This window comes from Octopus sinensis, unplaced genomic scaffold (assembly GCF_006345805.1).
Source record: "Octopus sinensis unplaced genomic scaffold, ASM634580v1 Contig10970, whole genome shotgun sequence".
Taxonomy (NCBI): Eukaryota; Metazoa; Mollusca; class Cephalopoda; order Octopoda; family Octopodidae; genus Octopus; species Octopus sinensis.
Window position 1 is genome coordinate 390,196 of NW_021832232.1, and position 144,179 is coordinate 534,374.

At 33.1% G+C, this 144,179-nt stretch overlaps 9 protein-coding genes, 3 long non-coding RNA genes and 2 pseudogenes across 12 annotated transcripts; 6 read left to right on the top strand and 8 right to left on the bottom strand.

The window, feature by feature from the left end:
- Positions 1-18,834: 18,834 nt before the first annotated feature.
- LOC118761260 lies at positions 18,835-19,626 on the bottom strand. The gene is made up of 3 exons (XR_004997244.1): positions 19,406-19,626; positions 19,100-19,375; positions 18,835-19,004 (listed from the first exon to the last, which is right to left on the bottom strand). It is a non-coding gene; the product is annotated as an uncharacterized LOC118761260 (long non-coding RNA).
- Positions 19,627-20,571: 945 nt separating this feature from the next.
- On the top strand, positions 20,572-21,161 carry LOC115228803 (transmembrane protein 222-like). Its single transcript, XM_029799290.1, is given in 3 exon segments — positions 20,572-20,640; positions 20,643-20,897; positions 21,096-21,161. Coding segments are annotated over 3 exon segments (390 nt in total).
- Positions 21,162-30,428: 9,267 nt separating this feature from the next.
- On the top strand, positions 30,429-31,088 carry LOC115228804 (GTPase HRas-like). Its single transcript, XM_029799291.1, has 4 exons — positions 30,429-30,485; positions 30,517-30,592; positions 30,642-30,973; positions 31,005-31,088. Exons 1-4 carry the CDS (start codon positions 30,429-30,431, stop codon positions 31,086-31,088), a joined length of 549 nt encoding a protein of 182 aa, XP_029655151.1.
- Positions 31,089-32,018: 930 nt separating this feature from the next.
- LOC115228805 lies at positions 32,019-34,848 on the bottom strand (annotated as a pseudogene).
- A 1,259-nt stretch (positions 34,849-36,107) lies between these two features.
- Positions 36,108-39,497, bottom strand: LOC115228822 (annotated as a pseudogene).
- A 1,778-nt stretch (positions 39,498-41,275) lies between these two features.
- LOC115228806 (leukocyte receptor cluster member 1 homolog) lies at positions 41,276-43,052 on the bottom strand. Its single transcript, XM_029799292.1, has 5 exons — positions 43,006-43,052; positions 42,872-42,971; positions 42,585-42,840; positions 42,332-42,554; positions 41,276-41,393 (listed from the first exon to the last, which is right to left on the bottom strand). The coding sequence occupies exons 1-5, from the start codon at positions 43,026-43,028 to the stop codon at positions 41,276-41,278; spliced, it is 720 nt and encodes a 239-aa protein (XP_029655152.1). The 5' UTR covers positions 43,029-43,052.
- Positions 43,053-56,341: 13,289 nt separating this feature from the next.
- LOC115228807 (vacuolar protein sorting-associated protein 4B-like) lies at positions 56,342-57,594 on the top strand. Its single transcript, XM_036499023.1, is given in 3 exon segments — positions 56,342-56,675; positions 56,862-57,395; positions 57,398-57,594. Coding segments are annotated over 3 exon segments (1,065 nt in total).
- A 1,798-nt stretch (positions 57,595-59,392) lies between these two features.
- Positions 59,393-60,821, top strand: LOC115228808 (zinc finger protein 148-like). Its single transcript, XM_029799293.1, has 2 exons — positions 59,393-59,594; positions 60,412-60,821. The coding sequence occupies exons 1-2, from the start codon at positions 59,393-59,395 to the stop codon at positions 60,819-60,821; spliced, it is 612 nt and encodes a 203-aa protein (XP_029655153.1).
- A 3,973-nt stretch (positions 60,822-64,794) lies between these two features.
- LOC115228810 (heat shock protein 83-like) lies at positions 64,795-67,000 on the bottom strand. Its single transcript, XM_029799294.1, is given in 3 exon segments — positions 64,795-66,603; positions 66,637-66,765; positions 66,767-67,000. Coding segments are annotated over 3 exon segments (2,166 nt in total). The 5' UTR covers positions 66,995-67,000.
- Positions 67,001-68,223: 1,223 nt separating this feature from the next.
- LOC115228811 lies at positions 68,224-70,067 on the bottom strand. The gene is made up of 2 exons (XM_029799295.1): positions 69,581-70,067; positions 68,224-68,690 (listed from the first exon to the last, which is right to left on the bottom strand). Exons 1-2 carry the CDS (start codon positions 70,065-70,067, stop codon positions 68,224-68,226), a joined length of 954 nt encoding a protein of 317 aa, XP_029655155.1.
- A 3,374-nt stretch (positions 70,068-73,441) lies between these two features.
- LOC115228812 lies at positions 73,442-73,867 on the bottom strand. Its single transcript, XM_029799296.1, has one exon. The coding sequence runs from the start codon at positions 73,865-73,867 to the stop codon at positions 73,442-73,444; it is 426 nt and encodes a 141-aa protein (XP_029655156.1).
- Positions 73,868-85,657: 11,790 nt separating this feature from the next.
- On the top strand, positions 85,658-87,418 carry LOC115228778 (mucin-3A-like). The gene is made up of 12 exons (XM_036499024.1): positions 85,658-85,768; positions 85,800-85,916; positions 85,948-86,064; positions 86,097-86,210; positions 86,242-86,358; positions 86,389-86,505; positions 86,538-86,651; positions 86,683-86,799; positions 86,831-86,947; positions 86,980-87,093; positions 87,125-87,241; positions 87,273-87,418. Exons 1-12 carry the CDS (start codon positions 85,753-85,755, stop codon positions 87,416-87,418), a joined length of 1,323 nt encoding a protein of 440 aa, XP_036354917.1. The 5' UTR covers positions 85,658-85,752.
- Positions 87,419-88,327: 909 nt separating this feature from the next.
- LOC115228818 lies at positions 88,328-88,709 on the top strand. The gene is made up of 3 exons (XR_003883266.1): positions 88,328-88,415; positions 88,447-88,563; positions 88,595-88,709. It is a non-coding gene; the product is annotated as an uncharacterized LOC115228818 (long non-coding RNA).
- A 24,653-nt stretch (positions 88,710-113,362) lies between these two features.
- Positions 113,363-114,043, bottom strand: LOC115228779. Its single transcript, XR_003883261.2, has 3 exons — positions 113,958-114,043; positions 113,828-113,927; positions 113,363-113,797 (listed from the first exon to the last, which is right to left on the bottom strand). It is a non-coding gene; the product is annotated as an uncharacterized LOC115228779 (long non-coding RNA).
- Positions 114,044-144,179: the final 30,136 nt, after the last annotated feature.

A 144,179-nucleotide genomic window follows, 5' to 3' on the forward strand; every position in this document is an offset into this window, starting at 1 on the left:
CGTTTCTGTAATCACACCATAACTAATGAAATGGTACGCGAAATGGCACTCCAAATTGCTCAACGATTTTATATTGAAAATTTCAAAGCATCTCACCCATGGATTTCACGCTTTAAGGAAGAGTATAAAATAAAAACACTCACGATTTCTGGAGAAGAACAATTAGTGGATCCCGTTTTGCTTATAAATTCATATGAACGCTTTGCAGCCATGTTAAAAAAATATGGATCGAAAAATTTTTACAACTGCGATGAAACTGCACTTTTTTCAAATGTACTCTAAAAAAAACATTAGTTTTTGACTCCGAATCAAGGGCTTCAGGAAAATTTTCTAAAGAACGAATAACACTGTTATTATGCACAAATATGGAAGGAGATAAAGAGCATCCGTTGGTAATCGAAAAATTCAAAAATCCTCATGGTTTTAAAAATATTAATATGAATAATCTTGGGATTCAATATGCAAATAGCAATAAATCTTGGATGACCAGTTTAATTTTTAAAAATTGGGTTGAACGGTTAAATTCCAAAATGAGTGTGGAAAATAGAAAAATTTTGCTTCTTTTATATAATGCGCCAGTTCACTATTTTGATGGCGAATTCAGTAATATCGAATTGTATTTTCTTCCTCCAAGACAACATCTAAGATTCAACCATTGATCAAGGGATTGTGCATTCATTTAAATCGTTGTATAAAAAAGGAATGACTAGAAATTTGAGTATGGGAACAAATATAGGAACATTGTCATATACAGATGAACTTACCAAATTCAAATTAGTGAATGCTCTACCTTTAATTATTGAGGCTTGGAACGAAGTCACAGTGGACACTATCAAAAATTGCTTTAACAAGGCATTAAATAATTGGCCGAAGATAGATGAAAAAATACTTGAAGAATCCACTGACGAAAAAGGTATTAAATTTAAATCACCTTACAATTAAAGATAATAAAAGTGAAATTATGATTGAGTTTCCTGTCTGTGCACCTGTCGTCTGCGAAGAAAACGCGTATCTTGATACAATACAATGTGAGGAAGAAAATGAGCATGAAGAAATAGATAGCACAAATGACAATCCCATTGGTTATGCAGCTGCACTTAAATATTTGGAAAATATTGAAAAATATTTTTTGCAAGAATCTGGTGAACATATTCACCTAATTACAAATTTGAGAAACATTTTTAATTAAACAATTTTGTTCGTTAAATTCATTTAACGAATGCTCAATTTTCATTTTCGTTAAATGAATAGTCTACTGTATTTAATTTTAAATGATTTTTTCATTTAATTCAATCGAAGACATAAATTTGCCTAAAAATTCATAAATATAGCTAAAATCACTCGGATAAATTAAAATCACTCAAAATAGAAAAAATTTCAGCAAGATAAAATAATTTTTTTAATTCGATAGATTCCATCAATTCAAATAAATCAAAATGATTATTATCTTTCAAAAACATTGAAATAGCATTAGACAACTTAACAACTCTTTTCAAAGCCATCTGACTTCTGAATGATAAACAAAATTGAATGTTGGATCCAAGTTCTTCTGACAGCTTCTGAAAAATTATATGATTAACTCTTTTGAACGGATAATATTAATTCTTTTTATTATTTGATCGAGGACAATCTTAATCTCTGATGGTTTTTGATGCAAGAGAATATTTGTGTATTGCACAATAGAAAGATCGGATATTTGGATTCTTTTAATATACATATGCAATAAATTCTGACCGATATTCAAGCATTGAAGAAGGTCCGTCAGTGCAAATTGATACAACTTCATTCCAGTCAATAAAATTAAGTTCCATAAATTTGTCAACAACAGCAAAAATATCCTTACCTTGTGTTCTTTCATCAAGTTCGATACAAAAAAGAAAATCCTCTTTTCCCTCGACAAACGTACAAAAGAAACCAACTTACAAATCGAAGTTATATCGGTCGATTCATCGAACTGGATGCTTATCGGGAAAGAACTGCAGTTAATACGATGAACAATCTGAGACAAGATATCACCAGACATATCTTGAATTCTTCGAGAAATTGTATCATTTGACAAAGAGACCTCTTTGAATCTGGATACAGAATTGGAGCCAAGCAAAATTTCGGCCATTGAAAAAATATAAGGTTTTATTAAAAGTTCGCAGGAAGAATGAGGTGCCTTATTTTTTGCAATTATATAAGCTACCTTTAATTTAAAAAAAGAATAAACATTGTATAATACGCGAACAGTAGGTTTGGTTTGAAAAAATGTCATTTTTGGCCTGGAATGATAACTTTTTCGCTTAGCGGAGAACTCAAGCTAAGTTTTGAACATGGATGAACAGACTCCAGATTCCTTTTTAACTTTGCCGGTTTAAGTGAATTATTGATAAGAATACTATAACAAATCATAATTGAACCTTATCATAATTGTTATCAGAAGATCGATATTTTGTGAATCTATATAGAACATAAGATTCACAGCAGAATCGTTTCTTATCCGACGTTAAACGCATGATTAAAGTGGACAAAAAATTTATTTTTATATTTAGAGCATCTTTATGAAAAAGAAACAGAGACTACATTAAAAAAATATATTGAAAATATAAAATTCTGGAACTCGTCGAGAAACGCTGTCATAGATCCAAAAGATTAATTTGGAAATGTATTTTATTCAAAAGGATATCGAAAATTGTGATAATTCGTTCGTTCAATATTAATACAATAAAGTTCAATTTTGCTTGAAATTTTGCTAACATGAGATATGAGAACAATTGTGCGGTAATTCGAGCAGACTTTGCTGTCGCCCTTTTTAGGCAACAGAATAAATAATAATAAAACAACGTCTATCTCCAATCTCAGAAAGGATTCTTTCAAATTACCAAGCCGGTTTTAGACGTGGTCGTGGTACGAGAGATCACATCTCCAGCCTTCGATGGATTTTGGAAAAATCCCGTGAATCCCAGAAGCCTCTTTTCATGTGTTTCATTGACTATCGCAAGGCTTTTGATTGCGTATCTCACGTGAAACTTTGGTCCGTCCTGGAAGAATTTGGAATTCCTCATCATCTCATATCGATAATAAAATCTCTTTATACTGACCAAGTGGGTTTTGTGCGGACCCTATATGGAGACACAGACTGTTTCGGTATTGGGCGGGGCGTCCGACAAGGCTGTATTCTATCCCCGCTACTGTTTAATATTTACACGGAGAAAGTCATGGAGGAATTAAATTGCGAAAATGACATCGAAATCAAGATTGGTTGCCTCAACATAAATAATCTCCGTTATGCAGACGATACTACTTTGCTGTCTGAAACAGAGGATGGCTTGAGGCAATTAATTACGAGAGTCAAAGACAACAGTGCCTCTTTTGGCTTATTCCTAAATGTGAAAAAAACCAAAATAATGACAACTTCACTGTCTAGAAAAATTAGTGTCATCGTCGACGACGAAGAAATAGAATGTGTTGAAAGTTATATGTTTCTTGGAAGTCTGATAACCAGAGATGGTGGTTGTGTCTCAGAAATTAATAGACAGATGGCTATGTGCAAGAGTACGATGATAAAACTGAATCGGATCTGGAGTAGCAAGGATCTTTCTCTCAAGACAAAGATAAGACTAGTCAACGAGAGTGTGTTTCCCGTTTTTCTCTATGGTTGTTAATCTTGGACACTGTCCAAAGCTCATAGCAAAAGAGTGGACTCACTGGAATTATGGTGCTGGCGCAAACTTTTGAACATAAATTGGTACGAGAAAGTGTCAAATGTCGTTGTTCTCGAAAAGATTAAACCTACACTGTCGCTTGTGGCGAAAGTTTGAAAGCAACAATTATCATATTTGGGGCACGTGCTTCGGGGGAATGGTATAGGAAAAAGAATCATGCTGTCTTCGTTCGCTGGAAAAAGGAAGCAGGGTAGACCGAAACTAAACTGGACATCTGAAGTAGTGAAACTTACCGAAAATCTTTTGTCGGAAATAGCAGTGCTGGTGGGGGATAGAGCTTCGTGGAGGAACTTGTCTTACAAAATCGCCAATGGCCGGAATCAGCTGAATATGGCTTAACTTAACTTTGCTTGAAATGACACAATGCCCTTCTTGCAATGAATAATCCAACATTCATCTTTTTTTGAAAAACTTAATAATTAGACGACTCTCAAATTTTTGTTTCTCGAGTTCCCCATAACTTCACTTTGATCGTCCCCGCCATGATCCTCAATCTTTTCCTGGGGCGTGCAGTCTTCGGGTCTCTTACAGGACTTGCTGATCTTCATAGAGAAATTATATTTCAGCCAGTCCTCATTTACGGAATTTGCAGAGTCCAGGATCTCACTGAAGCCATGTTTGTACTCAACAAACATGCTCTTCAGAGTAGCCTTCAACGTTACAGTCTGGATGTAAGAACGAACACGTTCTTTAATCCCAAGGAGCTCCATGTACTTGCGGTAGAACGTTGAGACGCTTCCATCTCACATAATAACGATTGGCACAATCTTCACCTTAGCCTTGTGAATCAGTTCTAATCCACTAGCTAAAATGTCGTATTTGTGCAATTTTTTTATTTCCACACTCTTTAGGTTATCTATTAAAGTCACACCTACTTCAATAAGCCTTTTTTTGTCGTAGAGGAAAATGTCGGGTTTGTTATATTGTATTTTCAACTCTGTTGGAATTGTTGTATCAACTTGTATTTCTTGCAATGAATAATATCTATATTTCTTCCTTGAAATTGAATATCAAGTACGCTCTAATTCTTTCTTGATCGCGTCGGTTTTCGGTCCATGAAGTTTAGTTTCGGATTACTTTTTTTATGGAAATTGTTACATTAAAGCTAAAAAAACCAAATAAATATATGGGCTTTTGCACTAATAAGTTGTTCAGTGAAACTTTTATTGTCCAATAATAAAACTATTGAGTCCCAAAGAGAAACAAACTCCTTTCACTTTTGTGTGTCACAGACACCAATCCCCTTCCTAATTAGTATCTTGAGAAATATAATCTTTCTTCATTTTCTGGTTTCAGATGTACCAGATGATTTACCATATACATTCTGATCAATAATTTCAAACTCAATGATTCCATATCGACAATTCCTATGTAATAATTGTATAACGATAGGTCATGTTCATTGATGGCTTTAAACAAGTTGACTGAATTCAATTTGGTTCAATTTCCTGCATTCAAAAAAAGTTTTTATTGATTTAATTGAGAAATATTGTCCTCGAACAAATGTGTCAATAACAGCTGTGTACATATTCATATGAAATCAAAGGTTACAACAGGTGTGTAAAAGAATATAAAAACTCTGAAAAAAAGTTTAGAAAATGTTTTTACTAGTGATTTTATTAACGGCATGGACAGAGGAAGGTAGTTACTCACCAATAAATCCAGGGGGTCAAATGTGCCTCAATTCAAAGTGCTACACCTTGTTCAAACATAAAATGGGTTTTTTCGACGCTGAAAAATATTGTCGATCTATTGGAGGAGACTTGGCAGTTGTCCCGGATTCTAAAACCAACAAATTTCTCGTTGGTTTGTAGTTCTGAGACTATGATGCAAAGATAATTTCTATAGACCATACTACAACTACATTTATATAGGAATAAATGACATAAAAAAAGAAGGCCAGTTCATTAACAGTTACGGACATCAACAAGTGTGCTGAATTATTTATTTGTCAGAAATATTTTAGCTGGCATAAAGGACAACCAAGTAATAATAACGGAAATGAGAACTGCGTTCACATGTACCACACCAATGGGGAATGGAACGACAATACTTGTTCAACAAAAATGGCATTTTTATGCGAATTCCCTGGTTATACTTTGTTTTTAATTTCAGAACACAACATCTGTCTCGATAAAAAATGCTATTCCCTCGAGAAAGAATATCCTGAAAAATATTCAGATGCCCGTCATTATTGTCGTAACATTGGTGGGGATTTGGCCGTCATTGATACACCAGAAATAAATAAATTTATACTTGGTTTCTACTCGCATACTCACTTTTAGACAAATTTCTTACACCAAAGAAAGTTCCACGTGCCTATTTTAATCTCAACAAGTTTCATTATACTGGAAAAGATTTTCAAGATTTGTACGACAGCAGACAAATGATTTTTGCAGATCCTGCTTTAAAATTTCGTAAACTTCAAACCTGATTTTTAAGAAAACAATTTTAACAAATGTGCAACTATTTTGGGGAATAATGGAATAATGGAAATACATGACTGCGACGAGAATTTACCCTTTCTTTGTGAATGGCCAGGTTATTATGCCTACATTCATATTTAGTTCCAACTCTCCAGTGCACAGCACATTAAACCTGAGACAATAACTAACCATTCTAACACTAACAAACAATAATTTAAATTGTTTAACTTTGTCAATACATTTCTGTTTTTATAACACTAAGTTTTGTTCAAAACGGTTAAAGTTTGATTAAAAAGAATAGATTATTAATTTGACATTCACTCCGGTGTCCTATATTCTGTCCATCTACTGGATTCAATACTCAATCGTTCCCCGCTTCTGAGAATATCTCGAAACATCGAGAGAATTATGTTCAAAAAACGATAGATAGCATCTTATTAATACAAAAACAGGGATTCTATTCAATAATGATTGTTTCTTAAGCATTTAGTCATTGAATATTAAGCTATGGAGTCAAAAAGCACTCAATATAATTTTCCTTTTATTTTGAAACAAATTCTGGTATTTTAAATCCTATAATTTATTACCAGAAAAATGTTTGTCTAATATTTGACCTCAATCGATCGACATAATCGTACTCGGGGAATCATTGCTTATAAAAATCATCCTTTTCTAACAACAGGCGCTGATGCATGGGCATCCAACAAACCATCAACTCATCCTTGGCTTTGTGTTTAAAACTACTAAATTCAAGCAGCCACAACTGTAAAGATCTTATTTAAAGCTCATTTCAGTAAGTTTTTGAGCAATGCTATCAATGGGGTTTAGACATGCTAAATACTATTATTTAATTTGTGAAAAAATTAATTTTTTAATAAATTTTACTGTCATTGGTGCCACCAAAAATCAAATTTAGTTGGAGCTAATATCGGAAATAGTGCCTGATACTTCTTGCAAGAAATCCGTTATTAGTCCCGATAAGTTCAGAAATTTTAATATTCAACGAACGTATAGTATGATATGAGTCATTGGACTTGTTTTTCTTCAGGGCATCCCGTTCTTTGATAAGTGGTAGGATTTGTGATGATAATCTTGGATTAAACTTCTTGTATGAAGCGATAAGTATAAATAATTTATCGGCTTGCAAAATGATAGTAGACAGGATCTTGGCCGTCCTTTCCACCGTGCAATTTTTCATAGAGAGATCGAGCAAGCAGTCGTCCACATACAACCCGAAACCATGCCAGTTAGCCTTTGAGTAATTTTTGAACTTTGTAGGACGGCACGTTGAACAGAAAGGCCTTCTAAGTCTCAGTACAATGAGGTTATGGTCGCTCGAGAAACCATAACGAAGATTCCACGAGATATATCCAGCCAAGGATGGAGTGCAGAGAGACAGGTCCGGGGATGTCGGGCTGTCTCTTCTGCGGGTTGGTGTCCTTGTATGAGCGTATGGGTCGTTTAGGATAGTCAACTTATTGAGTACGGAAAGGATGTACTCGCCGCGAATGTCGGCCGGTCGAGACCGGAGCCAGAGCGGATGCTTGGCATTTAGGTCGCCACATAGGGAGCGTAACTCGAAGACCTTACTTCGGACTCCATTGACATTCAGTTGTAGAATAACCAGAGAATCGGGCCCCGGATTCGGTTCCACGTCGCCAGCCAGATGTATGAAAGAGAGGGGAAATTGGAAGGCCACTCCTCCCAAAGTCGTGGGGGGGGAGGAGAAGGTCGAACGGTTCTTTTTCATGCAGAATATGCACTGGGTGCCACCACAACGACAGGTGAACCGCATGCTCCCACTGTTAAGTCTAATCATTCTAATTAAATCTTTTAGTATCTCACTAAGTAATCCCAATATTGAGGAAACACCCTAAAATTTACTTTATTGATAAGGAAATTATTGAAAGCTTCAAAAGTGTTTTTTTTGAAGAACAATAAAGTTTAAATAGCATTCAAGGCATAGTTTATATTTGATATTTAACAGTCTAAGACAGCGGTTCTCAACCGTGATCCTCAGAAAATTTTCAGTGGTCCCCGGGAATTTTAAAAAATAAAAATATATTAAAACTAGAAAAGTTAATTAAACCAGCGGCTCTGGAAATTGCTCTGATGATAATCAAACACCTGGAAAATTTTAAGACAAAATTTTATGATTATTTTCCTGTTGAAGATCCAATTACAAAACATTGTATGATACGCGAATAGTAGGTTTGGTTTGAAAAAAGGTCATTTTTAAAAAAGGATAACTTTTTCGCTTAGCGGAGAACTCCTCAAGCTAAGTTTTGAAAATGGATGAACAGACTCTAGATTCCTTTTTAACTTTGCCGGTTTAAGTGAATTATTGTTAAGAATACTATAACAAATCATCATTGAACCTTATCATAATTGTTATCAGAAGATCGATATTTTGTGAATCTATATTGAACAATCGTTTCTTATCAGACGTTAAACGCGTGATTAAAGTGGACAGAAAATTTATTTTTATATTTGGAGCATCTTTATGAAAAAGAAACAGAGACTACATTAAAAAATATATTGCAAATATAAAATTTTGGGAACTCGTCGAGAAACGCTGCCATAGATCCAAAAGATTAATCTGGAAAGATATTTTATTCAAAAGGATCTCGAAAATTGTGATAAATCGTTACGTTTAATATTAATACAATAAAGTTCAATTTTGTTTAAAATGACATAATACCCTCCTTGCAATGAATAATATCTATATTTCTTCTTTGGAATTGAATATCAAGTTTGTTTAACTTTTTAAATATATCAACCAAATAAAATATATCGGCTTTTGCACTAATAAATTGTTCAGTGAAACTTTTATTGTCCAATAATAAAACTATTGAGTCCCAAAGAGAAACAAACTCCGTTCACTCTTGTGTGTCACAGACACCAATCCACTTCCTAATTAGTATCTTGAGAAATATAATCTTTCTTCATTTTCTGGTTTTAGATGTACCCGATGATTTACCAGAATTCATATACATTCTGATCAATAATCTCAAACCCAATGATTCCATTTCGACAACCCCTATGTAATAATTGTATAACAATAGGTCATGTTCATTGATGGCTTTAAACAAGTTGACTGAATTCAATTTGGTTCAATTTCCTGCATTCAAAAAAAAGTTTTCATTGATTTAATTGAGAAATATTGTCCTTGAACAAATGTGCCAATTAACAGCTGTGTACATAATCATATAAAATCAAAGGTTACAACAGGTGTGTAAAAGAATATAAAAACCCTGAAAAAAAAGTGTAGAAAATGTTTTTACTGGCGATTTTATTAATGGCATGGACAGAGGAAGGTAGTTACTCACCAATAAATCCAGGGGGTCAAATGTGCCTCAATTCAAAGTGCTACACCTTGTTCAAACATAAAATGGGTTTTTTCGACGCTGAAAAGTATTGTCGATCTATTGGAGGAGACTTGGCAGTTGTCCCGGATTCTAAAACCAACAAATTTCTCGTTGGTTTGTAGTTCTGAGACTATGATGCAAAGATAATTTCTATAGACCATACTACAACTACATTTATATAGGAATAAATGACATAAAAAGAGAAGGCCAGTTCATTAACAGTTACGGACATCAACAAGTGTGCTGAATTATTTATTTGTCAGAAATATTTTAGCTGGCATAAAGGACAACCAAGTAATAATAACGGAAATGAGAACTGCGTTCACATGTACCACACCAATGGGGAATGGAACGACAATACTTGTTCAACAAAAATGGCATTTTTATGCGAATTCCCTGGTTATACTTTGTTTTTAATTTCAGAACACAACATCTGTCTCGATAAAAAATGCTATTCCCTCGAGAAAGAATATCCTGAAAAATATTCAGATGCCCGTCATTATTGTCGTAACATTGGTGGGGATTTGGCCGTCATTGATACACCAGAAATAAATAAATTTATACTTGGTTTCTACTCGCATACTCACTTTTAGACAAATTTCTTACACCAAAAAAAGTTCCACGTGCATATTTTAATCTCAACAAGTTTCATTATACTGGAAAAGATTTTCAAGATTTGTACGACAGCAGACAAATGATTTTTGCAGATCCTGCTTTAAAATTTCGTAAACTTCAAACCTGATTTTTTAGAAAACAATTTTAACAAATGTGCAACTATTTTGGGGAATAATGGAATAATGGAAATACATGACTGCGACGAAAATTTACCCTTTCTTTGTGAATGGCCAGGTTATTATGCCTACATTCATATTTAGTTCCAACTCTCCAGTGCACAGCACATTAAACCTGAGACAATAACTAACCATTCTAACACTAACAAACAATAATTTAAATTGTTTAACTTTGTCAATACATTTCTGTTTTTATAACACTAAGTTTTGTTCAAAACGGTTAAAGTTTGATTAAAAAGAATAGATTATTAATTTGACATTCACTCCGGTGTCCTATATTCTGTCCATCTACTGGATTCAATACTCAATCGTTCCCCGCTTCTGAGAATATCTCGAAACATCGAGAGAATAATGTTCAAAAAACGATAGATAGCATCTTATTAATACAAAAACAGGGATTCTATTCAATAATGATTGTTTCTTAAGCATTTAGTCATTGATTATTAAGCTATGGAGTCAAAAAGCACTCAATATAATTTTCCTTTTATTTTGAAACAAATTCTGGTATTTTAAATCCTATAATTTATTACCAGAAAAATGTTTGTCTAATATTTGACCTCAATCGATCGACATAATCGTACTCGGGGAATCATTGCTTATAAAAATCATCCTTTTCTAACAACAGTCGCTGATGCATGGGCATCCAACAAACCACCAACTCATCCTTGGCTTTTGTTTAAAAATACTAAATTCAAGCAGCCACAACTGTAAAGATCTTATTTAAAGGTCATTTCAGTAAGTTTTTGAGCAATGCTATCAATGGGGTTTAGACATGCTAAATATTATTATTTAATTTGTGAAAAAATTAATTTTTAATAAATTTTACTGTCATTGGTGCCACCAAAAATCAAATTTAGTTGGAGCCTAATATCGGAAATAGTGCCTGATACTTCTTGCAAAAGTTTCTTTTTTCGATCAATTTCATCTCGTTTAAGATTAATTTCCTTCAAATTTACAAACAAAAATTTACGGAATCGACTTTTCGGTTGCAGGTTGACATTTTTTCTGCAATTATTTTCGAATTAATAAAATATTTTTCCAACTCGTTACAGTCTTCCAGGATTAGTGTGACTAATTTTTCCAGAACTTTAAATAAATATGAAAAATAATAACCACTCACTACTTGGTCGTGATTGTCACAGTAATCACATCTTGTAATTAAAGAAAATAATTTCTAAGGGTATAATCACAACTAAAAACTATATAAGAATCCTGCAGCCTGTCGAACACAACATCCATGTTGTTTTTCAAAATATTTTATATGAATATATTATTTTAATATAATTAACAAATTTTTTTTTTTTTTTTCCATTAAAAATTTTTTTTTTTTTTTTTTAATTATTGAAATAAGTTAGTCAATGATTAAAAGGCACTTGCGGTTGCACGCATGATGGAGTGTGCATTGCCGCGAACGACAGCTATTCCAATTTGTTGGAATAACCATGAGGTTATTAGGATTTTGGTTGCTTAAAATTTAGGACTTTTTTTTGCAGGCTATGCTAGCATTTGGAACCCAGAAAAAAGAAATATCTCGCCTCGAGAAGAATTATTTAATCTATTTTCAAAGGTATTCAAAATTAGAAAAAAACAAAAAACTTTTTTGTATTGTTAATAACTTATAGGATTCAAAAGCTCATTTGATAAAAATAATTTGAAGGTTTTCATGAGATTATATAAAGTCTTGATTTCTTAACTTCGAAATTTTTAGAAAATTATTAATTTTTAATATTTTATTAAACTTTTTATGTATTTGTTAAAAATTTGAAAATTAATAATATATTGGAGGCAATAACTTTTCTTTTGTTGTGCTGTGTGGGTTGACATTACTTCATAAGATGACAAAACGTAAAATATACACAATTTTATCATCCGAAAGCAACAATGATGAATATTCTGGTAAAATTTTAAAATTAATTATTTAGAATTAATCCAAAGCAGAGCTAAGATAGAGAGACTAAATCGAAGATGCTCCAAACAGAAAAGAATAATATCCAGTCTTATTAAAGACAAAGAGGAACTACTCAAACAAATATGTGAATTTGAGACCAGAAATGAGGTTATTAGGATTTTGGTTGCTTAAAATTTAGGACTTTTTTTTGCAGGCTATGCTAGCATTTGGAACCCAGAAAAAAGAAATATCTCGCCTCGAGAAGAATTATTTAATCTATTTTCAAAGGTATTCAAAACCTCAGTCAACTTTAGCCAAAAATTTAATCTAAATCTCCACAAAATACACCAAGATACAAATGATTCAGATTCCGACAACCAAAGTGATTCTTTTAGTTATAAATTGTAGTTATAAATGAAAAGAAGGAGAAAGATCTGTTTCAAACGAGTCAAAAGAAGTGGAAACAGACGACAAAGAAGCTGAAATTATGAATTTACCACTTTCGAAAGAAATTGACGACAAAAAATCGCCAGTTCAACAACAAACTAAAAAGAAAACAGAAAAGGTAAACATCCACACATATTTATATCTAGAAAGTACCGAAAACATCTACTCGGATTCCAAAGGTATTATTATTAGATATTTATATTATTTTTTCCTATTCATTTTTATGTTTATAGAAAAAAACGACACTCAAAACATCAGTATTTGAGGTTATATTATTTTTAGCCTAAGAAACCTTCCCCTGCTAGTGATTCTTACAATGTCAGTATTCCTCACATTTCAAATGTTGTCTAAATTATTGGTTATTTTAGGAAAAACTTGGCAAGTCTTTAAAACAGTCTGAATCTAGTACATTGGTTTTTTCACCAGTAAAAACACGGAATCAGAGGAGAAAGATTTTGGCCAGTGATCTTTCTTCCGTTTCTGAACGTTCAATTTCACCAAAACCCAAACAACGGACGCTCAAAAATTCCTGTTCAATGAAAGTTACAGCAAATAACAATAAAACGACAAAAAGTGTGAAAACGACCTCAAAAAAGAGTAAGAAGTCGACGATAAAAATACCATCGCCGACTCAAAGTGTCGACGAGACAAGTGTTGGTTCAAAAACAGCGAAATCACCCGAAATTACACCAGAAAGTGCAGCCGATACGATTAGTAAGGACATGGATGAAAATGCAGTTAATTTAGCATCTCCCTTGCTATTTAAAGACCAGTCCACTATTAAATTGAACTCGCAGGATACACAGGTCATTTGGAGTGATCATTCTAGAATGCTGTCCCCTCAGCGGATATTGCCACTACTCCTGAATCAAAAAACGTTACATCGTTGGAAAGATCTTCCGGCCATGGTGTCACTTCAGCGGATATTACCACTTCTGAATCAAAAAACGTTACATCGTTGGAAAGATCTTCTGACCATGGTGTCCCCTCAGTGGTTATTATCACTCCTGAATCAAAAAATGTTACATCTTCGGAAAGAATTTCCGACCAAAGTGACTTGAGTGAATGTAAATCACACAATTCAACTGTAAAAATCACTTCTACATATAATGTAAATTTGCCGGAAAAGAAATCATTCGTGGAACAAGTGGCAGATTCGATTGTGGATTCAGAACAGTTTATTTCATCAGGGAAAACTAACTATGGCACGACGGAATCCCCACCTTCTGTTATAGAAAAGCCTTTTTTGATGAAATCAGGATTATCATTCTCTAAGGACATGCTTGAGTCTACTCGTGTGGATATGTGGCCTCAAAAGAAAAAGAGTTCTTTGAGCAAAGCAGATTCAAGTGTAAATACATCTCAGTCTAAAAGATCAAAATCTGATTTGAATAAAAGTTCGTCTCGTTCCACGAAAACGGGAGATTTCACTTTTAAAAGCCGCCCTGTTTTAAAAGAAAGTTCAAACTTGACTATCCCTATCAAAAAATATCCGACTGAAGTCCCTTATAAGGCTAAACATGTGAAGGAGGAAGTCCCGATTGAAATAAAAGTTCCAAAATCTTCAACAGAACCATCGAGTTTATCTCAGATCCCTTCCAAGTTTTCGTCAACAAAAAGAGAATCAAATTCATCTGAATTATTTGGGAAGTTGGAGAGTTCTTCTATTGAGGATGATTTGATATCTTTTCGTAAAAAAGTTTCGAAAAATGACTCTGTTCTCAGGGTTGCCCCGACAAGTTCGGATTATTCTTCGTATTTTTTTGACTGAAATTTTTATAGAATTCTGAGTTCCAAAGTGAGAGGTTCGTCAAACATAGCTGAGACTAAAAATTTTCCTACAATTGAGAGAGCTCCGTTTGCAGCACCAGTTTTAAAGGTTTCTTGTGGTTTTATTAGTTTAGGCAAGTAATCCCTGTCGTACTCGAGTTGTGAAACGGGATAATAATGCTCGAACTCGTATAGTAAAGAAACGAGAAATGAAGGATTCGATAACGTTCGCGAAAAGAAAAGATTAATCTAATGTTTCCTTTGTTTTATGAGTTGATTCTGGTTATTATTTTTAATATCTTTTCCTGTATTTATGTGAAAAATCAGCAAAAGATTCAACTTATGTTAAATATGTGAGAGAAAGGAATCCAACATTATCAATTATTTATTTCTGAAAATTAAATCTTTTAGTATCTCACTAAGTAATCCCAAGATTGAGGAAACGCCCTAAAATTTACTTTTTTGATAAGGAAATTATTGAAAGCTTCAAAGGTGTTTTATTTATTTATTAACTCCAAGGTCACCAAGAAAGATAGGTCAGAACTAATTAGGTGATCCCGGCCTCCAACAACAGCCGGACTTTCCTTGCATGATCTTCTGATGACCCAACCGTAACCCGGAAACGCCTTCTCTTCCTTCTGCAGAGGAACTCAATGGAGTGCATTTCTTTATAACCGACCGAAATTCCTCTGCATGGGCCACCTTTTCCTTAAATGGGTTTCCCAGTTCCTTGCAGAAACGTAGGAAACCCTGTCCACTTGAATGGTCAGTGTGGAGCATAATCTTCCTTCTGAGTGAGTTCGAACGTTTCGTTCGAACCAAGCAATTGAAAAGCTCCAGGATGGTCTCCAATGAATAGCTTCCGGTCAATACTTGAATCTTCTATCAGTATTGAAGAGGGTGAATTGGGATTTAGATGCAGACACACACAACATATTTGCAGATAGCCAATCACATACACGGTTGAGGTGTGACTGGACCATTGCAACATCCACAGAAGGAGATTTATCTCTTGCAGCGATAATCAGGTCGTCCGCATAAGAAAATAATGTCTGGGTCATTAGTGATAGGTAGGTCATGTAGAAATACGTTAAAAGAAGGAAAGATAAAGGGGAGCCTTGTGGGACACCATTTGGTAGTAGTCTTGATCTTGAAGTAGTATTGTCAATACGGACCCTTCCGCGTCGGCCAGTTAAGAAATTTTCCAACCACAGTTTGATGTTCGGATGTAAGTTCAAATCAAATATCTTCCGCGTTAGGAGTTTCCTCGGGACAGAATCAAAGGCCTTTTGTATATCGATGGATACTAAGGCCGTCCGTAGGTGTGTTCCCATGTTGAAACCGTCAGTAATAAACTGGGAGACAGAACACAAATGGGTCATTGTAGAACGGCCTGGTCTGAAACCGTGCTGAAATTCTGGCAGTTGTAGAACAGGAGAGATTCGCGTTAATACAAGCTTTTCCAATACTTTCGATAAGATACAAGTTATTGAGATTGGGCGGGGAAACGCCCTAAAATTTACTTTTTTGATAAGGAAATTATTGAAAGCTTCAAAGGTGTTTTCTTTGAAGAACAATAAAGTTTAAATAGCATTTGAGGCATAGTTTATATTTGATATTTAACAGTCTAAGACAGCGGTTCTCAACCGTAATCCTCAGAAAATTTTCAGTGGTCTCGGGGAATTTTGAAAAAAATAAAAATATATTAAAACTAGAAAAGTTAATTAAACCAGCGGCTCTGAAAATTGCTCTAATCATAATCAAACACCTGGAAAATTTCAAGACAAAATTTTATGATTATATTTTCCTGTTGAAGATCCAATTCCAATCTGGATTTTAACCTTTCTCGATTTCATTTAAAGAATATCAGGAACTCAATTTTCACCAGAGCTTGATTGAACTTCCATGTAATCTCACCGAAATACTACTAAATTGTCTTTTATTTTGACAATTTTCATGTTATTTTTATATAATAAATAGTCGAACATGTCTAAACCTGCCCCTGACGAAGCCACAAATTGTGAGCTCGTAGCAAAAAATCCATTTCATTTAAGGTGGTCCCCACGAAATTTTATAGTGCAAAAGTGGTCCCCAGTCTAAAAAAAAGTTGAGAACTGCTGGTCTAAAACGATCCTAGTAAGTTACGCAAACAAAAAATTATTTGAAAATGTAATAAGATTTAATCAAGATTTCCTCCGATTCTCTAAATACGCTTTTCTCCACGCACAAATGGCTTCCCTTAAATCGTCAACTAAGGAAAAATAGCAATAAAATGTAAACCAGGTACAAGATCACTCTCTTGAAGAGGCAGTCGGGAAAAAGGATCTTGATTTGTATCCAAAATAATCCTTTCAATCACAGATTTCTCCAAAACATGTCCACTCGGCAGTCTCACAGGATAATCCATTATACTAGAAGTAATAGGGTCAAACATAACAAATGTAAATCAAACCAAGATACTCGTCGGGTACATCTTCCTCGGGAATATCCTCAATAATCATAGTTTCTGACAATTTCTTCATCTCAGAATACATGGAATGCATATCATCCAACAATAATGAGTACATATTATTATCAAAAGACTCGACCATGCTTACTGCCATTCCAAAAATGGAAAGTCCTCTCGAGTCCTATTTAAAACACCACTAAAACCAAAACACAGACCGACATGGCCAGCATAAACTGTTTGCAATGAGTCAACGACACCATCGAACGGCAGATAACAAGAATAAAATTATTCGGATCCCATTTAAAGGTCCCAGGATTAGAAATTTCGAGATCAGATTTATGCGGGCCAACCAGGGCATTCAAAAACGAAAGAAAAGAATTGGCCAAACGATCAAACAACTCTCCTGGTATTAAGAAAAAGAAATATGAAAATGTTTTCCTCAGCAACTTGAAATAACCATGACTCAAATAGGTGACTGACCTCAAAGCAAACCCGATTTGTTCAAGCTCAGGTGTATCCTTCGAGTAAGTAAACACCACCTAACAGATATTTGCCGATTAATGTGGATCTCCCTAATTCGTTTAATCTTGGAAAAGCACTCCTCGACCATATAATTCACGTCGTTAAGCAATGCATGCACATATTTGAGAAATATACGGTCAGAACTATGCACTCAATCACAGACACTACTTTGCACGAACCAACTCCACAGTGGCATCTCTGTAGCCATATTCGTCCCAAACACTCATCAGAAACGTCCCAATATGAAAACGGTTATTGAACTTTTCATAAAACACCGAATCGTTATCCTGCTGCTGCTCAACGTCTGAAATTCACCCTGACTGACAAAAACCGTAGAAAAACTCCAAAAACGAAGGGATCAAATAACCAGGGACGGGATTGTCGGTCTCGAACAGTTCAGACATGATATTTTTATACTCAGTCGTGACCGAAAAGAATTCGGTGATTCGATACGACAAATAAGGGTTATGTGTGAGGACATTTCTGTTACAAAACAAGTAGGCAATCCAATAATAAAGTGGCAATAACTTCTCGCATAACAACCCACGATGTCTTTAATATAAATATTAAAATAAAACACCTCAAAAAAAAAATTGCAGCCGCAACCACGTCGTTGACATACCATTCGGGCAGTGCTGCAAATTCAGGAAAGCAAACGACATTTTCTTTGCTTAAAAGGGAAAACACAATAAATTTACGTGAAATTTTGAAATTTCGACATTTTTTTGAAAAAATAGACGAATCTCTCAAGGAAGCCGGTCAACAATTCGTACAATCTGATGTTGAAAAGTGAAACACATATCGACAAGTTTTTCATTTTCAGTTTCTAAAATAAAAAGTTGAATTTACATGAATTTGGCGCTCGATTGGACTGCCTCGCTGAGAATGCTGAGGATGTGCCGAATAGTTCATAATTTTCGTCCCGTTTTCATCAAATTTGGACTGAAGTGACACAAATCCAAGTCGGAACGCATAAGGAGCCATAAAAAACGCACGTGTTATAAAAGAAGGCTCATTCACAAACTTTTCTGTTGATTCTACGGAATAACCAGACTCAACACACCCGCCAAAAAAGCATCAGCAGTCCGTTGGTCCATGTTGATCGAAACATCGCCGAATGCGTCTCGGAGGAGATCGTACTTCGAAAACGGAAAGGAAAAGTCAACCTAAAGTCCTGATTCAGTCCAAACCTTCAAAATGGGGACTTTGGCAGAAATTGATAAACACACGTGCATAATATTCAACATAAAATCGGACGAAGAGATCTTTGAGGAATCCGACTTTTAAAATAAAAAACAAGAAAAACCTGAATTTTTGAGAGAGATTTGTTATAAATGAGACTGCTCTCCAAAAACCGCAGGGTTTCTTCTCTACTTGTTCGATTACGTAATAAAGTTTCAATTATTTCGAATAAAAAGTCCTAAAACATGAAATATGCAAACTAAACTCGAATAGGGTTTATTTTCGAGTCGCAGTTCTCTGCTAGCAAGAGAGGGGTCATTTGCAAGTCGTGGTCTCTGATGTCGTCGTACTCAACAGCAGGGACTGCAAAAAATGGCCCCAAGTAACTCATCGCTTCAAATTTATTGCCATCTGAAAATTCAGTAGTTCCAAAAAATCCAGGTAATTTCACAATCTATTAATATAATTTATTATGCAATAATTTAATTATTATTTAATAAATATTATAATATTTATTTGAATTTCAAGTCATGTGGTAGTTTAACAAACCTCTTCACAAAACGGCTGAATCCCGGAAGAAGCTTTAAATAAAATCATTCTCTTTAAAGAAATAAAATGTGGATAAGTATCAATGATAGTACTGCACTGTGTCACCCCTGTTCTAACTGTATATAACATATTTCTAAGTATATCACCACCAGGCACGTTATCTAGAAATAAATCCAAATAAAACCTATTACATACTCCACTAATTCTACAAATATATAGTCGATTGTGTTTTGATCATATGTAAAAAAGTAAAACAGCTCATGTCCACTAAACGGGCTAAGAAATATATGTTTTGTCACACCTAACTTTACATTCGATGATAAAACGGCGGTAAGATGGCCCAGGATTATATTTTTGAATTCAGATCCAATTGTTTTGAGTTCTGGGTGATTTATTTGTTTGCAGCGTTTAAAAGAGTCGAAAAGAAATTGATATTTAGAGGTTTCATATTCAAGATACCCGCCACTGATATAAGCATCTTGGTAGGTGTTGTATAGCTGGAATAGTATCAGTCCTTCGAGGTAACTAATTCGAGATATTTCTACATTTTTTAAATAGAATTTAACTATTTTCGACTGATAAATTAAATGGGAAGAATGTTTGTAGCCATTCAAGTTCGGCAGCCTGAAACATCACCTAATGATATTCGTGTTTAATATTTATTTAATTATTAATATATAAAATTTTTAATTTAATTAATATCGAAAAAATATATTTTTTTTATATTTTGTAGTTCTTTTATTCAATTCTTCATTTACATACATCCAATGAAAAAATCTTCAGTATGTAAAACTCTTCCGGAAACAAATGATGTGCCGTGAGCGACGGTAGGAGGCTGACAAATGGGAACTGGGCAAACCAGATATTCATCACCTCTCTTTGGATTCGGAAAGCTGTATTGAAGATTTGGAGGCTAATATTGATCAGCACGGACAGTTCCTTCAGAGCCCTGAGGGACCCCGCGAAGGACTGTTGCGACTTTATTTTAAAACTATTGGTTGGAAAAGAATTTTTAAGAATCTGGGGCCAATTTGAACAACATTATTCCAAGTCCGCTTGACCACCTAATTAAGAAAGATGGAAAAGGCTTCTTAGCCATTCAACAAAACCAACTGTCAAAAGACCATCATATGTCAATTAGCAACTAGAAGCACATCACCCCGATTCAATTCCTCTCGAAAACTGTTCCCCCCGTTCCCCACTTGCGTTGGGTCCAGAGTCCAAAATCTGAATAAGCTGAGAAAGATCTTAAGGATTGTTGGAATCATTTAATTAATTACCCTAATTAACTGTTTGTGATTCTTGGGTTAAATAAAAATTCTTTGTAACTTGTTTATATAGGCACGAGATGTGTGTAATCTGTCTAAGATCCTGAGGTCAGAAAATGTATTTTTCTGCTTTAACGGTTTAAATATAAATATATTTTCTTTTAATTTAACAAAAAAATTAAATATTATAAGTTTTAAATTTATATGTCTAATGCGGATTATAATAATGAGAATTACCCCTACTGCATTGTCTGGACTCCAATCCCTATATTAAGGTAGTTTTAATGGATTAGTGCAGTTGGCTATTCCCTATAATCGGGCACGTGGGAATTTGTAATTCTGTGGGAATAATCAACGACTTTAGTGCCTCGTTTACCATTTCTGTCAATGATATGGCATTTGGAAAGCCGACAAAGTATTTGTTCATTTTTTATTTAAGATTTGTTAAACTTAATCCAGATTTGACGAATGGAGATTTTAGTTGGGATGAAGCCGTAGAAAACGCGTCTGTTTATTACAAATCTCGATCAGTTTTTTTTAATTTGACGTTACTTTGTATAGCACAACCTAATTTTGATAATTGTCACAGTCATGTGGCATATGCACTTAATAAAATGAAGTACAACAACAAGTCAAATTACACAATGTTTCACGTCGAATGTCTGTTATTGAGGTATTCAAGATATGTAAGGTTGACATTTTTATTTTTATGTAGTTTTGTTGGTTTTTTAAAAAGTTGGGGTGGATTTTTTTTCTTGTGGGGCATTATTATTTGTATTATTTTAATCGCCTGATTTTTGATAATTCTAATAGTTTCTTTAATTGATTCAATGAATAACATTTTTCAATAATTCGATAATCTAAATCAGCTGTCTCATTCTTTTCCGCTTTTAGTTTTTATTGCATGATGGTGTAGAGCCTGAGGTTTCCAATGGGGAGGCGCGCCTCCCTAGGGAGGCGTTGACTCTGTCAAGGGAGGCGCGAAAAGTATTTCAGAAACATTTTTTGAGAAAATTATATCTATGTAAAAAACGTGACTATATTCCGATAATAAGAGTTATTAATTTAAAAATTATATTTTTTTTCAAAAATTTATTTAATTTATTAGACAATTAAATAATTTTAACACACATGAATAAATCTTGAGTGGTTGCAAAAGAAAATTCACGAATAATAAAGATTTTGACGATGGTTCAAAAAATCAAAATGATTGGAATATAATCAATACCACTCCAAAGACAAGAAAATACTTTCCATCTTACTTATTGTTAGGATTCACACGTATCTTTGTTGTTCTATGGAAAACCCCTCTGTTTGCTTTGCCTCAAAACACTTGCAGCAGCAGATAGTATGAGGCCATGCAAATTAAGAAGACATTTTGAAACGATGCATTCTGAACATGTCCATAAGTCTGAAGAATTTTTTAAAAGAAAATTAGAAGAGTTTGATAACCAAACGAAATCGTTAAAAAAACTTGTTTCTTCTGTCTCTTCAAATGCTTTACTAGCATCGTACAAAGTTTCTTACAGGATTGCAAATGCAAGAAACCGCACAATATCGGAGAAACTCTAGTTTTGCCAGCAGCTATCGATATGGTTGAAGCAATGTTTGGCGAATCGGTACTTTTGTCGAAGTGGTCGCAGTTTTTTAGAAGATAATTAAAATTAATTAATTTTTTTAGTGAAAAATAGATTATTTAATTTATACCTCTATCAATAATTTAAATGGTTATTAAAATTATTTAAAAATTTATTTAACCAATTAGTCATTTTAGTACGCGGCATCCAAATTCCAGGACTGTAGAAGGAATTTATGTCTTTTACAATCTGTGCAAAAGATTCCTTATAGTTCTGTATTTGTTTTCGCCCATAAATTCTGAAAAAATAACTAACTAAAAAAACCTGCGAAATAAGATCCCAGATGATGTCTTACAGCTCCTCTTTGAGCTTTATTCTTGCATTTTGCACTTCCCCACATTCGTTTCTACTGTCTGGGTGTGCACTCCCGTCGTTGGATCCACAAAGAATTTTCTGAATATATATATTTCCTTACTTTGGTTAACGGTTCGTGTGTGTAGCCGTTTTCAACCAATTGATCAGTTGATACCCTAAATGTTAATCAAATAATGCTAACCTTTCCAGCAGTCACTATAAATAATGCTTCCCACCTCGACATATCGAATTACTAGACTGAGCAGTGTTTCTCTGCTCCTATCCGCGACTGGTTGCAGAAAACACTGTTTGGTGGCTCGACAAATACCACCGAAGACCCACTGTTTTGGTAAAACTCTTCCAGAGTTGTTTTTCCGTTTGGAAAACATACTCTCGTCTACCCCCACAATCATCATACCAGGACCACCTGAAATAACATTAATAATACCAATTTTTGCCGTCAGATCTTTAACAAGTGCGTCCACACAGACTTCACGTAAAAACATAGCCCAATCGACATATGTATGTTCACCCCAATTGTATTCGTGATGAAGCCATTTGAAGGTATGCCTATCGTAACTCCATAAGTATATGTAGGCGATGACATCCTCAAATGGCAATCTACAATTCTCTAACCAGGTATCTAGAATTATTTGAGAGAAATTATACCTTTTTTAATAGAACATTGGACTCTACAACCAACTCTGAGCATTTCCAATTGAGCTTCGGTCCCAAGACTAATTCCATCTGATGTCCCTTCGGACATATACGTGATTTTGAAAGGATATCCACATTTTGCAGAAAATGCACTGCATCCTCCTTACTTATTGGGAGCTGTCGGAATTTGATGTTGCATAAGTCCACAACAGAATTTTCCATGTGACCTATAGTGCCAGTTTATATCAATATTAGGTACATGCTCGCCATAATATTAAAAAAATTAGAAATAAATTAGTAAAAATTTAATAATATTTTAATTATTGATAGAGCGACTTAAATAAAATATAATATATTCCACCTCAAAAATTATTAGATTTTTTAAAAGGCCTACAAAAACTGCGACCACTTCGACAAAGTACCCGGCGACCTATGCAAAACAATTACAGCAAATACCGCTTGCTGATAACACAGTCGCTAGAAGAATTGATGACATATCTGAAGATCTTTGTGATCAGTTGGTTTCTCGACTACGTAACTGTAAATTTGCTATACAATTGATGAGGGAGCTGACATAAATAAAAATGCACATTTAATTGCATATGTCCAGATATGCTGAAGAAAGTACAATAATAGAAGATCTATTATTCTGCAAACCATTTCTGGAAGGAGCACGGCCAATGAAATTTTTAATATAATTGATACTTTTTTTGAAGAAATAACATAGAATGGATCATTGTGTTGGACTTTGTACAGACGGAGCACAGTCAATGTCAGGAAATAAATCTGGTCTTCAAGCTCTTGTAAAAAACAGAGCACCAGAAATTATCTGGACGCAAGTTTTGTTGCCATTTGCTACTTCATATTTATGCGAAACTGGAATTTTCTGCACTAGCTGCAATTAAATCTAAATATCGAACTCGTTTAGTAGTGACTAATGAGCTAAGAGTAGCACTCTCTGCGATGACACCAAGATTTGAAAAACTTTGCGCCAATTGGAAAAAAATTATCTCATTAACTTTTTGTTTTAAAAATTGTTTTTGATAAATAATAATTGTATTATATTATGGAATATAAAGGGAGGCGCAAGATTGTACTTTTTCTCAAAGGGAGGCGCGTAAAAAAAAGCTTGGAAACCTCTGGTGTAGAGCCTGAAAAGTAATTAGAAAGGATCCTTTATAAATTTTTTTTAGTTTTTTGATGGTGGCATTGGAGTGCAAAAGGTCTTCTATTCTACATATTTGTTGAAACATTTCTTTATTAACGATATTTTAAGAAGATTAGGAAAGTTTTAACTTTCATTTTTTCAGAAATAGCTCTGATGTGTTAAATAATTAAGGACATAAATATAGTTTAAACACCTTTTAGCTTATTTATTGAGACTTATGCATGGTATTAGGCTTACATATGAGATTACAGAGGTTATTAAGTTTCAAGAGATGAATAATTAGTGTCGGTTTAAATTAAATGCTCTTCTACATGAAATTAAGATTCCCGTGACATCGGTTGGGTTAATCAATGAGAAAGCAAATTTAATAGAGAAAAAAACGATTAGCATAAAATCAAGAATGATGTTATTTTTATCAATAAAAAATTATATTTTCATTTTAGCGACCGAGATGATGCAAAAGAAAGCTTAAAAATGATAATAAATGTTTTTCTATTTTTTTCTTTAAGAACAGTTGAGATTGTGTTAAAAATAAGAGTTTGTTGACTGAAATGAGCGAATGGTTGTTTTTTCCGTATTGTTATTACTAAATAACTCTTTATAACCAACCGCATGACACCATTGTAGTAAATATTACATAGAATCCTATATTGTGAGTAAAGTTCGTAAATTTCAGATTGAGTTTAATTAGAACTTATATTTTTTATTCTCAAATTAGAATTATGTGAACAACAAAAAAATTAAAATGTCTTTTAAAGGTTAATTAAAAATCAGATAGAAGCATTTTCTGTATTATTTCTTGAGTAAGAAATTGACTTTGTTTGAAGAGTTCTAATCTTTGAAAGAGAATTAGATTTAGACCATTTCACAATTCTTAAAGAGAAAAAAGTGATGGAAATAAACGTTATTGTAAAATATCCAAGCAGACAGATATTTTTCCATTTAAAAATATTTACATCATGAAAGTTGAAATGATGTTGTATAAGCAAGTTCAGAATCTGATATGGGATCGATAAAAAAAATGTAAGACATAAAACAAGTATGATCAGACTATGTATTTTTCTTTTATTTTTTTCGTCGTTTGTTAATGCATAATGAAGCACCAAGGTGGCAGGTTTCACTTCAATTTGTTTTTTTCTGAGCAACCAGATACAGATTAATTCGACAATCATGGATAGATATGGAATGTATATAAATATTGTGTTTAGAATTTGGGGATAAATATTTTTAAAGAAGTTCGTCTTTCCAATACAATTTGGTTTAATCTACAAATTGATCGAATTTTACTAAACTACCATTAATGTGTTTTTATAGAGTATCTTCGTTTCCACTATATGAAAGGAAAAGAATTTTGGCAATATGAGGAAGAATCCCAGTGAATAAATCATTACAATTATTAATTTGGCTGTGAATTTATTAATTGCTGAATATATGTTCATTCTGATTGCAGCAATGTATTGAGCTGTACCAACTACAATTAGCCACAACATTAATGCAAAAATGTATTCTGATATGAAATAACAGTATTTTTGCAATAAAATTGTATTTTTAGAGTCGTTAAAGCCTTTTAATCGTGATAAACATAAGAATACAAATAATTTTAGCGATGATATAAACTCCACCATTAATTGCATGGAGAAATCCCAATCCCAGATAGTGCATCCAAAATTCTTTCTTATGAAATTTAAGAGTTCTCCCAAAAGTTATGAGTGATGTTAGTCCAAAAACCATGTTCATCAAAATAAGATTTATTTGTACATAATTCCAAGCTGCTTCCATGAATTCTCTATAAGCGTCTAAAATAAGCAAATATATGCCTCATAATTAATATTCCTGTATATTAAATAGTTCCAGATTGATAATTAGAAATGATTTGTAAAATTACATTATAATTATGCATCAAAAATTTTATCTACACAAAATGACTTATCCTATCATTCACTAATAAAAGTGTTTTATTAAACAAATCTTTATTCACAACTAAAAAGCTTAAGCTAACTTTTCGTGTATTTTGAAGTAAAAAATCATTTTTTACAAAAAATATATCTTCAATACGAGTAAATCAGTTAATCTTATTGTATTTAATCAAATTAATAAATCAATTTCCCAGACCTACAAAATAAAGATCAAGGCAAGCCTGAAAAGCCTTTACACTTACGGAGGGCTGAACTAGAAAGAATTTTTCAGCTCCTACGAACATTGAAACCCTCTTGCACTAAAATGGACGAAGATATATTGCAATTGCGGAGATCAGGGCTACACGTTCAAGGTGCAATTAGACGGACTCATGTAGGAAAAATCGGGCAAAGATGAGGATATTTTTGAAACTTGTTTAGATCATTGACTTTATTTGTTCCGTTTCTCGTGTTTCATTTGGGGAATAAGGAGAAATAAACTTAATCTCGTTATTTTATCACTTCCACTGTTGCAAAATAGTTCCACATTTGTTGTATTTATCATTGACGAAATCATCTTTGAAATTTACAGATTTCTAAAATAGAATTTACAAAAGTCACCTGTCTGCGGTCGTACGAATCGTGAAAGTCCTTGCATTCATAATGAAACTTGTTGAGTTCAAAATATGCATGTGGAACTTTTTTGGTGTAAGAAATTTGTCTAAACGTGAGTATGCAAATATAAACCAAGTATAAATTCATTTATTATTGGTGAATCGATGACCGCCAAAATCCCACCAATGTTACGACAGTAATGACGGACATCTGAATATTTCTCAGGATATTTTTTCAAGAGAGTAGCATTTTTATCGAGACAGATGTTGTGTTCTGAAATTAAAAACAAAGTATAACCAGGGAATTCGCATAAAAATGCCATTTTCGTTAAACAAGTATTGTCGTTCCATTCCCCATTGGTGTGGTACATGTGAACGCAATTCTCATTTCCGTTATTATTACTTGGTTGTCCTTTGTCCTAGTTAAAAAATTTCTGACAAATAAATAATGCATCACACTTGTTGGTATCCGTAACTGTTTATGAACTGGCCTTCTCTTTTATGTCATTTATTCATATATAAATGTAGTTGTATACCATTGACTTGAAAGTGTTTATTTTAGTAGAAATGAATCACAAGTTGATGAATAAAAGATTATATTTTCAATGTTGGGGAGTTGAATTTGAAATCACTACAGTCAAGCCCCTTTAAACCGATTCCTTTCGAAACCGACAGAACTGTCCGGTATAGAGTGGAGGCCGGTAAATTGAACAAGTCATTAAATTTGCTTATAACAAAAAAATAAAACAGTAAAATTATAGAAATCTGTCAATAAGGATTGGCTCTTATTTAGCTTCAATTCAGCAATTTGTTTATTGTTCAGATAGATCAGTCTGATGACAGAATCAGTGTAAGTAAAGTGGCAGATTTGGTCTAGCATTTTATCTGTGCGTTTTCATTTCTCTATATGTTTTGGCTCTGTTTGCTTATCAAAATCTGAGTCTCTATCATTATCTTCAGAAGCTGAGACTGTTTGGTATTGCGTATTAACCTTTTTCAGGATTGTCGTTTATATCATATATTTTGACTGGAATGTCACACTTATTAGTAGAGCAGAGGGAGATTTTGTTTGATTTCACGTTTAGCAAACATGTGCTAATCCACCAGGTAGCATCTAAGAGAAAATCAGTAGTAGTTTTCTTTAAAGAACTGAATTATTCCACGATCCAGATGTTGTATGATACTCGTAGTATTAGCTGGAATAAATTTGAGTTCCACGTTGAACTATTTTACGTTTGGTAAATGTGATGCTGCATTATCTAAAAACATAAACATTTTTCGTTTTTGCCGCATCATCTGCATGTTCACATCTTGTAACCATTTTGAAAACAATTTCGATGTCATCAAACCTTTGACGTTGGAGCAGTAAATAACGGGATTAACATAATCCTCATTCAAATTAATATTCTTAAAACATCAGGTTTTTGAGACTTGTCAATTACAATTGACTTTAACTTTTCTCTCGTCAAACTGAATGCAAGCATCATAGTAAAACTTTCTTTTGATTTCTTAATCCAATGTAATGACTACCCTTTACTGAGTGTTTTATCAGGGAGGGCACAAAATAATAGTCCGGTTTCGTCGCAGTTAAAGATATCCTTTTGTTGATATCCCTCAATTAGAAAATATACATGTTCCATCCAGTCAGAAACAACATTATTTTAAACATTTGCTTTTTCACCACTGATACAGTACAACTGAATTGAGTAACGGGACTTCCATTTGCATAACCACCCAGTAGAAGCTTGACAATCATTTTCGCCCAGTGCTTTAGCAAACTCTGTAGCTTTTGCGATAATAATTAATCCGGATAAACAAAAGTTTTTGGAGCGTGCTATTTAGAACCACTTCCAAGTGATTTCAAATTTATAATTGTTTTCAAAACGTTTTTTTGCTCAATTTTTGTTGCTATTGAATAATTTCAAATAAATATAAGCCTTTTTAAGTATGTCTGATACAGTGTCCATCCAACTCCATACTTCTTGTTAAGAAATTTTTGTGTCGGCTTTAGTGTTTAGATCGATTCATTTATTATTTGAATTTTCTTTAAAAACAATCCGCATCGTAATCATTTTCTTTGCAAAGCTATCATTTTTTAGGTTAGGTTGGGTTATCCATTTAAGTCGTGTCCGACCCTTAGGAATCCCATAAACCGATTTTCTTCACCCCTCCCAATAATTCGCAATTTTGAGAATCTTTGATGAAGCCAATCACGTGACGTCTTCTACTGTTGATAGCCATCGGCCGACTGGGACTTCGCTTTTTGATTTCCAATCTATAGTCACCATTCCAATTAATTAGGCATCCATAAAAGGCAACATTATTGTAACTTTCTATTTTCTTATTTCCAACTTTTGTTCCATTATTCCATTATTAGGAGTCGTGATTATTTTAATCTTACTGACATTTAGCAGTAAACCAAAGAGTGCGTTCTCTTCTCCGAATTTCAGTCAAGTTTGGACCACAAAGTACGAAAAATCGGTTTTAAGGAATTCGACAGTAAACTAAAATTTTAGCAAAAATCGATGAAATTTTCTTAATAGAATTTATTAACAACATTTTCGAATTAATAATACTTTTCCCCACTGAATAACAAATATCACTAATTAAAAAAATCAACGAAAAATTAAGCAATAGTCGTTTATAAGTATTAGCACCGGCGATCTCATCGGTCACGAAAAAGCATGTTTAGCATAAAAGGTCAAATACCAGGACAATTATCTCCATTTTGTTTTATTGCAAGCGGTCACACAAAATGTCGAGATTCTCTCCATCTTTAAGGCGCTTCTCAATGCTTTTTTGATCATCGTCGAGGAAAATCGGCAATATTGTCTTTGGTGGGCCTTTGAGGCATGGTGTGTTCAAGGAAAAGTGATTGTCCATGGGAAAGTTCTTGGAGGCATCCAAATTCATTTTGAGGATATTACCAAATTTAATTTTTTGTTTGATTAAATATTAATTTTAGTTATTTATAAATTCAAATTAAAACACGTTTTATTAAGTTTCTTTTACTCTCTTGTGGTTATTTATTATAAATTAGATTCCTATGAATAAAGAAATAGTATACATCAGCCATCTTCCTAATGGATTTTTTGAACCACAAATTAAAAAGTTCTTCGAGCAATTTGGAAATATCCGTAGAATGCGCTTATCTCGAAGTAAAAAGGTAAATTTTTTATTCTTTTTTCAGACAGGAAATTCACGAGGCTATGCTTTTGTCGAGTTCACATACGACAAAATTGCTGCAATTGCTGCAAAGTCGATGAATAACTATTTCCTTGCAGATCGGATTTTAAAATGTATAATTTTATAAGTTTTAATTATAGCTCGAACTGTTGAGCTTAATGGCAAATACGAAAACGTGTTCAAGGGCTGTAATAGACGTTTTCTCAAACCAACCTCGATCCGAAGATAATTATGTCTAAAGCTGACAAAAAATCTCCCGAAAATATTAAAAAATCGAAAAATCGGCTTTTAAGGAAAAACAAGAAACGGAACGATCGTATTGCTCAGTCTGGGATTGATTATAGTTTTAATGATGAGCCTAGACTTGTTTAATGGTTTTTTTTAAATAAAAGTGCTGTTTTTTGTACATTTTTGTATTTTAAGAGGTTATTGATTGTGCACTTAGATCGTTGTTGAGGCGTTGTTTTGTGTTGTACTAGTGACGGCAGTTGGATTAATAATTCATTTAAGTAGGCTTGACAACGATTATTTTTATTATTGTTAAATCGCCTGTGGTGTTTTAAAGAATCAGGTTGATTGAATTTCTCTTGGGATTGATAGATAAGAATTAATGGAAGAACATAATATTGTGGTGATGGGAAGTGGGGGAGTTGGAAAAAGTGCTTTGGTTGTTTATTAATTCTAATCTTTCACTACAGACTATGCAGTTTACTCAGGATATTTTTGTCATCAAATATGATCCTACCATAGAAGATTCATACTGTCGTAATAAAGGTAAAAAAGTCTATTTTTAATATTTTTATGTCAAACCATAAAATTTTAGTGATCGATAACAAAGAATGTGCATTGGAAATTCTTGATACGGCTGGGACAGAACAATTTTATAGTGTCTATGAAATGTACATGAGAAAAGGGGATGGGTTCCTTCTTGTCTACTCAGTTTCTGAACCTCAAACATTTGATTGGGCTCAAAACTTATATAAACAGATCCAGGAATATCACGCTCCAAATAAAGTCCCTGCTGTGATTGTTGGAAATAAGTGCGACATGGAATCTTCAAGAAAAGTCTCTACGGCTAATTTATTAACTCTTGGAAAAACTCTTGGAATTCCTGTTTTTGAAACTTCTGCAAAAACTGCAGTGAACGTCGAACGTGTAATTTATTGGAATTATTAATTATTATTAGGCTTTTTGTGAGATAGTTCGTCTCATTAGGTCAAAAAAACGTTCACTAAAATATACATCGAAAAGAAAATGCACAATTATTTGATTTTTTTAATAAATTTGTGAAAAATATTAATTTTAATAGTTTTCCTTAATCTTCTATTTTTTCAATCCCTAGTTTCTTGATAAGTAATTATTTAGCAGATAAGCAGCTATTATATTTGTGAAATAATCCAAAAAATGCGGTTTTACAAATATTTCACGATGTGTACACGTTACACCTTAAAGTATTAAAAAATAATAAATGGACTGCAAAATTTTCTAAAAGTGTGTTAATCGCAGAACTGAATGTTAATTTATGTCTTTTATTAAATATACTTAAAATGACGTAGAGATTATGTATAAGAGGTTTTAGCAATGGTTAAGGATAATCCTTTTAAAATCCATTCAGTTTTTAAGATAAAGAAAATATAAATTAGACCACTTTCTAGTAAATAATTTCATTATCCTCTCCTGTCTGATAAAAATGGATTTCAATTCAGTATACTAAAAAAACCAATATCAATCACATACAATAACAACGAAAATATTAATGATTTTTTTTTCATTGTGAATATTTTGAATAGAAATATTCCCAAATGAACCTAAAATAAATTACTTGACAAGAATAGTTGAAAATATATTCTCGAAAAGATATGCAAAAAATTGTGAGGTTTTCTTTGCTTTTAAAAAAATCTTAATACAAATTTCACAAAACTAGTTTTAATGTTTTTCAAATTAACTAACAATTCAATCACAAAAAAATAGTGAAAAACTTAATTGAAAAATATTTTTTTATTATATTTTCGAATTCAAGTATTCACCACATAATTACTTAGTTAAAAAATAAACGTCATCTTTTCTGCTCTCATCTGATTGAAAGTATTTAAGTGGATTTCTAGATCCAAGAAAATTTTGAAAATCGGAAAAATTATAGAATGATCATTAATGTAGTGAAAATTTCCAGATATTTTGTGGATACCTTCATTATTTTTGATCAAATTTCAAGACCACTATTGAATAAATCTGAAAATAAAATTTGCAGATATTTATATAATTCTTGATACAAACTGACATTGCAAAAATCATTCAATTATATAATGGAATAGATTTGCATTGTAAAATCAATTTTCAGTTAAAAAGAATTATCTATTGTTTGAAAGTATTGAATTCCAAATTATCGAATAAAAATGAGTGTGCTCACCGATTATTCAATAAAACAAATTAAGGTACTTTTGTAGTAGTCTACAGCCATTTTTTAGCGAGTTTCAAAAAAATACTATTTTTTCCAGTGATAATATATGTGTTTTATAATTAATTACTATAAAAAATGAATTATTTAAAAAATGAATTATTTACTAATTTTTTTTAAATATTTAACTCATTTATCCTCCACTTTGGTCTGAGGTGGCCAGCATATTGATATAGCTTCGACAATTTTCTCAAATTCCTGTTTCTTGTGTTCTTGCCTCCAGATAAATTCTGAGAAGTAGCTATTCATATGCCTGCGGACAGTCCCTCTCTGTCTCTTATTGCGCCATTTCGCGCTCCCCCACATTCTATTAACTAATTATTAATTTCAAACCGTTCAATGTGTTGTGTGTGTGCTCCCGTAGTAGAGTCGACAAAGTAGTATCTGTGATTCACAGTTAAATGATGATATCCTGCACTTTCAAGAAATTCCGAAGAATATCCTTTCCAACAGTCCGATATTAAAATAGTTCCTTCTTCAACATTGTTCAATATCGCATTGAGAGAGTCTCCATTGTACGGTCTGGGATCATCTCAAGGAAACAGCTTTTTGTCTCTCGACATATCCCTCCAAATACCCATTGCTTGGGCAATACTCGGCCTTTGTTAAATTGCGTTTTGAGAAATGACTCTCATCTATCTCGACTACCATTCCTTCACCTCCTAATACTATTTAAATATACACTAACCTATTTTCCTTCTTCGACGAGATGTGAGTGATTGTATGCAAATATCACGAAGGTACATCGACCAATCCACAGTCGTATGGCCAGCCCACCCCAAATTGTCTGAACACACTTTGACCGATGATATGTTATTGGCCCACAAGAAAATAAATCTTATGATATCCTCCAAAGGTACTCTGGCTCCCTCTAGCCAAGTTCCTGTACATTTTTACAACGTATTTTATACCGGCTTTCAATCCAGAACTAGTTCTGCACTCTCTTTTGTGACAATACCATACCGGTGGATTGCACATTCTGAGGGACATCGAGTGGCCGCGGCTGCATAACTTGACGATAGGCACTATTCCATTAGTTTGCAGGAATTTTGTGGCTTCGGTAGTGTCTTTTGGTAAATTGAACAGGTTGAGTTCACGTCTCATTTAAATTTATAACACGTTGGATTATTATTTTATTTTATAGTAATTAATTATAAAACACATATATTATCACTGTAAAAAATAGTATTATTTTGAAACTCGCTAGAAAGTGGCTGTAGACTACTACAAAAGTACCCAAATTAATTCTGTTTTCACTCCACAACTGTGTCATTCAAAAATGACTCAAGTCCTCTTATTATTGTTCCGGAAATTTATGGTCTTGAATTATAGTCTAGACATTTTGATTGATCTATTCCAATCATTGTCAATCGTTTTGGCAGAATAAAGAATAAACATGCTTTCATTATATAGACATGCCTTCCAATGTTATTAACGCTTCTGTAGACAAATAGAATAAAACTTAAAGATTGAAGTGATATCTATTTAATAAAAATAAATTGCAGCTGAATCCCCTAGATTGAATTTAAATTAAAAACAAAAAATAAATCAGATAGAAAATTTATATCAGAGAGCATAGATATTCGCCTATTCCAAGATAATAGACAGTTTGAGCAATTCCAAAAAGAGGGGCGATCACCATCGCACGACATGCACCTCCCTTAAACAGAGCTTTGACCCCTTCCTCGACTAAAATCTTCCTAAAAATATTATAAAAAATGAATTAAACTTAAAGCAATCAAAAATCCCCAAATACATTGTACAAGCGTCTCCGGTAGCTCCTTTTATAGTTTGAAGTCTAGTTTTGACAACTTGAATAAATAATTATGATAACCATCAAAGGGCGTGACCATCACTGATGAAGCAAGACCCGAAAGCAAACCAGATGCGAATGAATGGTAAAACGGAGCGGTTTTCGAATCATCTGTGATACCCAATTTATTTAAATTGGCAAATAATGGAAAATATAGACAAGAGAATGACACGTCTCTCAATGCTGTGGCACCCAATCCCCGATATAGTCCTAATAAACCTCGTTGTTTCAGCAATTCTCCCGCCAAGTGTATTGCTCCGCGATTTTGGATATTCCCAGTTCTACCCGCATCCTGGAGTTGAATTTTTAGAAGTTCCATCGGAGTTGTAACAATTATTTGACCACCACCTGCTAACCCACCGGCAAGAACTTCTCTCCAAAAAGGCAAATTTCTTAAAAATTATGTAAAAATAAAACTCATTTTCTGTGGAAAGTAAGTGACGGAAAAAATCATTTCCTACCAATTTGATAGCCTTTTCGGGTGTGATCAATAAAAGATTGACTGCAGACCCTATTTTTAATTACGATTCAAGTTTACCCCGATACATTCCAAAAAATCCTTCTTTTTTGAAGGTTTTGACGCCGCAGTCAAATCTTAATTATTAAAGGTTAAACAAACATATTTTTGTAAATACGATTAGATTCCTTTTGATTTTGGAGCCGAGTTTTAATTAGATCAAGTGGGAACACACAACTGACTCCAATAATTCCGGCGATTCCCCCGTTAATAGTTTTCGGTAATAATTTAAAATTTTCACCCATTTTCATTAAACGAGAAAATATATTAGCGATATAATCTAATCTATAAAAACACGATTATCACGTTGATTTATTCAAAAATATCATATAAATATTAAAAAGTAAATAAATTTTATTAAAACAAAAAATAATTTATATTCCCTTTGGCGGAAAAGTGACTTAAGCTTTGAGATCTGACCCATTTGATGACGAGCTTTTAGATTTTTAACATTAAAAAATATCGGGGGTTAGTGACTCATATTTTTATAAAATATTTAACTACGCTTTAATGACATGACATTTGCGGTTTTTTAATTTTAAGTCATAAAACAAAATTTTCAAATTTTAAGAAAATAATAATTACATCAACTAGAAGTTAACAAAGCCATCCATCAGAAGTGGAGCTCGCCAACATTATCGACGTTGCGTTGCCTCTCAAGATAGCAACAGAGATCAACTGGAGAAGCCACAGGGTCTCACGTATGTCGTGGCTTTTTAATGTGGCTAAGCGTCCAATCTTCTTTAGGAAGCGAAGCGATTTCCCACTTATTCCTCCAGTTGTCTTGACCACAATCGAATAGAACGCGAATCGGTCTCGCAGCGCTTTGTATTTTTTCTTCTTTGCTCTCAGTGATAAAAACGAACTGCAAAAAACGATGCCAATATTATATATGTTTTGAGGATTGTTAGTTCAATTTGTATGATCACTTTATTTAAATTTTCACCTTGTTTTATTTATAAAATAAAATTCTTCTATTAATTGAAATTGCCAAATTTGTTAGTTTTATAGCATAATCAAGAAATTAACAGTTTATAATTTGTGACGATTTTATCTACAAAAATAAATCACATTTTTTTGCATAAAAATTCTAAAAAACCACTAATTATTATTGATGATTAACTTAGTGATTTAAAGAATCTAATTAATTATTATCATGGGAAATTATAAATCAAACATTTTTAAAGAGCTATAATTTCCCAGATGAAAGTTTCCACAGTGTTTGTAATGAATTTTAATTAAAAATGAAGAACACAAATATATAAAGTTAAAATGAAAACGTTTTTGAGATTTAATCGAAGTATTAATTTAATGAACAGAATTCTTCATGCGCTACATAATTTATTGATTAACCAACTTCTGTAGTCAATTCAGATTAATTGATTATCTTTTTTTATTTTAAAGATAATTCCTGGATTAATTAAGAATTTTCTAAATTCTAAAAAAAAGCCTTTATGACAAACAAATCTACAATATTATTTGACAAGTGTAAAGACCAAAATAAATTATTAAATAAATCATGTTAGTTATGTTAATAAAACAAGCTTTGATGAATAATTAGTAGTATGTCTCCCGCTCAACGAAACCACCGGGAGTATGACGAATTAGAAAGCGACGAGTCTCATCATAAATCATGATATAAACAAAAAAGAAAAGCGGGGCAAGCCACCATGTAAATCTAAAATGATAAACCGCAATCACCGAAGAGGATAAAAGTGAAGTCCATTCTGCAATCCGGGAGTGTAGGACAGAATTGCAAGAAGAGCGGTCTCAAAAAATAAGGAAAAGTTCAAATGATTATTTCTACAGATTAAACAGTGTAAATACGTCATTTTTTGAGTGATAATGGAACTCCTGCGGGTTTTTGATATGATCAAGTCACTCCACTGGACTATGACAATACTCATAAAGTATCCCGTGTGACACGTAAACTCGAGAGATCTCCTCTGAGCATATGTCTACCAAATTAGTCGTTGGAAGGAAAACCCATTCTTGACCATACGAATCAAGAACTGACATGTTATTTGGGTCAATCCAAGCAGAGCTAAGCCCCAATAGCATATTTGATAAAAATCCATTTTCGCTTAAGATTACGAGGTAGGTCAAAAAACCAGCCGCTGCCTGGATGATTCCAATTTGTCCATAAGCCAACCCAATGAGCCTGAAAAATATAAAAACTAGTTTGACCTTGAATTGACCAATTTATCCGTTCTTGAATTACGAGGTTTCCTTTTCATAATATCACTTTCGGCTCTTTCATACGCAAGGGAGATGGCGGGAACCTACAATAGTCAATTCCACATTACCATATCAGTTCCAAGGTCAATGAAAAGAATAGTGACTGTTCCCAGTGGAAGTGGTACTCTGCACGTGATAAACACAAGGAAAGGGGCTATCTCGGGGATATTGCTTGTCAGCGTGTAAGCAATCGACTTTTTGAGATTGTCAAATATAATACGACCTAAGACCTTACACAAATTAAAAAACCCTCCTCAACACCAATAACAATCGAAGCAAAATTATCATCCAACAAAATCATATCCGCAGCTTCCTTGCTTACATCACTACCAGAAATGCCCATAGCAATTCCTACAGTCTTACACACAGTAATACCAATGTCGGCCTTTTTAAGTGCAGGAGAATCGTTGACTCCATCACCAGTGACAGCAACAATTGAACCCTGTCGTTGGCAACCTTCGACTATAATCAACTTCTGCTGAGGAGAAGTCCTTGCAAACACAATTTCATCATGTTTGGTGAGAACATCGTCCAATTGCTGACTGCTCATATTTTTCAAATCAGCTCCATGCAAAACACAGGCCTTCGCATCCCGCGGATTGACTTGACTCACAGAAATGTCCAGTCGTGTGGCAATATCATCGACAGTCTCCTGAGAAATGATTCCGACGCTGTTGGCAATTGCTTTGGCAGTAATTGGGTGATCCCCAGTAACCATTATGACTTTAATCCCTGCTTCTCGACATTTCGCCACCGCGTCAGGAACAGCCGCACGAGGAGGGTCGATCATCGAAACGAGCCCAACAAACTCCAATTCAGTCGTAGGGAAATTGACCTCTTCTGCGTTAAACACAAAATCTTCCGCATAGTCACTTTTTGGCAGCTTTCGTTGACAAAATCCAAGAACTCGTTCTCCCAAACTTCCCAATTCATAGTAAGCTTCGTCAAATGCGCTTTTCCATTGTTCATCAAAGTCGTAGACCTGTCCGTTGGAGAGAATAGTCGTACAACGTTCAGCTATCCGTTCTGGTGCTCCTTTCATGACAAGCAAATAGTAATCAGCTCCTGTGACCTCGTGGACTGAGACTTGGTATTTGTTCGTCGAGTTGAAAGGAATTTCGGCCAACTTTTTATGCTTTTCTCGGAATTGATTGACTTTTTGATATGTCAACTCAGAATATTTAAGAATTGCCACTTCTGATGCATCTCCGTTGCAATCCCTTCCAATATTCACAAGTCAAAAAACCTCCTTAAAACGTGGATGTGCTCCTGCCCTTCTTTAAAATAAGCTCGACTGCAAAGCATGCAGATTCTTACTAAATCATTCCATGTCTGAGACAATCCTTCACTCCCTGACAAATACAGAAACTCACATCAACCTCCCACTGCATTCTCATTCGTATCCGAGGCAGAAATTGTGTTGTCATACCACAAGTGAGCCACTGTCATTCTATTCTGCGTCAATGTCCCAGTTTTGTCTGAACAAATCGTCGAAGTCGAACCCAAAGTCTCCACAGCTTCCAAATGCTTGACCAAACAATTCTTGGATGCCATTCTTTTAGCAGTCAGTGCCAGAGAGACCTAAAAAATGACAAACAAGTCTACAGTGACGGTAGCTAACAGTCCTTCTGGGACATTGGCGACAATTATCCCAATCAGAAAAATAACCGCATCCAGCCAAAAATAATTCAAAATGAGGGAAATGACAAAAAACAGCACTCCAAGGAAGACGGCCACTCCGGTTATAATTTTTATAAAGTGAGAAAGCTCCCTACGAATGGGTGTCTTGCCAGTTTTTATGTTTGAAGTCAAGTTGGCAATACGGCCAATCACCGTCCGATCTCCAGTAAGAATGACCACACCTTTGCACGTGCCTTCCACTGCGCTCGTTGAGTAAAAAGCAAGGTTTTTAGTCTCCAATGGATTGTCGTGTGTGAATTCATTCCCACGTGCCTGTGGCTCAGATTCTCCAGTTAAGGACGAATTGTCCACTTTGAAACCACTGGATGATATTATTCGAATATCCGCAGGCAGTCGGTCCCCGAACGAGACCTCGATGATGTCCCCAACTACCAACTGGTCCGCACCCACGGAAATCCATTTCCCATCTCTGATCACCTTGGCCCCCTGTGGGACCATTTTTTTGAACGAATCCATGATTTTGGCACTTTTAGCCTCCTGACTGTAGGAGAAACCTCCACTTATTGTGACCACACCGATTAAGGCTATTCCCAAGTATAACTGTGGACTGACCAATCACGGAATACATTGTCACTAGCAGGGTTCTCGTTGGTGAAATAGTCCACGGAATATGCCAACACGCACAACGCCGCTCCAAACCACAAAAGCGATGCAAATCCGACAAACATATGTTGGAGGAATTTGATCCAATTAGGAGTGGTCTTTGGGGGAGAGAGGCAGTTTAGTCCATCTCTTTCTAAAATTTCAGCTGCTCGGGAGCTTGTTAGACCCTTGTTATATTTGAAATATTATTTTACCAGATTGGCATCGGTGCCGAAATCTACTAGCAAAGATTCGAGGGGTACTTTATGGTCTTTCTATCGATTAAGTAGGAAAGTGCAAAATTTACCAATTCGAGTTCGCTCTTTAGATTTTTTAGTTCTTTATTTTTTAATTCTTTTTTGGCCTTTCCCATTTGTCTTTCTAATTAGTTCTATTGATTAAAAAGTATTGACAACCAACTACTATGTGGCCTCTTGCTTATTTGAATGTATTAATTAATGTTTCTGGGTTAACCAAAAAAATAAAATATTCAAAATAAATTATTTAAAATAAATTAAGTTTATTATTTATTCAATGCAATGATTTTAATAACAATAACAGCAAATTATATCATCTTTATCTATTCTTCTCGACTGCCTTAATTATTTGAAAAAAATTAATTAAATATTTTGAATAAATACATTTGCCAATTAATTATTTAATAACAAATAACAAATCGATTTCATTTATATTTTTTAAAGACTGTTTCATTATTAAGTGCTTTCAATAAATCAATTATTTTTATTTATTCTTAAACAAAATAGGTCCTTAAATTACTCAACTAAGAATAACACAAAAAAGACATCGTAATTTTATTGTTGTGGATCTGCTCAATTTTCATTATTTTGGAGTTTCTGATTTTAAAATTCTTTATTGAAAATACAGAATTCATATTACAGAAAGCAATTTTTTGGAATTTATAAAATTGATTAATCGGGTAACGGAATTTATGATTTTTATTTCTGGATTCTGAAAATAATTTTGAAATGTTGAGACTAATTTTAATTTTAGGAAATATTTTACATTCATAGACGGGAAAACTTCCTCCGCAAGCTCTGGGACAAAATCTCCATGCACACTTACGATCCTCGGGAGGTGGACTGGCTTTTCCAGTGGTTCTCGATCGCCGTTCTCAGGGAGAACAGTTTGGCAATCTGTCAGACCGCTGATCCTCCCATCGGCTAAAAAAACTTTTATTAATTTTTAAACAGATTACTTTTATGACAGTTGTATTACTTTGGGTTATCAAGGCAGAAAATATGAACGAGTTTAATAAGCGTCCTGATTACTAGTAAGAGAGAAAAAAACAAATTAGAAAGGAAAAACGTATAGATTAATGGCAAATAAGTAATATAACTTGTGTTTAGGAAGAAGATGAAATGGGAACCAGAAGTAGCTATTTCTGTTATATCAAACGATTTCAGCAAAAAAATTTTGCCCAATTGAAAATTAGTTTGGAAGGATATTCGCGCAGATGAGATTGTACTTGGCAAAACTATTCCGACCATTATGCTTAAGGTCTATTTATTAAACCATTCATAGCAAAAATTTAAACATATCATCAACTGTTTTTTTTCGTAGACTTTTATTAACTGGATATTTTTAGGAGGACATTCTTCAATTAATTCACCTCCTAATACAGCATTAAGAGCAAAATTAAGATAATAATTGTAAACTATTGACTTTATTTAATATTCAATTTGTGTTTGCTATTGCTATCTAAGAAATAACCTTACACATCCAAATAAAATTGTCCAAGGCTAAAAAATTGAAATCAAATCTGTCTTATTAGGAGATTCTCCAACATATGAAATTATTTTTTGACATTTCCTACATAGTGTTGAATAAGGGTGACGGGAAACAAAAAGATGCCATGACACTGTTTTCTTTTTTGAAAGGAAGTACTTAGTTCGGCGGACTTGACGTGCATGGACTTTTTATATATTCGCCAAGTATTCATCTTTTACAAATGATTATTTTTTTATGGCGATTGCGAAAAGGCCTCACATGCTTCGAAAAAATTCTTAGATTTAAATTTTATCTGAAGCTTCAGGAATACGGAAAAACATTTTTTAATTCAAAGAAGTCGGATAATTTTCAAACTATATTAACCCAGTTATTTAAGCATATCGTGACATTATTGACTGTCATTTAATTTGGGATAGCCATTCCTTCATTGCTTTTGAGATTTTGAAAACTAACAATGGTTTTTTGTAAAATTGATCTTTTCATATCAATATTCTCTGAGATTGAATTTATCGAATTGTGGCTGAAAAATAAAAATATTTGTCAAATCAACATGTTTTTTCAAAATATTGGAAAATATAATGTCGATTCACATAAGTAAGTAGTCAAGAAAAAAGACATCATTCGGTGATCGTATTTTTTGTTGTATTTCCTTCAAAATGTTGATTTTGTTTTTGTAGAATACACTAAAAAAATTAATATCCTTCAAAATTTTATCACCGACTCTACGATCGCAAGTTCCTCGCCCCTGTTTTAAACTATCTAAACTAGTACTCGATCCAATCAAGTCATATCATCACTCAAATATTACGCTCACTAAATAAATTCATTAAACAGTGAAAATATATGCTCAGCCCTCCAAAGACAGCTCGTATTATATTCTCTTTTTCAATTAATTTCCTGCATCCCGAAACTTATTTGGAGTTTAAAAATAGCTCGACATGACAGAAGTAAAAAACAGGCTAATATTGAATGTGATTTCCTGCAGAAATATTATCAGGATGTATGTGGGTCAAACGTATGCCGTAAAATTATATCAGACGAATATTGGGCGAACTTATTTTGCTAATCTTCGTTATTAACACCTGATTACCATCAACCCAAACAAAATAAATACAAGTATATAAGATGTAGAAATCTCAATATTTATTAGAAACAACTCAAACGCATTTTAAGACAAGAAATTATTGTTTATCATCAAAATGTAGTTACTAACCACGATTAACAATTCATCAACCATTAATAAAAATTTTTTATTATAAATCATTTAACTCGGAATAAATCACCGCTTAGAATGGAGTGGATTGAATTGACTATTATAAGGTCTCTTCCGATCATCAATGACAGCAGTATCCACACTTGGCATTGGAGTACCACTTCGCTGAGCCAACAACTTTTGTACTCTCAGACTCTCCTGTCTTTCCCTTTTAAGTCTATAAAACTAAAACAAACACAACTAACCGTTCATTCCGCAAAGTATCAATTGACTTACGACTTTGTTCTTGTTTCTTTATAGAATCATCCTTTCTTACAATCGACTGGTCCTTCGAGGTCGCTCTTTTTACGTCATTCAGAGGATCATAATAAGACTTCCTTTTCCGATCACTCTCAATCCCAGAATCCTCCAAACTGTCCTCACTTTTACGCAATCTGGCAGATTCGAGGTACCAGGGGACACTTAGATCTGACATAATCAAATATTTCAGACAAATACCAGGATTGTCCCTGTTTAATACACCCAGGTAGTTGAGATAACCAATTTTCTTTTCCCAATCTTCTTGTGAGTCCTTTTTTTCTTGCTCAGTTTCGGCGTTTTTTAAATACGAGGCTTTAAGTCCCTTTTCTTCGTCCATAAAAAAGTTGACGTGTTCCGTCAGTTCAGTTTTTTTAACAATTTTTGCGTTTTCTGTCACGATTGAGGGATCTTTGGCAGCACGGGAACGAAGGAGTCTTAAACGATACTCAGAATCCTATTTTTATGATTTTAGGAATGAGCAATACAGCCAGGTCGATCTTTCGCTGCTCTTCCATTTTTTCTGCGAGAGCCTTGGCCTCATCCTCTCTCACAATGGCAACGTTGTGTTTATTTCGAACATGCCAGCTAATATAATTAATATTATTAACTAATAAATTACCTTTTCTTTGGATTAATATTCATCTACAACAACACAACAAAAACAACAACTGTTAATCGATATTAAACCTTTCTTTATTATAATAAAATAATTTAAAATTAAATAATTAAAAATATTAATAAATATTATAAGTATTATTCAAATTTGCACAATGTCTTTTTCACTCTTTTCATGCACTCTTTTTACGGTGGCCTCCAAAGTCGTAGAACCTTGTTTGTAGAACAATCCTAGATTGTATTTTTGCAAACGTGAACTGAATAAACTAAACTCGAAAATATTCCAACGACATCTTTTTACGTTTGATAAGCACCCTGTTTCACATACCTTCAAACCGCGACTTAGAAAAATACGAGTAAAAGCAATTTTTTATCATATTGTTGCCTTTTTTAGATCAAGAATGTATGCGCATCAAGGTTTGCCTGTGTATGCTCTTCGCTACAATTTTTTTGACATCAAAAGGTATCTTTAAAGTCTAATGGAAAATTTTTTGCAGCCTACTCTGAAGCTTGCTGGACTACAAACCGGGCCACCTCGAACTGGTTTGAAAGCTCAAAAACTAAAGGATTACGCTTAAGTCCGAAATCATTATCCTCATTTTCGTAAACTCAAAAATCTTACCAGAAAAATTTGACAAAAAATGAAAAAAAATGAACGGTGCTTAGCTTTTTCGCGATCCTTTGACAAAGCTTCATCGAGAGATTTTAAATTTGTGTCTTAAATCAATAAAATTTAAATTAGCTACAATATTATAAATACATTTCCCAATTTTTTGACAATGAAAATAGAATATTGTCACTGACATGTAAAATTCCAAAATTAAAATTGATAATTGAACATTACATTGTTTCTAACTAAGCCAGAGTGATCATATCAGTGAAAGAGGAAATAGAAAAATAAATTTGTTTAAAATATATAAAAATTAGTTTTACTTTTAGTATAGAATGTCGCCGGATTTTGGAAGGACCACTCAAAAAATTGCATGAATCATTTTATTTTATCTTGAAAATAGTTATAAAACAAATTAGACCATGTTTTAATACTTTCTGAAGCTATTTCTGATTTTAGCGTATTTCACAAAACAAACTTACCCTTCTACAGTGCTTTTTAAATAACTAATTTTATTTGATTAATACAAGCACCTCGTCCGCTCAAAAACCAGGTTCACTCAAAAACCGGTGAAATACAATAACTTCACTTTTTTTATATAATTCTTTAATAATTCAATCATTTTCATGTCATAGTCAAACTCCCGAATTTACTTCAGAGAATGATATTAGACTATTCAATTGGGAAGATTAATTGGTGTTTCATACAGAATTTAAACACATCAAGGAAACTAGAAAGTTTGATTTTCTTGGCAGATTCAATTGATGAAATTGACTATTTTTATTAATTTGATTATATCTTATATCTGATTGACAGACAGTTTATCATTTACATCATGTTAAACGATTTATCAAATTGATTTTAAAACACTCAAAAATTAAAAATAAATTTTTCGAAAAGACAAAAAAGTTCATTTTTACATCAAATCAGTAGTTGGCGTATAAATGCAAACATGAGTTATAAACAAATATATAATCAGGAGAGTCCTATCACTTCCACAATTTGAGACATGAAATCACCCCCCTTGACCAGTGGGACATTCTCAAATGTGTCACAATACTCCGATCTGCCTTCGTACAAGTCCTCCTGAATAAATATAGCCTCTCCACCACTACAAATAGAACATAGTTATCACCCTCCTCCCACAACAAGCATTTCTATATCGCCTGCAATATACATTTCCTGACTACACACAGTCTGCCCTTGTCTCCTAATTCCTACCCACGGATATTTGTGCAAGGATGGATAAACAGTGAACACAAATGTCTCTCCCGTCCCATAATACCGCACAGCACACGAATTCAGCTCAACAGGCGAAAAAAAACCAAATTTCTAAAAAAATTGCCCCAAAATCAACCTCTCCACTAGTTACTTGGAAAAGGACAAAGACACTCTCCCACTTGGCACATTTTGTGTAAAATGTCTTTAAACTCCACCCATGTTCACTGGTAGTGAATATTAGTGTAGGGTTCATGATTAGCATTCGGGATGGCAACCAACTCCAGATTACCTTCAACTGAAATGATATCACAACCACACCTCATGTTCACTCAGAATTTGGGAGGCCACTGGTTTCATATCGGCAATATAGTACATGTTCAGTTGCCGATTTTCACCAACCACGGATTGATCACTTTTGTCAGACATGGATGAGTCTCTGATGACTTGTAACATCAATTTTTCCACTTTTGTCTTCGATATTGACATTTTGAATGCTTTCTACGATTTTTAGAAGATTAAACAACTCGAAATAGTCTTTCGAGTGAAATGTGGTTAGGACATTCCGGAGAAAAGTATTTTCTCCACATCAAAGGAGTACTTCCAGTCTCATATCTTCGTAGTCTCAGAAAAGAAAAAAAACCTTTTTCTTATGTAATAAGCAACCGACACTCCAAAGCGGATGATGACTTTGACCCCCTCAATGGCATAGGAATCCATAATTCGAACCTACTAGACTGTCTGTACAACTATATTACAATATAAGCAAAAGGAAGAACATAAAACAAACACGAAACCCAATCGGAACCTAGAATAAACCCATTCTAGCATATAAACAGAAATATACATTCAATCGTGCACAAAAGTATTTATGTATACGGACAAGACGTTCATTCGAAGCACGGGAGAGACCAATTCCGAACAGTTGATAGTGAGAAAGCAGATTATAGACCACACATACTGTCCTCTCGGGGGACAGGAAGTGGAGCAGGACAGTCGTTAGGTAATATAGTAATGGCGAATGTGAATAGTTTGGGTAAGAATAGGCCAAAAACAGTACAATTTTCTCCACATTTTCACATCCTGATTCTTTTAGAAAATAACACGTGGAGAATTTTTTATGGCAAAACTGAGAAACTCCTCGCGTTTGGCTTGGATTTAATCAGAGTCATTACCTTCAAAATTCTCAAATTCTTTCTCTATTTTTTGGGTTTCTCCTGTCAGAGACAGCCACAGAGAGACGCGGGAATTTTCATTTACCACCAAACCGGGATCACGGATTATTTTTTTTAGTTTTGAATCTTTCTGAAAGTAGGACGTGAATGAATTATTAAAATACTAATATTTATAAATATAAATCATCACCAATTCTAGTTTATGAGAATTTTTTGGTGTTTTTTTTGGTTTGTAAAGTGAAAAATGTTCCTTTAGTTTTTCAAAGTCGACATTTTCAATTTTTGAGTTAATTTCGAGGTAACTGTCTTTTAAATTAAAGGATTGTCTCTTTTTCGTTAAATGATTCATCGACTAGATTGATATTTATATCATAAAGTACCGCCATAAATAATTTACCCAAATTACATATTTCAAGACTTACCAATAACGACACAAAAAGAAAAACAATCTACTATTCAAAATAATTGCGGCTAACCAATAGGGAATGATTTACATTAATTAATATAATAAAAATTATATTATTTTCCAACAATATTAGAAGAAATAGTTTTCATCATTTCATAACTAAATTTATCCAATCCAATAAAGAACAAAATAACTGTATGTCTCCATCCCAAATCTTGAGTAATCTCTTCAAGAAAAGCCATCAAATTCGTCTAAAAAATTAAAAAATTACTCCGACGTTTTGATCTCCAAGAAGTAATAAAGTCTCATAATCTTTTCCCATGAGATCTGAGGGTAACACTTTTTTGACCTTTTTTATTGAATAGTAACACATATACAATGTGTGATATGTTTTGTCCAGATGTGATGGTTACAGAGAGTCCATTGGTGTATTTGTGTATTATTATATTTATTTTGAGATCTTCAAAAATTATATTTTTCTATGAATTTTATTATGTCTATAAACCAACGTGGATGGCGTTGCCTTCCATCATGATATTTTTTTATTATTTAATTACAGATTTATATCATATTTCAAATAATGAATAAAATATCTCAATCATCTATTTTTATGAATTTAATTGAGTTTTTATGCGGTTGAAAATGAATATCAATGCTGACATTTTTATTATTGTAATAAGTCACGATCGCTTTTGAAATTCCTACATTACACAATAACTTTTTATTAATCAGCACGTTCGAGTAGACAGAGGAACGTAAATGCCTAAGTTTTTGCTTGTGCCAATCACACAATTTTTCAAGAGCAAGAAAGAACAAGTAACTTAGTTATTCTAATTAATTCCAAATTGAGGAATTAATGAGTTTCTATTTTCTTTTGAGTTTTCTTTTTATTGGCGTGCGGCTTTTCAAAACTAGGAAGTTCATGACGTCTCATCCGAAGTCTAACTAGTATTTGGAATCCACATTTAATGAGATGTCTGTGAGGGCATCACTTGTCAAACCTAATCGGAGCTTCCGGTACGTGCAGCCTCTGGAAATCGAATGCGGGAACAAGAAAGTTAGCAACGTATCGACTAAGTCTTGGGCCTTCGAAATGATCATGGGCTGACACTCCATGCAACCTTTTCCCTTTTTTAACTCTGTTAACCTCCATGAAGGTGCAGTTCAGCGCCTTTCGCTGACTAAATACCAGGAAAAGACTGAATTAGCAACCATCAAACGAGAAACTCTCCGAAATCCTCTTAAGAATATTGATTGCATATAACCCCGTAGAGACTTATCTACACCCAACCGTGGTATTTAGTGACCAGTCCAACTCATTTCATCATAGACGGAATCACATTGATTTTACACTCGTGCAATATGATTAATTAGGTTATTTCCTCCTTTCTCAACTTGCACTGTCTGCAAACGATCTAGGCACGTAATGCACGCAATCACGATACAATCCTCCTCCGTGTGGTCTAAAAACCTTTTCATTATATAGAAAATACTTTAAAAATCATTATTTTCCAAAAACATCTTTATTTTTAGCGATTCATTGTAGAAAGAAATTTGGTTTTGAATTTCAAAAGTTAGTCCCATTTTAACCAAAACAGTTTCATAGGCAAAAGTTTAAAACGCCGATCAACAACACTAGTTCCTTATGTTTATTTATACAAGAGATTTGTATTTTTCTTAGTCTTGATTTCGCTAATATCGCATTTGTCATCCAAAGATTTCACGTATCTATCACAGTTTTTACAAAATTGATTTATTAAAAGACAATGAACGAACTGAGCTGACCCTCAGGCTCTCGACTATTCTTACAGTTACTCCTCATCGTTTTAAAGTAAAACAAATTAATGAGATAAAATAGTTAACATTGAATTTTTTAAATTCCGCCCACATTATAGCTAACATAAAGTGACCCTAATAGATTAGGTCACTGAATTGACCAAAGGTGTTTAATAATAATGAAAGTTACTGTTTATTTATTAATATGACGCAAAATTATCTTCTCATTTCCTTTACGAAAAAAGTGCTTTTATCGACTAAAATATAGTTAGATTATTTTTTACTTGATCTTTTATTATGAAGATATTTTCTAACTAATATTCCAGAGACGAAAATAACAATTACAAACACAACAAGTGAACTGATTACTCCACTCCATTTCCGAATAAATGGTGTAAGTAAAATGATTCTGACTGATGATGTTACTCTATAATTGATATCTTTTGGAAAGCACTGAATAGTATGTACTTTCAAAACATTTTCAAAATTTAACGTATTGCCATCATTTCCTAAATAATTGAATAAAAAATACCGATAGGCACTCCATCGGAAAACCATTGAATGGAAACACTCGTTCTGCTATTTGTTTTATACATAAAACAATAAAATGTACAAATTCCCCCCAAATAAGTATAACAGTCTTTCATTCCTGATTTGAGGGATATTTCTATCATTTTAGAAATAAATGTACCCTCATCTTGAAGAGAATATCTGAACCTTCTTGCCCTGGCCTCGAACGAGCATGTCCATATGCCAGGTTCCAGTGGCCGGTTGTAGAGTCTTTGAATGATTGTTCCATTCTCTATTTTATAGTAATTAATATCCCATTCCCTGAAAATAAATATTTACTGATTACTGGGCCTTTGAGAAAAAACACTGAAAATAAACATCGGTCACTGTAATAATTGAATCTTGATAAATCGGATATTGAATTTCTGTTTCTTCAGCATTTTCAGAAATATAAATTCGAAATATTTTTTGAATATTAAAATAAGTATGGCATACTATTAAAAACGTATCTAAAATTTCAGAATATATATTATAGAAAAACATATAACCTATTAATTTTAAGAAAGACAATTTACCAGGTTCAGAATAAAAAGACACGTTGGCTTTGGGGTCAGCAGTGCAAGTTTTGAATAAATTTCTCTCGTCATCAAATTGATAAAAAACACTTCCAAATTTCCGAACTGTAAAATAATGTTCACTCACGCTGCTGTAAACTATGAAAATGGTTTTTACAAAAATATTGCCTTTGATACCGTTCAAAGTAGAAGGGCCGACTAGTCTACTGCATTTGTTTTCTGCGACGCAGTAATATTCTAGTTGGTTTGGATCCTTACTTTGCATCAAAGTAATATTCAATTCATTTTCATCACTTTCTACCTTCGTTGTCAAAAATTAGAAAACGTAATATTGAATGAATTGCAGTCTTTCAAATAATTTTGTGAGCCAATGAGAGGAACCCGAAATTTTAGAGGTGTGCAGCCTATTTTTGTATTCAGAAATGTCAAAAACTAACTGTGAGTAAAACAACAGTTCGATAAAAATAACAACACTCCAATCATTCAAAAACAATTAAAAAAATGTATTATATAATAATTTTTGGATACTATTATATATTTTATTACATCGATTATGAAAATATAAACGTTACTTGATATGAAAACAGACGTCTTATAGTTTTAAGGATTTTTAAATCATGATTTTCAAAACGTTTTTTAAACAAATCTTGCACTCATTCAGAAAAATATTCATAACAATCTTGTTTGTATTATGTTACAAATTTTAAATCGTGTTTCAAATATTTTTACAAATTTATAATTATAAAATTTATTAATTGTTTTTTAATTATTAATATATATAACTAAACTCTAAAATGTAATCGAAATTAAATAGATTTCTGTATTTATAATGTGTTTGTTAGGCGAAGAATGGCGAACCGGGATTATGTGCAATCGAAGATGGGTCAACTCAGACCTGACCCGTCAGCTTCACGGACTTTGCCGACTATGTTATAGTGACTCTACTGGTCTGGCTGACTTCATAATAAAAAATGACACCTATATTCTCCATATATGTACCGACGATTCTGACTGGAAAGAGCGACTTGAAAATTTTAAAAAGTCTATAAATAACAAATAGTGTTAGTTTATACAAAAATGGACTTGTATTGGCTCAGGATAGTGATCGTTCTATCACTGACACCTTCTCTTTTGAAATGGGCCTCAAAGTAGTCCGTGTCACTGGCCAGGCCGGCTGTGCTCAATTTTTGTCAGAATTCGTTTCTGTTATGCCCAAAAAGTCGCCAGTTAAATCAAAGAAATTCAAATCTATGGATTATAGGGTTCTTACGTTGTTAACAAAATTGATTGGGAAAAAATGTGCTTCTGCTCTTTTGCAAAAATATTATTGTTTTTTGTTATTTTTGAATTTGCAGCAATTGAATTGATTTCGAAGGTTAGCCACGATGAATTATTATCAATTGTTGGGAAGAAAAAAGCAATAATTCTTAAAGAATTTTTCGGATCTTCAATGGATTAAAATATTATAACTTTTTTTAAATATTATATAATTTTTTAATTAATTAATTCATTTTATTATTTTTTTGTTATGGATTTGTACACAGAACTATCAGAATCTACCAAAAGGAATGCAGGCGTAGAAAACATTAATGTTTTATAATTTATTAAATTTAATTAGCGAAATAATAAAACTCAATTTATCGTGGACTACCTCGATGAACACGTTTTGGATAAAAATGATAGAAAATTGAACAAAGATTGTCCTATTGCTAATGCAGTTCACTTTCTCACCAAGAGACCCCTCAAAAGAACATTTAAAAAACCCAAAAAAACCGAAGTATCTACAAGGCAAGCATGGGGACAGCTAAAAAACTCAAATAATCTTAAATATTCATTTTTTGAGCATCTTAATTCCCTATGGATTCAATATATGCGATTACAGCTCAAGTAATTGGATAATTTATTCATTTTAGGACGTTGGACAACGCCCTTCTCCGCGGTGACTTTACTGCTTGTCATTTGTCTGTCACTAAATGTGCATGTCCTTCACAAAGAGGCAAGTCTGGGTTTGTAGTTATGGAGACAGCAAAAACTTTTCGACTAATCACAAAATTGGATTCCATTATAAGTATAATACTTGTTTATATGTATTAGCAATTCCGAAAAAATACTCGGTTTTTACATTTTCATTGGACGACATGCATTATTTTATTTTTGGGTCGAATTTTATGTTTAGGCCTACGGATAGGGTTACTAAAAAATTCAAGTGGAAGTGTATTTGATTTTTAAATTATTCTTTTTTTAAATTACTGTTTTATGTTTAAAATTTGTAGTAAGCAAACAAACTGTCGGAAACAAATTAATAATGTGAGTATATTAGTTCTGTTAGTTATATTTTTTATTCTAAAAATAATATTAATAAAAGACAACCCAAGCTCTCGCATACAAATTTATTTTTCTGTGTGCAAGAAACTGCTCTCAGTGTTCCATCTTGTACATAGAAACAGTCTTTTCCTGTGTTTTTTACTTTTATAATTTCTTCCCTGTTATATGTCTAAATATTAGTAGGAGCATATTTACTATTCCTTCATCAAGTTGATTCCGTACTTGTTTTCCTCGTCCGACTTTGTAGCCCATCCATCCTTCAAATTTTTTTTCTTTGTAGAACTGCTCTTCCTCTTCGCTGTCAGGGTATCCGATATGTCCGTTGTAGAATGCACATATTTCGGTAGCTTTTTCATATGTTAGTGGTACAGTGAAATATGAATAATACACATTATTTTTGTTGATTCTTTTACACGTTGAAAGTGGTTCTAAACAATATATATTTATGTAAACTCCTTCTATAACAAGCCGCCATTGCTTCTCCAGGACAAGTTATTGATCGTAATTGATTTCCGACACGTTTGAGGCAGTTATTCTAACTATATATTGCAAAAAATATTCACATTTTTTGTCCAATATACTCCTCCTTCTGGAAAATATATAAATTAATAATACCGACTGTACAATGCGTAGTTTGACCAGTTGACATTGAATTCTTACATAAATTAAGATATTCATTATTTGGCCAATTTGATAGTAATTTGGCTTTCGTGTTTGCACATAATTGTGTTGCCTCGTCTTTGGATACTGTTGCAGAAAATGAAAAGTATTCTTTTTGAATACTCTCGTGTACAAAAACTAAAAATATACTTATAGAATTAAACAGTATATTAGTATTCCGAACATTAAAAATGTTACATATACTATTTTTTATAAATATAAAAATGCAACAGCTCATCATCAAGTGCTCTTTCTAGTATTAAATTAAACCACCTGGCCTTACTCTAAGTATTAACCAAAAACATCAAAGAAAGAAAATTGTATTGATTTTGATTATTGATTTTTTTACTATTTTTACATTTTAAGTTAATTTATTAGAAGAGGAAGAGATCAAAAGTCTTTCAGGGTTCTCCCTTTACCTTAAACATTCTTCAATCTTTTTAATTAGATTCTGTCCAATAAATCCAAAAATACGCGTTCTTTGCTATAATAATTATATTTCTCAATTTAATCTTTTTAACAATGCTGCAACACATTATGTAAATTAATTTTAGAATGAACGATCGAAATATGAATTTTAGACAGGGGATTCAGCAATAACCGATAAAGTCACTCAAAAAATGAGAAAAAACAACAAAATACAAAAACAAGGACTATAACTTTGTTTGATCAGACAAGTCGTCATGCTTAATTTGCTATCCAAAAAACAGAAAATATGGTTTATTAAGTTTAAACTAAAAATGTTAGAATTGACAAAATAAGCCAATTAATTAAAAAATAATTTACTTTTTATAAAATAACTAAATATAATATAAAATAAATTAGTTTCAGTTGGTTTTCTAGTACATGTGTTCTATGTCTGCATTGATTGCAACTGTCGATCGAATAAACAGTAGAAATAAAAAAAATAATCAAATATCAAAACGAATAAATTTCCTTTCTGGATCTAAAGTGAAAAAAACCGTTTTAAAACAAACTAAAAAAGTTGCCTGCAAAAAAATTCCGGCTCCCAGAAGAGGTCTAAAAAAACTCAAATACAGCGAAATTATAAACAACCAAGCTTTTCAATTTATCGAAGTGGACTTAAATAATCTCCAACCTCCTGAATCTTGGTTCGGCAGAGAGTCTGTTGATGATCTTTCCTATATCCAAAGACATATATCTCGCGTACAAAGCGAAAAAAAACAAAATTGGCTGAATTCGTCACTTTTTCAAAGTCCAGTAAAAAAGCTCCCTCTTCCTGCTTTTTCATTTTCTTATCCACTGAATGGAGGTATTTTATATTTTTATTTTTAGTAAATCAAATTGTACTTGAGGGAAATGATTTGCCGCCGACTTTTTTGGGGTGTTCGATGATGGAAAACAACAGCGATTTGGTAGATGCGAAGGACATGTTTTTTTTAATGTTTGGATCGAAATGAAAAATATTTTTAAATCATTTCAATTCTTAAATTTGTATTGATGTAGTACATATATATAAATCACAATATAATAAAGAATAGATTGATTTATTTTATATTTTAATGGTTTTGTGGTAAATTTATATAACCAAAACAGGTATTAGATGGAAAGTTAGAAATTAATTTTGCCACGCAGAAATGACTTACACTAGTAAAAATCATATCTAGGAATATTTTAATTAACGCTATAAATTAGGTTTGATGCAAAAATATGTAAAAAAGAATAAGACAATAAATAAAATGTTATTAAAGTCGAACATGTGCCGTTTGCTGTTTCAATCGTTTTTTCATTAGCTCTGAACGTCTCGAAAGTTACTGATTCAACGTGATTATTTTTTTGTCTTAGCGCTGTTAGCGTTACTACTCTGATCAAATGTGATCGAGATAACATTTACCAACAAAAGAAACAAAGAATATCTCATTCTTAGGAAATTCGTGATTCCGTCGGCCTTTGCCGTTATCTCTGATTGACCGACTCGATTTTTTGCGGAAACCCGACGCCTTGAGAGCTTTTCGAACAGATTATAATGGCTAAACGAGAATGGTATGACTAATTTAATTTTCCCAGACCGCCTTTACGCCCACTGCTTTGTAAAGGCAGCCCACCACTTAGTTTTTGGAAAATTAGATTATTCTACGGAGTGAAACGTTCGGTTGGCAAAATTGCACGATTGGTTTAAACAATTCGTCGAATGCGTTGTCCAAATGGCTCACTTGCCTTCTGGCTCACTGGCGTGCGGTTCCTCTATGTTAGGGTTGGGGTTAGTACTGAAGTACTCTCTTATTACACCGTTTCGGTCAGAACTTGAAATTCGACAACTGATTCGTCAAGTTGGACTGAAAACTTGCGTTCTCTGAGAATAAAATTAAGAGTTCAATTTTCATAGAAATTAATCAATTCTTCTTCGTATAGTGTCGTTGCTTAATGGAATAGTCTTCATAATATTGAAGAATCTTTTTGTAAGATATCGTTATATAAATTAAAACAAGGCGGATGACATTTTCTGCAATCGAATGGCATTACCTATAATTAAAAAATTATGCAACCAGTTTTTGCGATTATCTCTGAACTTTATATGAATAAGATAATCCAGAGACATTTTGAGATATATTTTATTAAAGATTGACGGTAAGGTGTTTTTATTTTCAAAATTCTTTTTAATCTAGAAAAAAGTCTGGCTTTTTTCAATTGAATTATGATGTTTTGCTTTAAATGTTCAATCAAACGAGACGGTTTCATTGCCTCATTCAAGAAAATTGTACCACATTGAAGACAAAGTGGTTTATTAGGATCTTGAGGATCTTTAATAAATCCAAGAGAAATATATTCATCTTTATAATTCTGACTTTTTTTTGAACCGACCCATAAAGATAACTAGAAATCACGCTTAGAAATTTAATTAAATATAATAAAAAATATCATATTTTAATAAATATTATTAGACTCGATTATATATCTTTATTTTTCAAAGATTATCGACTTCTACATAAGATTTTAATTTTTAAATATTAGCAATCAGCCATCGCCCCCCTGGCAAAAAAAAATCGCCCCTAGGGGGCGAATCGCCACCGTTGAGAACCACTGCTCTAAGTACTCTCTTATTACACCGTTTCGGACAGAACTTGAAATTCGACACTCGCTTTATCGTGGTTCCTCTTTGTTAGGGTTGGGGTTAGGGTTGGGGTTAGGAAAATTAGATTAGATTATTTTACTTGATTTAAAGAATAAAAGATAATTACTGTACTTGAGTATTTGAAGTTGGTTATTTTATTAGTATGAAAATATATATTACGTTCATATCTATTTGAGAAAGCAACACAAAATAATTCCCAAATATTAAGTAATTTGTGGTTTGGACTTGGAGATATATTTACTAAATATCGTCTTTTACTACTATATGCTAATCCTCGATTGTCCCTATTTTATTCACATGGATTAAAAATTTTCGTTTTTGAAGTACAGTGGGGCAAATAACTCATGGAACGCCTATCTTTTTTTTAACTTGACATGTTTTATAATGATTAATATTTTTGATAGCTTTTATAACTTTTATAATGAAATCATGTATTCTTTTTAACCTATTTTCTATTAATTATTTTCATGAATTTCAAATAAATATCATTGAAACTGCACTTTATTTGAAAAATATCAAATTTTATTTGGAAAAAAGTGATGGGACTATTAAAGAAATATGAATTTTTTCTGCTATAAGATATTTATCTTTTGATAGCTTCTTTCTGTATGTTATTTTATCAGTATGGCTCTATTTAATAGAGTCTATTGGATCTCTAATCTATTTCTCCGAATGATATCAAAAACAGATTCCTTTAGCCAATTTCTCCGAATGATAACTACCCTTAGATCCTATGTACTCCAGGTCGCTCTTTTGTCCAGGCAACACACCACTTGGTCATTGGAATTATTTTATTTAAATAAAAGAATATATTTTATTTGAATATAGTTTGTGGTGTGATGGGAATCCACTATATGGTGATGAGTGTTCTAAGACGATAGAATGGAGGAAAATATATGGAAATCGCAGTGTCGAGCATGTTGTCATGTGACTACAAAAAGGCTCTAGAATACTGTCTTCTCGGAATCGACGAATTTGAGAAAGCTCTCGAATGTTAAGAGAACATTTGATTAAATTAGGCGAAGTCAAGTCCAAGTCCCACAAGGACAAACTAACAGCCAAAATAGCAGAATATATTTCCATGGGGGAAGACGCCAAGAGAAGACTTAATTCCCAACGCCCAACAAAGCCTGATGTGCCCACCAAAGATGATTCCCCACCTAAAAAGAAAGAGAAACCCCATTTTGAGAAGCCTGTTGCCTCTGATTGGGTAGCAATGGACAGTCCGAACGTTCATTGGTCTGATATAGCAGGATTGGAGGCAGCCAAAGACTCTCTGAAGGAAGCAGTGGTGTTGCCAATATGTTTTCCACACATGTTCACAGGTGAGGACAAGGAGAGTGATGAATAGGCAAGAGGAAGCCATGGAAGGGGATTCTGCTGTATGGGGTATAGTATTTGTATGATGGGAGCCTCCGGGGACAGGAAAGTCGTATTTGGCTAAGGCGGTGGCCACGGAATCGCGGAATTGTGCCTTCTTTTCTATATCGGCGTCAAGTCTGCTGTCTAAGTGGGTGGGGGAGTCGGAAAAGTAGAATCGTGTCCATTATATAGAAATGTGAGGAATTTATTCGAAACAGCCCGTTCTGGAAGGTCGGCGGTCATTTTTATAGACGAAATTGACTCTCTTTGCTCAGCCCGCGGGGATGGCGAGTCTGAGTCAGTCCGTCGGATTAAAACCGAATTGTTGGTGCAGATGGACGGGGTGGGGAAGGAGTCGGTCCTCGTCTTGGGAGCCACCAACCTCCCCTGGCAATTAGATCCGGCTATTCGTCGTCGATTAGAGCGGAGGATTTACATTCCCTTGCCTTGCCTCTCTGCCCGTCTGAGGATGCTTAGACTTAATTTGGATAAGAATAGGCATTCTCTCTCAGATCAGGACTTTGCTTGTTTGGCCAATCAGACTGACGGGTTTTCGGGGGCTGATATTTCTGTGCTTGTCCGCTCGGCTCTCATGCGGCCTGTCCAACTCGTCCAGACTTGTCCCCATTTTGTCCGGGTACATTCCACCCACATTCTCAGCTTGAGGACCACTCTGGATACTATTGGACTCCCTCTCCTTCTTCTGCTCCAGGGGCGAGACAGATCACGTGGGTGGAGTTGAAGGATCAGAGAGTTGTTGAGCCTCCTGTCTCTATGGCTGACTTTGAGGAGGCTCTCCGTACTACCAAGCCTACAGTCGACACTCAATATTTGGCCAAGTATGATCAGTTCACTGCCCAGTTTGGACAATATGGAATATAATTGTTAATTCTAATTAATTAAATTTTGAATAAAATAAAGTGTACCCGCGTGATGTTTGAGGTCGTGCTTGAAAAGTCTTCATTGTTTAAGAAACTGTTGGACACACTGAAGGACCTGATAGAGGAGGCCTCGTTCGACTGTTCTCAGGACGGAATGACCCTACAAGCGATGGACAGTTCTCACGTGGGACTGGCATCTCTGTTGTTGAGCCCTGCGGCCTTCTCCTCATATCGATGTGACCGCAACATATCCCTGGGAGTAAAGATATCACAGTAAGAAATGAGTGGACTATCATAGACTGTGGAAAGTGTTTCGATGCATCAGCAGTGATGACAAACTGACATTAAAATGTGAGGACGAGCCCAACTGTCTCCTCATCGAGTGCGAAGATGGTAGAGGAGGGTGACATTGTAGAGTCCGAGTCCTGTTCCAGTTACGAAGTGGCACTCATCAACATCGACCAGGAGCATTTGAGTATTCCCGTTAGTGAGTCCCCACATTCTCTAGGAGATCGAATATGATGCCCAAGTCCTCATGAGTTCTGCCAGGTTTCACAGAATCTGTAAGGACTTTACTCAGTTCTGTGACGAGGTGACCATTCGTTGTGATCAGAATACTGTCACCTTCATCTGCGGGGGTGACACTGTCAAGGGTATTACTCCTCCTTTACCACAGCCGAGGTCGCCTTGTCCCAAATCAGTCATGTCGACAAGGAGGACACTGTCACTATTGATATTGAAAATCCTGTCACTGTCAAGTTTTCTCTTCGTTTTTTGTCACTTTTCTCCCGTGCTTCCGCTCTGTCGCCCAGGATGGTTATTTCTGTGTCTAACTCCAGTCCACTTTGTAGTTCTTTTATTTATTCCAGCTGTTGAGTATGATTTGGCTACTGACGACCCCGCAGACAAGAGCGTCCTCAAGTTCTTCCTTGCTCCCAAGGTCGATGATGTTCTTTAATTTGTACTTTTTCTACTTTACTGATTTGTTTTGGCGGCCATTTTTATTGTGAAAGTTTTCTCATTTTTTCTTTGCTGCTAGTGAATGTAGAGAATGGTTGTAATTGTTATTTTTTGTGTCGAGTTTTTGAGAACGGGTGGTCTAATATTTAATCAGATCATTATTTATATAACAACTTTATTTAAACAAACATTAGAAATCTGTATGGGTAGAAAACTGCATTAATGTTGATGTCATATCCTTAACTATATTCGGAAGAAATTTACGAACAGTTTAACAAATAATAAAAATCTTTTATTAGATCAATGAAAAATTGATTTCTAATTACATTATTAAACAACGGAAACAAGGTGTTAATTAAAGACACATAAATGCACAATGTTTTTATTTAATTCTTTCTTTTTTGTTAACTGAAAATTTTAATTGGATAAAAGAATATGCGAATTTAACCCCAAAAACTTACGCCCACTCAGTCTAGACAGGAAAAAACCATAGCTAGATAAAAAAGTCGTGATTCCGTCCTGCTTTTTGCCATTATTTCTGCCAAGACTTACCGACGAGAGCTTTTCGAACAGATTATTAATGGCTAAACGAGAATGGTATGACTAATTTAAAAATCAAAAATTAAAAAGAAATTCAGAACCAAAATAAACATATAAGGGGCGTGGCATTAGTGCGGCGTCATGCGCTTATGGATCTCTCCAAGAGCCTGAATTTAGTCTATTTTAGAGCATTTGTCAATTGTCGTGGTTCGTACGTCGACCACGTAGCCAATCAAAGGAAAAGGAGTGTAAGGATCCTTAAAAGCCTAACCAGTTTCTATGTAGGTCCGGGAACGTACATGTACAGAACGTGTGTACAGCCAGTTCTCACATATGGCTATGAGGGCTGGTTCGATACGGAAAAGAGTGACTACCTTGTCGAACAGTTGAAAAAGACAAGACGTTTTGCATTGAAACTGGCTTATGGAGTACAACTTGACGAAAGGCTAGAAGACTCGCAAAAATCCTCTGTACTTATCATTCGGATGGTCCTGAAGAAAAGTTATGTTAAGTAATTATAATTGGAGTTAGCATGGAAAGAGACACTTCGGGGCCTTGTTTTTTTATCTCAACGTTAATGATCTTTCCTTGTTTTTTGGTTTTGGTTATGCTTGAACAATAAAAAAATATTTTAATTTCTATTAACATATAAGAATATGGCACAATGGATTCTGTTGAGAAATTCAAATTTATTATGGAAAATGATGAAGGAATATTTTAATTTTAAAATCGCGTTGTAAAAAGTGTTAAAAGATTAAACGATGAGAGGGCCAGGGGCCTGACGGATCGCCAAACTGTTCCCCCGGATTACGGCGATGAAGAACCGTTGGAAAAGCCACAAAAATTGGCGACCTCAGTCATTTTCGGTATCCGTGCTAGAAAAATTTTAAAAACTCGAATACTCAATTGACCTTTTAGGGTAACTTAACTATCAAAGTCTAATTTTTGTTCAAATCAAAACATAAAAATGATTAAAATGTCACTTAAAAAAAATTTTATCTAAAATGAAATGTTTAAAAAATTATTTAAATATTGAACTATATCTTTGTACATATTTCTTTAATTTTTTTAATTAGAATTTTTTTAATAATTTTTATTTAAATAGTTTTGTGGTTTTTTATTACTTATTAACTTGAGCTTCATTATTAAGCATTAATTTGTTCTAATGAATAACGGTTTTATAATTTTTCACATGCTTTCCTAGATTTATTAATATGCGGCGGCTGTCACTTACAGTTTTTTTTGACAAATATTTACGACTTTATTAGACACAAAAACGACTGTTCAAATGGCAATTTATATTAATTTCTATTTTTAGTGTCAGTCATTAACGATTCCGAATCTTTCGAAAAACATGAATCCCCTCAAAAAAATGAATTTACCCAAAAAGATGTTTTTCGCGATAAAGATATTTCCCCGCATCTTAACCAAAACAGTGTTCCTCGAAAACACGACATAATAAATATTCTTGGTCTCGCGGAAAAACAATCGCAGGAAATGAATACAACGCCTGAAAAACCACCGATAAAAAACTTCCTCTGTACGTGGTGTAATCAGAAATTTAAACAAAAAATTCACTTACAAAAACACGAATATAAACACACCGGTGATAAGCCCTACAAGTGTTTGGAATGTGACTATTCCACAGTTGAGAGGTCTCATCTTAAGGTTCACATCCGCATTCACACTGGTAACTATTTTTTACATTGCAGGCGAAAAACCATTTAAGTGTACTTCATGTAGTTATGCCACAGCTCAAAAAGGAACTCTTAGATTACATTTAAGGAATCGGCACGGAGCTGCAGTTTATGAGTGTAACAAATGCACTCTTAAGTTTTTCTACCGCTATCAGTTGTCGACTCATCTTCAAAAACATACCTAAATATCGTTTATATTCACAATATTTATTTTTTGCTTAGAAATATATACTTGTGTTCTTTCTAGATAAAAATAAGAAAAAATCTGGGTTAGTATAGATTTCCAAATAAATTTCATTATGAAATTTGATTAATTAGGTTAGTGAATTTTTGTTTTAAATTTAATTAATCAGCTTTAGCAATTAAACTCCTTTAGTTTTTTTATTAGAAGCTTCAATTTGTGGTTTTTCTATCGACTTTGAGGTGGAATTGTATTTTACTTAAATTATTTTTGTATAGCACGTAACAAATTAATACTCTTAAAGTTAAATGATATGTTTGATATGTTAAACTGAATTCATATAAAACAAGTTTTTATCCGGCCTAGATCCAAGTAAAGATTTCGACGTAAGCTTTACATCTTTTTAGAAGACAGCATACATTGTTATAGATAGAAACATTTTTATGACCATAGATTTCAGTAGTTTTAACTTTAATCTTTTGTTCTGAACTTGAACTTAGTTACAAAATAAAATTATAATATACCATTCCAATAACTCAAGATAGATTCGAAGCGGAAGAGATATCTTAATTTATGATAATTAGATTAATCAATTTTCGATAATAAACTCAGTACGTATTCAAGTGCGTTGAAATCATTGACACCCTAAGTCATTGTCTGACTTTTATCAGAAAAATGTGAATTCTATTTTATATAGATGGAGAAACAGGAATCTTGTATTATTGAATCAAGTACAAAAAGTTTTTGATCATTTTGTGCTAATATATTTTTATCGGTCATATGCGTTATTTTAAATATTTGCCGATTCACGTCTGCCTATATATTAATTTTCTTCGATGTTATCATAATGCAGTCTGCAGGAAACTTTTACAATATTCCAAACATTAAAAAGCATTCATTTTATGTGAGGTATCGTCTGAATGATTTAATGCTTTAAAATTAGAACACTTTTCTCGTTTGATCAAAAATCAACAAACTCGACTAGTAATAAATACCTTTACTTCAAATGCGGAGACATACTACACGTAATAAACTCAACTGACATGGATTGGTGGCTTGCCTGTCATGTTGATGACGAAAATAAGGCAAATTCTTATTTTTTAATTCCCAGCCGTAATAGGTCTAATTTTTTCAATTAGAACTTTTTAGAGCTACGAAAATGCTTAGCTGTAAAAGAAAAAAAGTGAGATTTAATTTTTCACCGGAAAAAGTTATCATTACATCAAGAATTTATTAGGAATCGGAAGAAAATCATTCGTGCTTAGATGGACTTTTTAGTTGCTTTCCTGGAGAAAAAAGGCAAAATTCTAACGAATTGAACAGTAAGTATCATTTTTCTAATTATGCAAGTAACTTTACCAAAAGATGTCTCAACTCCGTACGTTGTTGTAACGAAAGTCAAAAGCGGTAATAACCATCATTTAATTCCTAGATTTTAAAAGACCTTTAATCATTTATGGACCTGATACATATAAATTTTACTATGATTTAGCATCAAGTGAACCAAAAAAATATGCAGCGCCAATACCACGTATATTCATTGTTTTTATTTAGATACGACGAGAAAGCCTAGACCTAATGAAGTTGATGGAGTAGACTATTACTTTACAAGCGAACAGACATTTAAAAATATTAATTTTATAGAAATTGGAAGATATAATAAAAATAAATATGGAATATCTGCATCAGAGATAATAAAAATCCAAAATGTACAGTTATTATTATTCACCAAAATAGAGAAATCAAATTTGTTTTCTTTGTATTGACCCCAACTCTATGATTCACTTAATAAGTTATAAAATATACCCAATCATTTTATTCATCAGAATTCCTTCCTATGAATATACAAGGTTTTATTTTATTTTAAATAAACAGATTTTTTAACTTTACAGAGCAAAGCGCCTTTAAAGTATACTCAGAAAATCTTAATTTTGAAAAAAAATATTCACATTTATTTACGGGTGAAATTTTTTATGGATTTTATTGTAGAAATTATAGAAGAGTTGACGTATACTGACGTAATATTAAAAATACAGGAAGCAATGATTCGACATAATAATGAAAATATCTGGATTTCTAGTTTATAATTTATTTTTTAACATATTAATTTTTGAATAATCCCGATTAACAATACTTATTTATTTCTTAACTGATGCAACCAAGTCTGATACATTTACTTTACTTTTTCTAATAATTAAATGTGGTAAAATTTAACGCAAAAACTATGAATAACGATAAAATGTAATGATTTTTTATTAACCTAAGTAACCCTGCCATTTAAAACGTGCTGATAAATTATTCATGAGTTGTTAATTGTGAAAAGCACTGAGTCTTTTGCGCATTTTCTCGTTTGACTCTAATGAACTCAGTGCGGTCCTCTAGATAAAGCCTTTCTTGTTTATTGAATCATATTTTAACTCAAATGAAGTTTAAATTGAGTGACAAGAGCTTGATTGTAAATAGGTACAAATTTATTATTTTAGTACTGTCTTTGTCCCACACACGTCGCCATATGTCTTTCCAGAAGTTTAAATTCCGTGTTACATAAAAAATCAAATGAACTGTAGAATTCTGACAAAGCTGCGCCATTTGAGTTCCTTGTTTCTTTACTATGAGCACCAGTAAAATTTATTATCCTTACGACGTGTTTTCACTTTCGCATGCCAGTCACCTGAAAGGAAAATGAAAGAAGCACGTATATCACCTATAGCCACGGCAAGATTCGAGTAAACATTTTCGACTTCTTTAGAAAATTTCTCATTGTTAGTGCATATAGGTTAATGATTGTCTGAGCGTTTTCCCGGCATTACCTGTAAGAGACTGATGTCCTGTCAGTGATTCTCTAGCATTTGTAAATTAAGTTGACATAGCGCTTATTGATTGCAAATCCACCTCATAGTGTTTACATTCTGGTTTTGATGAGATAATTATCTATATGATTCAACAATCTTATCAAAATCCCTGTTGGGCTTAGGCAAGCAACTAAAACTCCATATGTTCCATATGTTAGGTTTTCAGTCAATTATGTTCCTTGTAGTGAGAAGGAAATTCCTCTGACATTGAACTTCATAAGTACGAACTCTCCAGTATGTGTATTAAACATTAATGCAATAGAGAGACGTCACCATCTCAGAGAGTTTCTATTTAAATGGTATTTTTCGAGGTTTTATGGGATTTTAGAGATCGAGTCTCGCGGAAGATTGTCATTCCGTAGGATCTCTTACGTCACCATGGCCAACTGCTGCAAATCAAGGAGAAGTGAGCTTGTGGAGCGAGGCCTTTGGGTAAACGGAGTCCAATTTCTCCAAACCTCACCAAGAATTTTCCATTACTTTGGCAAATATCATCGAATTCAAAATTAAGGGTCAACTTAGCTGATGGTTTTAATGACTTGTCAAGGTTTGATACGATATAGGCATAAAGATAGCACGGAAAGCAGTGTGATGTGTATAAAACCATAGAAATATATTGCTCTTCAGCAAGCAGAAAGACCTGTGAGTTAACACGAAGAAGGCGATCTGTTAGTCTGTAGAGCTGTACGTCTGTTAAAGACAGGGCACACAAAAATACATGAGAACCAAAAGGAAAACCCAGAAACTCGCCTCCAACATTTCGATAACCGATAAGTCAAGGGGAAACAGATATTGAAAGCCGCACGAAACATTCACGTTCTATTTCGGTTTCCGCCAAATTTTTCGAGATAAATTAAAATTATTTTCCTAAGTAAAAGGACCTAACTTTTTGAATGCCTCTAAACATACAAAAAAACTAAGTAGATTTAATCAAAATCAAAGAACCAAGGAAAACAGAGTAACTAACAAATCTAATCAACTTCCTCTAATTGAGACGGTTCTTCGACATCGGCAGCAACAGGCGCGACTTGTTCGGATGTATTCTCGGCCTCATCGATTTCAACATCTAGTAAGAATAAAAACAATAAAATACCAAGAGCGCAGGCCACAATAGTATTAATGGCAGAAATAAACTTGGAAATATTTGGTACAGAAAATCCACTTTGTACAGCAGCTTGAGTATGAAGCAAATCAATAGATTTAAGCAAAGCAGTAGAATTTTCGTTTTCTTTATTTTCCCTTTGCAAACCAATAATAATAGGATGGTAAGGATTAAGCTCCATCTTCTTTTTTGCACTCATATATCCCATTGTGGACTTGTCACGAAGGGCCTGATTTTGCATGATCCTTTCCATGTTAGCAGACCACCCATATTGAGAGGTTACAATGCAGCAGGGCGACTTCTGAAGACGATTACTGACATAGACTTCTTCAATAGCTGTTCCAAGATGAGCCTTGATCTTTTCACAAAGAGGTTTAAACTCTTCTTTCAATTCCTCTAATTTCTTCTGCTCATCCTCGTCAACCGGGAGTTTAAAGTTCTCTTTGGTAACATCAACCAAGTTATTCCCCTTATAATTTTTGATTTTCTGAACTGCATATTCGTCAATCGGATCAACAAGATACAAAACTTCATATCCCTTTCTATTCAGCTGCTCAATGGACGAGTTCAACGAAACGGAGGCAACATCCTCACCACATATATAGTAGATCTCATTTTGCTTTTCCTTCATTCTCTTCACATAGGAATCAAAATCAGTTAATTCTGTTCCTGATTTATTCGACTTGAACATTACAAGCTCAACCAGTGTCTCCTGATTGGTGGAATCCTCATGGATACCAAGCTTGACGCTCTTGTGGTACTGTTCGTAAAATTTCGCATACAACTCTTTATTTTGTTTCATTTCGAGTAACATGTCCAAAACTTTTTTAACAATGTTCTTTCTAATAACTTTGAGAACTGTATTGCTCTGCAACGTCTCTCTTGAAAGGTTGAGAGGCAAGTCGTTGCTATCAACCAACCCCTTCAAAAAGTTCATATATTCAGGGACAAGCTCATCACACTCGTCCATTATAAAGACTCTTCGGACATATAACTTGATTCCAGATTTCTTCTTCTTTGTTTCAAAAAGGTCAAAAGGAGCCCTCTTAGGCACATAAATGAGAATTGTGAACTCCAACTGTCCTTCCATAGAATAGTGCTTCACTGCCAAATGTTCTTCCCAATCATTTGAAATCGACTTATAGAACTCGGCGTATTCAGTCTCGGTAATATCTGAGGGACTTCTAGTCCAAATCGGCTTGACTTTATTAAGCATTTCCATCTCATTATGCTTTTCCTTGATCTTTTTCGTCTTCTTTCCTTTATTCTCTTCAGCCTTCTCCATCTCTTCTTCGTCCAATTCTTCTATTTTCGGCTTATCATCTTCTTTCTCGCCTTCTTCCTCGTCATCAGTAACTTCAATTTCACGCTCTTTAAGGACTCTCAAATTTATTGGGTAGGAGATGAATTCAGAATGTTTCTTTACGACTTCTTTGAGTCTCTTTTCCTCTGCAAACTCAAGTTTATCTTCTTTCAATTTGAGAATAACAGCAGTTCCACGGTTAAAACCCGGATAAGGATCACATGTGCTCACATTAAATGTCCCATCTAATGTGCTCTCCCACAAGTGTGCGTCGTCGTCGTTACTTTTGCTAATTACTTTGACATAATCAGCAATCAGAAAGGCCGAATAAAATCCGACACCAAACTGTCCAATCATGGTCAAATCGTTACCCTCCTAAATTAAAGTAATTTAGGTAATCGACCATACCGTCTGAGATTCCAAAAAGGCTCTAGTTCCTGTATGAGCGAGGGTTCCAAGATTCTTAATAAGCTCACATCTGGTCATTCCAATTCCGGTGTCAATGATTGTTAAGGTTCCCTCGGCTTTGTCTGGAATCATCTAAACATATTTTATTAATGAAACTAACATCAATTTTGAGTTCCTCGCCAGTACTGAGCTTTGAGGGATCACTTAGACTCTGAAAGCGAATCTTGTCTAGAGCATCGGAAGAATTTGAAATAAGTTCTCTGATAGCAGTTTCGGGATATTTATAAATGGAATTGCAAAAGAGGTTCAAAATTCGCTTAGAATCAGAAGCAAATTCATAAGTCTGAGCGGCACACATGTCGAATATGTCGTTCACGCTATCTAAAATTAGCTTTTATAGAAAAGCACGTTGAGAAGTTTCCAGCTCATTCTATACTTTATATAAAGTTTCATATTTAGGTTTGCCATCAACATTTTTGAAAATATTAAATTTATATTATATCAAAAATATAAATAATTGCTTATTTATTCAATCCAGTCTCATTGCAATTCTTTTTCTATGTCCAAAAAAATACAATTTACTCTATTACATTAGCGTTAAGTTTATGACGAAGAAACAATTTCACTATTATTTTGATGGCGCAAAACCTGGCTGTTATAGCTCTAAACAATCGATTGGAGATTTTAAAAATTCATTTTAGACAGCGCTTGTTAGACAGCTCTGGCCAATTGTTGTTGAGACTCCGTGTTTTTGGGGACAAAGTTAATTATTTCAAAAAACTTGGTCACCCCTGTTCATTAAGCTACAAGGATCGTAGGGAATTTACTTTCCTAATTTAAAGAATCATGTTGGCCGTTGTGCTTGAGAACAGCTGTTCCATCCACTTCGTTGACCGATTAAGTTAATTCCAAAACGCTTTTCTCCTAAATGTTTGATGTTTAATAAAATAATTTCAGACAGCTAATGACAAAAAGTAGGTCAATCAACTAAATTCGCCTATCTATAATTTATTCTGTCGGGCCTCACGCTGGCGATCAGGGTGACCTTCATAGTTGACAACGTGACTTACATTGTTTAAAATTCAATTAAAAACAAAAATTATTTTTTTGGAATGGGAAGAGACCGGACTGGATCACTGTTTCCCTTCAACAAAGGAAAGCCACTCACCTGGGACGCCACGTGTATGGATTCATTCTTGTCTCAGAACCTGTTGATGTCCGCATCCACCTCGCTTCAACTGCTGAATGCAAAAAGATGGGGAAGTACTCTTCACTTGCGGAGAAGTATCAATTTTTCCTTTCGTTCTTGAGACTTTTTTTCATTGGGAGGAAAGGCAATCAGCTTCATTCAAGAGATCGGGTCTCGGATGTCTACATTTACAGGTGACGTCCGCGAATCGAGATAGTTTTTGAGGGGCCTCTCTTGCAATAGTACGCTCTCTTATGTAAAATTTCCAAGGAATACCAAATTTAAAACCTTTCTATCTACACATTTCAATTTTTATTTTTGTCACTGTCGGCTACATTTTCAAAGTAACTACATATTCCAAAAAAACATTGTTCAAAAAAAACGTGACCAAAATTCGATTAGTAATTAATATGCTTCCCTTTCGTCTTATATACTTCCAGAACTCGTTTGTGGAAGCTTAGAACATATTTTCTTATTAGTTCCGGGGGGAGGTTGTTCCAGATTTTCAAAACTTCTTGCTTTAAAGTTTCCTTATCAAGCCTTCCCATATTGCGTAACTGGAACTTTATATAGGCCCACACATGCTCGATTGGATTGAGATCTGGACTTTGTGCAGGCCAATTAATTGTTTTGATTTTTTCTTCTTCAAGAAATTTCCTTGTGACTCGAGCTGTATGCTTTGGGTCGTTGTCGTGCATAAACTCAAAGTCAGTTAAACTCATTTCTCCGGCGGATTGGTTTAAATTTTGTGCTAAAATTTGCACATAATGCGCAGCCGTCATAATTCCGTCAATAAAAACGAGCCGGCCTACTCCATTGGACGAAATACAGCCCCAAGCTAGAACACTTCCTCCTCCAAATTTAACTGTAGGTAAAAATTTTACCGAACATATTGTCAACATTTGACGGAACTAGAAGCGGATATATCTCTTAGATTCAAAGATTTGTTTGATTTGGAATTTGAAGCATGGATGATTGATCCGTTTTCATATGTGCCAGAAGACATGAACGAAACAATCCAAGAAGAGATAATTGAATTGAAATATAATGAAGAATATATTCACAGATTTCAACAGGATGGTATCTCTAAATTTTGGCAATCAAAAGATTTACAAATGAAATTTCCAAATTTATGGAAGGAAATGAGTAATGTACTATTGACATTCCCTACCACTTATTTAGTTGAAAGTGGATTTAGTTTTGTCAATCATAATACACAATGTGAAAGAAATAGACTGGAAGTGTGTTATAGAGGCGATATACGCCTAAAGTTGAGCGGAATTAAACCCGACATTGAATATTCAGCGAGTAAACATCAATATCAAGGGTTTCACTAATAATTTTTAATAAAAATTCAATTTTTTACATTTGATTTATTATTTTATATTTTGATTTTTGAGTTATATACAAAAAACAACCAATTAAGGGACAATGCCCAAAAATTTTTAAATTGTATGTGGACAAGGGGGCGATAAAATTTCAAAGAGGGCGATAAAATTTCAAAGGGGGCGATAAGATATCTAAGGGGGCGATGAACAAAAAAAGGTTGAGAATGCCTGGGTAAAATGTTGGCCGAATGATATCTTTCACCGCGAAAATATCGAACATTATTTCTTTTATTTGCTGAAAATAACTCAAATTTTGTTTCATCGGAGAAAATAATTTTGCCTAGATCTTCAGACGAGATCCCTAAATAATTTTCAGCAAATAATTTTCTCTTTAACACGTTTACTGGTCGTAATAACGGTTTTTTACACGGTTTTCGATTTTCTAGTCGAAAAGAATATAAAGCATTCCTTATTGTTGATCGAGAAAGTCGTAAATTGTGCTCAGATTCAATGTAATTTGCAATTTCTTGTAAAGTGGAAAAAAGATTTTGATCATATTTCGTCAATATTGCGTTTTTAATCGCCAGAGTAAGTTTTTCTGGACGACCAGAACCAACGGGACGTTCAAAAGGCAGTCCGTTTTTTATTTTCGCGCTGACTTGCTGCACAAAAGATTTTGAAACATTGAATTCTTTGGCGATTGTTCTTTGTGAGCATCCTCGCCTTAAGTGTTCCGCTATTGAATATTTTTTGATCAGGAAACTTTGAGATGACATCGTGCTGTATTTTGAAATTAATTTTTCTCTCGGTCCAAAAACTGAAAAGTTCCTTCGCAAGCTCGGAGCCAAAATCTCAATGCGCACCCATGATCCTCGGGAGGCGAACTGGCTAATGCAACGGCTCTCGATTGCCATTATCCGGGGAAACAGTTTGGCAATCCGCCAGGCTACATATCCACCATAAACATACACCCCTCGACATAAATATTGGTGAATCTTCAACTTACTTCATTCATACAAAGAATGATTTAATTTTTTCTTCAGATATATTTTAAAATCTGATAAAATTGATAAAAATTAATTTAATTATTTAAATTTTGAAATTTTGTCTAAGAAATTTGGAAAAAACAACGACTTTCATTGGCATAAAATTTGGTTATTGTGAGATTAATATGTAGAATAACCTCCTTTTGCCGAATAGATCTCCCAACACCTTTTTTTCATTGACTCAACTAATTTTTCAAGTGTTTTTGATGGAATAGAATTCCAAATATCTAATAGATTTTCCTTCAGTGCCTGAATGTTCTCATTTTTTCTTTGCCTAATTTGAACCTTCATATAAGCCCACAAATGCTTTATCGGATTTAAATCCGGAGATTGCGAAGGCCATTCTAATTTTTTAATATGTTTTTCGCAAAAATATTGAATAATCATTTTGATGGGATGGCTGGGGTGAAAAATATAGTCAACAATCCTCATTTTTTGTGCAGAATATGGCAAATTATTTGTCAAAATAGATTGATATTTTGCAGCATTAAGCGTCTTGTCTATAAATACCAAATCGCCTACCCCATGATAGGAAAAACAACCCCACACCATGATTTTCCCTAATTTTTTATTACATCACAATTTACCTTTTTCAAATTTGACAGTTGGAGTAATATTTTAGGATTTATTTATTTAAAATTTTTTCTATACACAATTTTTCTTTTTTGGGTCGTTAATAATTAAAAAATACATTCATCAGGAAAGATTATTGATCCAAAATAATGGTCTGAAATTTAAAGAAATTTTTTGAATCTGGAAACCATGTGTTTTTTTGTTAGAAGTGGTTTTTTCTTTGCAATTCTTCCGAAAATTCCATTTTTATTTAAATTTCGTATTATGGTTCGAGACGAGACACGTGTTCCAGAAAACTTTTATATTTCATTAGAGAGTTCAGAAGCAGTTAAAGATGAATTTTCCTCTGATGTGCGTACCAAATGATTAATTTGCACATTATTCAAAATTGATAGTCTTCCAGAACCATGTTGGCGGTCATATGATCCAGTTTTATTGTATTTCTTGATAAAATTTACGACTGTTGAATATGGAACACCGGTTTCTTTAGAAATTTTAATATATGACATATTTAAGTCGTATAGCGCAATTATTTTCCCTTTCATAAACGAATCGAGAGTATTATATCTAAAAATATTTTTTTATTAAGATCAATCTCTAAATACTAGCATAATTTGACGGTTAAAATTTTATAACCAATTTTTATGTCACTAACCTAATTGCCGACATGCTTTAAATTTCTTGCAATATTAAAATTTAAATCTATTTTAATTATAAATACAAAATAAATATTATTTTAGAAGATCTAAAGGATCTTAAAGTATGAATTTATTCGTTTTTAAATGAAAAAAAGCAAGAAAGATTAAATAACCAAATTTTTTGTCGAGGGGTGTGATTCTATCTTTTCATTGATTATTATTGATTGGAAATAGTTAATATTTATTAAAGAAAAATCAAGTAATTGTAAAAAAAAGTGTAACAAAAATAAGTGGTCACGTTTTTTTTGAACAAAGGTTTTTTTAAAATACTTGGTTAGCTTGGGAATATAGCCGATCATGAAATAATAAATAATGAATCATGTAGATTAAATGATTTTAAATTTAGTATTCTTTGAAAATTTTTGAAAATAAGATACAAAAATTAAGAAAAACACATATTTTTAAGTGGTCACGTTTTTTTTGAACCGACATTAACCTGTCCGTTTTTCCAAACGTTTAATATCTCGATTAAGAAAACAAAATCAAATTCCACCATCGACTAAGTTATAATCATACTATGTTAATGGTATACAGATATTTGATTTCATAGAAATATAATTATCGTTAAGTACATAAATCTATCATATTTCGTATAAATTTGATCCCTTCTTATTTTACTTTATATGATATATAATGAATTATATCAAAAACCTGTAAATGAATATAATATCTGTTTATACTTCTATCAATAAAAGGACATTTGATGATGATGTAATTGATCGAATGAATCATAAAATTACTGTTATTATTCTGCTGGGATTTACCGCATTTATCACGTCTAAACAACACGTTGGGGAACCCATAAAATGTTGGTATTCTCCACAATTTAGAGGTTTAGATTCATTCTTATATTAAGTTAATTACATAAGATATGCTCAAGCAATATGCTGGATAACTAATAACCGTTATATGTCAAAAAATGATTCTGCTCGGATATCAGATCCAACAGTGTTTGACAATAGACCAAGTATTTTATATTATCAATGGGCTCCATTCATTTTGCTATTTTTAGCTTTTATGAACGTACTTCCAAGTTTGTTTTGGAAACACTTTCACAAAAAATATGGCCTTAATATTTCAAGTATCACAAAACATGCCAAGGCCTACAGTCTAATTGAATCCAAACCTTCCCAGAACAAGAACATAGATATTATAATCCAAAATTTCGACAGACTTTTCAAATTGAAAAAAATACCTACAAATATCATTCAAAAACGGAAAAAATTTCGAATTTTAAACCCACTTTCTGGGCATGAATATAGAAACCATTTGAGCATACTTTATATGACTACTAAAGCAATGTTCGTTGTCAGTGTTTTGTTGCAGTTAATCTTTATGGACGTCATTGTTGCTTATGGAAGACCAAAAGCGTTTGGCTTCCAAGTGCTTTTAAACACATTGTACAACCGTTCTATGGAAAATGAATACTTTCCACAAATTACATATTGCAATTTTAAAATAAGAGAAATTGGAATAAGGCATCTCTATACAGTCCAATGTATATTAGCAGCAAATGCATATATCAAAGTCATGTTTGTCTTCATTTGGTTTTGGCTTAGTTTCATGTTAATTGTCAACTCAGTAAGCTTTGCTAGATGGTGTTTCTTGCTCACAAATGTCAAGTTTAAATACATTTTGAAATATTTGGGTCCCCATTTCAAAAAAAATCCCGATAATAAGAAATATTTAAGAGATTTTATAGACAACTATATGTGTTCAGATGGAATATTTCTTATGAGACTTATTCAGGACAACTACAGCCATATATTTTTTGACAACATAATTATTCAAATGTTTTCAAATTTTGTTGAAAAAAACAAAAATGCTATTCAAGTATAAAAACGTAATACATTAGAATTATTCTTAATTGTTTCTTTTTCAAATCTAACTTTCAAAAAAATGTTTTAAATACGTAAAACAATAGTAACTCAAAAATTAAAAGTTTATAAAAATCCATGTTAAAGTAATTAATTAGCTTAATCTTCTCTTTTTGGGCCCATAATCCAGTGACCGTATGGGTGTGTTCTCGTCGAAGCACACTCCACATTCTGAGGCCGCCCTTGGTTGACATTCCGTTTCAGCTTTCTCCTCACTAGGTATCGATATACCATGCCTCTCTTCAGCCTGCATGCTCTCCAATGTCTTCCTCAGAACCACTGTCTGAATATATGCTCTCACTCTTTCTTCCAGCTTGCGGACATCAAGATGACCCTTGAAAAATCTTGAGACAATTCCATCCCAGGTCATTACAACAGGGATTACTTTAACTTTTGCGTGATGAATTGCTTCAAGTTCATTTGCCAATAAGTCATATTTGTGGAACTTCTCAACTTCGACCTGCTTGAGGCAATTTTGCGAAGTAATCCCAACTTCGATAAAAGTAATTGTATTCCTCATTTTGTCATGAACAAATATATCGGGTTTGTTATTCGCCACAGCTGTATCCGTACTAATCGTAGTATCCACACGAATCTCCACAAATTCATTGCTAACAACAGATTGAACTGAGTGTGTCTTTAGTTTCTTAGTTTTCCTTATTCCATATTGACGACAGAGATGTAAGTGAATACATCTGACTATTCGTTATGCCGTCTAAGATATGAGCTATTCAGCATTCTCCCGCACCTAGTTGCAAGGTGATCAACTGTTTTTCTTGCCGAGTTACAATGCGTGCACTTATTTTCTTCATTATCAAAAAACATGTTGCGGTCCTGAAGTAGACACAGTCTCCCTTCAGTCATGGGGGAATGATTTCCATTAACCAACCATCCAGAAGATTCACAAACATTTACTTCCGTGTCTTTCAGACATTGAAAAGTTTATATATAAAAATATTAAAATAGATAATACAGTGTTTTTCATATTATATTAACTAACTGAAGCACTTTTCGCATCAGAACCTGCTGATGTCCGCATCCGCCCCTGGATCTATTGCCACAACCGCGGAATGCAAAAAGATGCGGAAGTACTCCTCACTTATGAAAAAGTTCCAATTCCTCCCATTCGCAGTTGAGACTTCCGGTTCCTTGGGCGGTAAGGCAATCAGTTCGTTCAGGAGATCGGGTCTCGCATGTCTGCTCTCACAGGCGACGCCAGCGAATCAAGATGGTTTTTCGAGCGGATATCCTTCGCGACAGTACGCTCTAATTCTTTCTCGATCGCGTCGGCTTCTCGTGCATATTAAGTAGTCTGAAAATTGGATTAGTAATCTTTAAAAATCAATAAAAATATTCACTGAAACATACTCAAAAATTAATATAGGCCCACTCGAATATAAGCCCTATCATTTTTAATACTTATTATTATCGCACACCCCGTAGGAACATGAACAGAAAAAGTCATATTCCCACACGTGCCACATACGATACGACTTTCTTATCAATTTTCATCCAACTTCCGCGGTTTGAGCTGGCTGCGGTGTTTGTCCAGGTCATCATAGTTGTTCAGGGTTCTCCGCACAGATTAAGTCATGCTGCAGAACAGTCGGCAATGTTGTTCGAGTTCGTCAACGGAATTTTGGTCCATCTGTCAGAAAGTATTCTTCCATGGCCTGGTAGGCAGGTGTAGTTGGATCCATTCTCAGGATGTGCCCGAATAGCCTCCAGCGGCCGTCTATGATGTCCCGGCTAATTGGCAGGCCAGTGTTAACCATTTAAGACACGACGTTTTTTCTTTCTTTAAAATGAGTCAAAATTCTTTAGTTCGGTGTCGGAGATTCTCCATATAGATGAATTGTACAGTAGGACGGGTTTAACAAAAGCATTGTAGTTATAGTCCGTAGTGATAAGTGCACGGACAATGTCGAAACAAGCCTTCGTGACGGCTTTAAACACTTTTTATTGTAATTATTTATTTGGAAAAGCAATATCAATTTCAGTAAAATTAGAAGTCAAAAAAAACTATTCCGTTGTATATAAATTTAAGAGTAATAAATGGGAAAGATGAAATAAGAAAGTTTATTCAGCTAAAAATGAAGAACAATGAGAAAGGAAATCTCTTCAAATCGAATTTGTCGAAATAGCAAGTCCGGTTAAGAGAATTTAGGAGAATATTTCTGATGACTGTGTTTGTAACCCTCTTATGCCGGGTTATCTTAATTTTAGGTGCTCACTTGAAGAGTCATTTGTATTCAAGCACAGAAGTTTGAATCTTCTGTCTCAAAAAGCTACTCGAAATCATCGAGTAAATTGATTCCACATTTTGATAGCGGCCCAAAAAATTTTTTGAACGGTAAAATTCTCATATCTGCAAGAAGATGAATATGTCTATAAGCTAAAAATTATTACTAAAAATGCTATCAAGCTTTACAAATAATCAAAGATTTTTATAATCAATTCAGAAATTTTGACGTTAATAGGTCTAATGGCTTAAATAAAACAAGTAAGGCTTTCACGAAAGACGAAAACTACATGATTTAGATAATTTTTATGGATTCTGTTATCCGCCATCTTCTAATAATCGCCAAATTTATAGAACTCCTATTTTTGGCGGATATGAAAGACATGTAACTATTGTCGCAAAATTTTCAATTTAGTCAACGTCGAAGATAGTGGGGATCTGTCAAAAAATTCACTCTAAAGGGATTCATTAATCAATATTTTTTTAATAAATAGCCGTAAATTCATTGATGACACCTGACATGGTTTCACCCTCAGCTATCGACATAATATGATTTTAAAATTTATTAGAAAATAATTATAAACTATTTATTATCGTTGCCATAATATAACACGATTTTTGCCAGAGAAACCATTTTTTATGAACAATTAAAAATGAATTTTTAATATTCAAAGAAGAAAAGCAAATTCTCTTATTATAATAATTCTTATTATGTATTTCTAGCAAAATCGAAATTTTTTAGTTAAAAAAATTATATTTTTTACTTAGTGGTGCTAAAACATGAATTGAACAGAATTTAATAATGATTTTTTCACAAAATATTTTTTTCCAATTTTAACTTAAATTAATAAAAAAACTTAAAAATATAATTTATTAATATAAAATATATTTTTTAATTGGCAAACCTTATATCACAAGATTGACAACGCAATAAATTGATTGCAAATAATGGTTTTTCATTTTGCTGTGGTTATATCTTTAGGTTCTTTCTTCTGGTGTCAAAGTTAATGACGAGGTTATATCGCGCTTTAACGACATGAAACTAAAAAGGACAAAACCACATTTCCTAGTATTCGGGTACTGCAATAACTACGAACAAATCGAGCTAAAATATTCAGGAGAAGAGTTTAATGATCTCACTGATGGTAAAAATTAAATTAAGTTACTCCCTGTAGAGGAGGCTTTTGATAAGCTGTTAGACTACATTCGCTCTACAGACGATTGTTTTTATTTGGTTGTCGATATTGTTGGTAAGCTGCTCCTGATAAAATGGTTAAACTAATAAAATACAAAATTACTAGGAATAATGAAAGATCTGGTATTAAAAGCCGAATGATGATTGCTTCTTCTTTTAATGAAATGAAGATTAAGTTGCAAACCAAGAGCATTGAAGTCAATGACATAAACGATTTGAAGTACAGCGATATTGTTAGGGAAGTCAGAAAGTGACGCCGTTTTGTTAATTTTGGATTCCTTTGTTTCTACAATAATGCAATTAATTTCATTAATAAATTTGATTATTTCAATTCACAGTAGTTATATTTAGTTTAAATTCTGTACAAATACCACCATGAGGCTGGCTTTTAAGTGCGCTTATCGTAGTTATCTAAGATTATTTAACTGCGAAATTTTTCTTATTTTTAATAAAGTTTTTAAGGTTTAATTAGATATATAGCCTCAAAAATGTTTGCCTCTAAATATATAATTGATTTAAGTTAAAGATATTTATTTAATAGCTTTGATATCATCTACCTGTCCATCGATCACTTTTATCATCAATTGTCAATAATATCACTCTTCAATGATGTTATAATCTATATTATCACAGTTGGAGACGTTCAATTAAAAATAAAGTTGTGAAAAACTATATCAGCAGATGCATCACTTATAAAAGTTATGATCAATTAATCAAAAAACCGCAAACCAAAAAATAATAATTTTCTTTTCTAGCAATTATCAACAGTAAAATTTTACAAAAGTTTCTTAAATATTTCATTTCTACTTTAAATTATTATCTAAGCCGATATTGAAAGTAATACGAGTTAATAGTTAAATTATTTAAAATTAACGATCGATTGAAATAGCAAAATACAAAAAGTAAAGTGAAACTTTTTTGTTACGATACTTAAATGTAAAAAGTTTTATAGTATATTTACGACCTGAAAAATTTAGAATCATAAATATTTAACATTTTTGTGAGAAAAAAATTGTTTATATCTGACCTGAATACTAACGATTTTTATTTTGACAGATTGCAAATTATCCTAAAAAAGTTGATCAATCACATTAAATTGAATATAATTTTTTGGTCCATATGTTACAATTAATGATATATTATGAAAAAAATAACATATTTTCAGGATCATTCAATGCTAGGGATTATACTAATATTAGTAATCCAGTGCCAGAGGTTATTTGCTAATAATGCAGTGAATTCTTCAAGGTAATGCTTTTTTAATTTTTTAATTTAGATATTGCAACGTAACTAAACAAGTTACCGAGAAAAAAACTGATCTTTGTCGAAATTTTATTGATATGCTTTACGACAGCTGGTTCCTTGCAGAAAGTTACTCTAAATATTCAAGAAATGATTTGCTACAATTGTTAGAGACTAAAAGTGATAAATTGTGTGACTATGCCCGGTATATATTTTAATATGTCTTATAATAGAAATGTTTCTGTGGAAGTGCAAACATGTTGCGAAGGCTACACTGGACAACTTTGCGATAAACGTAAAAATTCTCATCTCTATTATAGCTGTTTGCTCGCCAAAATGCTTAAATGGAATTTGCATAGCACCAAATGTGTGTAATTGCAAAGACGGATTTGCCGGATTCAGATGTGAAGACGATCTATCAAGTTTTTTTTACATAAAAAACAATTAAACCTCAACAGAAATAACTAATGAATTAAAATACTGCTATAAATACAACAAATGTTATGGGGAAAAGTACTTTGATCAAAGTGGAATTAGCAATTCAAACTCAATAAAAACATTTTCCGACTGTTGTTCATTTAATATACAGGGTTCATGGGGATATCCTGGAAACCACACTTGCTTACCATGCCAATCTGGTTTTTATAAATGTTTAATTTACACATAGATCAAACAGGTGCGACGATGAATAATTCGTATGGTATATTTCTGAAAATATATTTATAGTTTTAACAATAAAGAATAAATATGCTTTACCCTTTTCTACATGTGAGAATTCCTTTTCACACTATCGGACATTTGATGGAAGAGAATATACATTTTACAGCCAATGTTGGTACACTCTTGTTGCAAATCCTTCCAATTCGATAACAATAAGTGCCTTAGCGTCGAACTGCAAAAGTTGTCTTATGTGTAGAAAAGTTAGTTTGTATATTTAATAATTATAGGAAATGAGAATTGTCGTAGAAAAAGATCCTATAGTCACTTTCAAAGGAAATGAAGTTCTAGTTGATGGGGTCAAGATTTCTACGAACACTACTTATTTTAGCGACAGTTTTTTCATATTTAATTAAAAACTTAAAGTGTTTGAGATATCAAAAACTCATTCCTACGTTAATTACGTTAATAAAAGAGGGATTCGAATAAAATGGGAGTCCACATCAGGGAATGTTATCCATATTACAATGAACAAAATTTTCCAGCAATCAGAGTTTCGGGGACTTTGTGGGCTATTTGACGGGAATATTCAAAGTAAAGTTGAATAAAATACAAATTTTAAGATGATTTTACAACGATCAATAACATTGTTACTCAGGATGTCGCAAAATTTGCAAATTCTTTTAAAGAAGGTTATAGCAAAGTATCTAGTTTCTCGTAATTTTTAGTGTCCTGATGGATACACTGGTTTGCCAAAATGTTCAGATCCTACTTTTATTAAAGAAGCTGAAATTCAATGTAGTAAAATAAATTCCAATTTGTTCTCTGCTTGTTCTCAAAGAGTGATTTTTTGTTTTCAATTACTAAAGGTTGATCCGAAAGGATTATACGAACGATGCAAAAAGGAATATTGCTATGCTCGTGAAACATCGACAATTGAAGAAGCAAATGCTCTTCTCTGTGCCACTTTGGAAGAATATTCTTCGTTTTGTTCTGAATCAGGACTTAATATTCACTGGAGAACTTCCAAGATATGCCGTATCTTTGACTATCATATCATAAATAGCAATTAAATGTCCTGGAAATATGGAATACACCGAATGCATAAATTCATGTACAACATGCTCATCAATGCCACATCTTCTGAAAAAGTGCAACGATGACTGCACTCCTGGATGCCAGTGTCCCAGTGGAACATTTTTTGATGGAAGAAATTGTGTAGAAGCGAAATACTGCCCTTGCTACTTTGGGAAGAAAATATATGAAAATGGTGAAATAATAAAACAAAATTGTAAAACATGGTTTCAATTAAAATTAACGACTTATAGCGTATGTAAATCAGGTTTTTGGCAATGTCCAAATATCGAGTGTCCAGGAGAATGCCAATTAATTGGCATTGGAAACTATTTAACATTTGATCTCGAAAGCTTTAAACATTTATATAGTAATCCATGCATATACGAACTTCTTAAAGTATTTCTATAATCAACATTTTTTTAGCTAAGAGAAGAAGATCTATCCATATCTGTTGACAATTCTCAGTGTAGTGTAGGAGATAAAAACAGTCTTTATGGAAACAATACTATTTGTCAGCGAAAGATTTTAATAACAATAAGAAAGTCGACTTCAATCCTACTTCATTCATTTAATAAGAATCCAATTGTGCAAATAAACAACATTTCTCTAAAAAATTTTCCACAACATAGCAAATTTTTCAGAATCCGTAAAATTGAACCAAATTTTATAATGCTATCGCGCTATGGCCTTCATATTCTTTGGGATTTGCAGTCCCGGATTTATATAACCTTGGGAAACTTTCATCTCCGAAAAGTATTAATATCATTTAAATGACATTTTAGTCACTTGGAATGTGTGGGACATTTGATTACAATTCAAAAAATGAATACTTGACGAGAAGTGGAAGCCTTGAATTTAACTACAAATCCTTGGCTAAGGAATACACTTTAAGTACACAAGACCAATGCCAAACTGCAAGTGCAGTGCTTCTAGAGTGTCCAATTAAAATAAAGGTTGATTTTTTAAAGATTCAATTTTTAGAATGAAGCTATTCTAAATTGTGAACCATTGATAGAAAATCAGGGCATACTGTCAAAGTGTTTCGAAGCTGTCAATTCTCCAGAATATCATCAAATGTGCATAAAAGATATATGTGCTATGAATGGGATCCAAGCTAACCAAGTTGCCTGCATTCACATTTCTGCTTATGTCTACGAATGCGCGAAGAAAGGAATAAATGTAACATGGGACGCACTCCGAATGAAATGCGGTGAAAAATAAAAATATTTTTGTAGGTATAAATTGTCCCGAAAACAGTGAGTTTCACAATTGCATGTCACCATGTGGACTACATTGTCACGAAAATGAAGGGAACGATGAAGAATGCAAATCAAACTGTGTTCCAGGATGTAAATGCAAAGATGGGATGATTTTTGATGCCAATGGTCGTTGTGTTCATCGGAGTAACTGCACTTGTATTGATAAAGATATCACATATAAGAATCATGATAAATTTTCTACGTCCTCAATGAATTGGTGATTAACTTTCATTCTTAACTACAGCATTTGCATCGAAGGAGTAATTAAGTGTCACAAAAAAAATTCTTCTATATCATGCCCAAACAATTTAGTTCAAAGAATAACTAAAGGGTGTCCAAAACGTTGTGATTCGACTCAAGACGAACTTGAAGAATGTGCTAATAATATTTATCATGGCTGTGGCTGTAATGAAGGATATGTTTTATCTCAAATGGTATGCCGTTAATTTTTTGTAATAATATTTGTAGAATGAATGTGTTATGCCAGATGAATGTCCGTGTTTTCATGCAAATAAATTTTATAAATTCGGTGATAAAATTGGATCAAAATGTTCTAACTAGTAAAATTATAGTTTAATTTCATTTAAAAGTATCTGCAAAAATAAAGTTTGGATTAAAAATACAGATAGTCAAGAATGTGGAGGTAATTTATGCTAAATACTTTACATTTAGGCACCTGTACTACATACGGAGATTCACATTTTGTAACATTTGATGGGAAGGCTTTCTCGTTTGAAGGACAATGCAAATATACTATTGCAAAGTCAAAAGCAAATTCCTCTTTTGTAATAAATACTCAAAATTTTGCATGCGGAGTATCAGGTAGGAATAAATAGTCACTAAATATTAAAGGTCTAACATGTTTGAAATTAGTGGAAATAATAATTGAAAACGTTCAAATTCAACTTGGTGATAACAATGAATTTATAATAAATGGGCGTAAATTAACAAACGATTATCATGCTAAACATATTCATATCATATATAAACATCAATCACATGTTCGTGTGATCTCCGAAAAAATTGGCTTTGAAATACTCTGGGACAAAGGAACGACAGTTTATATTTATCTAAATCGAAAATGGATGGGAAAAGTTACCGGACTTTGTGGTGACTTTGATAACAATCAACTAAACGAATTTACAACTCCTAGTCTTGCATTTCTCAACTCGGCTGATGATTTCGCAAATTCTTGGCGTGTTCCTAGTTCGGAATGCAGTATGAATTTTAATAAAACTTCCGGAAACTTTCTGAAAATTTGTCCACATAATGTATTTGAATTATTGTAAATTTTTAGGAAAGATTTAAGTGGGCTAATGATAAATGCTCAATTATTAATTCGGGGACTATGTTCCAGACATGTCGAGATGTCTTATCAGAAGATGTTGTAGATACTTTTTTTGAAAACTGCCTATATGATGCATGCCAGTAATAAGTTGACGAATTTAATGAATAGTTGTACTGAGGGAGGAGATTGTGAATGTTTGTGTACTTCTGTAGCTGCATTTGCACAGACTTGCACTAACAACGGGGTAGAAGTATTATGGAGATCACCATCATTTTGTCGTATCAAATAGTTTTGATTTAAGTAAAAGCTTACATGTGCCAAAATGGAAAAGAATATCATTCATGTGGTAATCCTTTGACAAAAAAATGCGATTATTCGATTTCAAAGTATTTATTGCCGACCAAAGATATGGTTTGTCACGAAGGATGTTTCTGTTCCAATAATTTGCGCGAAGATGGTATTTATATATTTTAAGTTTTATAAAGTTAATGGGAAATGTGTTGAACAGCAAGATTGCGCATGCCAGTTACGAGGAGAGTACTATGATCCCGGATCCGAAATTATAATCGGATGTGAAAAATGGTTTAAGAATAAGAATAAATTTAGTTTTTGTAAAAATGGAAAGTTTGAATGTTCTGACGAAAATTGTATTAAATGCCAGAAAGAAGAATATAGGTGCTTAAATGGTCTACAATGTTTGCCTTTAAATAAAAAATGTGATAACAAAATTGATTGCCTTGATGGATCAGATGAAAAAAATTGCGGAGGTTTCAGCATATGAATTTTATTTTCAAGTTTCGAAATGTAAAAATGGAAGTTTTTGTTGTGATAATTTCCGGATAATCGACATTTCAATGAAATGTGATGGAATTGCAGACTGTATGGATGGGACTGACGAGGAAACCTGCGGTATTTAACTTTTAAGAAAATAATTATTTACAGAAACTTGCCAGGATGATAGATTTGACTGTGGATACGGAGAATGTATTGATAACAAATATCGATGTGACGGAACCAAGCACTGTATTACAGGAAATGATGAGCTTAATTGCAAACCTGGAATATGCAAAAACAAAACTGAATATTCGTGTAACAACGGCGGATGTGTTAAACATACTGCTATATGTGACGGTCATGATGATTGTGGGGATGGGTCAGACGAAATTAATTGCTTTGGAGGTCTGATTTAAAATTGATTTTGATTTTAGTTTGTCATTTACGTGAATTAACAAAAACGGATTTATTCAAAATTTACAGTACTAGCAACAACAATACCATAACAAATGTGTTACACGAGACACAGTTGTGGAAGTTTGACGAATCAGATAATGAAACAACATTCCATTATATTATTCCGAGCAAAACGATCAGAATAATGAAAATACAAGCTTCTGCAATTAACACCGATGAAGTCATCCTTATGATGGAAATAAAAGAAAACAACCCTCAGTTGTTACATTTAATGGCAGTAATTAATTGTAATTTGATAGGAAACAAAAATTACAAACAATTTTTTCACAATTAATATCCCAGAACATGCTCAGAAAAGTCAATATTTTAAAACAGTTTTCAAAAGTAATGGGAAAAAAGCAAATAAGGCTGAACTTAATAATCTAAAGATTTATTATTGTGGGAAGCAAATAATTAGTAGCTGCGATGGAAAGAAACTCAATGACACACATTTTATAATTTCATCGTCTTCAAATGCGATAGGTAAAACAGCAGATATGGCAAAAATGGTCCATAATTCATGGAATCCGTCTGCCATAGACCCAAACGTGCATCTAGACTTGTATTTTGGAGAGAAAAATAAACCTATAATAAAAATAATCAAATTTGATATGACGACACCATCAAGAGTAATAGTATCTACAAAGGATAACAAGGATTCAAAATACACAATATATAAAGTCAGTAATTTATTGTCATAACAAAATAGAACATAATATCACTAAAAATGAATTTTGAAATAGAAATGAACAATAATTTTTCAGCAAGAAATATAAAATTTGAATTTTTTGGAATAGAAAATAATTTAACAAGAAATGAAATATATATTAATCAACTAGAAGTAATAGGATGTGGAGGAAAATTAATAGGTAAATAATAAGAACAAATAAAATTAGAACAAAATAAAACAAGAGAAGAAATTAACAACACACCAACAGGTAAGAAAAGATTGAATAAAAATTAAAAAGGAAAATGTGAAAATACAACGACATTATTAGAATTGATGGGAAAATATCCAATGAACTTAGGGGAGCAAAAAAGCTATGTGGTAATACGAAATGAGAGCTTAAAAATAATAATATCAAACAAAGAAAAATGGGTGGTAGAAAGAATTTATGGAACAGTAAATGAAACAGAAAAAATAATGAAAGTAATTGTAGAAACAGATGACATTGAAAAAGTAAAGAAAAATATTTTAAAAATTAGAGAAAAGAATTTACAAAAAATTTTGACATGCAAATAAAAAGCAAAACAAATATAATAGAGCTGACAATATTAAATACTGATACAAACCAATTGCTAAAAAACAAAATAGAAAAATTGAATATAATCGGATGTATAAGTAGGATAAAATATAAAATTAAAAATAGGAGAATTCAATACAGTAAAACAAACGACAAAATATAGTACTGCATATACATCAGAATATAAAATACCAATCTATACAAATAAACCTAAAAACGAATCGACAATTGAAAAAATGCCAACAATAACAAGTATAAAGATTTTTTTATTAATCACAAATAGGCAAAATAACTACTGAAAAACCAACCACTGAGCATCTTACAACAGAGAAGACTACTGAAATTAATGTCCCAATATATACCACTGAATCCACAACTCAAAAGATGCCAACAATTACAAGTATGTTAATTTTGTACTATTTTTATTAGAAGAAGAAATCACTAGCAAAAAACCAACCCCTGAGCATACAACACACCAAAAAACAACAGAAATCAATGTTCCAATTTATACAACTGCACCCACAACTCAATTGATGCCGACATTACAAGTTTTTAATAATTAGATTATTTATCGAAAAGAAGTCATCACAACAGAACAACCTACCACGGAACACCCAACGACTGAAAAAACAACTCAAATTAATGTCCCAATTTACACGACCGAACCGACAACTCAAAAAATGCCAACAATAACAGTTTAAAGATTTTTTTATTAATCACAAATAGGCAAAATAACTACTGAAAAACCAACCACTGAGCATCTTACAACAGAGAAGACTACTGAAATTAATGTCCCAATATACCACTGAATCCACAACTCAAAAGATGCCAACAATTACAAGTATGTTAATTTTGTACTATTTTTATTAGAAGAAATCACTAGCAAAAAACCAACCCCTGAGCATACAACACACCAAAAAACAACAGAAATCAATGTTCCAATTTATACAACTGCACCCACAACTCAATTGATGCCGACAATTACAAGTTTTTAATAATTAGATTATTTATCGAAAAGAAGTCATCACAACAGAACAACCTACCATGGAACACCCAACGACTGAAAAAACAACTCAAATTAATGTCCCAATTTACACGACCGAACCGACAACTCAAAAAATGCCAACAATAACAAGTTTAAAGATTTTTTTATTAATCACAAATAGGCAAAATAACTACTGAAAAACCAACCACTGAGCATCTTACAACAGAGAAGACTACTGAAATTAATGTCCCAATATATACCACTGAATCCACAACTCAAAAGATGCCAACAATTACAAGTATGTTAATTTTGTACTATTTTTATTAGAAGAAATCACTAGCAAAAAACCAACCCCTGAGCATACAACACACCAAAAAACAACAGAAATCAATGTTCCAATTTATACAACTGCACCCACAACTCAATTGATGCCGACAATTACAAGTTTTTAATAATTAGATTATTTATCGAAAAGAAGTCATCACAACAGAACAACCTACCATGGAACACCCAACGACTGAAAAAACAACTCAAATTAATGTCCCAATTTACACGACCGAACCGACAACTCAAAAAATGCCAACAATAACAAGTATAAAGATTTTTTATTAATCACAAATAGGCAAAATAACTACTGAAAAACCAACCACTGAGCATCTTACAACAGAGAAGACTACTGAAATTAATGTCCCAATATATACCACTGAATCCACAACTCAAAAGATGCCAACAATTACAAGTATGTTAATTTTGTACTATTTTTATTAGAAGAAATCACTAGCAAAAAACCAACCCCTGAGCATACAACACACCAAAAAACAACAGAAATCAATGTTCCAATTTATACAACTGCACCCACAACTCAATTGATGCCGACAATTACAAGTTTTTAATAATTAGATTATTTATCGAAAAGAAGTCATCACAACAGAACAACCTACCACGGAACACCCAACGACTGAAAAAACAACTCAAATTAATGTCCCAATTTACACGACCGAACCGACAACTCAAAAAATGCCAACAATAACAAGTTTAAAGATTTTTTTATTAATCACAAATAGGCAAAATAACTACTGAAAAACCAACCACTGAGCATCTTACAACAGAGAAGACTACTGAAATTAATGTCCCAATATATACCACTGAATCCACAACTCAAAAGATGCCAACAATTACAAGTATGTTAATTTTGTACTATTTTTATTAGAAGAAATCACTAGCAAAAAACCAACCCCTGAGCATACAACACACCAAAAAACAACAGAAATCAATGTTCCAATTTATACAACTGCACCCACAACTCAATTGATGCCGACAATTACAAGTTTTTAATAATTAGATTATTTATCGAAAAGAAGTCATCACAACAGAACAACCTACCACGGAACACCCAACGACTGAAAAAACAACTCAAATTAATGTCCCAATTTACACGACCGAACCGACAACTCAAAAAATGCCAACAATAACAAGTTTAAAGATTTTTTTATTAATCACAAATAGGCAAAATAACTACTGAAAAACCAACCACTGAGCATCTTACAACAGAGAAGACTACTGAAATTAATGTCCCAATATATACCACTGAATCCACAACTCAAAAGATGCCAACAATTACAAGTATGTTAATTTTGTACTATTTTTATTAGAAGAAATCACTAGCAAAAAACCAACCCCTGAGCATACAACACACCAAAAACAACAGAAATCAATGTTCCAATTTATACAACTGCACCCACAACTCAATTGATGCCGACAATTACAAGTTTTTAATAATTAGATTATTTATCGAAAAGAAGTCATCACAACAGAACAACCTACCACGGAACACCCAACGACTGAAAAAACAACTCAAATTAATGTCCCAATTTACACGACCGAACCGACAACTCAAAAAATGCCAACAATAACAAGTTTAAAGATTTTTTTATTAATCACAAATAGGCAAAAAACTACTGAAAAACCAACCACTGAGCATCTTACAACAGAGAAGACTACTGAAATTAATGTCCCAATATATACCACTGAATCCACAACTCAAAAGATGCCAACAATTACAAGTATGTTAATTTTGTACTATTTTTATTAGAAGAAATCACTAGCAAAAAACCAACCCCTGAGCATACACACACCAAAAAACAACAGAAATCAATGTTCCAATTTATACAACTGCACCCACAACTCATTGATGCCGACAATTACAAGTTTTTAATAATTAGATTATTTATCGAAAAGAAGTCATCACAACAGAACACCTACCACGGAACACCCAACGACTGAAAAAACAACTCAAATTAATGTCCCAATTTACACACGACCGAACCGACAACTCAAAAAATGCCAACAATAACAAGTTTAAAGATTTTTTTATTAATCACAAATAGGCAAAATAACTACTGAAAAACCAACCACTGAGCATCTTACAACAGAGAAGACTACTGAAATTAATGTCCCAATATATACCACTGAATCCACAACTCAAAAGATGCCAACAATTACAAGTATGTTAATTTTGTACTATTTTTATTAGAAGAAATCACTAGCAAAAAACAACCCCTGAGCATACAACACACCAAAAAACAACAGAAATCAATGTTCCAATTTATACAACTGCACCCACAACTCAATTGATGCCGACAATTACAAGTTTTTAATAATTAGATTATTTATCGAAAAGAAGTCATCACAACAGAACAACCTACCACGGAACACCCAACGACTGAAAAAACAACTCAAATTAATGTCCCAATTTACACGACCGAACCGACAACTCAAAAAATGCCAACAATAACAAGTTTAAAGATTTTTTTATTAATCACAAATAGGCAAAATAACTACTGAAAAACCAACCACTGAGCATCTTACAACAGAGAAGACTACTGAAATTAATGTCCCAATATATACCACTGAATCCACAACTCAAAAGATGCCAACAATTACAAGTATGTTAATTTTGTACTATTTTTATTAGAAGAATCACTAGCAAAAAACCAACCCCTGAGCATACAACACACCAAAAAACAACAGAAATCAATGTTCCAATTTATACAACTGCACCCACAACTCAATTGATGCCGACAATTACAAGTTTTTAATAATTAGATTATTTATCGAAAAGAAGTCATCACAACAGAACAACCTACCACGGAACACCCAACGACTGAAAAAAACAACTCAAATTAATGTCCCAATTTACACGACCGAACCGACAACTCAAAAAATGCCAACAATAACAAGTTTAAAGATTTTTTTATTAATCACAAATAGGCAAAATAACTACTGAAAAACCAACCACTGAGCATCTTACAACAGAGAAGACTACTGAAATTAATGTCCCAATATATACCACTGAATCCACAACTCAAAAGATGCCAACAATTACAAGTATGTTAATTTTGTACTATTTTTATTAGAAGAAATCACTAGCAAAAAACCAACCCCTGAGCATACAACACACCAAAAAACAACAGAAATCAATGTTCCAATTTATACAACTGCACCCACAACTCAATTGATGCCGACAATTACAAGTTTTTAATAATTAGATTATTTATCGAAAAGAAGTCATCACAACAGAACAACCTACCACGGAACACCCAACGACTGAAAAAACAACTCAAATTAATGTCCCAATTTACACGACCGAACCGACAACTCAAAAAATGCCAACAATAACAGTTTAAAGATTTTTTTATTAATCACAAATAGGCAAAATAACTACTGAAAAACCAACCACTGAGCATCTTACAACAGAGAAGACTACTGAAATTAATGTCCCAATATATACCACTGAATCCACAACTCAAAAGATGCCAACAATTACAAGTATGTTAATTTTGTACTATTTTTATTAGAAGAAATCACTAGCAAAAAACCACCCCTGAGCATACAACACACCAAAAAACAACAGAAATCAATGTTCCAATTATACAACTGCACCCACAACTCAATTGATGCCGACAATTACAGTTTTTAATAATTAGATTATTTATCGAAAAGAAGTCATCACAACAGAACAACCTACCACGGAACACCCAACGACTGAAAAAACAACTCAAATTAATGTCCCAATTTACACGACCGAACCGACAACTCAAAAAATGCCAACAATAACAAGTTTAAAGATTTTTTTATTAATCACAATAGGCAAAATAACTACTGAAAAACCAACCACTGAGCATCTTACAACAGAGAAGACTACTGAAATTAATGTCCCAATATATACCACTGAATCCACAACTCAAAAGATGCCAACAATTACAAGTATGTTAATTTTGTACTATTTTTATTAGAAGAAATCACTAGCAAAAAACCAACCCCTGAGCATACAACACACCAAAAAACAACAGAAATCAATGTTCCAATTTATACAACTGCACCCACAACTCAATTGATGCCGACAATTACAATTTTTAATAATTAGATTATTTATCGAAAAGAAGTCATCACAACAGAACAACCTACCACGGAACACCCAACGACTGAAAAAACAACTCAAATTAATGTCCCAATTTACACGACCGAACCGACAACTCAAAAAATGCCAACAATAACAAGTTTAAAGATTTTTTTATTAATCACAATTAGGCAAAATAACTACTGAAAAACCAACCACTGAGCATTTTACAACAGTAAAGATTACTGAAACTAATAGTCCCGTTTTCTCTTCTTTATCTTCAACCGTTAAGACATCTCCTTTTCCCAGTTTTCTTTCTGTATGTATTTTTTAGAATTTTGTCCTTCTAATTTCTCCTCTATTCCTAAATCTTTAATTGAAGCTCTTCCTTCCTCCTCCTCATTAGATCATCTTATTGTTAATATTTTTTCTGAATCTGGTTATTGGTCTCCTTCTGATTCTTTGTCTCAATACATTACTTTCCGTTTTAAAATGTTCAATCCTAAGCTTGTTTCTCTTAATATTCATCTTTCTGGAGCTGATTCTATTCGTATTCTTTCTGGTAATTATTCTGATAATTTGATATTCCATTCGGTTTATTTTTGTATTTTTATTTTAGTCTCACAATGTTGATTTTTCTTCTCATAAATTGTTTGTTAATTTTCTTTCTCCTTATACTCTTACTGCTCAGTATTTATCTCTCCAGTTTTTGTGCTCTTCTTCTAATAATTATTCTTGCCAGAATCTTAAAGTTTTGTTTGTTGACATTGTCGCTTGCTCGGATGAAGGTTTCCCTTTAATTCTTTTTTTAGATATCATCATTTCAAAAGTTTCAACTTTTTGTATTGTTCAAGTTTTTATTTTATTATAGCAACCACCACTAAGAAACCAGTTAACGTTGGAGTTCCTTGTAAATTCCCTCCTAATGGTTAATTCGTTTTTTAACGTTTTAAGAATGTTCTAATCAAGTCTTTAATATTGCCGGTCCCGAGAATTTGCACAATGTCAAAATTACTGCATCAAGTCATCTGAACGGAACTGACCCACGTTTTATATTTTCAAATGAAAATGTATTTTTATTAAAAATATATATTCAGGAATGGATTCCCATTCCGTCTGACAATAAACCCTTTATAAAACTTGAATTTCCGTTTTATTTAAAGACTATTGTTAGCGATTTTGAACTTACAATGCCAAATCTTATTATGGTCAATATCGAAATTAAACTTTTCTATCTTGGAAATGAAATTTTTTTTGTATCTTTAGAAAAATAATTTATCATAGACTAAATTGGTTTCATTAAGTGGTCTAATTAAAATGGACTTTATAGAAAGGTTCAATTCTACGTATTTGGTTGACACAATCTTGATTTCTTTTGATAGCCCAGATATATCTGCATACAAATTTATTGTCAATGGGTGTTTCAAAAATAGAACTAAATGTTATTTATTTATTCATTACTTTTTAGTTGAAACTCCAACGACTATTAAATATTCTGAATGTTTAAGTTTTACTTGTTTACTTTTAGATTGCAAGCCCCTTTCACTTCTTACTCCAGAAAATTCGGATCATTTCTACCTTGAGTCATCTGAAGGATCTCCACTAGATCTTCTTAATGATGATACTTGGACCGCTAAAAATGACAACTCCTACCTTACCATCAACTTAAAAAACAATTTACAGATTGTTGCTGTTTCTCTCAAGACTAACAATCTGGCTCTTTCTACTATTAAAGCAATACTCGAAGGAAACGAGGGAATTAAGCACGTTCATGTTAGGCTATATACGAAATAATATTTATAGACACTCATTCCTAAGTTTCTGCAGGATTCTTCTTTACTTTTTATGAAACCAATTTTGGCTAGAAAAATAACATTGATTTTTAAAAAAGACGAAAATCATTTGGACGGTCTAATTGAAATTAGAAATTTGAATGTTGAAATTTGTACATCTGATGGTTGTTTATGTTTATGATTTGTAGATGAAAAATGTAGTTTGAAAACAAAAACTGAAGAATTGAAAAACGATGAATGTATTTCTTTAAATAATGTTACACATTCTTATTGTCACGGAAATTGTGATTCCGGGACTAATTTAGTTTTTCGGGTATATATTCACAAGTTAAAGTTTTATTAGAATATGACTGTACATGCTATTAATAAATGTTATTGTTGCAGTGGAATAGTAGATAAAACTAATCCATTTATTCCGGTTGAAATGAAATGCAGAAACAGTATCAATTCAATAAAAATACCAAAATATGCAGCATGTTATTGTAGATCGTGTGGAATTCATTAAACTCTAAAATTAAATTTATGTTGTCAATTAAACTAAAATTTGCTGTAATAACCAAATTAAAGTTTATTAATTTTTTATATTTAAAATTTATTAATAGCATCAATTAGTCAAAAGTGAATGAGTGATGATTGACCCTTAGCAAAATCTAATAAAAATATTTTAATCTCCAAGATTAATTTTTGCAAAGTTCGTATAGTTTAACGTTGATTTGTAATCAATATACAGTACTAATATTAAGGACTAAGTGTGTCTTAGCTTGTGTCTTACCTCCAAAAGACGAGTTATGGTTTGGCAGTTTTTAATTAAGTGACCGTTTTTGGTTGTGAATATTTTTCTTGGTTTTTAATAATTTCTGAATTTATGAGTGGGATAGTAATGATCGATTTACCTATTTATATTGTTTATAATTAATGTTGAGCACATTTTAAATCCCAATAATTTGAAATTTAAATACCACATTCATTAGAGTTTCTAAAAATATAAAAATCCCAAGTCGTTTTGAAAAAATGGAAATTTCAGAAAGAAATAATTTTTTACTTACACAGAACCCGATTTACAATCCATGTTGCCGGGATAAATTAGTTTTTATACCATGATATATGTTTTTCATAAACTATCTTAATTAAAATTAAGTATTTTTAATAAATCTGATATGTTTTGGATTCTTAATATATTTGTCTATAAATAAAGATCAATAAATAAAGATTAACTTGAAAATTTTTAGTTTTATTATTTTTAAAAGTGTTGGTATGAGATTCAATCAATTTTGTCGTCATTTGCCAGTCAGTGAAAATGCATAACGCTGAGTTGATTAAGATTTATTCATATGTAAATTATCGCGAATTTTTTTAATGAAATCTCCATGGGTGTCTTTAATTGTTAAATTTATTTTATTTAGTACCAGGAAAAATTTCTATAAAGAAATTCAAATAGTACGCCAGACTGAAACTGGAATAGTGACTCATCTATTTTTTTCTAACTTTTTATAGTTTCACCAGAAAGAAGAACGAATCAAGAAATTATGGAGTATCCTTTAATTATTGTATTTGATTATTTTAGAACGACATCAGAGAATTTAAAAATATATTTAAGAAATTTATTTCCAGATTATGAGTTGGAAAATGTGGAATACATATAATAGACCCGAATTAATAATTACTACATTGTTGATTGATCTCGAATTTATAAACGACTTTGAATATTCTGAATTTAAGTTATGATAGAAAATCCAAATAAAATAATATTGGATTGGATTTATATTCATAACCTCATGATATTGTTGATAGTTTAGTGAGCCGACGACATGCTTTTTGTTCATCTTGGAGTATTTTGTTCATTTTAACCAAAATTCAGAATTCTTAAAATTATTTTAGTGGGAAAGTTTTAAGGACCTCATCGTGTGAGTCGGAGACATTGTAATTGTTTATTTTAACAAAAATGCAGAAAATAATTTTTTTGATTTTTTAGCGGGAAGGTTTAAAGGACTTCATAATCATGTGAGTCGAGGACATGCGTGTTGCCCATTTTATCCAAAATCTAGAGAATATTTTTTTTAATTTTTGGCGGGAAGGTTTTAAGGACCTTATGATTGAGGATATTCTTGATATGTTTGTTTTTTGGATGAAAGATTTTTGGAAAACCTCATCATTTTGGGCTTGTTCCCCATTATTGGCGAATTCTGAGGGAGAAGGATTTTTACAATTTATCTTTACTTTGCCAAATTGAAGTTGGTGCATACACACAGACAGGCAGACACACACACCATACAATTTCGAAATATTAATTTATGTAAACATTGACTTTTCTATAGTACACAAATCCAGATATTAGTTAATTAAACTTCTTCTGGTCGCTACATCCTCTATTCAAAAAGTGATTCAGGTAGGCAAGCCCGCCTCTTTCCCTTCGAGGTACTGACAGGCAAGGGCGATGTTGAAGACACACTCATTTGGTGATAAATTGAATGTATGCGTGCGTTCCCTCACTGATGTTAACCGAACGTGCATATTGTAGAAATTTTTGAGTAACCAGCTCATCCCATATTAATACAATGGGTACTATCTTCACTTTCGCATGATAGATTAATTCCAGCTTTTTGGATAGGAGGTTATATTTCATAATTTTTTCGATCTCCATTTGCTGTAAGTTTTGGGAAGATGTTATCCCAACTTTCACCAACAAAATTTGATTCCTTATCTTGTCAAAACAAACAAATCGGGCTTGTTATGTTCCACGATGATGTCGGTCTTTCTAAATGTGTTCTATACCATTTTATTATCAAGATTTTTTAATACAATAACGTAAATTTTGAGTAATATTGTCATATGACAATGTTTCTATAAATTTCTAGTCATTCCTTTTTATACAACGATTTAAATGAATGCACAATCCCTTGATCAATTGATTGAATCTTAGATGTTGTCTTTGGAAAAAAAAATACAAATCGATATTACTAAATTCTCCATCAAAATAGTGGACTGCGCATTATCTAGAAGAAGAAAAATCTTTCTATTTTCAACACTCGTTTTGGAATTTAACCGTTCAACACAGTTTTTAAAAATTAAAATGGTCATCCGGGATTATTCTTTTTAAAATCAACAACTTCCAGTTTTTGTTGAATTTCGATAAGTTATTTTTTTCTTCAATAAAAACAAAAAATTATTTTTGAATTTATCTAAAGAAAATCTTTCCTTGTTTTCTTTCGGTTTCTGTTTTTTTGATCAATAAACGACATTCCTTCCTTCCACCTAAAGAAAAATGGGTTCTTTTCTATTTCATGAATCACGAAAATAGGTACTAAATTAACTAATGAATTGAAGGACTACGAACTCCCTCGCTCTGAGATGGAGTCCGTAGCCTTCCTTCAGGAGGTTGGAATCATTCCAACCGAAAAGAAATGCGCCAAAAGACATCTGATGACCCTAAAGCGAGATGGTACAACTTGGGTGTGCGATAAAAGCGAGTGTCGAATTTCAAATTCTGTCCGAAACGGTGTAATAAGAGAGTACTTTAGAGTACTAACCCTAACCCCAACCCTAACCCCAACCCTAACCCCACCCTAACCTAACAAAGAGGAACCGCGATAAAAGCGAGTGTCGAATTTCAAGTTCTGTCGAAACGGTGTAATAAGAGAGTACTTTAGAGTACTTTAGAGTACCAACCCTAACCCTAAACCCCAACCCTAACCCTAACAAAGAGGAACCGCGATAAAAGCGAGTGTCGAATTTCAAGTTCTGTCCGAAACGGTGTAATAAGAGAGTACTTAGAGTACTTTAGAGTACCAACCCTAAACCCCAACCCTAACCCTAACAAAGAGGAACCTCACGCCACTATATGGGTGAATACTTTGCAGGTATTAAATATTTAGATTTAATTTGTAGAATTTTTATGGAGAAGGCAAGTAAGCCATTTGGACAACGCATTCGACGAATTGTTAGACGCAATCGTGCAATTTTGCCAACTTTGAAAATAAAAAGTTTATAAGCTCAGATCTTTACTTGGCGACTCAGAAGATTACACGACAGAAGATTTCAGCCACAATAGCTCTCAACAAATTACAATCGATTTTATTGAGAAAAAAAGAAATTCATGCAAAGATAGGGCTGCGCTTATATAACGTATTTGTCCTTGGGAAAGTCGGAGAAAGACATAGAACAACTTTACTCTTTTCACAGAGACCAACTAAGAAAACTCTTTAATTATTCTTGGCAAAAGAAAAAAATATTTTACGGATGAATGAAGGAACACCTTCCGATTTCGCCATGGAAGAATTTTTCTGCCATAGTGAATATCCAACTTATAGAGGACCTCCAAGAGGTTGTCTTTCCGAGACAATTGCGGAGAATTATGCTGTCATCGGGGGGTCAATTGAAGGACCTGACGATCTGGACGAAATCAGAAGACAACCAAGGCAACGAAACAGATAAAAAAGACTATTGACGAGAATAGTTAAGAATACGGCACAAGCGAAACCTAAACACTGTTTATTGGCAACGCGAACGTACATTAACTAATTAACTAACAAATTCCTTCATCAGTATGATCAATTTGGATAACGTAAATTGGCTTTTCGTAAATAAATTAAAATTGAATCGGCAATCAAAAAGAATGTCGTTGTTTAATATTTTATTATATTTATGGAAAATTCTTAAATAGTTGGCGACTTAGCTTCTTTTAGTTTTTACAAATTTTTAATTTAGATACAGGAAAAAATGACGCCTATTAAATTAAAATTTATTATATTTTTCTAATATTTAATGTTTATATTATTTGGTTATAAAAATAAAATATTTTGTTAATATATTTCGTGCGTAGTTGTTTGTTTTGTTGTGTAAACTATAAATGTTTATTTTTAGGTTTAAACAAGCTTATTTTATCTTTAATTCTTTTAATATTTTATAGATAGAACATATATGGGAGATTTTCGTCCAAATAAGTTAAACTCAGGGGGAATTATAAAAGCTGTTATCAATATGCAAATATAACTTTTAGCCCGTAATAAAAGTGGCCAGCAACTATCCTAAAGGACAGACCTTACTGACCACCAACATGACCAAAAATATTCTGTCAAATGATAATCGTATCGTTATATCAACTAAGCCAAAAATTCAGTTAGCTAACACAACTACCAAGTTATTTCTATATTTGGCCAAATCATAGGAATAATACACCAAATTTAAATCCTACTATAAAAATTAAATCTGGTGCCCTTGTTCTACCGTTTTCAAAACCTTCTATTTCTATCGAAAAATATGATAAGCCAGTCAAAAGACAATATTTCTCAATGCCCCAGTCAAAGCCCATTCAGACTCCCTCGGACGATGATGTGATAGAAGTCGCTGATCAATTTTATTCTAATCCCAAAATCAGAATGCGTTCTTTTGCTCCTACAAAAAAATTTACCGAGTCATTTGAAATCGAAGATGACAATCCTGAGTTTGAAGAAGACGATGATGATGACAATCTGGGATATTCTGAGACATTTGGAGATTATACTCCAGCTAGATGTGCTTGTTCTTTTTTACACATATAGTGAATTATGGTGTTAAACATCCTGACCCTGTTGTGGAGACTGCCTCCCTTTCTTCTGTCCAACCTCCTCCTATAAAATACAAACTTCATTTTGATGAAGAAATAATTAAAAAATGTCTACTTTCTTCACTCCAATTGGAAGCTGTTATTTATGCCTGTCAAAGACATGAAAAGTTTATGGAAAGTGGAGAAAGGGCTGGATTTCTAATTGGTTTGTTTTTTAAGATTATGTTTTTAGGTGATGGAGCTGGCGTAGGCAAAGGGAGGACACTTGCTGCACTCGTGTTAGAAAATTGGATTCTTGGCCGGAAAAAGGCTCTTTGGTTTGTAACATATTTTGTGTATTTTTAGGCTGAGTGTTTCCAATGATCTAAAAATTGATTGCAGAAGAGATCTTGACGATATTGGAGCTGATCAGATTCCTGTTTATTCTCTCAACAAAGTTTGTTTTCTTTTTTATTTTAGTTCAAATATGACAAAATATCATCTGATGTGAATGGAAGAGTACGGAAAGGAGTGATATTTGCCACATACTCCAGTCTTGTCAGCGAAAGCCATTCCTACGTCGATGGAAAGCCTTTAACTCGTCTCAGACAATTGCTCAAGTGGTTCGGTCCTAATTTCGACGGACTTGTAACAGCATGTCTTCTAATTCTAAGATATTGTTGGATGAATGCCACAAGGCAAAAAACCTTATTTGTAATTCAACTTCAAAGTCCTCAAAAACTGGAAGAATCGTATTAGAATTACAGAACAAATGTCCGCTTGCAAGAGTTGTTTATTCGAGTGCTACTGGAGCAACTGAGCCTAAAAATATGGCTTATATGATTAGATTGGGTTTGTGGGGACGTGGAACCCCGTTTTATGATATTGGAGCTTTCCTTGAGTCAATTGACCGAAGGTGGTCTATTTGTATTTAAACTATCGCAGAGGAGTTGGTGCGATGGAATTACTTGCAATGGATATGAAAATGCGAGGGATTTATATTGCCAGACAGCTCAGCTTCCACGGAGTTACTTTCCGTACGGAGCAATGTAATTTAAGTGGGGACTTTATCAAACTTTATAACGCCTCTGTTCGATTTGTATGCTTATATTCGATGCATATTTTAGTGGCTTCGATTGTACGACGATTTTAAGACTGCTGCAAATCTTGTTAATCTGTGTTCTAAAGGGCGTAAACGAATATGGGCTCAATATTGGGCTGCCCATCAGCGTTTTTTCAAACACATTTGTATAGGAGCTAAAGTTGAGACTTGTGTGCAGTTGTGTCACCGTGAAATAAAGAACGGGCGGGTTTTAATGTCGAATTTTTTATTTTCAAGTGCATTGTGATCGGACTACAGTCAACTGGTGAGGCACAAATGACTGAGTCGTTCGATGATAATTCCAAGGAAATTGGAGAATTTGTCTCAAATGCCAAGTTGTTAAAAATGTATTCAAATCTGTAGAGGAATACTTCTTAATCTGGTCGAACGTCATTTCCCGACTTATGAAATGGCAAAGTCTTTTGCCAATGGCAATCCAAGCACCGAAACCAGCAGAGCTATTTCTCCCCAAGACAATTCGGACGATGATGTCATCTTTTTTGACAATGCTGATACGTCCAAACATATCACCTCTGGATTTAACCAAAAGAAAAATATTCTAAGTAATAAAAAGAACAAAAAAGATGATTCCGATGACTATGATTCATCGGATGCGTCGTCGGATGATTTTGTGACTGTTGGTTCCGTTGGTTTGTAACCATGTTTATTTAACCACACAAGAAAAGCGTAAACGTGGTCGTCCCAGATTAAATGCCCCTTCTAATACCGACAATTTCACTTCGATTGATAAATTTATTGCAGATTCTGGATTATGGAGTGATAAAAACTCAAATGGTTGTTTTCTTTGAGCATTCAACTAATAGTTATGCAATATTCTGACGTTTATCAACTAAAGCAGAGAGCTATTGATACTGTTCATAAGCTTGGACCGCTTTTACCACCAAATACTTTGGATTATCTTATTGAAAAGCTTGGCGGGTCGAGTAAAGTTTCCGAGGTTTTACGAATTATATCTGTTATTGAAGATGACGGGGCGTCGAGGCAGGATTGTAACAAATGATGCAGGGAAGCCTGTATTCCAGCTACGATCAGCAAATGATGTTCCACTGGAAGTTCTAAACCTGACTGAAAGACAAAGATTTATGGACGGAGATAAAGTTATATTGAAAAATGACTTTTAGCTCATTGCAATTATCTCTGAAGCAGCAAGTCAGGGAATATCCTTGCAGGCTGACAGACGAGTGTCCAATCAACGTCGTAGAATACATATCACGTTGGAGTTGCCATGGAGTGCTGACCGTGCAGTCCAGCAATTTGGTATTATGTAATAATATTCATAAAAGGTCGTACTCATCGTTCTAATCAGGTGAGTGCTCCTGAATATGTGTTTTTACTCTCTGAACTTTCTGGAGAGATTCGTTTTGCGGCCACGGTTGCAAGGAGGCTGCAGTCATTGGGTGCGTTGATGCATGGGGATAGACGAGCTACTGATGGTCAGGATTTTTCGCAGTTTAACATTGAGACTAAGGTTGATTGGTGTAATTATTTATGTAAAGCATGGGAGAACTGCTCTTGATTTGTTGATTCGTGTTATTTCTAAGATAATTCCTTCCCCTGTCCCACTCCCTTATAACTATATGGGTTCTTTTATTTCCGGTTTTTTGTTTTTTTCATTGTTAGATGCAAATGCCGCCTTTATTGGAGTCGGACTCATTTCTGGTGGTTCACAGGGAATGACTCCTGGTAAATTCCGATCTATTTATTTGTGCTAGAAACTGTAAGCGTTGGCCGATTTTTGAATCGTTTACTTGGAATTGAAGTCGAATTACAAAATTCTGTTTTTCAGTTTTTTGCGTCTCTCCAAGAGTTTGCAATGAGACAGGCTAAACGGGCAGGAACACTTGATGAGGGAATCATGGGTGACTCATTTTTAACATATCGACAGATCTTGGATCAGAGGGAGATAAAGTTGAAATTGTTCAAGTCAAGTCTTTTCAAAGTTCGGCTACAGACTGGAGTGGTAAAACTGAGCTCCACAAGGTTCTTACATTAATATTTTTATGACAGGTCCGTGTGGAGAGAGGGATGCTGTGGGATATTGCATTCGACCTTTGTAGGTGTCATGGTGATATCGACAGTGGGTTTTATGTGTCGAAAGAAGTATAATCAAGCTGTTTGTATATTATAAAGGGATCTGTATTACTGGCAGTACAGAGTGCTCCTGGAGGGATAAGGAAAGACGGAAAGGAAATGATGCAAATATACCGTCCTAATGTTGGAATGATAAAACGACTTGAGAGTATTAGTGTTTTGAAACAGTCCTACAATAAAGTTGCATTATATCAATCGACTGATAGATTGATTCCATCGAGCATGCTAAACAACTTTGGACAAAGTTATACGAAATGTCTGGTTCTAAATGCACTCATGTGTTGACACGTGGGAGGTGCAAGGATGCTCACTGTGAAGTCGGACTACGTAAGAGGACATATCGTATCCTTGTTGGATCGCTCCTCAGTGTGTGGGAGACGCTTGAATCTGTTGTGGGGGCCAAGCATTCACGCCTTCAAGTAGTTAGACTTCGAACAGCAGATCGTGTACGTATAATCGGTTTGTGGAGAGTTTTATAATATATTTAGGCACTGTAATTCCTGAACAGTTTGTTGAACGTTTGTCCCAAATTTTGAGTCGGGATGCTCGAGTTACTACGGAAATAGAGGAGTCGAAAGAGGAAATTTTAAATATGCCTACTATAGTCTGATCATTTTATTATTAAATCGATTCTTTATTAATTAAAAATCATAACGTATCAGATAGTCGTAGAACAGCAGTGTCGAATGATAGAATTTCAATCTGTTAAGTTAAATAGGGATAATATACGTATCTGAGTCCACAGATGATAGGATCGACTAGGAATAGTCCTCGAGGTATAAAAATTTTCTGGTTGATGTCAAATACATAGCGTGAAAGACTACTAATACCCTAAAGAACTGATTATAATTTATTATGAATTAAACGCTGGTGAATTGGCCTTCAAAAAGAAGGAACCAATTAAAAAGAGTAATGAAACCCAAAATACTTTCAAGAATGCTCCGCAGTGATATTCTTTGTGAGTTATAAAGAATTTGGTTTATCTTCTTCATGGTTGCTGTGTGTAAATTCTCATCGATCTACGAATACTTGGAAGTTGATTACTTTTGATGCAAGTTCGGGAGGAAGTTTGGTAACAAACTGTATATAGTTCTTCTTCGAGTATTCCCTTTCGAGAATTGTAGAACGGTTGATAGGAATTCTAAAGTCATTCTCTGTCACATTCTCTGCTTCTTTAAACATTTTACGATCAAAGCCCGACAATCGAAAACTAAACATCAATTTCATATTAATATTTATTTATTTATTTTAATTAGATAATTACTTTTAATATTACGTTTATGTTTTTATAATTATTATTGAGTTAGAAAAATGTTGAATTATTGACTTTTAAATTAATAAACTCAATAGTCTCCTTACTTGAGCTCTTCCCTTCTGATATTTAATTTTTGTCATCAAAATTACTATGGAAAATTTCCACTTGGCAAGCCAATATCTTTATTCTTGACTTCCCGGCGGCCAATTAATATTGGAATCCAGAGATATTTATCTCTATTTAGTATAGATCATGGTTATTATTGAAATTCAGAATAAGATGCTCTTTGGAATAGATTTCATTAGGTTTATTGCACTCCTAGCTGTTATGAAACTGTTATCAATAAAATGAAACCAATTACTGCAATGATATTGACACCGCCTAATGAAAAAACACCTCAATTTATGCCAAATCAAAGACTACTCAGACTACTTTTTTTCCTTCCTTTCTTCTTTGGCTCTTTAGACCTCAGAGAAGGTGCAGTCCAGCGCCCTTCGGTGACCAAATGTCAAGAAAAGTCTAGATCGGCGAGGATCAAACGAGACACTCTCTCCAGAGTTCTCTTAAAAACAGTTGACTGTATATAAGCCTGTAGAGACTTATCTACACCCAGCTGTTTTAAATACCGCTTGTGGTATTTTGTGACCGGTCCATCCAATGCCATCACACACGAAATGACATGGACTTTGCACTAGTGCATTCGGGAAGTACTTCGTTTAAAGTCGAACCAACTCCAGCTGGTTTCACTAAACTGCGCTTGTCAGCCGCATACTGAATACATTTCTCACTTCCACTGTCTGCAAACGTGCAACTTCCACCATAACAATCTTCCCGGTGACCTTATCGTATACCACAATATCGGGTTTGTTGTGTTGGACAACAATCGAGGTGCTCACACACCGATTGAACTCGATGGGTTCGCAACTTTCTTGACCGCCACAAGCCATACGTATTGCAGAGCAGAAGATAAAGGGACCTCATTACCTTTTTATGTTTCCATGTGTAATCCTGGTAAAGCAACGCTAACCATTACAATATGTCGCGAGCTATGCTGGCGACCAAGGTGACCTACATAGTTGACAGGGTGACCTACATAGTTTGACACTAATTACTGACTCAAGATAATTGCTAAAAATTCAAAAAACTTAACATTTTTAAACTCTATTCATAGTAACTATTTTGGTTTCATTTCGTAATTCGATCTAAATGTTAGGAAAGACAACTAACCATTAATCTGTTATTAGACATTATATTTTTTACTTTCCCCTTTCTTCGTATGAGGATTCAAATCTGTGTAGCTTCAATGACGGATTCGTCCCACAATCTTTTAAGATTCGAACCTAAACTGTTATTATTTAATTATACCTCATTCCCTATTTCAAAATCATATTTTTACCTGTGTAGTCCCATCTTTTTATTCATTCTCATGAATCACAGTGTTAATTCCAGAAATACCCCTAAACTTTTTGAAGGGAGTCTCATTGATCGCCGAGTGGTGTGTCGTATTATAGGAAAGTTACTTTGTCTAAAAATTGTTTCCAATTTTTAGTTCCTTCTTCATCCATACCCCGTGTCAATGTTTGGTTAAAGCGCTCAATTAGACCCTGATTTATTTCAACCTAAGTATATTTAATTAAAAATACTTTTAAAGGCCCAGCAAATTTACAAATTTTGCAGTATTTTATAAATTGTTCGATAATAGGGCGTTTCACAGTAAAATAAAAAAGGAGTAGTTCTGGTAGATATAGATCCCATTTTTGTAGGATTAAACATTTGAGTTATTTATTACAGAAATTGGAATTCAAAAAATTAGATAACCAAAATTCATTAATTTTATATTTTTTCATTGTGTAATTAGATATATCTCTTTAACCATTTATTTTTTCCAATAAATCTTAATGATATCTTATAAGGAATCATCAATGAATTGAGAAGATTTGTTATAGTTTTTATCACACTGAGAAAAAATTTTAATCCAAAATATAATTTGTACATTTCAAAAAATTCATGACTAGTTTTGATTTATGTTCATACTAATTATTTCTTCGCTGTTAATCAGACTTTGAATTCTCAGAGACAAGTGTTCATTATTTATTTCCAACTGAAAGAATAAGACGAATTCTTTGTCAAATAAACTCTAATTGCTTGAATACAAGATTTATTACCACATAAAACCAAAAGCAGTTATAAACCTAAAACAGAATTAACACCGCTTTGGGATATCACTGACACGAATATTTCGACCATAAGATTTAAATCCTTATTTTAAAATAATGAAACATAAAACACTCAATTCCTATTGATACTCACCGCAGCATTACGTTCCTTAAATACAAGCTAAGAATTACTTGACATAAAAACAAAATATCCAAAAAAATCTCAAGAACAAAAAATTGTGAAAATTAAGTCCTTATATTATTTTCTCCAAGATGTTGGCATAATTAATAAACTGCTGAGCCAAAGAAACTGACTGTGAGTCAGTAGAATGAGATTCAGCAGGTTTTTTATTGAAATAAACTAACCCATTCTCAACCTCAATCGTCGACTTTTAAATTTTAAAACAAAAAATAAAACCTTAAATTGAATCAACTCTTCCAGAGAATTTAAAAAAAGCATTTTCACCGCCTCATCAACCGGTAAACAATTTGAACTGAATCCACTAACAATCTCTTCACTAAAAATACAAAAAAAACAATAAAACCGAATAGAATTGATAAACATATCCATTAAAGGACCGTACACGTCAGAAGGAAGGGCAGACCGAGCAAACAATATTTTATTATAACTCCCAATAGTCATATAACGTTCCAAAAGCACAACATGACGGATATAAACATTATTTTCAATAGCACCTCGAGGAAGTAATTCAAGTTCCTTAAAAATAACAAAATATTCAACTCACTGTATGGAAAGCTGATATTTTTGAGGGTCCTGAGGCTAGGAGTAGTAGAAGGTACAGTCCATGTGTGTGATAGAACTGTGGGGAGTCCGGAAGGTGACTTTTGACATATTTTTGTAAAGAAAAAACCGATTTTCATTGTAGTGGGTTTTAAGCTGTGTCATGTAACGAGTGAAGGCGTCGACATCGACTGTCATGGCAGTCCATTGGACGGCAACCTCCAAAATGTCCCCTAAATATATATTTGGGTCAAAAAAACTAAAACTGAGTTGCATTTGAGACTCGTTGTAGGAATTTGAGCTATTATCCAACAAATAAGCAGACATTAGTATTTTCTAATATTATTGAGGATAAAAACATACATTTACGTCTCCAACCAGTTCGGATAACTGAGAGGTATTGGTTGGGGTCCCGCATTTCCAGAGTGATAAGAGTTTTGTGTGAAACTCGGAGATTGCTTGTGCCATCTACAACAAGAAAACTTATTATATATTATTTTTTTATTAAAATTAATTAATTAACCAAATATGTATAAATAATTAGTTTAAGGAGAAACGATTTTTTAAAAGAGACATGGTTATAAAATTTAGTTTTGAATTTTGTATTAAAATTATTATAAATTCTATTATTGTTATTAACATATTCTTCATAGTTTTATTAATTATATTTCTTTAATAGTAAAATTTTTATTTCTGGATCTCCTTTCTAACTGAGGGGATCTCGTGCCCCACCCAGCCGGGGTAGGATCATTCTGACTAGCCTTAAATGTTAGTTTCAGTTATTAACGTTATAGAAAATTAACAAAAAGAGGTCCAAATTTAACTTATTATTTTATTAATTATTATAAACAAAATTTTTAAAACAATTAATGATAATCTATATCTAATTCAATTGATTTGTCGTGGTTTGCGGATCTGGTCACTTTTAAAAAGAATTAATATTCCCGCGCCTTTCCCTCAATCAATATTATCATGGGAACATATATATTGATTACCCTCAACCACCAGCCATATTATAAATTAAATAAAAATATTCATAACTTAAAATTCATTAAAACAATCAAATATTGTTTCATTATCTTGCATCTTAAATGAATAGTCAACGTTGGCTGTAGGCATTAAAATGTCAGAATTGCTTTTCAAAACTGATTTGTTCATATTTTTAGACGCCTCGTCCAATAAAATGACAGAAATAGGCCCTGAATCACAAAATATTCTTAATTTTGCCCCTTTCCGGTCCTAAAGATAGCAAAACAAGGGCAAACCATTGTTTTGGGAAATGTCAATTGAGCGTCAGGTGGTGCATGGATTACAAAAACCGTTTTTTGGTCAAAACTCTCCTGTAGTTCATTAGTACGGACAAATGTGAGTCTTTGTGGCTCATCCATTCCCTGCCATACGTGGGTATTGCACTGCTTTGCTGATCGGAGGTCTCTGTCCATGTCACTGTCGAGTTTCTGCAGAGATTCGATTTCAAATCTTAGACGTTGAGCTTCGTCAACACAACTATTTTTCTCTGCCCTGAAATTGTTATTTGACAGCTTTACCGCCATTTTATGCAATTTTTTGACTTTTTTTCTAGTAGGCCAATTCCTTCTAGAACGTTGGTTATGTCGTAGATGCGACGTTTCTGTTTGACCGATAATTTCCAGGCTGCCTAGGAATTTGGGGTTATTTGGACTTAAAATAACCTCTCGTAAATCAAGTAAGCCATTTTTTGAGGATTTTATAAGGTCTATGAATTTTGATGTCAATAATCCTAGACTTTTCTCGCGTCTCCTACCAGTAAATTCCATCACAAAGACTTTAGCCTTATTTTCGCGTCATATATTATATGTTTGCCATTCTAAAATAATTATTTAATTATAAAATTAATTTATAATATAGTTATCAAAGATTAATAAAATAATAATTCCAAAATTGCATTTTTTAAAATATTTTCTTATACAATATTGTACTCTAACTTGAATCTAATTACATGTAAATATATTTTCTTAATGGAAACAAAATTTTTCAAGAACTAAAACAAAAATTAAACTATAAGTATATGCAGGAATTTTTCATATGAACTATTGTTATAGAAACATGAATTTTTAACTTTTAATTTTATTGTTTCAAACAATAACAACTATTATTTCATTTTCGCCAGAAATTATAATTATATTAAAATCAAACCTTTAAATCTCTTTATTTTTGAGACCAACCAAATCCTGCCGAGATTTAGAATTTGCCGAGCAACAGATGTTTTGCATTTCGGATTGTTTACCAAAAAATGAAATTTATATACCTAATTTTTTTGTCTGTAATCCAAATAATTTTTGTCTCTAATTTTTTTGTCTGTGATCTATATACGTAATTAAATTATGATTAACTATTTAAAAATTTAAAATTGTAAAAAAATTAAGAAATTCTTGTCAACGGCTGAGAGTGATACCAGGCTTAGAACGATCGCGCAAAATCGATTTAGCCCGAGTGTCGTAACACCGATAGTTAACGGCAAGCGACCAAAAGGGTTAAATACTATCCATATCTACTGTGACCATCTTTTCTGATATTTGAGACTCCATGTCACAATGGGGAAACTAAATGACTGACAACTCAGAAATCGTGATTACGTGATGGCTGATGTGGGGTTGAATTTTGCTGTGAATAAGCAAGAAACTTTGATGCTTACGGACAACGACAATGAAGAAAAATGCATGTTGTTAAGTGAAACTATCATTCCGAACATCATTCCAAAAAGAGAGAACACGATATGCTCTTTCTGCGAACTGAGCAACAAACGCCGGTTTGGCATGAACTGTTCATCTTGCGGTGAATTTTTCCATCTTTCATGTATTAAAATCACCAACAAAGCAGCAAAGACGCTATACAAATGGGACTGTCGTCGATGCATGAGTTCTTGTACAAACCGAAATTTCAATCCTCCTGAAATAAATATTGCGCCTAACCAGCCTGATCTTCCCTCAAATACAGACCTCATCCTTCTACACCTATCGGAGCTACGGAAGTCCAGGAAGATTCCTCTAAGGATTCCGAAATCCGCCCGTATTTCAGCTGCTTCATGTCTTAGCCAGCTAATTGATAATGCTCTCTCCACTAACAGCTTGGCTTCTTGGGTTCAATTGCTGAGCTTTGCACCTCTTGCTCTTGGAGTACAATTCAAAAACGCTACGCAGAATGAGTCCATATCCTGTATTATCAAGAGAAATATAAAATCAATTGATGACAAAGTACACCACACAAAGCTGAATGAAAGACGAAATATAACTCTAAACCAGGATAGCATAAGAGACAGAGTGAATAGGAAACTCATTGAGGGTGATATCCGTGCTGCTTTGCGCGTCGTGAGCAACGATGATACGGTTTTAGCCCCGACTCCTTCAGTGATCGAACATCTGATACGTAAACACCCTTACCCACCTACGGACTACCAAGAATTCGCTATGCCGGAAAATTTGCCCAGCATTATCATCACCGAACAGGAGGTGATTTCCGGAATCGCGTCGTTTGCTCTAAGCAGCAGTGGAGGCTTGGAGGGCCTGCGACCGGGACATGTCAAAGATCTTACTGCGAGATCAGTTCATAGTTCAAATTTGGTTAAATCCATTACGTCGCTGGTTTCTAAAATTGTCAATGGAAAGATCCCTTCTTATGCAAGGGAACTACTATTCTCCGCGCACCTATTGGCCTTTAAAAAGAAGGACGGGGGAGTAAGACCGATCGCAGTTGGTAATTACTTCAGAAGACTTGCGGCAAAGATTGTCGCTAAAAGAGTCTGTCCGCGGATAAGCGGAGAACTTTCGCCAGTCCAATTGGGAGTCGGTATTACAAATGGATGTGAGGCCTCTGTGCTACTTTGGCTGTAGTGCGAAAACCCCCCGCATGGGGCTCAAAATAGACATATCTAATGCTTTCAACACACTGCGACGAGATCGACTTATGGAATCGTGCTGGAAGAGAGTTCCGGAGATAATTCAGATAGTTAACCTCTCTTATGGGAAAGAATCGTCTCTAGTCTTCGGTAACGAAATTATCATGTCACGAAGTGGAGTACAGCAAGGAGATCCACTAGGACCTTTACTGTTTTCGTTGGCCATCGATGATGTTGCACGTTCAACTGGAACTGAACTCAATCTCTGGTATCTCGACGATGCCACTATCGGTGGAACTTGGGAATCTGTTTACGATGGAATTTCGCAAATTGCTCCTGCTTTGAAAAGCCTCGGTTTGGAAATTAATACAAACAAATCGGAATTGATCAATATTACGTACTCCAATGACGAATTCATGCGAATTACTCAACAGTTCAACCATTTGCTTAAAGGGATTTCTACCACGGCTCGGGACGAGGTATATTTCCTCGGTGGTCCACTTGGTGACGCAGAATTGCGTAAACACCTTTGGAGGAAGGCAGAAAACCTATCACTATTTACACAACGAATATCCCTCCTTGATGCGCATACTGCGTTTTTTCTCATGAGAGCGAGTATCTGCATGCCAAGACTTCTTTATGCTCTAAGGAGCTGCCCTTGCTATGCACAACGAGACAGCCTCTTATTACTTGATCAGACACTGAAAGACACGGCCGAAACTATTTTAAACGTTCGTTTTGATGATCTGGGATGGATTCAGTGTAAACTGCCAACGAAATTGGGTGGAGTTGGCCTCAGGTCCGCATTGGAAGTAGCAGCACCAGCTTATCTCTCGTCGCTCTCAAGCAGCCGGGATCTGGTCCAGGAAATTCTACGTAACCCTTCTGAATTTTCCTTGGAGCCGGAGTTCGCTAGAGCTTGTGAACGATGGAGTGGAACTGGGTTGATGATTCCGGCGGAGACATTCAAACAGACTAACTGGGATTCGATTTTATGCAACGACATCGTCCAAAAATACAAACAGAGGGCCAATCAGCATCGACTCACATGTCTCTTGTCCGGAGCACGCCATCATAGTGGCGCGTGGCTTGATGCTCTCCCGTGTCCTGCTCTTGGCAATCTATTGGACAATAATTCTATGAGAATCGGTGTAGCACTTCGTCTGGGACTGGATATTTGCCAAGTTCACGGCTGTCGTTGCGGAGGCCTTGTTGATGCCAAAGGACTGCACCCTCTATCCTGCGGAAGAAGTGCAGGTCGAACCCCTCGACATGCCGCATTGAATGATGTGATACGACGTGCCCTAGAGGCAGCAGGATTCCCAGCAAGACTGGAACCTGTGGGTCTTAACCGTAATGATGGGAAAAGGCCAGATGGAGTGACTCTTTTCCCCTACTCTGGGGGAAAACCACTAGTTTGGGACTCGACATGCGTGGACACTTTCACTCGAAAGAACATCAACATTTCTTTGCGTTCACCTGGATCGGCCGCTAACTTTGCTGAAAAAGCAAAAATTGCCAAATATTCCACAATCGGGGATTCGTACCGCTTTGTTCCTGTGGCAGTCGAGACTTCGGGTGTCACAGGAACTGTAACTGAGTCATTCCTTAAAGAAATCGGACGTAAAATCGCTCATATAAAAAACGACTGGAGGGAACCCACATGGCTTCGACAAAGAATAGGTTTGGCCGTTGTTCGCGGCAATGCCTATTCGATTATGTCGTCAGCCGCGAATTAATTATATGCGCTTTTTACAGCTCGTTTAAATTAATATGTAATGAATTAATATCAAATTTTCATTTTGCTAATAAAATTTCTTTTACATTTTTTATTCCTTTTTTGGATTAATATACAACTGGTTTTCTTGGTTATTTTCTGAATAACTTAAAACAGGTTGATTTGACTTCATGAGAAATTTTCTGACGAACACTTTTTAAGAGTATATTTTTGTAGTATATTCCTGTTTCGTCCGCATTATAAATATTTTTGGGTCCATATTCTTGCAGTTTTGTGCTAATTACTTAAATACAAGAATTGATTTCATCTTCAATGTTTACTTCCGTCATATAAGACTCTCCATGAAGAGTTCTTAACTTAATATTATTGCGTTTCTTGAATTTAAAAAGCCAGCCATTTCTAGCCTTAAATCAGTAATTCCCATGTCGGCGACTTTTTTTGCTTTGAAAAGAATAGAATTATCGTCAAGAATCTGGCACGAGGTTCGATATGTTCCATCCATGTCATAACTTGTGTATCAATAGTTGAATATGTTGAATTGAATAGGCGTTTTTTGGCTGAGTAAAAAGTATTTTTTTTGTTTCTCAAGCCGTAGATCATTAATTGATCACCGTGAATTTTTTTTCTAAAGATTGAGGAAAAAACAGAGGCTATATGTTTCATTGTCATATGTTTGTCATCATCGATGTATGCTATTATGCATCTTTTTTCATTAAATGTTAGTCTAGTACACTTGCGCATGTTGGATAAAGCGTGATTAAAATTATCTTGTATTAAAAGTTAGTTTAACCAAAAAAGATTTTTTTAATAATAAAAATAGTGGCAAGATTTAGAATTTGGTGAGCAATAGAGGTTTGACTGATTGAGAAATGGTGGTTCGATAGTCTGATTAACGATTTCTATTATTCCCTTAAAATAATTTATCGTTAATTAGAAAAATTAAAGATCAACAAAATCAATCTGTACAAGCTGATTCATTTTATTAGATGTTAAAATCATTTATTGAAATCATAAAATAATAAATTCCTGAATCATAAAGTATTAAGTAATGTTAAAGAAACAAAAAATTATAATTTTCTAAGGAAGTAAATTGTAACTATGTCAGTCATAAGCTAAAAATATAATAAAAAATGTCCTACCATTAGAAGTGCAATTACTGCTATTCCGATTTTAATAAACATTTCAAATGGTCGAATTTTGTCCCAAATTTTATCAAAGCATCCCTAAAATATACAAATATGAAGTGACCTGTTTACTATTTGAATATTTTTCATCGTATTGGTTGGTCATTAGACAAGCTGTAAAGTTTGCATTTGTCAGTTGGTTAACGTTTTGAATATTTCCTTTGCAGCAAGAAGGAGGATAAGGAACAGTTTCAATTTTTCCGTCGACAATTGCTGTGGAATCCCAATATGTAAGATTTTTAAAATCAGTAGAGTTGTAGACTCCACAACATTGTAACTAATTGGCAACATTTATTATAATTATGATTACGGAAATTTCTATGCTATCAACAATGTTTGTGTATGTTATTGATTTGTTGTAATTATCAAAAATATTTTTCCGAATATAAATTTTAGCATAGTTTGATATCTTTTGTGATCATTTATAATTAGCATACTTTGTCTTTCATTGCAAAAAAACTTATAACTCCCACAATAATTGAAAAAAGTAATAAAGTAATTATAAATGCATACTATAATATATGACCATAAAATACATACTATTGTCAGTTTGCATTTGTTTTCTCTTATAGCTCCACAACACCCAAAAAATCCAGTTAAAATTATAAATGGTCCTAATACGAGAATGAAATACATTATTCCTGATAAAGATCCAAATATTTTTATCATCTTGAATGCATTTGCCGCATCCGGGGATGCACTTTTTGATATTAAATGGAATAAAGGATCTCCCACTAACAAAAAAATGCCAATTCCGAGAATTGTCAAACCAACTGCCTAGTTAACATAATGTATATTCGATAATTACAAAAATCGGAATATTAAACAACACAAGATAACATTTCTGAGAACGAATACCCATTTCTTTCATTTTTTACGCGAAAAAGTAATTTATAAATCAATCGTAAAATCGATTGCACTTAAATGACTATAAAAGATATTTTCTAGGCATTCTGACAATCCGTGAATATAATTTAACGTGTTATCGTAAAAATTCCAACTTTTAATCTTTGAAGACTTTTCCAAAAATATAGTTTAGTAATAAAAACAAGAATATATCTCATCGAGAAACAATCATATTCAAATTGAATTTCACATATGTTACCTTTCCATATGGAACATATTGAGTAAATTAAGAACAAAATTAAACATTCAATTAATAAATTAACTTTGTTCCTTGCTAATACTAAACAGCCGTTCAGACGTCATTACTTGTCGTATACTTAAAATCATACATTTTTCAAATAGTATAGCTCAAATAAAACATAAATACAAACCAACAGTAAAAAAATTAAAGACACTTAAAATCATCAGAGTTTTCAAAATTCTTCACATTAACACAACTCCCGCTTATATGTACTTCATTCCACTCAACATAGTCGAAAAACACATACAAGCCCTATGTCTTAAAACCAACAAATAACAACTGTGTCTTTGCACACCAGTCGATACCAAGTAACATTATCGGGAAGAAATACCCAACCCCTGGCCTTTAAAGCCTTGACTGCAATATATTGGACAAGTGTTTGCTACAAATAAGTAATCTCCAGTCAACCTCCATATAGTAAAATAAGACAAATAGCATTTCTGAATCCAATTGAATGTAGAATTTGAAAGTCATCATATGGCTATTAATTCCCACTGGATGACAATCAGGTGTCTTAACGGCAGCATAATATAAAACAAAACTAAAAATATTTTAATTTTGGTATACGGAAGTTTTTCGTTTACATAATATAATGTCTGATCGTAATTAGACTTGATTAGTGCATTAACACGTCTTTTTTCATCCTTTGTCATTGATTCGTAGACGTCCTTTGGAACTTCAGATTCTGGAGGAACTTCTTGAAACTCAACTAAAATAATTGTCAGTTAATAACCATCCCCTTCTGACTCGACACGTGGATAAAACTTCTTTCCAAAAGGCACTTCAAATTTGCTGGTTTCCTGAACACTGTAAACACGGAATACTTCTTGTAGCACTCCAGTACTAGACGCGGGTGTGAACGAATGGGCTCCTACTGTGGTGGGCGACGGGGTAGTTGGTCTGAAATATATTAACATATCTACTCTGGCGAACGGCGTCTTATAATTTTAACTCCATCCCCTGAAAATTGATTTTGGGGCATTTTCTGGCAAAGGAGTGGAAGACCGACTGTTTGATAAATTCAGCTAAATTACCAACCGTCGTTCAGTTCTCCGTAAACTGTTGGATCATCGGCCAAGTTCTCTCCACCTACCAGCCCATTTATAAAATTATTGATCGAATCTTTATTTTTTTCGATCTTTAATATGAAAACACATCAAAAATAGACCAAGGCAACTTCCACGGAATTGAGTTGGTATTGCGCCAGAATACTGTCCAGTTTGTCAATGTGGGCACAAATTTGCTTCGTTTTAAACCTCATGTACTGATCAAAATATTCAAATAAAATTACAGTTCGCAAATCACGGTTTTTGGCTCCACTCAAGCCGGAAAGTTCACGTTCTTGAATTTTCAAATATTTCTTGAGTTGTCTTATTAGATCCTACAAATTGACAAATTCAAATTATACCAACAGCCAGTTCAAATTTTGGTCGCGTAGTACTGGAGCCGAGGATTGTTGGATTTCACTTTGGGTTTTGTTGAACATAGTTTCTATATTTTTATATCTTTCCATAATCTGATAAGTGATAACTTTACAAAAATTACGGTTTTTATTTCCCCAATTTTTTCGGCAATCATATTTTGGTCAGCTAAAGATTGTCTGTTTTTTGAAATCTCTGCAGGAGAATGCCACAATGTGAATTTTTCAAGATATTTTTTTATTTCTGAAGTGATGGGCTTTATTTTAAATTCTATTTTGTCTCTAACTGATGGATCCCTTGTTTGTTCGTACTTTTAAAATTAAACTATATCAGATACATTGAATATAAGTTCCTTAAAAATGGAAATGGAATCCAGATAAGCTCTCACTGTTTTTTCCAATTCGACTATCATACTTTAATAAATCTAAAATTACCATGGAACCGTTTCTTATCTGCCATATCACAAGCAAACGATTATTCTTATTTTTATAATTAAAATTTAAATTACATAATTATTATTTTTTTAATAATAACACAATAATTTTTATTATGTAACCCATTCATAACTTTATTATATTTTGTTCCAAATATAGATTTTAACTTTCATTTTTAATTATTTTTTAATATTTTTCCCAACTGTTAATTATTGAATTTTTAATCATAAAATAATTTACCATATGGAATTAATTATTTGACACCTGTTCGGATTTTACTTATATATGATGAAGTTTATAAGTTTATACAATAAATGATTTCTTTATCAAAAATATGTTTGATTTTATTATCCGTTTCACAATTGTATTTATTAAATACTACTTTTTTAGTACATCACGTGGCGACATTAATAGCAGAGCTGAAACTTTGAAAAAAATTAAATCTGATTTGATTGATATTAGACCAAAAAATATGAAGGTCTTTGAATTGGCTGATGAGAATGGAGACGGAAAATTGTCAGTAGGAGAACATATTTCGCTATTTTTTAAAAAGTGTCCACAAAAATTTGATATTCAAATTTCCAGTATTTTTTGTATTTCCAGTATTATTATAGTCGGGGATAATGAAGCCAGTTCTAAAAATTTAGAAAATTGTTATATAAACTTTGGAATTCCTTCTTATTATGCTTGTCTGTTTGTTGCCCCACTTGATAGGAACCGAGATAAAATTATAACCCAGGAAGAAATAGTAAAAAAACACAAAAAACAGGATTTAAATAGTTATGTAGTATACATTTATTTTTAGAAGATGGATACATTACAGGAGAAGAAATCATTACTTATTTCCACCAAAAACTGCCACGCCTTTTAAAAAAGACAACATGTTCTCATTAATCAATTAGTATTGCTACTAACAATCTAATTAATAATTATTGAATACTAATATTTGTTTGTCATTTTTCTGTATACACCCCTCGACATTAAAATCCGGACAGTTAATAAATCGTCATTTTTATTATCAATTTTATTAAATTAAAAACTTAAGCATGCTAATATCATCTATATTTTTTAATTTTATAATATTTATCCATAAATCTTTTTAAAATATTGAGAATAAAGCAAAAAACCGATTTTTTAAGACAAAAAATTCCGGACAAATGTCAAAAATAAAATATCAGTAAGGAATATGCTTTCCTCTCAATTTATATAACTCTAAACTACGAGTTTTCATCGAATTTATTAATTTTCGAATAAAATCAATTGGAATTTTATTCCGAATTTTTAATATTTTATCCTTTTGTTGATGTTTATTTTTTGGTCGATTTTCTGTATCATCCCTCGATAATTCATATTTAATTTTTGACCAAATATGTTCAATGGGATTCATATCGGGGGATTGTGCCGGCCAATAGAATAAATTAATTTTGTTTGCAGAAAAATACTCCTTTGTTGCTTTCGAAGTATGACATGGGGCATTGTCTTGCTGGAATATGAAGGTGTTTAATCCCATTTTAATGGCTGATTTTTCCAGATTGTTAGCAAGAATGTTTATATATTGTCCTGAGTTTATTTTTTCATCGATGAAACATAACGAACCCATTCCAAAATATGAAAAGCATCCCCAGACCATAATTTTGCCGCCACCACACTTAACAGTTGGGTGATAATTTGAATTTTTGAATTCATTTCCCCTTTTTCGATATATTATTTTTCTTTTTGGTGCATAATAAAGTTCAAAAGTACACTCGTCTGAAAAAATGACTGATCTCCATCCTTCATCATACATACCAACGAATATTTTCGATATTTCATATTTTTTGAGTATGTTTTTTTACTTAACAATGGTTTTTTCTTTGCTACTCTTCCAAATAAACCATTCTTATTTAAATTGCGGGTAATTGTTCGCGGGGAAATTACTTTTTGAGTGATGGTTTCCATTTCTAGAGCGAGGTCTTTAGCAGATTTTTCACTATTGGCTTTAGAAAGTTCCACTAACATTTTGATTTCGTTTGTATTGAGTAATGTTGGTCTTCCAGACCCACTTTTACTATAAATGGTTCCTGAGTTTATGTATTTTCGAACAACATCGAAAACGGTCGATTTTGGAACTCTGAGGATATCAGAAATTCTCCTATAAGAAAAATTTTGGTGGTAAAAAGAAATAATTTGTCCTTTACAAAAAGAATTCATTAATTTTTTCTAAAATATTTAAAAAAAATTAGCTCTTTTAACTATAATAGCAAAAGTGTCCGGAATTTTACGCCACTGAAAACACGTTTTATGCTTTTAAATATCGTTTTATAAAACTTTTGTAAATATATTTTTTTAAATATAAAAATATAGAAAAGATTATTATGCTCAAAGGTTTTTTTTTCTAAATTTGATAATAAAAATGACGATTTATTAATTGTCCGGATTTTAATGTTGAGGGGTGTATACAAACGAAATTTGTCTGAATTATCAGTAAATTAATTCCCATGCCATTGAATAAGAATTAATTTTTTTTAATTTTAAAATGATTATTCAATTAGTATATTTGTTTAAAGATGACGTGGTTCTATTTCTCTGATCGATATTTTTACTTATCAAAAACTCAAAAATCATTTCTTACAAATATTAAAATGTGAGGCTGGTTTTATAAATTTTACTTTACATTTTTACACATTAGTATTTAACTTAATTCCATCAGAAGAACAAAGTTTGAGTATTGTTAATATAATTGATTGATATTTTGTCAAAATATATTGACAATATGTTAAAACAATCCGCAAGAAATCAAAATGTGGAAAATAACCTTAAATTGTTTTCAATGACTCAATTCAATATAATTTGGAAAAATTTGACAAATTAAAGTATTACCTCTTTGACACAAAAGAAAATTACAATGATTCAATTAAATTTTTTGATTTAGAAATACATAAATGTTCATTTTCTATTATAAATTACAGTTAAATGACCTTGTAAGATGAACACTCAATTACCCAGTCACTTTTATACAAGGTCACTGTCATACTAGTACTCAAAACCGATCAGAGACGTTATTTGAATACTTCTAAGCCCGAATATTTGTTTAAATCGGTTTTTTATTTACTCAGACTGCCTTAGATTTGTTGGTGATTTTTACTGCTTGTTAGATCGATAGATTATCAATTAACATCAAAGCTACTAGAAATATGAGAAGTTATGTAATAAAATTCTGTATTAAATAAAATAGATTATTGTCACGTGCTTATTGATGTGATAATGTAATAAAATCTAAAATGCGCCGAAAATTATAAATCAATTATATAAATTATAAAACTATGATAATGTATTAATTCCCTATCAAAGAAAACATGATACATAAATGTCTCATAATGTCGTGAAAAGTATCACGTGACTTTAAGTGTTAAATATCGATCTTTATAACCGTCACTTAGTCAAATTTGCTTGGCGCAAACAACCCAAATGCGCTACAAGAAACGGTATAAACGCGACTAAAATGATTTTTCGACGTTCGTGTTCTGCTTGCCATGCAATATAGGCGGTTAAAATTATTTAAGTAACATTCAATATAACGCCACAATGTTTAGAGTGGAGAATGTCGAGTTGTTAAATGTTAAAATTGAAGATAAATTAAAATATACTGACTTTGATTTTAAGTCTATGATGATTACTCGAAAATTCTTGGTTATTTGCATAAATTATAATCTTTTAGCTTAAGCCATACGATTCCTTCATTAAACGAATAAGAAACGAAAAGTGGATTGATAAATTTCATGAATCTGGAGAAGCTCTTCTCCACATTTACTACATTTTATATAACTTGAGAAGAAATAGAACTGTTCTTAGGATTTTATCAGAATGTGAGGATTTTCGTACTTTGAGATCATTTTTTGAATGTTTAAAAAGTCGAGCCCCACCAGTACTCAAACTTATCGTTTTATCAATCCTCAATTCTTGTTTTGTAGTCAGTTTTCTGATGGAAAATAGACAAGATGTACAGATTATTCAGTTACTTTGCACCAACTATATTTCTAATGGTGAAATTAGTGATCAATTTTCTCTCAAATTCTGTGGAAAGTCTGTTTGGCATGCTTCGTGTCTGAAAAGATTTATTTCAAAGGATTTTTATACGGACACCAATTTTGAAAATGCATGTGATTATTCTTATTCAAATGGATTGAAACATGAAGCAATACAATTGAAATTCTCAATTTTTTGTCTGTCAATTTTAAGTAAACTTATGTCTGAAGGGGCTATATTTGACATCACACAAGACAATTCACTTATTAATGTTTATTTGGCATGTTTTGAACGTTTCCCTGTCGATATTTGTAGTATATGTGTTCAAGCATTTTTAATGTTTGCTGTTTTTTCACCTGTTACAGTACAAGTATATTTTGTTTTCTCATTTCTAGTCCGAATGTATGGTTAAACAGTTGGTAAATTGTCTTATGAACAGAATTGAGGATTATTCTAATCTAAATTTAGTCCATTCCTTGTTAACCATAATCATTTTGAAAGATAAGTTTAACGAAAAGGACGTTAATGAGTCCATACTACATGATTCAATAAAAAAAGTAATTTTAAACACCTCTCCTTTGGAATTGGTGACATGTGATCGAGTCCTACCTTCAGAAAATGTAATAATTCAATTAATCGAAATATACGAAAATAAACTACATGATTCCCCTTTTGCCATAATTTCATTTTATTTGAATGCGATAATATATTACCGAATCACAAAATTAGAATCCAAGGTAGTTATGTAATGATACATATTCCAGGCCGTTATCCAAGAGTATGGATTGTTTTTACGTAAGGCTGCTATTATGGGTTGTAATTCAGTCAAGTCTTTATCCATCGAAATCCTCCAGCAGTTGCAAGTTCCTCTTCCGCAGAGATCTCTCAGTCGTGTTGTTCATAAATGGAAGCTTCAAGATATTAAATTATGGCTCGAATGCATTGGTGCATTAATTTTTTGATAAAAGTTAGGGGTTGGGACTACTTCCTATAATAACTGGGGAAATCTTCTTCACCCGGGAGAAATTCTTCTCAATAGTGAGATTTCAGATATTGAGAAGGTTTTTGGGATTGATTTTTCAAGAATTGGACGCCTTCGGTGAGAAATCTACAATTTATTTGCAGCTTAAAAAGAGAATTGGAATATTTACGAATATGGGCTGACTATTCTTCATTAAATGCACCATTTTTGGTCACTTTCCTTGAAAATATATCCTACGATATGCGGAAATATACTTTTTCCATACATTCAGAGGGGGGAATTGAGACAATTAGTGACCGACAAATCCACAGTGGCGATAAAAAACGAATTATTAACGCTATAAATGGTTTATCTGTACTTTTTAGCATTTCTAGAGTCTAGGAGCATGTCTAACGACAGTACTACTCCCTGCAGTATAACTACTCAAATCTGCCCAGAATACTTTGATGTTTTTGTTTCATATCGAAGGGATTTCGGGTCTCATTTAGCAAGGTTGCCTTTGATTTATACATTTGTCAGTCTTCTGCAATATGTTTTAAAATCTCGCGGTTTTAAGGTCTTTCTGGACGTGAAAACGCTCAATTCTGGCTGTTTTGGGTCGAAAATTGTCGAGTCAATTGTTAATAGCAACAACGTCGTGGTTATTCTATCGAAGGGGGCTTTAGACAGGTGTCTTGAGGATGATCAGGACTATTTTAACTTGGTAGAAATCATTCATTTAAATTTGTGACTTAGGAAATATCCACAGCAATGAATGAGGGAATTAACATCATTCCAATATTTTACAATTTTGACCGACCAGCTGTAGGCTCATTGCCTGAAGTGCTTGAAAATTTCTTAAAAATGAATGGAGTTAGTTGGTCTCACGAGTATCAGGATGCCACCATTGAGAAACTAATTTCTTTCCTTACTCCCGATTGTCGATCAATGCATCGTTCATTTTCAATGGTTCTACTGGTTATCTCCCATGTCCTCGCATGAGAAATTCGTTTCCAGGCTGATATTCGAGTATTTATAAATGTTTAAGCTTTGCATGTTAATAAAGGTTTCTTTAATTTATGCATCATCTTTTGACACTAATTAATTTTAATCACATTGAAATTATTCAAGAGCTTTATTGATTGCCGTCACTTTAAGGTCAATGATAATACTTTTGAATTAGTAAATTTTTTTAATCAAATAATTTATTGAAAAAAAAGGGAAAAGGTCACACACTCCCAGCGGATATAATCGTTTGCCTGATCCCCAGATGACTGCCAATGAGAGAGGCTGAAACTGATATTGTGTCTCACAAGGGTCCTTCATGTATACAGAGATCAACGAACCAATCATTCTGATGAAGAAGAGAGTCGATGATTAGAAAAATTATCATTGTTTTTGTATTACTTTTTCTAAAATCGTCATCTTAATAATAAAATGGTATGGTGTGTGTCTGTCTGTCTGTCTGTGTGTCTGTCTGTCTGTCTGTGCACACCCACATTCAAATTGTTACAAACCAGATCAAATTGTCAAAACCTTCCCTTTTGTAGTTATTCGATAATGAGGCACAATAAAAGGTTGATATCCTCTAAGAACCTTCCTGTCAAAAAATTTTAATAAGAAAGAATATCCTCGATGATGAGGTCCCCCAAAACCTTCAAGTCAATTTTCTGCGTTTTTGTTAAAATGAACAACAAGAAGTCCTCGACTCACATGATGTGGTCCCCCAAAACCTTCAAGCCAAAAAATTAAAAAAAATTATTTTCTGCGTTTTTGTTAAAATGAACAACAGAAAGTCCTCGACTCACATGATGTGGTCCCCCAAAACCTTCAAGCCAAAAAATTAAAAAAAATTATTTTCTGCGTTTTTGTTAAAATGAACAACAAGAAAGTCCTCGACTCACATGATGTGGTCCCCCAAAACCTTCAAGCCAAAAATTAAAAAAAAAATTTTCTGCGTTTTTGTTAAAATGAACGACAAGAAAGTCCTCGACTCACATGATGAGGTCCTCCACAACCTTCAAGCCTCGTGAGGCCATTAATTAGCTTAGCTATCTTTTTTCGAAGACATAAATTCTTTTTTGTTAAATTTTCGTTAAAAAAATAAAATAAAAGCTCTAATTGTTATCGACCATGAATAGACTGTGCAATTATCAGATTTTGAAAACCACTAAAAAGGAAAAAGCAAAAATTATTAGAGATTTACATAATTGATTCTTTTTAACTGCCGAAACTGACAAATTCGATTATGCTACTGTTTAGATTTCTTAAAAGATAGAGGCAAATAAAATTTAATTAGTCATGTAAATTTCAATTTGCCTATATTTAAATCTCCTTGATTTAACAGGCTTTAATTTTTTTCCTTATAATACTACAAAGATGAAGCTGATTATCATTTTCTTTACCGAAACAGACAAGTTCGATTATGCTAAAGTTTCAATTCCTTTAAACATAGAGGCAATTAAGTATAATGGCTTTGATTGGATAATACACTTTACATAAATTTCACTAAATAAATTTACGTAGAAAATTTAATATAAATTACTGATTCGCGTTTACAAAATCATAAGAATGTCCTATAAAGAGAGATCTGAGAATGTTAACAAACAAGAGAATATGAACCATATAACAAAAAAAGAGAAACGAGGGAAGATGTGCTTAAATGGTGAGGGAACTTAGACAACAGCTGAACAAGGTCAGGACTGCTGTTAGACTCAACTACGGGTAATAGAATTATGCATTCTAGGTTAATTGTTTGGGATGAATGTACGATGGCTCATAAAGGCGCATTCAAGCAGTTGACCGAACATATAGAGATATCAAGAATTGTAGCGACCATTTGTTTGGGGGAGCATTAGTTGTATTGGCAGGTGATTTTAGACAGACGCTGCCAATTATTCAAAGAGGGACGCCTGCGGATGAATTGAATGCCTGCCTCAAATCGTCATATTTGTGGACACACGTGAAAAAGGTAAGCTTAGATGTAAATGTACATGCACATTTACAAGGCGTTAATAGCATATTCCCAAAATCCTTCTAGATATTGGAAATGGGGCAATCACTTCAGAAATGCACGACCAGAAAATTAGGCTACCGGAAGAATTATGTATTTTCGTAGAAACAGCAGAAGAATTATTGAATGCCGTCTATTCCGAAATCTGAACACTACGTGAATTTCGACTGGCTGCGTGAACGAGCTATATTAGCTCCACTTAATGATGAGGTACTTAATATAAATTTAGATTTATTAATGAAAATCCCTGGCAGAGAAAGAATATATAAATCGGTCGACGTTATTATGGACCATGAAAGGGCCTGCGATAGATTTAAGAGACTACAATTTCCGCTGAAGATAAGTTTTGCTATGACAATAAACAAGGCCCAGGGACAGTTTAAAGGTAGTAGGCTTATTTTTAGAGAACGAGTGCTTTTCACATGGCCAGCTGTATGTGGGGTGCTCAAGGGTAGGTAGAAGAGAAATTTATTTATATTTGCCAAGGATGGACGGACTGCAAACATCGTTTATCCACAGGCCTTAGAATAAGGTTATATCAAAGCAGGTCGCATTTATATATCTACATAAATTTATAGTTATTTAAGGAAACTGCGAGCGTAGCGAGCAGGGCCTCCGCAGGAGCTAGCTCGCAGTGAGCGAAGCGAACTGCTGAGCTAGTATTTAATAAGCTTTGATGCAGTTTTTGTATCAGGAGGCGAGTTTTTTTTTTTTAATATTTTCGGTTTGTGGCGTCCGCCAAGCCTCGGCCGATTAGGTGCGATGCTGCGGAGAAATATCACGGATGAAAATGAGAGTATCGTCTGTGCACGTTACATCCCAGATGAGGCATTTTCCACAGCGGAATGGGAAGGTTTTCATCCCATTTAGGGGCTTGCCGTCCCCCTGTCCAAACCGACTAGTTCAAGTACATTCGGGAAACTGGCAGGAATAAGTGATCTCAAGATGACGTCGTTGAGTGTCCCATGACGAGGCAAGCGAGCTGCGTCCCGGCGGCACGAGAAGGAGTGGAAACCTTTCACATTCACCGTGCCTCGGCATCTACACCGATGTGGCGTGCAGATGTCAAGACCCAGCTGTCAAAACTCAACTCCAATCCGGAGGATCTCAACGGGCAGGCGTCGAGCCAAGAGTCATTGCGTTTTGACCTAGTTATCATTAAAAATTATTAAAATTTACATTTTATTTTATCTAATTAGAATTAGTATTATGTTTATGATATAATATGTAACCTGGCGGATTGCCAAACTGTTTCCCCGGATAATGGCGATCGAGATTACATTATTTCGATTTTAGAGATTTTTTGTAAAGAGATTTTTTATTAATAATTTTACAGTATAAATGGAATAATTCTTATACGGTTTTGTTAAAAAATAATTTTTTTTCATTGATTTCTATTTTGAAAAAGGATCGCCATCAGTTCTTTTTCTTTACTTTATTGAATTGTTTAATTTTTAAAGTATATTCTTTTGAAAAAGCATTTTGAGTCTTTTTTAACATCTGATTCAGATAATAAATAATTGCAATTTGATCTTTTGAGCAATATTCCTACTGATGTCTAATAAACATAAAAATAATAAAATTTCTAACTTATGAATATAGAAAGTGGAGGGATCAGTAATTCTAACTATTTTATTTATACCTACACAGCAAAATTCATTCTTTCGTGAAGTAGAACAAATCCGGACTTTCTAATATTTTGGAAAAAAAAAATTTAACGACCTTGATGTTAGAGGTCAGTTGTAGATTTTTGTCAAATCTGAATTTATAAATGTGAGGAACGACTATTTCTGACATATATTTTTCGAAAGAAACTGTTACTTACTAGAAGTTAACAAAGCCATTTATCCGAAGTGGACCCCGCCAACATAATTGACGTTGCGTTGCCTCTCACGATAGCAACGGAGATCAACTGGAGAAGCCACCGGGTCTCACGTGTGTCGTGGCTTTTTAATGTGGTTAAGCGTCCAAGCTTCTTTAGGAAGCGAAGCGATTTCCCACTTATTCCTCCAGTTGTCTCGACCACAATCGGACAGAACACGAATCGATCTCGCAGCGCCTTTTCGAAAACTGTCAAGCCTGGCGTAGAACTTGACCACATTTCTTACCAAATAATAAATGATTCGTGAAAATTTCCAGAAAATATAGCCAAATAATAAATGATTCGTAAAACGAAAGGTCAAACTCCCTCTCAATGATAATCTCTTTTATATCATAGTATCTACCACATTAGTTGAGTTAATAAAAATTTTAAAAATCTAACGCAAGAGATTGCGACGGTACATCCAGTTGAGTTGATAAATTGTCGGGACCAATGGAATAAAGGAACTTGTAAGCATCCTCGAACTTTCTCTAAACCTTGGACAAATTCCGATGATCTCGTATAGTTACCATTCTAAAACTAAACAGAAATACCAAAAACTCAGCATCATACCGACCAATTTCGCTTCTATCAGTTGTTTCAAAGATCATTAAAAGAGTTTTATTGAAAATTATCTACCTCTTCTTCCATTTGCAAAATCACAGCATGGTTTTCTCCCACACTATTCCACCACAAGACATCTAACAACCTTAATTTATTTTATTGCAGACAGATTTAACAATTTTAAACCTCCTCAAAGAACTATACTCTTGTCGGTCGATCTCAGTAAAGTTTTTGATTTCACCTTTACCCATAAAAAACCCCAAATTTGGAACTACTAACTAACTAAATAACTTACAAACATATTTACAAATAAAATTTGGAAAGTGAGATTTTAAAAAATATTTTTTGTGGAAAAGATTTTTATAAGTGTGCACTTAAAGGAATTTATCGATGATCCCCAAATTTTTAATTTTGAATACTTTGCAATGATAAATTTTAAATGAACTTAAATTTTTTTTTGTTTTTTAACTAAAACTTTTTTTTAAGAAAGAAATTAAAGATAGCAAGTTAATTTATGAGTTATGACTTAAATTTTATGAGTGCAAATAGTTAATCAACAGAATTAAACTGTCAATTATTTTTTTAATGTCATATTTCATCAAGAGATAACACCACTGAAGAGAGGATGGACTTACAATTGCCCCAGAGGATGGAAAAAGAAATCATTTAGAATTGCCATCTCATCGCGCGACGGTCGTGGAAACCTTCCGGCACTAAGCTTTCCCGAGAGTTGATGAAGACCATATTAGGCGACGGTCCCGCCGTAAAGACAATTAAGAAGTTAGCCCAAACAGACCTTCAGACAAACTTCAATTCTGAGGAAATCGTCGTACAGCAAAAGTCCGGTGGAAGGCAAAGGCAACGCTTTTAACCAGTCACTGGAATGTCACTCACTTGCCGCATTTATACTTACGAACTGTCGCTAATTAGCCTTTTGATTTTACCTTGAGAAACAACACCCTTGTCAGGGATACGAAATCAAAAAATATTCAGATCATTAAGAGTGATGTTTCTTAATCTTTGCTAAAAGACGACAGGGAAGTTTTAAAGAAATAGTCTGAAAAAATTTAAATGCACTAAGAGGAATAAGGCAAGGGCATAATAACCTCGGACAAAGTGTATAAACACATTCAAGAGATGGCCACGCCGAATGCGATTAAGGGCATTCCGAACATTAATTTTAAAATAATTAGAATTTCTGCTGGCTTTTTTAGAATTATTTGTCAAATTTCTGTGTCGCTGCTTCATCAAAATTAAATTAATTCAAATAAGTTTATGGACTGTAAAAATTTCTTAATTCAATAAATTCTTGAATATTTGAGGTTAAATCCTAACTTGTATGGAAAAAAGATTGATAAAAAGATTAAGATCTACTTTATTAATTTTAAATATTATATTTCACTTTGCCATGGTCAAATTTGTGATTAATTGCGTACTGTAAAAAATAATTCATAAATAGATGTACTGTGCTTTCGATCATCACTAACATGATTAAAAACTAGTGCCTATAAACATACAACATAATAGTTAAATCTACCTTGATATAGATCAAAAAATCGTTTTTATTTTATAATACTGAAAAATGTCAATGTTATCCTAAATAATTCTATACAAAAAATAAAATAAATGTTTTAAAGAAAAGAAATATAGTAAAGTTATGTTAGAGATTATTTTGTTAATTCGAAATAGTTTAAAAACTTGCAAATATTGCAAGATTTGTACATTAATGTTAGTAACTTAAGAAGAAGTTCAAGCGCAGCAAAAACTGCCAGTCCAGCAGTATATCGACTGATAAAATCATTAGAGAGCAACGTCGTGGCAAGTGTTTGCTTGTAAGTAAGTGTCAGCATTGTGAAAATGAATAAAAGAATGGGTGTATAAATATACTTTGTGTAATTTAACGCTATATAAACGTCAATGAAAAAAATAGAAGAATAATTCCAGCGAATAAACTGAGTGCCATTAAAGAAAATTGAAAGTTTGTTAAAATTGGAATCGAATAAACAAGCAACAAACCCAACGTTAAATGAAACGCAAAACATATCCAGGCAATAATGAGAGACAAACAATTAAGTATAAAATAAATGAAAAAACGCTCCACTTTATTCATATTAGGAGAGCTTATCTCAGTTCGATAAAATAGCACTCCAAGCCACAGATAACAAAATATGACAGAAAATACTCCAACGACAACAGCGCTATAAATGTAAAATTTCCTAAGGCACAAAAACCAAACTAAATAAAATAAATGGCAATAAACTAACCCAGTGAACCCACATTAAATATGAATCAAGCACTTTGAGCAAGATTGGAGTTAATTGTGAGAATTATTGAACAGAAATTCTTTTGTTTGTAACACAGTGAGATCATAATACAGTCCCGTCCAAATGTTAGAGGCACCCTATTTTTTCCCTAAAAAGGCACTTATTTATTATTTTTCGAAAGATTTTAAAGAATAAATTAAGTTTTTAAAAGAAATTAAACATTTCCAAAGTTTTTATAAATATTCGACCGATAGTATTCTCAAACTTGAAAACAAAAAATAATTGGTCGCTCATATGTTAGAGGCACTTATGTAAAAAGCAATAATTCTATAATTTATTATTATTAATTCTAATAAAAAATTCAAATGCCTCGTGTATCAGCTTATAACAGGTTCTCGTCATCGAAAAATTAAATGTGGCGAATCTCAGGTGAAAATATCCAAAGATTTGGGAATCTCTCGTTGTGCCATTCAAAAAATTAAAAAGCGATTTTTACACGGATATTTATATAATGATATGCCAAAAAAGGGAAGGAACAAAAAATTAACCAAAAATGATGAACGCTATCTTATCAGAATGTCAAAATTACACCCAAAAATGACCGCCAACGATCTTCTTATATGCTGTAACTTTTCCGGAAAAGTGAGTCTTTCGACAATTAAACGAATTTTGAGACGCAACAATTTATTCGGACGCATTGCAGTGAAAAAACCAAAATTGACTGCATCTCAGGTTGATAAAAGATATACATGGTGTCTTACTAAAATTCCGTGGAATCAAGACGACTGGAATTTAGTGATATTTTCTGATGAATGCCGGATTCAGTTAAATCAGATGTCTAGACAATACATAAGAAGACCCCCTGGATCAAAATTACAGAAAGAATATTCAATTGAAACTGTGAAATTCCCTTTATCAATTACGATATGGGGAGCAATTAAAAGCAATGGGCAAAGATCAATTGTCCTTTGCCGAAAAACAGTCGACTCCGCCGAATATCAACGCGTTATAAAAGAAGGATTTGAAAATTTTTATGAAGAAAATTATTTTCTTCAACAAGATGGAGCAAAATGTCATACATCCAAATCCACTAGAGCGTTTATGGCCGAAAACAACATAAAACTCATGGAAAAATGGCCAAGTCAATCTCCTGACTTAAATATAATGAAAATCTATGGGTAATTTTAAAAAAAGAAGTTAAAAAATGTGGAGCATCAACGATTCAAGAATTATGGAATGAAACAAAGAAGGCCTGAGAAAACATTGATACAGGTGTGGTTATTAAGCTTTTTGAGTCAATTCCAAGAAGAATATCTTCGGTAGTCATAAATAATGGAGGAATGACTAAATATTAAATTTTTGGATAATTTTGTCTTTCGTTATTGAAATGTGCTTCTAACATATGAACGATGTATTATTTTGAGTTTCTTAGTAAATACACATTATAAACTAAATGTGCTCAAAAATTTTAGGTTAAGATTTTTTATTCAATAGTTTGTTATTAACAAAAAACTTTTTTCAAAAAATGACAAATAAGTGCCTTTTTTAGGGAAAAAATAGGGTGCCTCTAACATTTGGACGGGACTGTAAATCCAAGCCAAATTAACTAGTAAAAATTATCCAAAAGATTTAACTTGTGAAATGTATGTGGTTCCCCACACAAATTCAAATACAAAGTTAGGAGGAGTAATAAAAAGATCGTTTTGAGCAGAAACATTACTTATTTGGTCGATTCCAGAATTACCTATCGCAAAATTCAATAAAAAATAAACTTGTCGATATGATGTACCCAGAAACAATATTTCCTACGTAAGAGAGCAAACACAGAATAAACAAGAAAATCTGAATCCAATCTACGTTAGCCATACTAATCTGAATAAATAAATTAGTCAAAATGTATTCCAACTATGACAACCGTCAAATCTATCTATTATTGATATTTATTCCCAGACGATAAGACATTAAAACTATATTTAATTTTTATTTATAAAAAGTATATTTTTTGATAATTAATGATAATTTAGTTAGTATTATGTTTATGATAGATATGTAGCCTGGCGGATTGCCAAACTGTTTCCCCGGATAATGGCGATCGAGAACCGTTGCATTTGCCAGTCCGCCTCCTGAGAATCATAAGTGCGCATTGAGATTTTGGCTCCGAGCTTGCGAAGGAACTTTTCAGTTTTTGGACCGAGAGCACCAGACGTCTCCGCCGCGATCGGCATCACGGAAAACTCCTCCGAGAGGGCAGAATATTTTGATAGCTTTAAATCTTCAGCCTTCAGATTGAATCTTCAGATTCGTGAAAATTTCCAGAAAATATAGCAGAGATCTTTAGAGTGAAAATCTATACATTCAAGGCATAATCAAATTATTCATTTCTGAGGGAATTGTCTAGTAAATTAAGCAAATCTGTTTGAGAAACTTGAAACTCAACGTTAATTTTTTTAATGAAATTTATTTAATGAATAAGAGAAATCGTCAAAAAAAATCTAGCTATTATGTACTGGCTCGCAGGATTGAGTGACAATTCCCGCGTAAAACAGCCAGCGAGATCCTCTGAATAAGGAATATAAATTCCCTCGGATCTCTGGAGCGGTAGATCCACAGGCGGCCAAGTTTCTTGAGATGAACAAGCGTCTTGGCCACAAAAACACAGGAAGTTTCGACGACAATTGCCCAAAAGCAAAATCGATCGAGTAAATCCTCATATTTCGTTAGTTTTGCGAATTCGGCCTTTTCGGCCAATGTTAATTAAGAATTTAAATTGAAATTTGATTTTCAAATAATTTTTTTCTTATCAAGAAATATTGATCTTCGAGGTTTTTAACAAGCCTTTTCTTGAAAATTTTTTTCCTGGCAGTGTACAATAATCAAGATAGTTAACAAATCAAATCTTCTAGTAACGAATACATCAAATTATTGAACTGTTATCTCTGTTCAATAGATTGGAAGAATAATGAAACAAATCACTTTCAAGATATTTGAAATATAAACACTTCTTTAGTGCCACAAGATATTTGAAACGATGTTAATTGTTTAATCAAGGGCGCAATTTTTTGCCGGGAAGTGCCTGAGACGATAATTTGATTTTTAAATTTTGAAATATCAAAAGTTTGAAATTTTATGTCACATCATAGCTCTTTTGGAACACACTATCTTAAAAATTTGAAAACGAAAAACACGGAATTCATGAAAAGAGGAATACAGGTAGTACCGGTGTTCATTTCTAACTTGTTTAAATTATTTTGGAGATGTCGATGTGGGTCACCTTTTCGTGAAAATGTTTACGTAGCAACAAATGAGTTGGTCATCTGACTCGCTCTTGGTGGCTATTGAGCGGGCACAAAGTCGTCACTCCCACCCTTGCTTCTGCTCTCTGGTGACATTGAATCAAATCCAGGACTAAAGGATAATGGACATTTTCTCATCATCATGAAACTGTACATTAGTGGCCTTTATCGCAAAATCACACAACTTTCCTCCTTTATGTGCACAAATCAGATTGACATTGCACTTATGGCTAACTCCCCTCATTGACTCTTCCAAAAATCAGAGGAAATTCGACTGTTAGAGCTTATTGTAATAATGGAAATGGTGACGGAGGCGTCCTCAATTTTGTAAAAAAACTCAATCTGTTCACAGACTCAACAGCTGCTACTCGTTCCCTACTAAACCAAGACATACACATCGAACTTACATCAATCATAGTGGATATTAATGGCTCTCCGTACATACTGGTGAACATATGCATTTCTCATTGGGTATCTTCCCAACTTATCCGGATCTCCAGCATAAAAAACCCAATTTCGTAGTGATCTCAATGCAAAGAATTCTTTATGACTTTCTAACAAACCTAAGGATCGAAGAGGCAACCAAGTAATTTCTAATGAATAATTCTCGCTACGATACACGAAATTGAGTCTCCCTGGTGACTTAAACACCTTTCTAGACCTTACCTTGTTCTGTTAATATATATCTACTATGACCTCCTGGAAGGTCGTTCGTATATGATCTCCCATTTGATTACAACCACAGTTGGATTGAAATCAAACTACAATCACCACGGGATATAAAAAAGAACACATTAATATTACAGGCATGGCAGATGGGATGAGTTAAAAATTCTTCCTAAACTTCGATGCCTCTTTGTTCAAGTTATTGGAATCTGCTGTAGAATTCTTTAAAACTTGCTTTAAAGCAGCATATAAAAAATGTATTTTTCGAAGGATCATTGAGAACTTATCTCCTGTATTCATAAGCTCATTTACAACATACGTGAACTCAAAAGAAAAGAAAATTGGATGTGACCTATTAAGAGATATCACTCACTTGACAATACAATTGCCAAGCTCATTTCACATCAGAAAACTGTAAAATTGAACTCTTTCATCTCGTCTATTAACTTGAGGACAAAACCAAATCAATTCTGGAGAACACTCCGGGAAATTTGCTCTTTCAAAATCAGACGAATCTTATGAGACATGTCTATCGGAAAAATTCTAAACAATTTCCATCCATGCCTAAGTCAACGTACTATTGAATCACTATGCAAAGATTAGTCAAATTCAGAAAACAAAAAACTCTATAAAACGAAAGGTCAGGAAAAAATAATTCATAAATAGATGTACTGTGCTTTCGATCATTCACTAACATGATTAAAAACTAGTGCCTATAAACATACAACATAATAGTGTAAATCTACCTTTGAATATAGATCAAAAAATCGTTTTTATTTTATAATACTGAAAAATGTCAATGTTATTCCTAAATAATTCTATACAAAAAATAAAATAAATGTTTTAAAGAAAAAGAAATTATTAGTAAAGTTAATGTTAGAGATTATTTTGTTAATTCGAAATAGTTTAAAACTTGCAAATATTGCAAGATTTGTACATTAATGTTAGTAACTTAAGAAGAAGTTCAAGCGCAGCAAAAACTGCCAGTCCAGCAGTATATCGACTGATAAAATCATTAGAGAGCAACGTCGTGGCAAGTGTTTGCTTGTAAGTAAGTGTCAGCATTGTGAAAATGAATAAAAGAATTGGTGTATAAATATACTTTGTGTAATTTAACGCTATATAAACGTCAATGAAAAAAATAGAAGAATAATTCCAGCGAATAAACTGAGAGCCATTAAAGAAAATTGAAAGTTTGTTAAAATTGGAATCGAATAAACAAGCAACAACCCAACGTTAAATGAAACGCAAAACATATCCAGGCAATAATAAGAGACAAACAATTAAGTATAAAATAAATGAAAAAACGCTCCACTTTATTCATATTAGGAGAGCTTATCTCAGTTCGATAAAGTAGCACTCCAAGCCATAAATAACAAAATACAGTCCGACCCCAAAATGGGGCAGACCCCAGGGTGGGGCACCCTCGGATTTTGGGGCACCCCCGCAATTTGGGGCACTTTATTCCAAAAGTACATTTTGGCAGAAAAAAATAAAAATCGATAAAAAATTATGGAATTTTTGGGGCACCATAAAATCATTTATAAGGAATAAAAATAAAATAAAATTATAATAAATTAATTATTTTTGTTTTATTTTTAATTTATATTTTTATTGTTGTGGTTATGGATTACGAAACTAAATTGAAGATTGCTAAAGAAATTTTGAAGAAAAATTTATCTGAGAGGCAACTAATGAAAAAGTACAACACAAGTAAAGGAACAATATCAAGAATAAAACGAAATATTGTACCTTTCTTGCAACACGGCAATACTATTTCTGAGGAATATGACACATTTAAAGCCGATAAAGATAAATTTGATGATCAAGTCTTTGAAATATTTCAAAGACTACGCGTAGATAAAATTCCGATTTCAGGCCCTATTTTGAAAAAAATTGCCTTAGTTACAGCTTCAAAAATTGGATTTACTTCTTTTAAAGCTTCCAATGGGTGGCTTGATAGATTTAAATTGCGGCATGAACTTCAATTTAAGTCAATATGTGGTGAAAAAGCTTCATGTGATTTATCTTATGTGAAAAATTATTTTGAAAAATATGACCAGAAAGTATTAAAATATGGACCTGAGAATATATTTAATTGTGATGAAACTGCGCTTTTTATAAAAAGAACTCCTCAAAAATCATTTGTTGAACAAGGCGAACCGTGTTTTGGTTATAAACAAGGGAAAGAAAGACTCACTGTTCTTCTATGCTGCAGTTTAATCGGGGAAAAACTTAATCCATTAATTATTGGAAAATATAAAAAACCTCGGTGTCTAAAAAATTTGATGTTCAAGATGCGAAGACATGAACAATAATGTTTATGATACATATTCAGAAACCGAAAATAGTGAAAATGTCGTAGCAAAAACAAAAGATCTGCTTAACAATTTAGAAGAAAAAATTTCTAATGTTGCACCAAGTATGCTCCGAGATTTTTTTGATTTTCGGCTGAAATTGACGAACAATATCAGACAAAACTCTACAAATAAAAAGAAAATAACTGAATATTTTAGTAAAAATGTTTTTTGATGTTTATTAATGGTTTAATTTTTAAAAAAATAACAAACCCCTGTTTTTGGGGCACCCCCGCATTTTGGGGCACTTGGTGCCCCATTTGGGGGTCGGACTGTATGACAGAAAATACTCCAACGACAATGGCGCTATAAATGTAAAATTTTCTAAGGAACAAATACCAAGCTAAATAAAATAAATGACAATAAACTAACCCAGTGAACCCACATTAAATATGAAGAAAGCACTTTGAGCAAGATTGGAGTTAATTGTGAGAATTATTGAACAGAAATTCTTTTGTTTGCAACAAAGTGAGATCATAATAAATCCAAGCCAAATTAACTAGTAAAAATTATCCAAAAGATTTAACTTGTGAAATGTATGTGGTTCCCCATACAAATTCAAATACAAAGTTAGGAGGGGTAATAAAAAGATCGTTTTGAGCAGAAACATTACTTATTTGGTCGATTCCAGAATTACCTATCGGAAAATTCAATAAAAAATAAAACTTGTCGATAGGATGTACCCAGAAACAATATTTCCTACGTAAGAGAGCAAACACAGAATAAACAGGAAAATCTGAATCCAATCTTTGGTTGCCATGTCTATCTGAATAAATTGGTCAAAATGTATTTTTAAATATGATGAACGTAAATCTAAGGAAACACGCTTTTTTATAGATAACTTTAAGTAAAAATTAATAATTTTAATCAATTAAAAATCAATTTTTTATCAGTGCAAATATTTGGTTTCTAGCCAGGGAGGAGTATTTTTTGCGAGCTCCGCGTGTCTTACCGTTGAGCCGGGCTCAGCAACTTCGAGATCAGATTAAGGAGAATGTGTCGGAGCATGCCGCCTCCCAGATGAGGCATTCCCCGTGATTGAAGGGAAATGTTGTCATGCCATCTGGGCACTTTCTGTTTCCGAAAAATAGTATATAGTAAACATGAGTAAATTTTGGAATTTTTAAATCTTGTACTTATTGCAAAATATGTAAATTAATGTTCGTAGTTTAACAACAAGTTATACTCTCCTAAAACTAATATTCCTTCAGTATAGGGACTAATTAAGTTATTCCCCGCCCACGGCATTGCAAGATTTTTTGTATGTAAGTGTCAACATTGTATTGAAGGCGAAGAAAATTGTGTGCAAATAAACTTGGCGTATTTTAACGAAATAATAACGTTTAAAAAAGAGAAAAAAATGTAGGCAGAAGAAAATTACAAATAGTCATCAATTCTATTTTCATATTCATATTTTGTTGTTTACACTACGGAATGAACATTGTCTGAAGCAGTAAAAATTTATCTATTTATTTTATTAAAACACCAAGACCACGGTAAAAACAGAACAAACGTCACGTGATCTCGATGCACTCAACCAGAGTCCTCATCCTCTCTCGGTGATCTATCCACGAGCCCAACAAGATCGCACCGGGCGGCTGGCAGCATTTGTCGGGGTATTTGCAAACAGACTGAGGTTCAGCTTGATCAGGTTTTCCAGAGGAGCCGAACTAGAGCGTTTGTTATCGTGCGACCAACGTTGGGTTAATTTGTGGGCCCTTTGTTTAATCTCCACGATTCTCCTCCTGTTGGACCACGATAACCGCGGACCCCATGATTCGAATAAGCCGATGGCCTCGTCGAGAGGGCTAAAGTTGTACAGATTGCAATTCTTTAGTTTCGAGTTCAATATCTCCTGGAACGATGGCCAGTTCGCCGCATTGTAGTTGTATGAAACAGGAACTTTCCTGGTGACAACTTCCCTTTTGATCTTCACCGCGATCGGGTTGTGGTCACTTCTGGTTTCATAGAGGACTGACCACTCCGTAGACGATGCGAGGGAACATGAAGAACATAGAGTTATATCGGGTAACGTAGGTTTATCAGTCACTCTGAATGGAGTCTTTATGTTCCTCGAAAAATCGTTCAAAATTGTTAAGGAGTCCGATTGGGAAAGTAAAGATTTTCCTCTCGTATCCGCCGACTGAGTTGACAGCCAAAGCGGGCGTTTCGTATTGAGGTCCCCGCATAAGATGACCCCGTCGATGCGTGCCAGATTAGAGAGAGTTGGGAGGCTATAGCTCCTTGCACAAGAACTGGGAGGTGGAGTGTACATATTGACAAGCCATAATCGTCCCTTTGTTGTGCCAAGCGAGATCCCGATTAACTCAGAAACCTCATCAGCTTTGATAAGGTTTCTCACTTCAGCGGAGAAGTCTGTGAATTTCAGGTTGTTTCTGATTAAAGTGAGCAGACCACCACCTCCTTTGCCTTTCCGGTCCAGCCTGATAGCCTTGTAGCCCGGAAATGAAGGCGTGTGATTATTAGGAGCTAGTTTGGTTTATTGAATCATAGCCACGTTAATTCTCAGGTTAGTCAGGAGTGTGAAGAGTTCTCTGATCTTTCCTTCAATCCCGTTGATGTTTAGCTGGAGAGCCATGAAGAGTCTTCTACTTCTACGGGCTGCGGATATCTTCCGGGAGAAATCGGTCTTAAGTAGAGTGCGTTGTCCTGACAAAAAATGTCGCCAGGGGACAAGTTTTAATGATTTTTTTCCAGTGAGAATTAGGTGCCCAAAAAAATTAATAAACTTACTCAATTTTAAAAACTGATTCTTACAGTTTATTAATTTTTTTACTACTTCTTTAATCTTTGTCTTTTATTTTGCATACGAACGTACAGAATTTCTTCATTCTTCCTGCTTTCTGTGCTTTCTAAGACTTTTTCTATAACTTGTTGTGTTAAAACTGTCAGATTATAAAAAACAAGTTTTATCAAAATTAAAAATTAGCACATCTGCATATTGACACCTTTAGTAACGATAATTATCCAGTCCACTTTTTGCTTTGGGTACCCCTTGGCATCAAAATAATTTTTCCCTTACCTTTTATCGATTTTGAAAAATTAAGGAAAAAGATTATTCAATTAATGAAAGAGATGATGTTGTTTATCAGCTACTAATCGTTATATTCATGGATGCTTTAATGACAGACACACCCGAATATCATTCTCAACATTTATTCTCGCACTATGGAATAACTTTAAATAGAAAAATAGAAAATACTTTGTTCGGAGAAATATTTTGGTGGAAATAAAAGCAAAAAATCAATTATATAATCAATTATGATATTTTGATATCATTTTTCATCAAAATTCAATTAATAATGGATATTCAATTAAGTTTTTGTGTGAATTTATTTATTCAACAAATTCTTCTCAAATACAATCATAAAATCATAAAATTTTGCGTGAAAAGGATTGATAAATAACTTAAGATCTAATTCATTAATTTCAGGTATATATTTTTCAATTATTTTCTCCAATCCAAATAAATAAGAAGTTATATGATTTTTTAATTTTCAATTTTATTTAATTTTAGATGGCAGATGTTATCATTCAATTTGTCAAACATAGTAAAATTAGAATTTTGTGTATTATTCGTCACATTCTAGAGCTACGAGATGCCAGGGCTGCGAGCAGGGTTGTTGGATTTAAATCATTTGATTTTAATCAATCAACAAAAAGTCAATGATTTATATCATTAAAAATCAAAAAAAATCATTTAAAATTGTTTAAATTGATTAAATGTATGGTAGAAAACGTGATTCCTTATGGGTTCACTTCGATGAACATATTTTTCTCTTTTGAAAAAAGAATATGAGTCAGTTTATGAATGGGTCTCTCGTCTCTTTCTCATTTAAAATCCACCGCTAAGCTTTAGGACGCTTTTAAACGTTTACGGTCTCGAATTAATTCCTGTTTAATGTCGCACGATGTTAGCGCGGCTGTTTGTCTCCTGTCATCTTCCGATTCTGTTTGTACAATCACAACCGATGTTGCTTGGATTCTCAAGGAAAAGCATCCTATTGAAAGACCAATAACCTTTGATATGGCGTATTCCTCCTGTTTTCAGACCTCACCCCTGCCGTTGTGGGGCTAAAGTTGACGTCTTTGGGCTACATTCTCTGTCTTGTCGAATGAGTGCCGACCGATTTTCTCGGCACAATGAAATTAACAATCTAATTCACACAGCTCTGGAAAGAGCTGGTTTCCCTTCAGTTCTGGAACCGACGGGTCTTGTCCCTGAAGATGCAAAACGTCCAGACGGCTGTACGGTTTTCGCTTTTGAATCCGGGAAGTAGCTTGTTTGAGACGTCACCTGTCCGACTCTTTCGCCAAGGGAGCCTTGAATTCCACTGCTTGTCGACCCGGTTCGTCGGCCGAGAAGGCCAAATTCACGATACTGACGAAATACGAGGATTTACGCAATCAATTTTGCTTTTGGGCAATTGCCGTCGAGACTTCCTGTGTTTTTGGGGCCAAGACGCTTGCTCATATTAAGAAACTTGGCCGTCTGTGCACCCATCGCTCCAGAGATCCCAGGAAATTTATATTCTCTATTCAAAGGATCTTATGGCTGTTTTAGGCGGGAATTGTCTCTCAATTCTGCGAGCCGGTACTTAATAGCTAGATTTTTTTAATTGCATTTTAATAAAAAAATAATGAAAATAAAACTATATAAATAAAAACATTATTTTTAAAAAGTCGTAATTTTTAATTTTCTTTTTTCGTACCGATGAATTAAAAACGTGAATTCACAAAAAATGTCTTTAAATAAGATAGCATTAGACCCCAATAAGTATTTACTAGCATTGATAAATATATATGTTCGCGAGGAAAATATTGCCAAATTATTTCAGCAATTAACTTTAGTTTAAAAAATATTTTCACTTAAAAATTAAAGACAAGTTATTTATGGTGATTAAAATAGAAAGTAAGCATCAAAATTAAATAACATTCGAGAGTTGTAGTAATTTATTTTTGTGCACGTCCATAACATTTGCTATCTTTTGCTGGCGACAGGAGATCTTTGTCATGCTTCAAATCTTGATTAACAACGTAATATTAAAAAATAATTCATAAATAGCTATAATATGTTATTGATCATACTGTAACATGAATAAAAACCAGTGCCTAGAAACATAGAAAATAATAGTGTTAATCGACCTTTTAATATAGATCAAAAATCGTTGTTATTTTATAATACTAAAAAAATGTCAATGTTATTCCTGAATTCTATAAAAAACTAAAATAAATGTTAAAAAAATTATGAAATTTAATGTTGGAGATTATTTTGTTAATTCGAAATAGTATGAACCTTGCAAATATTGCAAGATTTGTACATTAATGTTAGTAACTTAACAACAAGTTCAATCGCAGCAAAAACTGCCAGCCCAGTAGAATAGCGACCGATAAAATCATTATAGAACAACGTCGATGCAAGTGTATGCTTGTAAGTAAGTGTCAGCATTACAGCAATGATTAGCAAAATTGGTGTATAAATATATTTTGTGTAATTCAACGCAATAATGACGTCGATAAAAAAATACAGGAGAATAATTCCAGCCAACAGACTAAGTCCCATTAAACAAAATTGAAAGTTTGTTAAAATTGGAATCGAATAAACAAGCAACAAACCCAACAGTAAATGAAACGCAAAACATATCCAGGCTATAGCCAGGGACAATCCATTGAGTATAAAATAAATGAAAAAACGCTCCAATTTATTCATATCTTGAGAACTTATTTCAGTTCGATAAAGTAGTACTCCAAGCCATAAATAACAAAATATAACAGAAAATATTCCAGCAACAAGCGCGCTATAGATATAAAATTTCCTAAGCAGTAAAAACCACGCTAAATAAAATAAATGACAATAAACTAACCCAGTGAACTCATATTGAATATAAAGAAAGCACTTTGGGCAAGATTGGAGTTAATTTTGAGAATTAATGAACAGAAATTTTTGTTTTTGCATAAAAACGAGATCATGATAAATCCAAGCCAAATGAACTATTGAAATAATCAAAATTGTTTAACTTGTGAAACATAGGTAGTTAACCATACAGACTGAAAAACAATGCCTGGAGGAGTAATAAAAAGATTATTTAAATTAGATACATTAGTTACTGAGTTGATTCCAGAACTACCTATCAAACATTTCGACATTAAAAGAAAAACTTGTTGAAAAAATGTAGCCAGAAGTAATATTTCCTAGATAAGAGAGCAAACACAGAATAAACAGAAAGATCTGAAACCAATCCACGTTAGTCATACTAATATAAATAAATAAATTAGTCAGAATATATTTAAAATGTGATGACCGTAAAACTAAGGAAACACGTCATTATTTGAAAATTTGTAAGAAATGTTATATTTAAAGCGTATAGGTTATACTCTTAAATTGTTAAGTATATATCAGTGTGAAACACAATTCAACTATATTTATCGGTCAATTTTTCGGAAGCATTTAACATTATATGATTTCATAAATGACTTTGAGTAAAAATTAATAATTTTAATCAATCGCAGAATCAATTTTGTATAACAACACAAGAATTATTTAAATAATTATTGTTAGAAAAGAACGAGTAAATTTTGATTATTTTGAATCTTGCAACTATTGCAAGATTTTTAAGTTAATGTTAGTAGTTTAACAGCAAGTTCAGTGTAAATAAACTTGGCGCACTTTAACACAATACGTCAACGAAATTCGATAATAATTTCAGTTGTTAGACTTAGTGTCATAATGTAAAAATCAAAGTTTATAAAAATGTGTTTGATGTAAATGGCCTGTGCATCCACTCGGCGACTAATTTAAATTAGCAAACAGTTCTTTCATGTTCTTTTTGTTTAAAAAAAATTCAGTAAAAACAAATTGAATGTGATGAAAGCACAAAAATTCAACAAATAGAACTTTGGCAAATGAGCTGGGAGCGAAAATAAAAATCGTCTCTGTCGTTATGACCAATGATCGAATTGTGTCAAAATTCTTCAAGAACTAGGTGGAAGCGCTCGGAGTGAAAAACAGAATAAAGGCATATATACAGACACTGGTGTTGCGCAAAATTTTAGAAAGCTTCAAATGGAGATAAAACACGGATTATCAATGCTTGTTGAAAAAGTAGGACCTGAATCTAGACTTCGCGTTGACACGGATCTGCCTATCCATGCACTGAACGTTGGCGCTAAGAGGGTGAGGTCGATGTAACAAAATACTACGAATTAAGAAAACGGAAACTAAATAACTAATCCTAGAAAATGCAAACATTTGTCTAGACTTGTTAATTCGTTAAGAGAAAACACGTGATATTTAGAAAAATTCCGCGAATCGTAAATCGATTTCTTCAAAAGTATTTAATCTAAAACCACCAATATTATCTATAAAGAATAATCTAAAACCATTAATCTTATTTCTACATGCTAGAGAAACCGGAGTAACTAACTAACTAATCTTATTTCTAAATATTATTGACTTTAAATTAATACTTTTAATCGATACCAGAATCAACTTTTTCTTTACTTAACAAAAAAATTATTTAAGAAAAATTATTGTTAGAAACGAAAAAAGTGAACCCTAAATACTGCTGACCTCGCGAATATTGCAAGACTTGTACATTAATGTCATTAGTTTGAAAAACAATTCAATTCCAGCAAAAACTGCAAGTCCAAGAGTATAACGTCCAATCAAATCATTTGCCAACCACGGTAATGTAAATTTCCTCTTGTAAGTAATTATTAGCATTACACAGATGAATAAAAGAATTGGTGTATAAATATACTTCGTATAATTTAACGCTGTATAAACATCAATGAAAAAATACAGAAGAATAATTCCAGCCAAAAGACCAAGTGCCATTAAACAAAATTGAAAGTTTGTTAGAATTGGGACAGAATAAACAAGCAACAACCCCAACGTTAAATGAAACGCAAAACATATCCAGGCAATAATGAAAGACAAACCATTGAGTATAAAATAAATGAAAAAACGCTCCACTTTATTCATATCAGGAGAGCTTATCTCACTTCGATAAAATAGCACTCCAAGCCAAAGATAACAAAATATGACAGAAAATGCTCCAACGACAACAGCGCTATAAATGTAAAATTTCCTAAGGCACAAAAACCAAGCTAAATAAAATAAATGGCAATAAACTAACCCAGTGAACCCAAATTAAATATGAAGAAAGCACTTTGAGCAAGATTGGAGTTAATTGTGAGAATTATTGAACAGAAATTCTTTTGTTTGCAACAAAGTGAGATCATAATAAATCCAAGCCAAATTAACTAGTAAAAATTATCCAAAAGATTTAACTTGTGAAATGTATGTGGTTCCCCATACAAATTGAAAAACAAAGCCAGGAGGGGTAATGAAAAGATCGTTTTGACCAGAAACATTACTTATTGGGTCGATTCCAGAATTACCTTTCGGAAAATTCAATAAAAAAAATAAAACTTATCGATAGGATGTATCCAGAAACAATATTTCCTACGTAAGAAAGCAAACACAGAATAAACAGGAAAATCTGAATCCATTCTTCGTTATCCATCTAATCTGAATAAATAAATTAGTCAAAATGTATTCCAACTATGACAACCGTCAAATCTATCTATTATTGATATTTATTCCCAGACGATAAGACATTAAAACATATATTTATTTCCAGAAAATCAAAACTATTTTTTATTTATAAAAAGTAAATATATTATTAATAAATGTTGACTAATACAGAGTTTGATGCCTACAATAAGCTTTTATTCGACTCACGAAAGCTTGCTGCTTTGGAAAGATTTATCTATCGATTCAAAATAAACAAATATTAATAACACTTTCCATCGTGCTGACTGGGGACATTTCTCCCGTCACGATATTTTTAATTTGCCAGCTTTGTAAAACTGCAGACTTTTAGTGCAATTTGGAATTGTCATTCCATCTTATCCTCTGCTGCTAATTAAATACTAAATAATTAATTTGAACATTTGGTAGTTTTCTTAAAAATAGAAACAGGCTGTACAAAAATAACGTCCCATAGAAATAGGATAATGTCAAAAGTAATGCTTTGACTATGAATTGTTAATTAGTCAATTTAATTAATTAATTTCAAATTTTATAAAAAATACACCAAAACATCCTGGACTGTCAATTCTGATATTTCAATTGTAATTTCATTGATTTTATAGCCTTATCTTTTTGAGGTTAATATTTTTGAAGCATATTGGCACAAAAAATAAATATCATTTTTAATAGAAATCTTCTTTTTCACGCAATTTCGTGTAAAGTAGACTATCGGCTTTTCGTTTCAAGCAATTCTGCCACTTTTTCAGACAATTTCGTGCATAAGAAGATTATCGGTTTATTGTTTCAAGCAAATTCGCTACTTTTCCAAGCAATTCCGTCACTTTTTCAAGCAATTTCGCCATTTTTTTATATTTATTTTAAAAATAAATTTACCTTTTTTTATGTCAATTAAATATATTTACATTTTTTGTCATGAGTAGAAACAAAATTAACAATGATACTAGAAGATTGCTAATAACTCACTCAAATTCAGGACTAAGCAAGGAAATCTCAAAAATACTTAAACTTCCAAGGAGTACAATAGTTTCAATAGTTAAAACATTTCATAATGAGGAAAGAATATTTAAAAAACCAACAGGTGGAAATAGATCATCAAAGCTGAATGAAAATCAAAAAAATCAAAATAGAAAATGGGTCGATTGTCACCCTACGATAACATTACGTGACTTACAAAATAAATTTTTTTCAGAACAAAATTTAGCCATCAACAAAAGCACTGTCCATCAATGTTTAAAACAGTTTCGCTACACACTTAAAAAAACTGATGTATTAGAAATTGATTAAACTTAATGATTCTTTTGTCTCATTAATTTTGCTCTTTTTTTCGGCTTTCCTTTTTGAATAAATAATAATTCATTCATAGAGCTATAACAAAAATCTATATTAGTAAGAAGAGGATATTTCTAAAAAATAAATGTGACCGGTTCTGAGCGGACCCGGTTTTTGAAGGACCAGGTGCGTATTTAAAATAAAAAATGGATAAAATAATTATTTTCATTAGAAAATAAAATTGGTTTTATTTTTTATTATATTATTGTAATAATTAATTAATTAAATTCAACATAAAAAATGGGTTTCGTTGTACTTCCAAAAGCAAATCTTCAAAAAATTAAAAAAATCAAGATTTGAAGGATCTAGATGAAGTGATTGAAAAAAGAGAAAAGCATAGATTTATAATTCACGCAAAAAAATTTGAATTCTCTGACGGAAAGGGATTTATTCGAAAAAACAATTGCTTACTCAGATTTTTTTGTATAGAAGAGAAAGAACTAAAGCTAACAATGATTGAGGTTATCTATAAATCTCCTTATGTTTAGAAGGCACATAATTCTAATCATTTTGGCAGAGATAGAATGATTAGTCAGCTGTCAGGATAAATTTACGGTGTTGCTTGAAATGAGATTGAAAATGTTACTAAAAACTGTGTTTTTTGTCAGGTATAATAATTAAAATAAGGCGATTAGCTAATACCA

Excerpts from the sequence above, each read along its gene's own strand:
- LOC115228804 (XM_029799291.1), top strand. The coding sequence starts at position 30,429 with ATGGAAGAACATAATATTGTGGTGATGGGAAGTGGGGGAGTTGGAAAA. Across the intron at positions 30,486-30,516 it reads GAGTTGGAAAAAGTGCTTTG|ACTATGCAGTTTACTCAGGA; the intron begins GTTGTTTATTAA and ends CTTTCACTACAG. Across the intron at positions 30,593-30,641 it reads TTCATACTGTCGTAATAAAG|TGATCGATAACAAAGAATGT; the intron begins GTAAAAAAGTCT and ends ATAAAATTTTAG.
- LOC115228806 (XM_029799292.1), bottom strand. The coding sequence starts at position 43,028 with ATGAATATTAATCCAAAGAAAAG. Across the intron at positions 42,972-43,005 it reads AATATTAATCCAAAGAAAAG|CTGGCATGTTCGAAATAAAC; the intron begins GTAATTTATTAG and ends TAATTATATTAG. Across the intron at positions 41,394-42,331 it reads GATACTTTGCGGAATGAACG|CCACAATTCGATAAATTCAA; the intron begins GTTAGTTGTGTT and ends TTTATTTTTCAG.
- LOC115228808 (XM_029799293.1), top strand. The coding sequence starts at position 59,393 with ATGTACAGAACGTGTGTACAGCCAGTTCTCACATATGGCTATGAGGGC. Across the intron at positions 59,595-60,411 it reads TCGGATGGTCCTGAAGAAAA|TGTCAGTCATTAACGATTCC; the intron begins GTTATGTTAAGT and ends TTCTATTTTTAG.
- LOC115228811 (XM_029799295.1), bottom strand. The coding sequence starts at position 70,067 with ATGGCAATCGAGAGCCGTTGCATTAGCCAGTTCGCCTCCCGAGGATCA. Across the intron at positions 68,691-69,580 it reads ACTAGAAAATCGAAAACCGT|TTAAATTTGGAGGAGGAAGT; the intron begins GTAAAAAACCGT and ends TTTTACCTACAG.
- LOC115228812 (XM_029799296.1), bottom strand. The coding sequence starts at position 73,867 with ATGAGGAATACAATTACTTTTATCGAAGTTGGGATTACTTCGCAAAAT.
- LOC115228778 (XM_036499024.1), top strand. Across the intron at positions 86,948-86,979 it reads AAAGATGCCAACAATTACAA|AAATCACTAGCAAAAAACCA; the intron begins GTATGTTAATTT and ends TTTTATTAGAAG. Across the intron at positions 87,242-87,272 it reads AAAAATGCCAACAATAACAA|GCAAAATAACTACTGAAAAA; the intron begins GTTTAAAGATTT and ends AATCACAAATAG.